The sequence below is a fragment of the Cetorhinus maximus genome, chromosome 5 (assembly GCF_964194155.1).
Source record: "Cetorhinus maximus chromosome 5, sCetMax3.hap1.1, whole genome shotgun sequence".
NCBI classification, from domain to species: domain Eukaryota; kingdom Metazoa; phylum Chordata; class Chondrichthyes; order Lamniformes; family Cetorhinidae; genus Cetorhinus; species Cetorhinus maximus.
Window position 1 is genome coordinate 84,363,791 of NC_135883.1, and position 144,179 is coordinate 84,507,969.

At 45.0% G+C, this 144,179-nt stretch overlaps 1 pseudogene; it reads right to left on the reverse strand.

Annotated features, from left to right (window-relative positions):
* Positions 1 to 47,396: 47,396 nt before the first annotated feature.
* Positions 47,397 to 96,436, reverse strand: LOC144681120 (axonemal dynein light intermediate polypeptide 1-like; annotated as a pseudogene).
* Positions 96,437 to 144,179: the final 47,743 nt, after the last annotated feature.

Genomic DNA, 144,179 nt, shown 5'->3' on the forward strand with positions numbered 1-144,179 from the left:
CTAACAGCTTACTTTGTATCACCAGGAAACTTAGATACATTACACTCAGTCCCTTCATGTAAGTCATGAATATAAATCAAAAATAGCTGAGGCCCCAGCATTGATCCTTGCAGATTCCACGAGTAACAACCTGCCTACCTGAAAATGGCCTGATTGTTCCTACTCTCTGTTTTCTGTACTTTAATCATTTCTCTATTCATGCTAATATACTTACCCCACCCAACCCCATGAACCCTTATCTGTGCAACACCTTTTGGGTGCTGTGGTCAGGCTGCATTTTGAATTATGCATCAGTTCTTCTCATTGAAGCACAAAGGGAACTTGCAATCCTTGAAAAGATTGCAGAAAAAAGCTACGAGCTTTATTCCTCCTGTGAGGAAATGCTTCAACTTTGAGATAAATGAAAGTGATCTTATTGAGGTACATAAATAATGGGGTAGGTCATCTTGGCTCTGAGCTCAGGCCCACTGGATCAGAAACCTGTATGGAGCAGAGCACACACCTGTAAAAATACCTATGTAATTTACCTCCGCAGGCCCTGGATAACCGCACCATATAAGTCAAATGGAAAAGATTAATCTAGAGCAATATTTCAAGTTAAACTATGACTGTAGGAGAAATGAATCCAGGTATTAACAAGTTATTATGTCATACAGAGAGTGATGAGATCTGGAATAATTTTCTGCGTGTGGCAGTAAAGGCCGTTAGATGGTGTGATGGGGGATCATAAGTTTCTATGGTTTTGGTGAATCAAATGACTTCTCTCTTCTGTACTCTCCTTTACCATCTTCTAGATAATTAAAAATCTTGAGCAGGATTTTCCTCCACAACTGCTGCAGATTCAGCAGAACAGAAATCCTGATATCCCACAGTCAACATACTCAAGTAATGGTTGGGAACTTGGCCTGAACATGAGAAATCGGAGCAGGATAGGCCGATTTGCCCCTCAAGCCTGCCCAGCCATTTAATAAGATCATGGCTGATCTGCCCCAGGCCTCAATGCCTCTTTCACGCCATCTCCTCATAGCCCTGCACTCCCCAATATTTCAAAAATCCATCTACCTCCACTTTAAATGCTTTTAGTGATCTAGCCTCCACAATTCTCTGAGGTAGAGAATTCCAGACATTTGTTACCCTCGGAGAGAAGAAATTACTTCACATCTCAGTTTTAAATGAGTGCCCCCTTATTCTGTAACAATGTCCTCTGGTTCAAGATTCCCCCACTAGTGGAAACATCTTCTCAACATCTACCCTGTCAAGCCCCCTCAGAATCTTGCACGTTTCATTAAGATCGCTCCTCATTCTTCTAAACTCTAATGACTAAAGGCCTAACCTGTTTAGCCATTCTTGATAAGCCAACCCTTTCATCCCAGGAATCAGCCTAGTGAATCTCTTTTGAACTGCCTCCAATGCCAGAATATCCTTTCTTAAATACGGGGACCAAAACTGTGTACAATACTCCGGGTGTGGCCTCACCAACACCCTGTACAGTTGTAACAAAACTTCCCTATTTTTAAACTCCAACCCCGTAGCAATACAGACCAAAATTCCATTTGTCGTCTTAATTACTTGCTGCACCTGCATACTAACTTTTTGTGTTTCATGCACAAGAACACCCAGATCCCTCCATGCTGCACTTTTTTGGAGTCTCTCTCCATTTAAGTAATAGCCTGCCTTTTGATTCTTCCGACCAAAGTGCATGTCCTCACACTCTCCTACAGTAAACTCCATCTGCCAAGTTTTCGCCCACTCACTCAACCTATCTATAATCCCCTTACATATTCCTTATGTCCTCATCACAACATGCCTTCCCATCTATTTTTATATCGTCAGCAAATTTGGATACATTTCACTCTGCCCCTTCCTCTAAGTCATTAATATAGATAGTAAATAATTGACGCCCTAGGACTGATTCTTGTGGCACTCCATTAGTTACACTATTCCAACCTGAAAAAGACCCATTAATCCCAACTCTGTCTTCTGTGTGTTAACGAATTCTCAATCCATGCTAATACAGTACCCCAACACCGTGAGCTCCTATCTTGTGCAGTAACCCTTTATGTGGCACCTTAACGAATGCCTTCTGGGAATCCAAATACACTACATCTACTAGTTCCCCTTTATTAACTCCGCTTATTATATCCTCAAAGAACTCTGGCAAATTTGTCAAACATGATTTCCCTTTCACAAAACCATGTTAACTCCGTTTGATTGCGTTAAGCTTTTCTAAATGTGATGCTATTTCTTCCTTAACAATGAACTCTAGCGTTTTCCCAATGACAGATGTTAGGCTGACTGGCCAATAGTTTCCTGCTTTTTGTCTCCCTCCCATCTTGAACTGGGGCGTCACATTAGCAGTTTTCAAATCCGCTGGGACCCTCCTGGAATCCAGTGAGTTCTGGAATATTGCAACCCATGCCTCCACTATCTCTGCAGCCACTTCCTTTAAAATGCTTGGATGCAGACCATCAGGTCCTGGCGACTTGTCTGCCTTTAGTCCCATTAGTTTGTCAAATACTTTGTCTCTCGTGATAGAGACTGTTACAAGATCTTTCCTCCCATTAGCTCCTTACTTATCTGATATCTTTGGGATATTTATAGCATCCTCCACTGTGAAGACCGATGCAAAATATTGGTTTAAATTACCTGCCATTTCCCTGTTCCCCATTATCAATTCTCCAGTCACATCCTCCAAGGATCCCATGTTTACTTTAGCCACTCTCTTTTTATATACCTGTAGAAGCTCTTGCTGCTTGTTTTTATATTTCTTGTCAATTTACTTTCATAATCAATTTTCTCCCTCTTTATTAGCTTTTTAGTCATCCGCTGCTAGTTCCTAAAAAATTCCCAATCCTCTGGCCTACCACTAGCTTTTGCTGCTCTACATGCCTTAGTTCTTGATTGGATACTCTCCTTGACCTTTATTAACCAGGCGTGATTCATCCTTCTTATTGAGTCCTTCCTTTTGACCGGGATAAATTGTTGCTGAGCGTTATGAAATATCTGCTTAAATGTCTTTCACTGCACATCCATTGACTTTCCCTTAGTCTATTTTCCCAGCCGGCTTTAGACAACTTTTTCTTCATACCTCTGTAATTGCCCTTCTTTAAGTTGAGGACACTGGTTTGAGACCCGAGTTCCTTGCCCTCAAACTGAATTTGAAATTCTACCATGTTGTGATCACTACCCCCTAGAGGATCCTTAACTATGATATTGCTTATTAATCCCACCTCATTACATATTACTAGATCTAAAATAGCCTGTTCCCGGGTAGGTTCTGCAACGTATTGCTCTAAGAAACAATCCCTGATGCACTCTACAAATTCATCCTCCATGTTACCCCTGTTTTCCAGTCAATATGCAAATTAAAATCACCCATGACAGTTGTAGTGCCCTTCTTACATGCCTCCATTATTTCCCAATTTATACTTTGTCCAACAGTGAGACAACTCTTCGGGGGCCAAAGGACGACTCCCACCCGTGACTTCTTTCCCTTGCTATTCCTTATTTCCACCCAAACTGATTCCACATCACGCTCTTTTGCACCTATATCACTGCTCACCACCACACTGATACCTTTATTTATTAACAAAGCTACCCCACCTCCTTTTCCTTTTTGCCTATTTTCCTGGAATGTCAAATACCTTTGAATATTGAGTTCCTAGTCTTGGTCACCCTGCAGTCATGTCCCTGTAATACCTAACAAGTGATATTCATTTATTCCTATTTGTGCCATCATCTCAACTATCTTGTTACAATGCTGTGTGCATTCAGATGAAGAGCCTTAAGCTTTGACTTTTTACTATTATTGCTCATTCTGGTTCTGATTTCTGCTGCACTCTTCTGCTTATATTGTCTGCCCCTTCCTGTCACACTCTGATTATCATTTATCTCTCACTACCCTGCACCTCTGCTCTCTCGTTTCTTTTTGATTTTTTAAACTTCCCTTCAATTGAACTCAACCACCCACCACCACCGCCCCCCACCCCCCCAATTAATTAGTTTGAAGTCCTATCCACAACCCTAGTTATGTGATTCGCCAGGACACTAGTCCCAGCATGGTTCAAATGAAGCTCGTCCCAACGGAACACCTCTCTCCATCCCCAATACTAGTGCCAGTGTCCCATGAATCGGAATCCATTTCTTCCACACCAATCTTTGAGCCACGCATTTACCTCTCTAATCTTATTTACCCTATGCTAATTTGCACATGGCTCAGGTAGTAATCCAGAGATTATTACCTTTGTGGTTCTGCTTTATAATTTAGCTCCGAACTGCTCGTAGTCCCTCAGCAGAACCGCCTTAGTAATCCTACCTATGTCATTGGTACCTACGTGGACCACGGCAACTGGATCCTTCCCCTCCCACTCCAAGTTCCTCTCCAGCCCAGAAAATATCCTTAACCTTGGCACCAGGTAGGCAACACAGCCTTCAGGACTCTCTGTCTTTGCTGCAGAGAACAGTATTGATTTCCCTAACTATGCTATCCCCTATCACGACTACATTTCTCTTTTCTCCACCCATTTGAATGACACGCTGTACCATGGTGCTGTGATCTGTTTGCTCATCCTCCCTGAAGTCTGGGCCCTTGTCCACACCGGGAGCAAGAACCTCATGTCTATTGGGCAAGGGCAATGGCTGAGGCTCCTCCAAAACTAAATTCTGGATCCTCATACCTACCTCACTCACAGTCACACCCTCCTGTCCCTGACCATGGTCTAAATTTGATGTAATTTTTCTAAGGGTTGTGACTGTCTCCTGAAATACAGTGTCCAGGTAACTCTCCCCCTCCCTGAGGTGTCGCTGTGTCCACAGCTCGGACTCCAGCTCATCAACTCTGAGCCGAAGTTCCTCGAGCAGCCAACACCTACTGCAGATGTGATCACCATGGATCGCACCAGCATCCACCAGCTCCCACATACTACAGCTGCAACACATCACCTGCCCAGCCATCTCTATTCTATTTAATTAATTAATTTGGATGTTAAATATTTTTAAAGTGAATTTCTTAGCTTTACTCTTCAGCTGCAAAAACATCTCCTGATTTAAACTACTTGGCCAATCAGAAGAGACACAGAAGAGATACCCACCAATCACCTACCTGCTTTCCTTTGATGTTACACTTCGGCCCTGACAGGTAGAAACAGGTCCTCCTCTCACACTCTCCTCTAGATAGTGGTGCTGCTGCCTGCCTGCCTGTCCCAGGGTCCTCCGCTTGCACTCTCCTCTAGGTGCTGCTGACTGCCTGGCTCGTGGCCCTCCTCTCACACTCTCCTCTAAGTGCTGCTGACTGACTGTCAAGTGGTTAACTATCTCCAAAACAGTTGGAGGAAGGAAATTTGACTTCTTTTGAGACAACAGAAATCCTGGGCACCAGGAATCAAACACCTTGCCAGTGATTAAATTCTGGGGAATGGCATTTACGCCATATAGTATTGTTTAATTAGCAGAGTGGCATTTAAATCTCCTTCTGCCTGCCATAGCAATACTTTGCATCAAGAATTCATCAGTGCAACCAGTGTTTAGTGCGTCTATGGCATTGAACATAGAAAAGCTATTTTACGTTTTCATCTGGAAGTGCTGTCAGCTTAATTCCAAAGGAAAACCTGTCCTCTTTTTGCCTAGTGTATGTCAATAGTATCACATCTTTCAAAAGGATCATATTTGAAAGTGGTCATAAGGCATTGCATGCAAAAGTGTCACATCAGGACATCACAAACAAAGATATGACTCATTTGTAGGGCTAAAATTATTAACTGGCTGAAATAAGTCCATATTTATTAAGTTTTCAATTAAATATCCGATTGACTAAATGTGAACCACCGTAGATCGCAGCATATGAGTCAACCCAGAGTATAAGGTGACCTGATATTTTCAGCGCCAAAAGTCATGTTTAGTCCTACTCAGCTTATAAGTCGACCCCCACCTTTTCTGCTAAAAAACGCTATACTCACATTAGGAGTCAACTTCAATTTTTCACCTCAGAAATGCATTTTTAGACGCCTTATAAGTCGGTGCATGGGATCAAGCAGGCGATACGGGCCGTGTTGTCAAGAAGCAGCACAGGATTTTAAGATATTCCTACACAGAGCAGACCACGTATGGCGAATGACAAGCAGAAATGGATCCTCTGACAAAAAGAATTAAGTATGAAGCTGGTTTCTAGCTAAAAGTCATGACATTTGCTAGTTCGTCAAATAACTATGCTACAGCGAGGGAATTCTGTGTTAGTAAAAAACTGGTGCAAGAATGGAAGAAGACGGAATCCGTCTTGAAGAAGATGCCCAAGACCAAGTGCATCATGTGAACAGGTACTACTGAACTTGAAGCATGTATCAGAATGGATGCTTGAAAATCATCAGATGGCTACATTGTCACCAAAAATTCCAAATGTATATACACATTTAAGTGGGCCAGATCAAACCAAGAGTCCAGCAAATATTTCAGAGCAACAGCCAGTTGATATAGCCGTTTCATGGAATGAAAATGTCTTGTGTTGCAGCAGACGACCAAGATCGCTCAAAGACTACCAAAAGACCTCATTGCCAAAGTTACCAGTTTCCAGTGATTCATCATCAGACAGCAGCAAAAACACAAGTACCCATTATGTTACATCGGCAACATGGATGAAACACCCATGAATTTCAATATGCCCAACAGCCAAACTGTGGAGTGAAAAGGTTCAAAAACAGTTCTAGTGAAAACCAGAGGACATGAGAAGACAAGATTCACAGTGTTGCTAGCCTGCATGGCTGATGGAACAAAATTAAAGCCTATGGTAATTTTCAAACATAAAGCCATGCCGAAAATCAACTTCCATGCAGGGGTTTTTGTGCATGTCCATAAAAACGGTTGGATGGATGAGGGTGGAGTGAAGTTGTGGATTAATGTGTGGAGCAGGTGTCCCAGTGGCCTATGCAAAGAGCACAGCTAATTAATGTGGGACACATTCAGATCCCATATAACTGTTGAGGTCAAGAGGCATCTGTGAAGAAATAACACTCAAATTTGGTTTTTTTTCATTCATTCATGTGATGTGGTTGTCACTGACTGGGCCAGGGCCAGCATTTATTTCCCATTCTTAATTGCCCTCGAGAAGGTGGTGGTGAGCTGCCTTCTTGAACCGCTGCAGTCCATGTGGTGTAGGTACACCCATAGTGCTGTTAGGGAGGGAGTTCCAGGATTTTGACCCAGCGACAATGAAGGAACGGCAATATATTTCCAAGTTAGGATGGTGACTGGTTTAGAGGGGATCTTCCAGGTGGTGGTGTTCCCATCCATCTGCTGCCCTTCTCCTGCTAGATGGTAGAGGTTGTGGGTTTGGAAGGTGCTGTCGAAGGAGCCTTGGTGAGTTCCTGCAGTGCATCTTGTAGATGTTAGACACTGCTGCCTATACCATGGGGTCTAATATCTATAGTTCAATCTTTGGATGTGCAGCTCTCTGAATTCATAATGTCTGCAGTACCAGACATCAATATGCTACCCCTTTGGATTTTCACATTGTTATTTTTGGTTGAATATGCTCAGCTAAGTAACAAAATAAAATGGCAAGTACAGTGTGAAGAAATGATCTGGTTGATCATTTTTGCGAAATTTTTAATGAATGGTAGATTTGAGAAAAATAGAGCAATTTTGTTTCTACAGGTCAATGGCTCAACATTGGTACATTTTAGTACTTTTCAATTAGTGTCAATCACGGCGTATCTCGACCTTTGAAGTCTCAAAAAATACTGCCAAAAACGGGGGTTACCTATAGGCCGAGTAAAAAATGTGAACTGCTGGTCGATAGTGCTGGCCAATTTCTGGCCTTTGTTATGAAACGGCAGATGATGTGTGCCAGGCAGATCAAATCCACGAGGGAAACTTGATACACTATCACAACAGTTTTGCAATTTGTATTTATTTTGAGATGCGTGTACTGAATTCAGAAGTAATAAGTCCACCATGACTTTTAGAGATTTTTACAAAACTAAATTAAAATATTAAGAAAAGAAAAGATTTCAAGCAGATACATAGGATTACAAACTACTACCATAATAACTCCTAAAATTCTTAATTAACCTGACTCCCAGTTACACCCCCTTTTAAGGCAATGGTCCAAAAATAGATTTTAGATTTTAAATGGACCCAGGAAATTAACACAATACCCTGGACAGTGGAATTCAAAATGGCTTTCTCCAGCTTCGGTTTCTGTAGACAGCAGGCTTATGCACAAATGTTGGAGGCTTCATTAAGGTTACTTCACACACTTCTGTTAGATTTTACAATGCCTTACCCTGAAACATAGCCTCATTCTCCTTCATATACGTGTCTGTCTTCTTAATATGTAAATTCTATTGTTTCATAAGTCTTTGAAATTGTAGCTCCCTCATAACATAAAGACTTTCATGATGTCACTATATATTGTCTGTAACCCTTGGGAAAAATAGACATTCCTTAGCCTTGTTTGCCTGGCTATTTGTAAACAAACTAAATTCCCTTTCATCTATCTAAAAATGCAAATTCCTTTCGCACCTTACATGCTAAGCCAGCATCCATGTTTACTCATTAGCACACCAAGCACCTAGCTTATTTTGGTGACTCAAAGCCTGCAGTCAATTTGACTCTAAATGTAATTAAATCACACACAGACAGACCCATACTTAGCCCCATAAACCTACTTTACAATAAACCAGAAAAAATTATGAAAATTATTATATTCTCATGACACTTTCTCACCATATTGTCCATTCATGTCACCAAGCATACTCGACATGAGTGGGCACAGACGATTCCACCCCCAGGATAAGGCTCTGGAGATCCAGGTTTGAATCCCACCATGGCATTTGGTGAAATTTGAATTCAATAAAAATCTGAAATTAAAAGTCTGATGATGACCACAAAACCATTGCTGATTGTTGTAAAAACCCACCTGGTTCACTAATGTCCTTTAGGGAAGGAAACCTGCCATCCTTATCTGGACTGGCACCAGACCCACAGCAATTCGATGGACTCTTAAATGCCCTATGAACAAGGACAGTTAGGCTTGGGCAATAAATGCTGGCCTAGCCAGTGACACTCACATTCCATGAATGAATAATTTAAAATAAAATCTCAACTTTTAGGCTGGTGGGAGAATTGACCTTGACTAGCAAAAACATGTTTCTCATGTAAACCGATGAAAACATAGTGAGAGATGGGCCTAACAACGCCATCTATTTGGGCATACATGGCATCAGTAAAGCTGAGCTCAACTGCCCAAGTTACTAAGTTCATAAGTGCAATGAATACAGATTTAGAAAATGGCGGCCTGTCTAGAGTGCCATGATACAGTGGTATGGTGCAAATGTCTATGGTTTCCATGAGTAACACATAAGTGAATAGGCTAGCAATGCTGATCGGGAACATAGACACAACATTGCTATCAGTATGTGAGTCACATATAGTCTTCGCGAAGGTGAAGGAATTCTTCACCATATATCTGGATCACTTACTCAGAACTGGTTATAGCAACTCACTCAGCCATTTCATGGTGTGCAGAACCAGTCATTGATAAGACAGGATGTAATGGGACATCACTTGGTAAATGAATTTCAGTGCAGATGCAATGCCAGATACATAGCCCACATGTCCCAAAGACTGGTAGATCATATCAAACAACACGATCCTTCAGGTGTTCGCAATAGGTAGAATACTGACCATACTCAACCATTTTGTTCTTGCAAAATTCAGAACATATGTCTGACATTAGATGTGATTCAGGGATTGGACAGCACTTGTTGAACAATCTTGGGTGCACTAAGAAATACACTAACAATCAATTTAAGGTTATCAGCCAGGCTTTCTAGAAGCTACATATATTCATACACAGGGGCCTGTCCTCTGCAGGCCAAAGGAAATTGTCCAGGCATTGTACCTTTTTTTGAATTAAACAAAAGCTTGGGGGACAATAGTTACCTTGTGTAATCTCATGGCAACACTTTGACCAATCAGAGTCAACTTGCCAGCCAATCAGCAACTTTTTCTCATGCAGTACAAATTATTGCTCCCTTTGAAATTTGACATTCTTGCATCTGTCCTGATGAGTGCAAAGTGAAAATCTTCAATGCATGTCTCTTTTTTCAGCAATAATCGGTCTTTTTTTTATTTTTGGCCTTTAAAAAGACATTAACAAACTGATTTTATCTTGCCTTTTCATTAATATTGTTGAACACAATTTAGATTTGAATAATTCTCAGATCATCTACTTTAATCAATATTAGAAAGGCAGCACTCTATTTTTTCAACAAAATTATTGAACAGAGGAAAATGGTGCCATAAAATGCACCATTACCATCAGCTGATCCTATAGACAGCGATACACTAAAAGTCATTGTCAAATTTAGTAATTCATGATCAAAATGAAAATTCACCAGAATTTCAATTCTGTTAAATTGATAAAAGGTATCAATATTAATGTTGAATTACATGATTTTTATATTACCACATAGCTCTAAGGCAGCATATTACAAATTATCACTCATAGCTTCAAATGCAGGGTCAACACATTGGGAATTTGGGTGCAAAGAACATCTTGCAAGGTACACTAACCCACATGCCCGAATTTCCAATGTACAATACCAGCTTGAGAAACTCTGTGCCAGAGGCATAAATTCATTCTTATGTAATCTTTTAATTTGGATTGTGGAAGCATTATGGGACTTAAATGTATACCATGGCATTCCTGTCAGGTAAACATTAATTATTTCTGCAGAAGTCCGTGTAGGAATTTTGAATTCCCTGTTTTTCAGTGCAAACAAAATCATCTTGTGGGGTACTGTAATTTTTGAAACGCAGCTCAAATAAATCTACTAATTCATTTTTTTTGTCTGAACATTTTGGTATAAATTTAATACTTGTCCTTAGTTGTGTCAGATGCATTCATGGAAATACATTTATTTTCTAGCTTTCAGGAACACAGTGTGCTGCAACTCCAGATATCTCCTAGGGCTGTCATTTATATATTTTTGCTGATTTCTCAAATGAATTTATGAGGTTGGAAAGCCCATAGATTTCTGCTCCTGCTGCTGCTTTCTATCAGTGCTGTAGTCCTAGGGAAGACATTAACCTGTCAGCATCTTTGATGTACCGTTTGTGTTGTCCAAAAACAGTGATTACATCTAGGTCTTGCTGACAGGCACGTCATGCTCCTTTTGAAAATAAAGGTATGGTGACATTCATCTTAAACGAAATATTCCCTTGCATCATGTTAAGAAACATTTGTCTCACCTTCTTGATTATGACACATTATAAGTGTGAAATAGGTGTTTTAAGGTTAAAAAAAAGAGAAATATAATTCAAATGTTGTAAAATGTAGGCCTTTTCCCTGGCCGTTTTAATTATCCACAGAAATAGAAATTATTCTGTGTTTGAGTCTATGATCACAAGATCAGAGTGGTCACAGCTTTCAGGACCAAATGCTCTGCCAATATTTTAACATCATTCAAAGGTGCTTTGAAGTTTTTAAGTTACTAATCTGCAAATAGTTTGATATAAAAACCATTGTCATCATCAATGGAGGCCCTTTAGGGTGCATTCATCTACCTACATTAATGAAAATTTTCTTTTACTAGAACTGGTGATTTTTAAATTAAGATAGTGCCAGCTTTTTCTAAAATTTTGGGTGCAATCCTAGGAGTAAAATTATACCAATTGCAGTTATACTGAAATATAAAATCCAATCTTTATACAAAAAGGCAAATATATTATACATATAATAGACAGAATCAAATTAAAATGAGGCACAAATAGGTTATATTTAACATTTAATATTTTTGTCATTTTTTTCTCTCCTGCTTTCCACCTGGTCACAGATGTTCCCTTTTGCTCTTCCCTCCCCCTTTTCTCAGCCTATGTGTTTTCTTAAACCTGAGATATCTCTAACTTTTCTAGTTCTGAGAAAAGGTCATTGACTGGAAACAATCTTATCCACGCAGTCTCTGCCGGAACGGCAGGACCATTTTTGGTTGGGTAACCCAACTAATTAACTTGTGCATCTTGCCATAGCTTTCTCAGAGCAAAGTAATTATCAACCCATCTCCCCAACCAATCAGGGAGGCCGGGCAGGATGAGGCACCTAAACACGCAGTAAAGGTTTGCTAAATAGAGGGACCCCAGCAGGACCCACAATGGCAGAGGTGATTGCAACATACATCAAATGTAGAGGAACAAAGACGTGCAATATGAATGGAAGATATCAAAAGGCTACCTTGTAGTTCGCAGCCTCTCTCCTAGAGATGATAAATGATGCAGTGAGGGCAAGTAGAGATGTCCTATTCCCTGAGGAGAGCAGGAAGAGGCCAGTCAGCCTCACTAAGAAGGCGTGACTGCAGTGTCACTAACTCATGTCTTTTATCTCCAACAGCTGCATTGATGGTTCTGCTGGAAGAGTTAGGGTTGAGCCTGAGGAGTCCTCAGAAGAGGACTAACACTCTGAGGTGTACATGACTCCTGTGCACTCTCCACCAGTTCTGATACTCATACACCTCATGGGTCCAGCTTCTCAGACAGATAGGATGACAAAATGAGGAGCACATCACATGTGAGTAGGAGACACAGACCAGTAGTGAAGAGTCCCCATCAGATGGTGTAGGGCACTTCAAGATCTGCTCTGCTGGACACAGATGCTGAGCCTCAGGGGTCTCCATGAAAAGGAAACTTGTGGAGTAGCAGCAACAGGAAATGTGTATGCTTCTATCAGCATTTCCAGAGGCAATGCGCACCTGTGAACAGAAATTGGAGGATTCCACCTCCATCATGAGTGCCATGATGACTCAGGCATTTGCGTTGATGACAACCTCCATTGAAAGAGTGACCACCTGCAGATGCAGCAGGCCACTAGGTACATGCTGGTCAACACCAATGGCCTGCAGCATCCTCTTGTGATGATCACATACCAGCTGCACATTAAGAGAGTGGAAACCCTTTCAATTTCCAAATACACCTGGCTGGTCTATTGATGCCTCCATGGCCACATGAATGCATTTGATGACTCCATGGACCTGTGGAAACCATGCAAGAAAACCTGAAAATTGTCTCAAATGCCAAGAATTTTCTAAGGCCAGAAGATTCTGTCCATTGTCTCAGGTTAAGGCATTCATCATTTAAGATTGAGATGAAGAGAAATGCTCTCTTTGCCAGTTTACACAATATCGATCAAAGCCTCACCTTGGTAGCTAAATGCCACACTAATGTGCAGCCAAGTGTTGTCCTGCTCATGGTTAACAGAGAAATGGAGGTTGGCCTAAGAGGGAAGATGGACAAAGGACTCATGGCAAGGTGCCCTTGACCGGCCCAACTCAGACAGATCCCCACAAGCTGTCTTCTGCCCTAATGAACGAACCTACCCCAGCACAGATCAAGTGAGCAGTCTTTGGTGGGAACTCACAGGGTCCAAAATCCAAAGGACGTCTGCCATTGGCTTGTCCGAGGAAGGGACTGAGCAATTTGCCTCCAGCTCTGCTGAAGCCACAAGGGTTGCACCATATAGTAGGAATAGAAAGTTTATGTGGAAAAGATCTTCGTTGCACACATTTTTACTGTTCCACTGATGCTCTTTATTTGAATGAAAGAATGAGTTTATGTGTACTACTCATTATCATGGTCTCAAGTTTGTTGGATCCTCCTTTGGCCCTGGACATTCCTGATGACGGAGCTAAGACGGTGAATATGATGGTTGGAGGAATTTTGCTGGTGGTGAGGGGGTGTGGAAGGATGGGGGGGATGCACATTTGCACAGGGATCTTGATGGGAAATTTTCAATGTCACAAGGGCACTCCTCAAGACTTGCCTGGAAGAACCAGTTGCGGGCTTCTCTGGCAGGCAGGTCTGCGACTGCAGGCACCAACAGCATGAGAGGAGGCTCTTTCTCAACCTGTCCTCCTCCTCCAAGGATGCCAGATGCCCTCCACCTGCCTCTGGAGACCTCTATGCAGTTCCATGTTGTACAAGGCACAGCAGGCCACTGGAGACTATCGAAAAGCGCCTCTAGATCTGTCAAGGCAGCAGGTCTTGCTCTATTGTCATCCTGGTGGTGATATGGCTTCTTTTGTACCTCTCCTGTATGTCTGCAGTAGAGTTCCTCACTGGGGTCAACAGCCAGGTGTTCAGTTGGTATCCCTTATCTCCCAAGAGCCAACCACTGAGGCCAACCTGTGGAACTTGAGACTGCTAAAGTCTAAATGAATCATGGCAGCTCCCTGGATATTTGGTACACACTTGCATTATCCTCTTCTGGTGATCACACACCAGCTTCAGTTAAGAGAGTGGAAGCCCTTCCAATTTCTAAAAACACCTGCCTGTCTAATGGTGCCTTCATTACCACAAGAATGCATCTGATGATTCCCTGGACATGTGGAAATCATGCGAATGAAGCCAAAGATTGTCCACACCCAGGAATCTTCTAAAGCCAGATTTTGGCCATGGTCTCAGGTTAAGGGGCTCATCATTTAAGATTGAGATGAGGATGAATGCTTTCATTCAGAAGATTGTGAATCTTTGAAATTATCTACTGCAGTCAGTACAGCCTCATGAAATCATCCTCACCTGTGTCAAAAACTATGAACATATATTAGGGAAAAAACACTTTACAGTTGTAATTTATAAATCTTTCAAACTAATTTGACAGAAAATAAGTAATTTCAACAATCACCAAATTCTAATAGGCATGACAGCATCAATCCCAGTATGAACATTATATTTGTTTAACATTTTCTGACGGTAATCAATAAAATGTCAACAGTGATGAATAATTGATCTACAAGGGAGTCAAGGGTTATGGGGGGGGCAGGCAAGAAAGTACAGTAAGGCTGCGATCAGATAGATCAGCCATAATCTTATTGAATGGCAGATTATGTTCTTATGAAAAATTAACTTTTTGATGTCAATAGCAAGATTAGATATTTGTACATATATTGAACTGTAGTAAAATATCTGAGCTTATTGTTTGATGAAGAGCAATTGAGTAATATGAAGGAGAAGTTAGTCATTTTCTTTCTACTTAATAAAGCATCAGATAGTGTAGAATATATCCAAATAAAATGATCAATATTTATTAGTTCTACTGTAGTTTTTTTTTGTTGTAAACTGTCCACCTTAGCCTATTTTGTACAACTCCTTCAAAATATTATTTATGGGCTGTGATCGTGATTTTCTTGCAAAATTCTCTTGATTTAAAAATCTTTATTTCAATGATGCATGGAGATCAGAGATAAAACTGTGTCATAAGTTGGTGTAACACAGTCTAAGTATGACTGTTAACTGTCTATCCTCTCCCTTTCAATTCTTTCCTTCTTTTCTCCCTTACTTTCCTGAAGTTGGTGGCTCATGGGGACATACCGCAAATCTAATCCTTTTCATACCAAACGTGGGGCTGCATTTTGCAGGGGGGTACGTATTGTTCGTCTCCCCCCGACAGTAGAAAAAAGGCTGCATTGCAAGGAAAATATGCTGAGGGTGGCCTTAACAAGGTAGGTGTGGGACTTCTGCTCCTCAGGGACAGGAAGACCCACCTTCAAGAGGCTAATCTGATTGGCCAGCAACTGAGTAGTCCCAGCAGCACCAGAACTCAGTAGTGGCCACTGCTGGGACTACTAGGAGGCAATGATAAGAAGACAACATACCGGAATAAGGTAAGTCTGGGCTTTTTGGGCGGAGACGGATCGGGGCCCCTGGGGGTTCAGGGGGGTTTTGAAGGCTGGTGGGGGAGTCACAGAATGGTGTACCACCTTGGGGGGGAGGGTGGTGCCCCCGATGTGTACACGGCATCCCCCAAAGGACGTACCCACTTCCTTCCCACCTTTTCATCAGAGATGGTGAAAAAGTGGACCGCCCACTATCCTTCGCCTTCCACCGCCTATTGTATTTTAGCAGTGGAGGCCGAATTAAGCCCTTAACTGCCCTTTAATTGGCTTATTAAAGACCTCAGTAGGCTTAAGGGTGAGCTGACTGGTTGAATATTATAGGGGACAGATCTGGGTAGTCGGGAAGGCAATGGGCTGGCTAACAGTCCTATTTTACATGCTACCCTGTCAAAAATATGCCTGGCAGGGGGCCGTAAAGCTATCCCCATGAACACATGACAACTTTACAGCAAGTTGTCAGGAGAGAAGAACCATTTTAAATAGCCAGTTTAAAAGCAAAACTCAGCTTTCTTTCTTTCTCTGCTTTAAAGACTCATTAACAGAACAATAAGTGCAATTGAGCTGCATATCTTATATAAAGGAAAGTAAATCAACAGGATTACTGTCTGGGTCATAGAATAGATTTTAGAGAACAGGAAATTACACCAATTGCCCATCCATCTATCAGCTGGATTCTGGAATGCATGAAAGGAGAAAAATAATATTAAATTGTCCAAAAGAAACTGTGATAGTGATATTGTAAAGGGCAGAGATGGGGAGAAGTTTTTGAAGTACGTAAAGGAAAATTTGGTTGATTAGTATGTTTCCAGTTTAACAAGGAAGGAGGCATTGCTGGACCCGGTGCTGGGGAATGAAATGGGTCAAGTGGATCAAGTGTCATTTGGGGAATGTTTAGGGAATAGTGATCATAGTATCATAAGGTTTAGTATAGTTACAGAAAAGGACAAGGAGCAATTTAGAATAAAAATACTTAATTGGAGGAGGGTCAAATTGAGTGGTGTGACAGCAGATCTGATCCAGATAAGTTGGAATGAAAGATTGGCAGGCAAAACTGTAACAGAACAATAGGTTGCCTTTAAAGAGGAAATGATTCAGGTACAGTCGAGGTACATTCCCACAAATGGGGAATGGTTGGTCTAGCAAAGCCAGAGCTCCCTGGATGACAAAGGAGATAGAAAGATGAAGCAGAAAAAGCAGGCACGTGACAGTTGTCATGTTGATATACAAGTGAAAACTAGACTGATTATAGAAAGTTCAGCGAAGTGAAAAACGAAATAAGAGAGGCAAAGACAAAGTTTGAGAAGAGACTGACATAACATAAAAGGGAATCCAAAGTCTTCTATAGGCTTATAAATAGTAAAATGATTCATGGGGCTGATTAGGGACTACAAAGGGGATTTACAAATGTAGGCAGAGGGTCATGTAGGTGAGTACTTGTATTTGTTTTTACCAAGGAGGAAGATACTTCCAAAATCATAATGAGAGATAAGGGATTTAAGATACTAGATGGGCTAAAATTAATAAAGAGATATTAGAATGGTTGGCTGTACTTAAAGATGAAGAGTTACCAGGGCCTGATGGGATGTATCTGAGGATACTGAGGGAAGTAAGGGTGGAATTTGCAGAAGCACTGGCCATAATCTTCCAATCCTCATTACAGGGGTGGTACCAGAGGCCTGGAGAATTCCAAATGTGATACCCTTGTTTAAAAACAGTGTAAGGATACAGGCCAATCAGTTTAACTTTTGTGGTGGGAAAGCTTGTAGAAACAATAGTCCAGGGGAAAATTGAGGGTCATTTGAACAAATGTGGATTATTAAGGAAAGCCAGCATGGATTTGTTAAGGTAAAATCATGTTTAATTAACTTGCTTGAGTTTTTTGATGAGGTAACAGAGAGTGTTGATGAGGGTAATGTGATTGATATGGTGTACATGGACTTCCAACAGGTGTTTGATAAAGTGCCACATAACAGGCTTGACAGCAACATTGAAGCCCGTAGAATAACAATGGCAGCATGGATACAAAGTTAACAGAGTAATAGGAAACAGTGGTGGTGAAGGGTTGTTTTTTGGACTGGAGGGATACAGTAGGATTTCCAGGGATCAGTACAAGGACCACTGTTTTTCCTCAGATATATTAATGACCTAGACTTTGGTGTAAAGGGCACAATTTCAAAATTTGAATATGACATAAAACTTGGAAGTATCGTGAACTGTGAGGAGGATAGTGACAAACATCAAGAACAGATAGTCAGGCTAGTGGAATGGACAAATGGCAAATGAAATTGAGTGCAGGGAAGTATGAAGTGATACATTTTGGTAGGAAGATCAAGGAGAGGCAGTATAAAATGAAGGGTTCATGTCTAAAGGAGTGCAGGAACCTGGGATTATAAATATGCACAAGTTATTGAAGGTGGCAAAGCAGGTTCAAAAAATGGTTAAAAAGGTATATGGGATCCTGGGCTTTATAAATACAGGCATTGAGTACAAAAGCAAGGAAGTTATGATAAACTTTTGTATAACAGTGGTTTCCCCTCAACTGGAGTATTGTGTCCAATTCTGGCCATAACACTTTAGGATTAGGAAGGATGTGAAGGTATTAGAGAGGGTGCAGAAAAGAATTACAGGAGTGGTTCCAGGATGAGAAACTTCAGTTACATGAATGGATTGGAGAACCTGGGGGTGCACTCCTTAGAGAAGGCTGAGAGGAGATTTGATAAAGGTGCTAAAAATCTGGACAGAGCAGATAGAAACTGTTCCCATTGGCGGACACCAATTTAAGGCGAATAACAAAAGAATCAAAGACAACACGAGGAAAACCTTTTTTAGACAGTGGGTTCTTAAAATCTGAAATGCAATGCCTGAGAGTGTGATGGAAGTAGATTCCATTGTGGCTTTCATAGGGAATTAGATAAGTAATTTGCAGGGCTACAGAGAAAGGGTGGGGAGTAGAACTAGTTGTGTTGCTCTTACAGAGAGCTGTAACAGACACAATGGGCTGAATGACCTCCATCTGTGCTGTAACCATTCTATTATTCTATTCTATGATTCTATGATAACCATTGTACCAAGTTTCAGGATCTCAAAGCTATACTATTGGATATCTTTTGTCAAGAGTTACTTCTCTCATTGTCCAATTTCCCTCTTCCATTATGACATGATAGTAATATATTACACCAGGCATGAAGTATCCTGCATACAGTAACAAGTTGAGATTGTTGGGCAGAGGATATAGTTAATGATATGGTTGTTGTAAGGTGTTGGACATAATTTGGTATGTCTTATTAAGGTATTCGTAGTCTTAGGTAGTTCAACAGTAAGTATTTATTAACTACTAGAACCTACATACATAGGTACAGCAAAAGTCCAAGGTAGGAGCTATCTCCATGTTTGCTTCTACACAAGGCTCTGTCCAACACTACACTGGCCCCTAGGTACGGGTGAAGTGTTCTCTTACATCAATCTATGGGTGGTATTGTACTCAGTCCCACATTAACACTTTATGTTCCATACCCTTATACTACATCCCCCCACCCCCCCAAGTCTTTATCCAAAGTATTTACAAGTTATCCCAGTTTGTCACATGTATTTACATAATTACCACTACCTTATCTCCACCACCCCTACCTCCCCTCCTCAAGTCTCTGAGTTCATAGATTCAAGTGGTCTGGGAAACCCTTCCACGTCATGTCCTTAATACTGTTGGAGGAGTGGTAGACTCTGTTGCTGTAGGTAAACTTTGTTAAATCAGAGGTTGTTCTGGCATCTGGGTGTCTTTTCATCTTCTTTTTTCCATTCCTTGGCATTGAATTGCTCTCTGTCAATTCCCCATTTTTTTGTTATGGATGGTCTTTAGTTTATCCCATTCTTTATGGGGAGAAGGAACTCTCAGCTTGCCTATACAGTGTGTTTTCTTTTTCTTCCTTCATATGGCTTGGTGTGATGTGATTGAGGTCAATGTTTCAAAAATTGAACCTTCCTTCCCACTTGTTTCACAATTGTAGCCAAATCTTTATTACTTTCTTATTTTCCAGTTGTTTTTCAAGCTTGTAAGTCTTTTTATTCAGCCCCACAACTACTCTGGTCAGTTCAGCTGTTTTTGTTTCAGAGTTATCTGCAGATCTCTCATATAAGTTTAACAACCTTACCTCAGCATTCAGTTCCTTTCGGAATCTTTTTTCCATGGCCACTGACTGCTCCCTCGACTATTTCAATTCATTTGCTAGATCTTCAATCTGTTTCTTAGAATTTTCCTTATCTACTTTTGAAGTCTGGATTTGTGCATACTGACACTGTGCATCACATCCTGCATGTTGTTCTGATTGGATTGAAGTTCAAGAATTTCATCAGTTTTGGTTGTTATTTCTGCTTTCAATGAACTGTTCTAATGCATCAGCAATTCTTTTTCAACTTGTAACCTTTCTGTTTCTTTCAAAGCCTCTCTGTGTCTGACACCTCAGAAATTTGTTCTTTTATTAATTCATTCATGGGATGCGAGCATCACTGGTTGGGCCAGCATTTATTGCCCATCCCTAATTGCCCTTGAGAAGGTGGTGACGAGCTGCCTTCTTGAACCGCTGCAGTCCATGTAATGTTGGTACTCCCACGGTGCTGTTAGAGAGAAAGTTCCAGCGACAGTGAGGGGACAGCAATATATTTCTAAGTCAGGATGGTGAGTGACTTGGAGGGGAACTTGTAGGTGGTGGCATTTGTTTAGACCTTGAAGAATTTGGTTCATTGAAGACTTTAGTTAATCGTGTTTCCATAGATATATAGTCTGCTAGAATCTTGCATTTCAAATCTTCCAGTTCCACTTTGATAAGAACATTTTCCAATCTTACTTCGCCCAATAAGACCAAAGGACATAGGAGCAGAAATTAGGCCATTCGGCCCATCGAGTCTGCTCCGCCATTCAATCATGGCTGATAAGTTTCTCAACCCCATTCTCCCGCCTTCTCCCCGTAACCTTTGATCCCCTTACCACTCAAGAACCTATCTATCTCAGTCTTAAATACACTCAATGACCCGGCCTCCACAGCCTTCTGTGGCAATGAATTCCATAGATTCACCACTCTCTGGCTAAAGAAGTTTCTCTTCATCTCTGTTCTAAAAGGTCTTCCCTTTACTCTGAGGCTGTGCCCTGGGTCCTAGTCTCTCCTACTAATGGAAACATCTTCCCCATGTCCACTCTATCCAGGCCTTTCAGTATTCTGTAAGTTTCAATCAGATCCCCCCTCATCCTTCTAACCTCCATTGAGTATAGACCCAGAGTCCTCAAACGTTCCTCATATGTTAAGCCTTTCATTCCTGGGATTCCTGCCATTTCTTCTTCCACCTGGTGCAGAGCTTTGTCTTTGTCATTCACTTCAGTTTCAGTGCTAGCCAGGTCTGCCACTGGTGAAGTCTTACCTTGTTGCAATTCCGTAATGGTGCTGCAAGTGTCTTCATCATCCATTCATAGCATGGAATGGCCCCTATCTTTTTCTTTGACCATAGTCGGCTGGCTCAGTACTGCAGCCTGTGTTGCATTTTGAGAAATGTGTTAGCATTTTCAAAAAGATTGATCTTTAAGACTTCTAGAAGTTTCCCTGCCTCTCTGACACCCTCGTGTGATTTGCTTGGGCAGTGCCTTTTCCCCTTTCATAACTTTACTGGGGGTTTCTATCCCTCTTTTTAAGCTCCGTGCACCCCACAACTTGAAGATTAAAGCATTTGTCAAAGGCTTTTAATATTTCATCGAAGCTGGATGAGGCTTCATTAATGCGTTGCATTAGGATTACTTAATGAGCAAATTCACTGAATGAGTAGAAAAACGTATTAATCTGGACTTCTTCTGATTTCATACTTATATCTGCTGTACTCTGGTAATTTAAATTTTGTCTTCCCCAGGAGGCCCAATTTTGTGTCAGGTTTGGCCCTTGCATAAGTCCAAACTGATCTGGAAGAGTGGATTTCTGATCCATGGTTAAAATTTTTAAATTGCACGTTCAGCTTTAAGAGGTTTTCCAAAATCCAAGATGGCGCTGCCATACACTTCTTCACAGGGGGTTTTCCCATGCTTGCTATTTTTGGTGGGCTGCTGCAGTAATGGCATTCGTGATTTCCGCATTTAAATTTTTTCAACAATGGCTGCCTGGATAAACTTATTACAGTCTTCCCTGCTTTAGTGTATGTTCTCGGGATATGGAAGCGTCAAATCTTGGTTTTTACTGGATTTTTAAAGATGCCTACTCAGGCGCAGTTAATTTTTAATCTTTGCTTGGAATGAGCTCAGCTGCCAGGCACTGGCTCAGGAATCGGGTTTCTCAGACTGTGATTTAAACGGTAATTTCTGCCCACTACAGAATTTAATTTTTTTCAGGACTCATGTTGTCCAGTCATTTTACATTTTTAGCTCATCCCTGCTAGTTGTGCTGACTCTGCACACGATGGGTATTGAAGCTGGACTTCCATGCGGTTCAATAGAGTCTTTTGCTGCAATAAGGAATTTAATTTATGCCTTCAGCTTCCAAGCTTTCCTTTGGAGCTTTTCTCTGGCAATTTCCTTCTGCGCTTTTGCCTCTTGAGCTTCTCTTCAGGTAAGAATACTTCTTTGATTTTTCTGTCAGTTTTTCAGGATTTAAATTTTCTTCTGCAGTCTCTGCAAAGTTTTGAGTTGTTCCATTCCCTGCCATCATGTTGTAAGGTGTTGGGCATAGTTCGGTAGGTCTTTTTAAAGTATTCGCAGTCTTGGGTAGTTCAACAGTAAGTATTTATTAATCACTGGAAACTATATACATAGGTGCAATAAAGATCCAAGCTAGGAGCTGTCTCCATGCTTGCTTCTACACACAGCTCTGTCCAACACTACGCTGACCTCTAGGTGTGGGTCATATGTTCTCTTACATCATTGTGTGGGCGGTACTGTATTCAGTCTCACGTTAACACTTTATGCGCCAATCCCTTATAATGCAGTGGTAATTTGAAATGTTTAAAAATGTTGATATAAAATGATAAATGGAAAGCACAAGCAGTAAAATAAAATAATTTAAAAGTAGGAAAACCAACAGGAATTTGATGATATGGGAAAATATTCATTTTTACCTTCAAAAGTGTTGATTAAAGCAAGCTGATTAGTTCATCGAAGGCATATGACACTATTTCTTACATGAAACAGTTAATCAGATGTGAGAACCACATCTGAGTAGAACCATCTAGGGCAAGGGCAGCAGATAGATGGGAACTCCACCACCTGGAAGTTCCCCTCCAAGTCACTCACCAACCTGACTTGGAAATATATCGCCGTTCCCTCACTGCCGCTGGGTCAAAATCCTGGAACTCCCCTCTAACAGCACTGTGGATGTACCTACACCACATGGACTGTAGCAGTTCAAGAAGGCAGCTCATCACCACCTTCTCAAGGGCAATTAGAGATGGGCTATAATTGCAGGCCTAACCAATGAAGCTGACATCCTATGGATGAATTAAAAATAATATAGTTCCAAGTCAGAGGTGTGTGGCTTGGAGGGAAACTTGCAGGTGATGTTCCCTTGCATCTGTGGCCCTTATCCTTCCAGGTGGTAGAGGTCACAGGTTTGGAAGGTGCTGTCTAAGGAGCCTGGGTGAGTTGCTGCAGTGCAACTTGTAGATGGTACACACAGCTGCCACTGTGGCATCAGTGGTGGAGGGAGTGAATGTTTAAGGTGATGAATGGCGTGCCAATCAAGTGGGCTGTTGTGTGCTGGACGATGTCAAGCTTCTTGAGTGTCTTTGGAGCTGCACTCCTCCAGGCAGGTGGGGAGTGTTCCATCATATTACTAACTTGTGCCTTGTAGATGATGAACAGGCTTTGGGGAGTCAGGAGATGAGTTATTTGTGACAAAATTCCCTTCCTTTGACCTGTTCTTATAGTCACATTATTTATATGGCTGGTCCAGTTCAGTTTCTGGTCATTGATAACCCGCAGGATGTTGATAGTGGGGGATTCAGCGATGGTAATGCCATTGAAGGTCAAGGGGCGATAGTTAGATTCTCTCTTTTTGGAGATGCTCATTGCCTGGCACTTATCAACCTAAGCCTGAATGTTGTTCAGGTGTCGCGGGACACGGACTGCTTCAGTATCTGAGGAGTCGTGAATGGTGCTGAACATTGTGAAATCATAGTGAACATCCCCACTCTAACCTTATGATGAAGGGAAGGTCATTGATGAAGCAAATGAACATGGTTTGGCCTTGGACACTACCCTGAAGAACTCCTACAGCAATGTCCTCAGGCTGAGAAGATTGACCTCCAACAACTACACCTTTCTTTGTGCTATGTATCACTCCAACCAGTGGAGAGTTTTCCCTTGAATCCCATTGACTAGGTTTTTCTAGGGCTCCTTGATGCCACATATGGTCAAATGCTGCCTTAATGTCAAGGGCAGTCACCTCACCTCACCTCTTGAGTTCAGCTCTTTTGTCCATATTTGATCAAGGCTGTAATGAAGTCAGGAGCTGAGTGGCCCTGGCGGAATCTAAACTGTGTGTCAGCGAGCAGGTTATTGCTGAGTTAATGCCATATGATAATACTGTCGACAGCATCTTACATCAATTTTATGATGATCGAGGATTGACTGTTGTCGTGGTAATTGGCCGGTTTAAATTTGACCTGATTTTTTGGAAAGGACCTACCTAGGAAATTTTCCACTATGCCAGGTAGATGCCTGTGTTGAAGGGATGCAGCTAGTTCTAGAGCATAAGTCCTCGGTACTATTGCTGGAACTACAGTTGCTGGAATATTGTCAGGGCCCATAGCCTTTGCTGTATCCAGTGCCTTCAGCCATTTCTTGATATCGCGTGGAGTGAATTGAATTGGCTGAAGACTGGCATCTGTGATGCTGGGGATCTCAGGAGGAAGCTGAGATGGATCATCTAATTGGCACATTTGGTCGAAGATGGTTGCAAATGCTTCGGCCTTGCCTTTTTCACTGATGTGGTGGGATCCCCCACCATTTAGATGGAGATATTTGTGGAGCCTCCTCCTCCAGTCAGTTGTTTACTTGTTCATCACCATTCATGACTAGAAGTGGCGGGAATGCAGAGCTCAGATCTAATCCATTGGTTGTGGCATCGCTTAACTGTCTATTGCATGCTGCTTCCACCATTTTGGCGTGCAAGAAGTCCTGTGTTGTAGCTTCACCAGATTGTCACCTCGTTTTTAGGGATGCCTGGTGCTGCTCCAAGCATGCCATCCTGCACTCTGCATTCATTTCTAAGTATGGTGTTTACGCTAGGAACTCATCAGACTCTTCCATATCTTTCATAGTTTACATTTTAATCAGATTACAGTTTTTAGACAACTGTTTTACATGACTGCTAGTGGGCAGTGGATGTATAATTATGATGCATAACACATGACTGTATGGGCTTCAATGGACCAGATATTTTTTTTCTGTACATCATTTTCGTATGTTCATATGGTAATGTAGAGATTGTGTTATGGAACGAGTATTTCAGAAGCCTGGAGTAAGACTTCAGAAAATGACAGTTTAAACCCTGCTCTGGCAGTTTGAGAATTTGAATTCAGTTTAGAAGGGGAAGGTGGTGGCATAGTGGTATTGTCACTGGACTAGTATTCCAGAGACCCAAGATAGTGCTCTGAGGACCAGGGTTTGAATCACAGCATGGCAGATGGTGAAATTTGAAGCCAATAAAAATCTAGAATTAAAAAGCTGACGATGACCACGAAACCATTGCCGATTGTCGTAAAAACCCATCCGGTTCACGAAGGGAATCTGCCATCCTTACCTGTTCAGGCCTACCTGTGACTCCAGACCTACAGCAATGTGGTTGACTCCTAAATGCCCTCTGAACAAGGGCAATTAGGGATGGGCAATAAATGCTGGTCTAGCCAGCGATGCCCACATCCCGTGAACGAATAAAAAAAAGTGTCAGTAAAAGTTACCATAAAAGTGTTGGATTGTCTTAAAAACCCAACTGGTTTCCTAATGTTCTTTAGGAGAATAATCCTCCCATTATTACTTGGTCAGATCTATGTGTGACTCCGTTCCAAACCAATGCCGTTGACTCTTAATTGCCCTCTTGAATGGCCTAGCAATCCATGCAGTTATGCTAATCCCCACAACCACTTTCTCAGAGCAACTAGAGTTGGCCAGTGCCAGTCATGCCAGTGATGCCCACATCTCAAACAATAATAAGTAGGCAAATGATTCTTACAATCTCTTTTAAAGCAGGTTGATAATCACCATTTTATTATAAGATAACAAATCAATATTCATAATACCTATATTTTATTGTGAAAGATTTCTGGTAAACATTAATTTATAAAAAATGATTTTGAGATTGTTAATTAGTATATTTAAGCTGCATTGGTGCATATGGAATTTTCCTTTTCTTTGCAATGTAAGGCGTTACCACAGAACCGCTGATGAAAGTTACGTTAAATGGAATTCTACCCTCACATATAAGGATTTGAAGCAGGATGCAATTTATCTTCTGAAAGTAATAACACCTTCAAGTTGTAGCTATGTAAAAGAAAAAAATGATTGTTATTGTGCAGGACACAGCATATCAAAACATTTTACGTATACACCTGCTAAAAAAAGGAGTATTTTAATTAGATGGAACTATGGGCAGGATTTTGCATTTTGGTCTGGGGCCTCAATATCAGGGCCAAATGTGGATCCTAAACCCACACCATGTTGTGAGCAGTTACCTCACATGTATTTTTTTTAACTGGAAATTGAAGTCCCAACTTGGGTTTTATTCAAAATAGACAATTTGGAATACAATATATCACATGACTGCCATCCACAAGGACGGTAGATGTTAATTCGTTAAGACTGTTGATCCTTTTCTTAATGATTGCCATTTTATTTTTTGCTTTCAACCTTCCCTGCTCCTCTTTTTGTTGTGTTTCTTGGCAAACTGCATGTTCCTCAGGAACTTGGGATCAACTCCTTTCAGGGGTTCAAATCGATAAGACTTGAGCTTTTTGATCGCTGTCCTGTGCCACTTGCTGGACTGATTGTGGTTGGTGTGATTTTTGGACTTGGCCATGACTCTCAACTGATCTCCTGAGCCACCTCTTCCTCCAGGACTGGCCAATTAGTGGCCAGAGGGCATGCTCACCATCAAATTAAAGAATGGGCTTTTGAAGCTGGAGGGTCAAAAGGAGGTCCTTCAGCGTGAAAGGAGCTGCAGCCTGCCATTGCATCTTAGCGCCCTCTCAGCAACTTTAAAAAATTTCAGATAAAAAATGGCCATAGCTGTCAGATCACCATTGTGGAGGGGGCCACTCTCCACAGGGCAATCTGTGCCCATAGCTGTGACCTGGTAGCCTGGTAGGCAGAGGGTGGGGGGAGGTGGGGGAAGGCTCAAAGTTTTTCTGGAATGCTGGTTCTTCATTCTGCCACCAAGAGGTCACCTCCAGGCTGCTCCCATGTTCCTAACACCATGCAGGGGCCCTCAGGCCCACTCGAAAATTCCAGTCAGCCTCTGATCAATGGCCCCAATTGGCCTTTGAATTGCCTTAACAAGCTACTCACTTGCAGGTTGATGACCTTTCCACCCCTGATGCAGCCTTCAGGAAAATGGATCAGTGGGGGCTGGGTGGGCAATGTGATGGTAACAAACTGGCATGCCGGCTAAATGGCACAAAATTACACACCCGCCCACCTCAGTACCTACCCTCATGCCAAGGCCAAAATCCTGCCCTGTATCTTATTTTTAACATTCTACTATATTTATCTTGAAAGAAAGCCTCACCAGTTGTCAGCACTTTAAGAAAAAACTGTTGCTAAGAATTCTGATGACCTCCAACAGTCTTCATTTTCCTTTCTGTATTTAATACTCTGGTTTTAAGAGTGAAAGCTGATGGCATCATACAGCACTTGCTGTAGAGAAGTAATCAAATCCTAAAAGTGTGAGCAGCTGAACTAATGTACACAGATGAAATTAGGAGATGATGTTTTACTACAGTTGCTGAGGAAATGTTTCATGAATGGCTGCCTTGGTTTTAAGAAACCAAGGATGTAGAGCAGTCAGCACCTTCCTCCACCCTCAGCTTCAGCCCTCTCTGCAGCATAATGTTGTGCAGGGTATAGAAGACCACGACTAGTCTGGTCACCCATTAATTGGCCACTTAAGGGTCTCAATAGGCCCAAGGACTGCTGGACCACCCGATGCCTCCACCACCCCCCATAAAATGGGAGACAGGTCGGGGGCAGGTGGGAAGGTGGTGGGCAGGCCATGTGCAGTACTTTACGTGCCCTCCCCACCTTCAAACACGCTGGTAGGAAAGTGTAAAATCCAGCCCATATTGTCAAATTAATAGCACTTGCTTTGTTTAATTTTTGTTCAATAGAAGTTTTTGTTTAAAATGTGAAATCTTGTGGCATCATTTCTCTCAGTTAATAATTGGGAGTTTGAATTTCTTTTTAAAAGTTAATGGTCTCCTTTGAAATCATACCAACACCTCTATCATATTTCCCTTCAGCCTTCTCTGCTCTAAGGTGAACAGTTCCAGCTGGTCCAATCTATCCATGAAACTGAAATCTCTCATCCCTGGAATCATTCTCATAAATATCTTCTATACTCTCTCCATAGCCTTCACATCCTTCCCAAAATGCGGTGCCTAGAATTGGACACAATACTCCAGCTGAGACTGAGCTAGGGTTTTATATAGGTATAACTTCCTGGCTTTTGTATTCTACAGCTGGAATGATCCGCTCCCGTTGGCAGTGGGCGTCATGGCAGGCATGAGCATACAATATGGCAAGAAGGCCAAAAATTGGTTTTATGCTGTCATGAAACCAGTTTGTGATCGTCTGCTCCGCCTGACAATGGAGGGCTGCATTCCCGCTGTCCAACATCAGGAACTTAACTTTAATGCATTTGCATCTCATCATTGTTCCCCCACGCTGGAATCATACCCCCAAGTCAAACTTACCTCCCATGTCAGCGTGACTTCAGAACGGCGTGATTTACGACTGCCTTTAAAAGGCGAGCTGAACTTTGACGGGAATCGGAAGTGAGTGCACACAACCTTGCGTAGCACTCGCAAAGACTGCCCCTGGGACATCAAAGGAGAGGTGCCACGCATTCGGGCAGGGCACAGACAAGTCGCTTTTTCCTGGCTGGTTTTCAGTGCGGTGCCGGGACAAGGGCTCCAATACAGGTGGGGCCGTGGGGGGTGACGTGAGCAAGGCTGCACAGACTGAAAGAAGTACACAAGCACATGTTGTGGGGAGGAAGGGGTTGGAGTTGTGGGTGGGGGGTGCGTTAGGGTGAGGGTGAGGGCACTTAGAAAATCTTGTCGAAAGTGAGCATTCTTCCATAGCTGAGACCGTTCAGCAGCAGCTCCATTGCCATGCTTGGAGTTGGGCCTTGCCTACTCAAGCAACGCAAAAGCATGAAAGTGCCACCAAATGCTCCAGAACGTTTCACCTCTCAGGTGCAGACTGCAAATTAATGTGCATTTTAGGGGGTAGCAAAACAACTGGCCGACTGGGCAAGTTGTCGAATCCCCTTGCGACAGGTGGCCATGGCACAGTCACTGGTGGAGGCGCTCAGAGCCCCTTGCAATGACTTTATTAAGTTTTGGACCAGTATCCCTCATGGTTCAAGCTAACAGTGCAGCCTTGCAGTGTGGGTTAGGAGAATGCCTGCGCCTGAGCTGAGAGTACAGCATGCATTCCTGTGGCTGAAGCTGCCGCCAATCAGTCAAGTGGAGTGGGGTGGAGGTGGGTGGGGCTTTGGACAGCCAATGAGCGCACTACATATTGGTCATCCAAGTGATGGCCAGCAATCTCCGGCATGCATTAAGGGGCCTTGAGGCTTAACCAAGAGAGGTTCTTAGGACACATATGCTAACCTATGTGTCCCTCTCTTTGATCCTGCAAGAGGAGAACATCAGGGTCGGACTCGAAACGTTAACTCTGTTTCTCTCTCTGCAGATGCTGTCAGTACTGCTAAGTTTTTCCAGTATTTTCTGTTTTTATTTCAGATTTCCAGCATCCACAGTATTTTGCTTTAATCAGGATCATGGAGCCTGGTGATTTAGCAGTATGTCTCATGGCTTACAAGGAGTAGAGAGAAGAAGAGTGCGATAGAGGCGCCTGGCTCAGCAAAGAGAGGATCACAACCCTCAAGATGAAGGTGTGGCAGAGCCTCCTGCACACACAACTGAAGATTCACAGCAAGCCGTCATGCGTAGGTGTCTCACTAGACCTAGGGTCTATAAACAGCACTTGTCATTCCTGCAGATGGCTGGGAACTAGTGTCGCCAAAGACTGCACATGTTGAGGGAACTGGTCAGGCACATCTGCCAGCTACTGCAGGATTTGGTGCCACGGGGACATGGCGGGCATACACTGCCAGTGGCCATGAAAGTGACCACGGCGCTCAACTTTTACGCCAGTGGCCTCTTCCAGGGCTCCACAGATAACCTGTGTAGGATCTCGCAAGTCTCCACACACAAGTGCATTCTGGAGTTCACCAATGCCATCTTCACAAGGCACAGAACTTTGTGTATTTCGAACGTGATTAGGCAAGTCAGGAAGCAAGAGTGCTGGGATTTGTTCAGATCTCTGGTTTTCCACAGGTGCAGGGTGAAATTGACTGCACTCATGTGACGCTTAGATCTTCGTGGCAACAAGCAGCCAATTACGTCAACCACAAGGGCTTTCACTCGCTGAATGTTCTGTGACCAGCTGGTCTGCAACCACCGCAAACACATCCCACAGATCTGCGCACGATTCCCAGGGATCATCCACGATTCCAACATCCTTAGCAGGTCTCAGATCCCTGACATCTTTCAGGGTCCACAGAGGCTGCAGGGTTGACTCCTCGGGCACAAGGATTACCCACAGAATACGTGGCTGATGATGCTGGTGTGGCGGCCTCAGAGTGCTGCAGAGAGACGGTACAGTGAGGCTCATGCCACAGCCCGGACTTTGGTGGAGCAGATGATAGGCATATTTAAAATGTCGTTCTAGTGCCTCAACAGGTCCAGTGGAGCAGTGCAGTACAGTCCCCAGGGGGTGTCATGCATCATCGTAGCTTGCTGAGCGCTACACATCCAGGCACTGCAACGGTGGAAGGACCTGGCTGAGGAGGAGATGGAAGAGCTGCAGGTGTCCTCCAATGAGGAGGACATTGAAGGGAATGAGGGTGATGAGATCCTTGAAGGCGAGGATGCCAACGATGAGGCCATCGCACTGGCCAGATGAGGCAGGCATGCTCAGGAGGCCCTAATAGTCACAAGATTCGTGGAGGATGATGGCGAGATGCAGTGAGGGCAGACCTTGCATCTATGAACATTTGACTCCTGTGTGGCTGATGGCAGCGCACATATGCTCAGTGCTCAGGCTTATGTCATGGAGATGCAGCAGAGGCCCTAATAGTCACTAGATCCCAGGAGGATGATAACGACATGCATTGAGGACACTCCAGAGATCTTCACATAGCCTCTGTGAACGCCAGACTCCAGTCTGGCTGAGGGCAGCTCACTTGTGCTCTGTGATCAGGATCATATCATGGAGATGCAGCCGTGAAACTTTAAGTACACCTGATCCTTCAGCAGCCCTCAGTACCTGTCCCCTTCAGGACCATAACACCACCGGACACAGGTGCTGAAGAGATAGGGCACAGCCCCACCTCAAAGGTGCTGAGAGCACATTGGGAGAATGATGGAACTCTGTGATGCCTGCCCACAACATTCTGGCAGCAATGACAAGCACCATCGAGGTGCAGGCATCAATAGTGTGTCCAGTGAGTGTGAAGCCGGACCATCACTTTGCACTGAATGTTACACACTGCACAGGAAAGAGGCCCTGGACTGAGACACCTGCCTTTATCTCGTGCAGGAACCAAGGTTTCACAACTGAGTGACACGAACACGCTCATCATAATAAGGAGCCATAGGCAGGGAGACATTCTTGGGGTTTACTTACCATAGTGAACATTATGTACGAGTGTTTAACATCTGTGCCCACAAAGTGCAACTACATCTTCTTAACCTTCCTAACCCTACTGCGACGTATTGGTGCTCCCTAGACATCCACAGCAGAGGTGCTACGCCCTGTTGTCTGTGATGCCTTTGGTGGGCCTCCTCTGGAGGGCCAAGACCTGGAGGGCCCCGGCCTGCTTTGGGTGTCCTGCTGTGTGCCAGATGCACACTTATCAGCCTGTGGAGCAGATAATGGGGGTCACAGGAAAATGGGATTTGGATCGGCCAGACATTCTCGGAGTCACCTGGGTGGATGGCCCAGGGTGTCAAGCTGGTTCTCCTCACTGTGGGGGCCCGACGGCCCCTGGCTGACTCCTTGAGGAGAAGGGAGTGAAATCAAGCTGCCCAGCACCCCTCCCGCATTGACACTGTTGGAGGCCATCTATGGCATCAGTGATGGACCTCAGCCCGTGCAACAGTGCAGGACCGATGTCCTGGATCAAGGTCTCCATGGCAGCCACCATCCTGTTAGGGTTGACCTTGGTGCATCGGCATGCCGAGGCTATCACCTCAGCCTGAAGGCAGACGGAGTCCTTCATCATCACTTGCAATCTGAGGAGTGCACCAGACAAGCTCCTGATGTTCCCATGATTATCTTTGCAGTTCCACCAACTGATTGAGGACCGAGTCCAGGAGCTCGTCATCTGACTCAGACTCAGCAGATTCCTTGCCTCCAGCAGTCCTCCGAATGCCAGCGAATTCAGATGTCCCTGCCTCCGCCTGCTGTGGAACAGATTGTGTCCTGTGCTTACCAGATTGTGATCCCAAGGCTACTCTATATCTAGGTCCCACCGAGGTGTGTGTCACTGCACAGGTGGAGGGTGTGGGTGAGCACGGTGATGGGTCTTCAGTGGTGCTGCCCTTGGGGTCCTCATCCAAAGTGCTCTCGGCCTTGGAAAGAAAGTAGAGATTATTAGTGTTTTATTGCATTACACACAGAACAGTGGACTCAGAGTAGCATTGACAGAGAGATGATGTGGTTCAGGATCCTCACGTGGGTGTTGGCCACCGACCTCACCATCGCTGCACGAATGGTCCACGTCCTCTCCAGCCAGCTCCAACAAGTGACTCTCGAATGGAATGAGGACCTTGATGTCCAGCACGCCACCCCCGGTCTGGGACCTCTCACGTTGATTTTGCATGATCTTGTCCTGCATAAAGACAGATGGAGAGAGTGTGAGCAAGGCACATGCCAGGCCAAATGGGAAGGATGCCAGGCATGCGTGTGTGCTAAGTGAAGCCATGGACTGGATGAGGAGGCGATCTCCGTAGGGGATGAGACCAGATAGAGATGCAAGGCTGTGTGTGAGAGAGTAAGTGGTGATGTCCCTTGAGCTGGCAGTGAGTGAGATGCCAGTGAATGTGTGATAGGCTTGTGAGTTGAGATTGATGAGATGGTTGACTTATCCTGGCGGCACGAATGAGATCACTCATTCTTTTTCTGCATTGGATGGCCGACCTCTTGTGTGCAGCGTTGGCATTGACACCGCTGCCACTGCCTTTCAAGCTGAAGTTGTGAGACTGATAAGTCACCTGCGGCCAGAGTTGGGGTAGAGGAAATCGCGGCGGACAACCATGGCGTCCAAAAGGCATCCCAGGGATGTGTCACTGAATTAGGGGGTTGCACTCTTCTTGGCTTTTGGTGCCATATCTTCACTGGTGCCCTCCATGGCTACAAGCATTGAGAACTGTGCATGCAACTGCAGTTTAAATATGCCGCCCAGCATGAGGAAGCGGTGAGGTAATGGCATGGTGGGCAAATTGGAGGCCGGCCGCCAGCGATCCGGCATGTTTCCCATGACTGCATAATTAATGAGGCAGGAAGGGGATGGTACGGCCTGAAAATCCACCATTACGGCCGGTGGTTAAAATGTCTGTTTTCACACCCGCTACCGCATGATTCTGCCCTATACCTCTATTTATAAACTTCAAGATCCCATTTGCTTTATTAACTGCTTTGCTAACCTATTCTGCCATCTTCAAAGATTTGACCACAAACACACAGAGGCCTCTCTGTTCTTGCACCTGCTTTAAATTGTACCATTTAACTTTTATTGTCTTTTCTCATCCTTCCTTCCAAAACGTATCACCTCTCAATTTTCTGTTTTGAAGTTCACCTGGCCTGTGTCCCCCGATTCCACCAGCCTGTCCCATGTCCTCTTGAAGTCTATTACTATCTTCCTCACTATTTACTTTATTCCCAAGTTTTGTGTCATCTGCAAATTTCAAAATTGTGCCTTGTATGTCCAAGTCATCAATGGATATCAAAAACAGCAGTGACTCTAGCACTAAGTCTGGAGAACAACACTACATATCTCCTTCCAGTTTGAAAAATAGCCATTCACCACATTTGCTATCCCTTAGCTAATTTTGAATCCATACTGCTACTTCTCCTTTTATCCCATAGGTTTCAACTTTGCTAACAAGTCTATTGTGCAATTAATCAAACCTTTTGAAAGTCCACAAACACATGATCAACTGCACTGCCATCATCCATTCTCTTCATTACCTCATCAAAAAATGCAATCAAGTTAGTCAAACATGAAATGTCCTTAACACATCTGTGCTGGATCTCATTTATAAGTCCACGCTTTTCAAAGTGGAAGTTATTTTTTCCAAAATTATTATTTATAAAGGTTTCTCCACCACTAACGTTATACTGACTGGCCTATAATTGCCAAGTTTATCTCCCTTCACTTTAGAAGTCAGGTATCAAAAATGTTAAGCATATTCAGTGCTTGCAAATCCAAATATTCCTCTCTGGCATATCAGATCCATGGCTCCACAATTAGGCAGGCTGTCAATGAGCTGTGCTACCGTTTCAAGGGAGGTGTGCAGATGATAACTTCAACAAGAGGCACAATCCTATGAAGGCCATTGCTATATCAACCTTTTATACAACTGGATTCTTCTAAGCGACTGTAGGTGACATATGTCAAATCAGACAGTCAGCCATTTATAATCCATTAAACAAGGAACAGAGGCCAAGTTGGAAGGGGAGCCTTTCATTTCTTCTCCTGTAGAAATGAGGCATCTGCTTCAAAGCAGACAGGTCTTCTGCTCCATGAAACATAAATGGCACCCATATGACCATTAACTCCATGATTTACATGAACAGAAAGAGTCTGTTCACAGAAATATAATACAAGGAAATGCTTATTTTTATAGAAACGTACATGATGCCTTAATTTTGTGCCTGACTTTATTTAAAAGTACACAATACTGTACAGTTAGTTGCTGGAGACCAGGGCTACCCTTATGGTAGCATTCATTACATTATAACAATTTAATCCTATTTCTTAATTTTGTAAACATGACCCCATATAAAAGAATATGCTAAAAAGATAAATAGAGTATTTTAAAGGCTATGAAACCTAAATCAGCAAGATCTTTGAGGTGGTGGAAATTTATAATTACTGACCTAATTCTATGGGTGGAATCATCCCAAATTTGCACAAATTGTGGTAGCGGATGGGAATAAGGACGTTTTACTTGCCAGCAGGCAATGGTGAGTTTCCATGCCATGTCATCCCATTCCCGGAGCATCCCACCTCATTAATTTTACATTCATAGGGAACACACCGGATCACTGGCAGGCGGTCGTGGATTTGTCTGCCACACCATGACCTCAGTGCTTCCTCATTCCAGGCGCCATATTCAAAGCACACCAGAGCGCATGCCTGTGTGATGTCTAAAGGCCAGGACTGCTCCAGGCGACAGATGGCCGCAAGAGCAAAGGAGACGGCAGCCCCCAATATAGTGATACCTCTCTGGGGCACCTGCTGAATGCAGTGGAAGGCCGCTGCAATGTCCACTATCCCTGCTCTGGCCGCAGGAGGTCCACCAGAGTCACCAATCCGGCCTAGGAGGCAGTGACAGTGGTGGTCAGCACCAGCGGAGCACTGAGGAGGTCAGCCATCCAGTGCAGGAAGAGGACGAATTCCCTCATCCATTCCATCAGGTTAAGTCAATCACCTCATCACTCTGAACTCACACACTCGCAAACCCATCACACATCCACGGGGATGGCACACCTCAAGGGACAACACCACTAACTCTCACACACACCCTCACATCTCCATCAGATGAATATCCTCTGGAGCTCAAGTCCTCATCCCATCCATGGCCCCGCTCACCACACAAACATTCCACACTGACATGCATCTTGCTCACACGCTATCTTTTCATGCAGGAGAAGCTGGCTCACAACAGCAGGGAGAGATCCAAGACCGGGGGTGGATTGGCCCACGTTAGACCCCCTCACTCACTTTGAGGAGTGTGCCATTGCACTGACTGGTGAGGATGTGGACTGTGCCTACGGTGACGGTGAGGCTGGCAGCAAATACCCTCATGAGGATACTGCACCACATCATCCCTCTCTCAAAGCAACTATGAGTGCTCTCTCTCCCACTTTTGACTCTGCTGCCATGCACTAATTATCTCTACTTTGGTTCACAGGGAGCTCTGCCAAGTGACCGACGCCCTCAGCCAGCCAGTTCCACAGTTCCATCCAGGTCCTCACCTCCAGCCAAGAGGACACCTCCACCATTGAAGAGCTGGGGCAGAATTTTCCCGTTGGCATGTGGGGGCAGGCCCCGCACATCCATGTGTAAAATGATAAGCAGTGACGTCGGGTGAGCGTCCCAACGTCACTGCGTGCCATTGCGATAGTTCGTTGGGTGGGTGGGCGATGATGTCTGATGCGCGCCCACCATTAATTAACAGGCCACTTAAGGCCCTTGACTCAACAATCGCAGCGATTTTTCGGCGCCTGTGCAATCTTCAGGTCGGTGTACAGGCGCAATGGGCAGGCAGGTAGGACATATTTGTCCCGCGAGCGGGATAAGAGGGCTCAGCGAACGTGCATCGTCAAGTATTTATTTTTCAAAGTTATTGAAACTTGCCTGTGTGATCCACAGTGCTTCAAAACGCATACCAGCTGCTTTGTCTGGACTCTTAATCTTCAGGTCAGCACTCTGCAGTGAGGAATCTTTTCTGGGCCTGCAGTTTCAGGAAGCCCTCCCTTAGCCTGGGAATGGGAGCTGCACTGTCCATCGGAGGCACCTCCTCTGAGGAAGAAGGGAGGTCTAGAAGGGGGAGGAGGCCAGGAGTGCATATTCAGCCTCCAGGGGAGCCACCTTTGGGAGGACAGGTGCAAGCACAAGGGGCGCAGGGCCAAGAGATGGACCAAGGCAGAAGGGGCCGCAGAAGACGCCACTATCCTGCTGCCAGGGTACACAGGGGGCGAAGCAGCTACCTCAATATGTCTGAAGTGCAGTGCCAAAGGAGGCTCCATCTCTCAAGGGAGACAATCAACTATACTGTCAGATGACTGGGCGTGAGATCTCCGCTAACTGTGTGGGTGGACACCCCACGCCAGTGGCTCTGAAGGACACAGCTGCCCTCATCTTTTATACCCCTGTCTCCTTCCAGGGCTTGGTGGGTGATCTTTGCGGTTTCTCCCAATCAGCTGTCCACACTTGTGTCAAGCAGATTACTGACGCACTGTTCAGCCGTGCATTGACCTTCATTGACTTCTGTTGGAACCAGGCAAACCAGACATAGCGAGCCAGAGGCTTTGTGGTGATTGCTGGCTTCCCCCGAGTCCAGGGTGCAATAGACTGCACACATGTGGCCATCAGGGTGCCAGCAGGTGAGCCCGGTGCCTTTGTCAACAGGAAGGGCTTCCACTCCATGAACGTGCAGATAGTGTGTGATCACAGGATGCAGATTCTACAAGTCTGTGCAAGGTACCCAGGCAGCTCCCATAACGCCTACATCCTCAGACACTCCCAGGTGCCAGGGCTCTTCAGGGCTCCAGCCCGGCTTGATGGATGACTGCTGGGTGACAAGGGCTATCCCCTCAGGTAGTAGGGGATAATAGGGTAGTAATAGTGGGGGATTTCAACTTCCCCAACATTAACTGGGTTAGTCATAGTGTGATGGGTTTGGAGGGAGCAGAATTCTTAAAATGCATCTAGGAGAGCTTTTAAAGCCAGTACATAGAAGATCCTACAAGAGAGGGGACGGTCCTGGACTTAATTTTAGGGAATGAAGCCGGGCAAGTGGTAGAGGTATCAGTGAGGGAGCATTTTGCAGATAGTGATCATAACTCTATTAGAATCAAGGTTGTTACGGAAAAGGACAAGGATGGGCCAGAAATCAGAGTTCTAAATTGAGGGAAGGCTGACTTTAATAAGATCAGAAATGATTTGGCCAGAGTGGTCTGGGAGCAGCTACTTTTAGGTAAATCTGTGTCAGAGCAGCGGGACTCATTCAAGGAAGTAATAGAGAGAGTACAGGGCCAATATATTCCACTAAAGATAAACCAATAAATGGGACCAATAAATCCAGGGAACCCTGGATGTCGAGGGATATACAGGATTAGATAAAAGAAAAAAAGGAGGTTTATGGCAGATACCGAAGGCTCAAAACAGCGGAAGCCCGAGAGGAGTATAGAGGGGAACTTAAAAAGGTAATTAGGAGAGCAAAAAGGGGGCATGAAAAAACACTGGCAGGTAAAATAAAGAAAAATTCAAAGTTATTTTACAAGTACATTAAGAGTAAGAGGATAACTAGGGAAAGAGTAGGGCCCATTAAGGACCATAGTGGTAATTTGTGTGTGGAGCCGGAAGATGTAGGTAGGTTTCTAAATGAATACTTTGTGTCAGTGTTCACTAGTGAGAGGGACAACGTGGGTATGGAAATCAGGCAGAAGGATTGTGATATAATTAAAGAAATTAGCATAGAAAGGGAGGAGGTTCTAAGTGGTCTGGCAGGCTTAAAAGTAGATAAATCTCCAGGCCCGGATGAAATGTATCCCAGGCTGTTGAGTGAGGCAAGGGAGGAGATAGCGGGGGCACTGGCAATAATTTTCAATACCTCTCTTGCCACAGGAGAGGTGCCAGAGGACTGGAGGTCAGCCAATGTGGTACCGTTATTCAAGTAGGGAGGAAGGTATAAACCAGGGCTAGTCAGTCTAACCTCAGTGGTGAGGAAACTATTGGAAGCAATTCTGAGGGACAGAATTTTTCTACACTTGGAGAGGCAGGGATTAATCAAGGACAGTCAGCTTGGTTTTAAGGGGAGGTCATGTCTGACCAATTTGATTGAATTTTTCAAAGAGCTGACCAGGTGTGTGGATGAGGGCAATGCATTTGAAGTCTACTTGGACTTCAGCACGGCTTTTGATAAGGTCCCGCATGGGAGACTGATAACGAAGGTAAGAGCCCATGGGATCCAAGGCAATTTGGCAAATTGGATCCAGAATTGGCTGTGGCAGGAAACAGAGGGTGATGGTCGAGGGGTGTCTTAGTGACTAGATGCCTATGTCCAGTGGGGTTCCACAGGGATCGGTGTTGGGTCCCTTGCTGTTTATGGTATGTATAAACGATTTAGACTTGAATGCAGGAGGATTGATCAGTAAATTTGCTGATGACACAAAAATTGGTGGGGTGGTAAATAGTGAGGAGGATAGCCTTAGATTACAGGAGGATGAAGACAGGCTGGTCAGATGGGCTGATCAGTGGCAAATGGAATTTAATCCAGATAAGTGAGGTGATGCACTTGGGCAGGACAAACAAGGCACGGGAATACACAATGAATGGTAGGACCCTGGGAAGTACCGAGGATCAGAGGGACTTTGGTCTGTGTGTCCACCAGCCCCTTAAGGTAGTGGGACAGGTAGATAAGATGGTTAAGAAGGCATATGGGATATTTGCCTTTATTAGCCGAGGCATAGGATATAAGAGCAGGGAGGTTATGCTGAAACTGTATAAAACGCTGGTAACACCACAGCTAGAGTATTGCGTGCAGTTCTGGAATCCGCATTATAGGAAGGATGTGATTACACTAGAGAGAGTGCAGAAGAGATTTACCAGAATGTTGGAGAGCTTTAGTTATGAGGAGTGATTGGATAGATTGGGATTATTTTCCTTAGAGCAGAAGAGATTGAGGGGGGCCATGATTGAGGTGTATAAAATTATGAGGGGCATAGTTAGGGTAGACAGGAAGGAACTTTTTCCCTTGGTGGAGGGATCAATAACCAGGGGGCAGAGATTTAAGGTAAGGGGCAGGAGGTTTAGAGGGGATGTGAGGAACAATTTTTTCATCCAGAGGGTGGTGGGAATCTGGAACTCACTGCCTGAAAGGGTGGTAGAGGCAGAAACCCTCATCACTTTTAAGAAGTATTTGGATGTGCACTTACAATGCCATGGCATACAAGGCTATGGGCCTAGTGCTGGAAATGGTATTAGAATAGTTCAGTACTTGTTTGACCGGCACAGACACGATGGGCCAAAGGGCCTTTTTCTGTGCTGTAGACCTCTATGACTCAGAAGGTGGCTCATGACGCCTCTCCACCATCCAAGAACAGAAGCTGAGCAACGGTACAATAGGAGCCATGCCTCCATAAGGGCTGTGGTGGAGAGAACCATCGGTCTTCTCAAGGTGCGCTTCTGATACCTGGACCGCTCAGGGGGTGCACTCCAGTACCCCCCAGATTGTGTGTCGTGTGGAGATGCTGCAATTTCCACAATCTTGCGCTGGAAAAGGGGGACACAGTGGACGATGAAGACATCGATGCAGTGGCTGCGGCTGCACACAATGAGTCCAGCAGTGAGTCCGAGGATGAGCATGCACAGGGAAATGCTGAGGGGGTAGACGCTGACCCGGGCATACTGCAGGGAGGCAGGGACATTGGGGAGGCTTTAATCCAACGAACCTTTAGCTAGCACACCACAGATGGACCTCCAGGACAAGCCTGGACTGTAGGCTCGATACTTGACAGCAAAGTGCAAAATCTGCCAGTTTAGGAACAGTAACTAAGGGCCTTGCTAATAAAGCTGAATGTCCAACAAAGCAATCATTACAGTTTTGGAAACCATCCACATGCAGAAGGAAAGAGGCACCCTCAGCCATGGTGACATATCTGAATTTAATATGTCAAGCAAACAAACTTATGCAAAAAAAGAAAAGACAATAGTGTTACAAATCAGAACAAATCATAAGGACCTCATCTCGGGCCAACACCAAAGCATCAGTGAGAAACCCATGGTGTGCCCAAGGTGCCATATGTTTTCGTTTCCGGGTGCTGTGTCTTGGTGCTGCCCCATCGCTCGGAGTGGCATCTGAGACAGCCTGCTGACTCTGCTGTCCTGTTGTCCTCGATGAACTTGGCAGTCGTCCTCTGGCCCGTGGAGCCTGTGCTGGCCCCGCCTGGGAGGGAGCTGCGAGTTCCACACCTGGCATCTCTCCAGTCATTGCAGCCTCATCGGATGCTATGATCACTGGAAGAGGAGTGGAGGAACTGCTGCCCTTATCCGGAGTGCCCTGAGAGGTGCCCACAGAGACAACAGGCAACTGCTGCACCGATGTGAGGTCGCTTCGGACCTCCCTACTCACCGTGGATGGATGGGCACCCAGCTGGGAAACTTGATGCCCAGATCATCTCCCACATTGGCACTGACCAGCTGAGGTCAATGCCGATGTGAGGGTTTGCCGGTCAGAGTGCATCCCCAGGAAGCCCTGACGGGTCTCCTGGAATAGCCTCTCCACGCGAGTCGCCACTCTCTCCATAGAGGACGCATCGCGCTCGGATATGTGGCTCATTGCTTCAGCGATTGTCCACGTAGACTCCTCCACCATGGAGACCAAGCCAAGCATAGCCTCATGTATCTCCCCCAGATGGTCCCGCACACCCGGCCACATTTCCTGCCCCTGCTGCGTCGCGGACGACTCCAGAGGCACATCATCAGATAACGACTGAGCATGTTCCTGGTCCCCTGCAGTCCTCCATGGGCACTCTGTCTCTGCCAGCTCCTCCAGCAACTGTGAAGTGCCCTCACCATTGTGCCCCGGGACACTAGCCGATGTTCGAATTCGCACCGAGGTTCTAGTATCTGCACTGGTGCCTGCCTCGCAGAGATGTCGCAACGCTGGTGAGACTTCAGGCCCCTCAGGTGTGAGAGGGGGCTTCTGTTGCTCCTCCTCCTAGCCCTGCTCCAATGATGCTGAAAGGAAGAACAAGAACATGGATCAGTTAACATGGAGACAATGACAAAGTCCATCCCTGTCCCCCGGATCATTATGCGCTCGTCCTTCCATAAGTAATGGTCAAGCCATGTTGCAAAATTAAAGTAATTAACGTTCAGCACTGCTGTGGTTGTTGGGAGAACAATGCTGACCTCACTGTTGGGCATAAATACCTGGCCGTGGCACCCCAGCCTCACCGACACCACTGGACCTGGGCGCATGGCGCCTTTCCAAATCCAGGGCCTCCTGCTCGAACTGGCTAAGAATGGCGATCTGCGCCAGACCGTCGCCAGTCCTCACACGGTCTGCCGTGTTATGAACATTCTACTCCTGAAAATGAGAGACGAGCATTGATTAGTGCAAATTGCACATGGACTCACTTCACGTATGGCCCACCCCAACCAGAGTGGCACATATCAGGGCTCCAGTGCCTCCTCACCCCACTGCTGCCAAACACTCACACAACTATGCTAGGCCTGTTCCCCACCCCCCCCACCCCCCTCCTTGGACACATGCTGCCTACATCACATTAGGCACCACACGGTATATCCTTCCATAGCAAGGAGGCGCAAGCACGTGGAGCACAGAGGGCAGCAGATGGTTCGTTGCCACTCCACCTTGAAGCACCCCTCCCAGCATTTCATCACCCTGACTTGGACATGTCCTGCAGCTCAAGCACAGCACCTAAGTGCAGCTCCTCCAGGTTGCCCCCAAACCAGTCATGTGGGTCTCAGTGTAACACATGCTATGGGGACAAAACACATCTCTTCATCACCCTCTCAGGCTGACATGAGCATGGGCAATATCTGTTTGCCCACCCAGCAATGGACACATGCCGTCAATGATTCAATGCAGTCACTACACTCAGACTTGGGGAGGGTGTGGCAGCAGGGGTGGTAAGCCTGCTGGGTTAAATGCCCAATGCCAACATGGTACTCACCCTGCCAGAACGCAACAAGTCATCGAAGTGCTTGTGACACTGGATCCAGATGCGCTGCACCACATCGCGGGAGCTCACCACCTCCGCCACCTCCTCCCGTTTCGCATGTGGGGGAGGCACCTCCTCCCATCCTGGGGAACCAGCACCTCCCACCATGCTGCCACCTACTCGAGGAGGGCAGCAAGGCAGTCATCGGAAAAACAAGGGGCACACTGGCCCCCCGCTCTACCCTCCGGCCTGGCCTGCCCGACGGCCTACGCTCCGGACTTGCATGAACTTCATGGCCCCTCTGCACAGCCCTTCGCCCAGCCATTGCGAGCAGCCTGTCCAAGATTGCTAGGACCTTCCTTTATACAAGCCATTGGATCCGGCAGCCTGAGAGCGCCCACTGCCGCCCGCCTACTCCCGCTATGCACGGGAATCATGAAGTACGCTTAATTGGCCTGCTCGTGTAAAATGGTGGTGTGGACCCAATCGTGAGCAGCAATCGGGTCCACGCCCACCCGCTCCGCCTCTCTGCCAACCAGAAAATTCAGCTCCTGGAAATAAGCAGCCTTGAAGACCCGTCACACCGCTTACCCTCACCCTGGACCAGTGCAGAGGCACAGACCTCAGGACCTAGATCTAGAGCAGGCTCAGGTTCACAATCAGGTGGTCACCGCACGGACATGTGTCTGCAGCAGGAAGAAGCAGGTTCAGCCAAGCTCCCCGGCACTCGGAGGGCTGCTGGCAAAGAGAATTCGGTGAGGTCTGGATCAGATGATGAGCCTCTGGATTCAACCTTCCAACTCATCCTGGAGAGTCAGCAGATAGCAGGGGTGCATCACACAGAGCTGTTAGAAGCCCTCAACAGAATGGTACGTAAGTCGGAAGAGTGTGTCCGCCTGCTCGCTGATGAAGTGGTGCCCACATGTGCATGTATGGAGGTCTCCATGGGAAGGATGGTGGATGCCATGGAGACCCTGCTCCAGCAGAACGTGGAGATGCGCACAGGTAGTCATGCGTGGGTTCCTGCAGTGGGAACGCAAAAGGGAAAGGGGACACCTCAATGTCCCTCCAGATGCTCCTTCCCCTCAAGGAGTCAGGCCGTGGCCCTCAGGCACTCAAAGGGAAGAGGAGCAGTAGCAAGACACCCCTGGGTCATCCACTCAGGAATCGCAGAGGCTGTCCTCTCCCTCCGAGTCCCCTTTGCCTGTGACCCCCTCAACCTCGTCCTTTGTCACCGCAGAGGGAGCAGCTGGCTGACAGGAGGACAACCAAAGCAGGCCCGGGCCCTCAAGGCCTTGACACTCCAGAGGACGCCAGCCAAAGTAATCAGAAACAACAGGGCTAACCATTGCACAGGCTGTCTTCGCCCCTGCTGCAGATGTCAGGGCAGCACCTAGAAGTTGTAGGCCCAGAAAATTTAAGCAATTCTGATCACAAATGGTTCCATGGGTGAACACATTTTGTCACTTTATAATCTGAAAATATATTCACTTTTACTGAATGATGTGTAATGTTGTCTTTCAGCTTTATTTACAGGCTTCGCGAATCCTCCCACTGCATTCCCCTGCACCCCATCCCAGCAGTTTAGCTGCACGGAGCCGAACCACGAATGATTCTGGAGGGAGAAGTGTGTGTGTGTGTGTGTGGCAGGGCCTTTCAGAGCCTCATGCAAGCAGTCTCCCACGCCGCAGAGCCTTCATCCATCACACTTAACTCACTGTCCTGAGCATTTTCAATGCTGCCTGCTGGGGTTCGCTTCCAGTTGTTCATCTGAGCTGACCTGCATCTCTGCCTACCCACTGATCACACCCCCATGCTACACCTGTGCCTGTCCAACATGAGGCTCCTCTCACTTTCGATTTCGACAACCATGGTAGTCATTAAGTTTCTGATCAGCTCCCCCATCCTTTCCCTTCCCCCAGTCACTCATGTCCTTTCCCCCATCACTATCGACCACACCTTCCATCTCCCCACCGTTACCTACCAGCACAAACCCTTTTCTCTTGGGGATGTCCAGATGAACATGCATGTTCCCTACCTTCCTGAGAATCCCGCCCCCCATCCACATATTGACCTCCTCCACTTCCTCCTTCAACCTCCAGAGTCCATGTCTGCCGCCAAGTCCCCACCAACCACCCTCGCCGTCCCTTCTACTGCTCACCATGACACCCTCACCTTCTCACCCTTCTGACTCCCTCTGCCCCCTCTCACACTCACCACTCCTTCCTACCATGCCCACCATCAGTTCGCTCACCAGGAAGCAGTCATTGACTTGACAGACCCCTCCCTGGCACGTTAACCTGGACACCTTCCTCCCCCCTCCACCCTTACTCCCTCCTCCATCTGGACACCTTCGTCTCCCTGACTCCTTCCCCCTTCCAAACTTCATCCCCCCATCCGGACTCCTTCCCTTACACCATCCTCCCCCATTACACCTAGCTCCCCACTTGCCGCATTCACCTTGGTACACCCTCCTCCCCACCCTGGAATCCCTCCTCACCCCCTCCCAACCTCACCCACCCCGACGCCTTTGTTCCCCCTAATCCCAACCCAACCTCAGCACCCTCCTCCCCTTTCCTCTCCCACTCACAGCAGGACCTTCCTCTCCACCTCTCACCGATCATCCACAGCAACCATCGCCGAGACCATGATGTTCTGAAGCAGACCCAAGACATCAACGGACATTTGCCATCTTCCAAGAGCTGCTTCACGGAAGAGCCGTGTCCATGAGAATCCTCTCAGCATGTGATGCATGTGTTTCTCCAGAGTCCAGTAGCTCTAGGACTCCAGCATCTTCTGCTCCTCGGATGTCCACGATCTGAGCAAGGCCCTGACGGTAAGTCCCGACTTCTGCACATCATACTTGTCCAGATGTGTTCTGGGCCGGTGTATTTTCTTCCCAGCATAACAGTAAATCAGGCATGGGAGGACAGTTCCAGTTGGCCTTACTTTGCATCCCATTAGCGGGATGCAAACCAGGTTCACGCCGGCCTCCAGTGGGTTTGGCGTTCTGCCATGGCAAGCACCATCGGATGAACCCGCAGTGCTTTCACACTGGCGTGAAACCAATTTTTGGCCTTATTGCCATATTGTAACCCCACCCCCTCCCACCTGTCATGATTCCCGACACCAACGCGGTCAGAAAATTCTGGCCTATGTTTTTGTTTTACTAATCTAGCCATTACAATTATTGGCTTTCATTCACTTCATTTTTTTGCCTACTACTGCTTTCCTTCCCCTTCACAGTCTGAGCGAAGGCTGACCAATATTTCACATTCATGTTGAACCTTTATAAATGCTGAAACAGTTTGATTTTGTGGGGCGTCATGGTCCCCGTTCCCCCCAGCTAAAAGAACTGGGGGTGGGGGGGATGGGGTGGAGGAAAGCCTTGGAAAGCTGCCAGCCAATTGGATTGGCTGGCAGCTTTGTAGTCCCAGCAGTGCTGCCGGTAGCCATTGCTGGGACTACAAATAGTCCAAATGCTAAGGAGCCCAGACTGACAGGTAAGTCCGGAGTCAGGGTTCGCGGCGAGGGGGGTTGATTGGGGGAAAAGGGAGTGGGGCGATGGTGGTACAAGAGGCCAGAAAGGCTGCGGGGAATTACATTGGGGGTCCTTGGGCCCTGGGGAGCCCCCAAAGGAGGTTCTCCCCTCCGACTTGCCTGAATATAATCCATGCAGCTAAAACACCTGGGCTTCCTGGGCCTCCGTAAATACCAGCAGTGGTGGGATGAGGCCCTTAAGTGAGCATTAATTGGTGACATAAGGGCCTCAATAGGCCCAAGTGCAGGTGGGCAGGCTGCCCGCCACCTCCCCGCTCCTCCATAAAATTTCAGACAACTCGGGGGCAAGGGAGTGTAAAATCCAGCCCAATATTGAATGACTGGTCAACAATTTGACTTTAAGTGGGCACATTCCTTTTAATATGCCTGTTAGTCATCAGTTGTTAGTCTTTTAAGGCATATTAAAGCGTTGCAAACAGCAGAAGGGACATGCTGTTTGATACGATTGGCCAGTCTTTGGGTCATTTCAATCAGCATGTCCCTCCTGCTGTTTGCAACAGGCAGGGTACAGACTGTACCCAACCAGCGCGTGCTTGCAAAACTCAAAACACAGTGTCCAACATTAGATGTGATTCTGCGATTGGACAACATTTGCTAAATAATCCTCAATGTGTTAAAAATTACGCTGACAACCAATTTAAGATTGTCAGTCAGGCTCACAGTGTGGCACATTTGTGTGTACTGGAAGCTACATATATTAATACACAGGGCCCTGTTCTTTGCAGACAGAAATAACATATACATACATTATGCCTATTTCAGCTAAACAAAATAAGTGATAGCCATTCACTGGTTCATTCCTCAGGGCAATGCCGTGACCAGTCAGAGTCAAGCTGCCTGGTTTTAATTTCAAACAATGCTTGGCAGTTAACTGTCAGTCACCATTAACTGTTGCATTCTCCATGGCAATGCCTCTATCAATCAGAGTTCACTTGCCAACCAATCAGCACTCTCTTCTCATGTAGTATAAAGCTTTTGCTTCTCCTGACATTGGTATTCTTGCAATTGTCCTGATGAGTGCAAGATGAAAAGCTTCGACAAAATGTCTTTTTTCAGCAAAATTAAAGAGTTTATTGGGTTTCCACAATTAGTAGAAGTACTATGAAGAAAGCTTAAAGTTTGACCCAATTGACCCTTACAGACCTCACTGGAAACAAAGTGAAACAGTGAACATGATAGTAAAATGTTAGAAACACTTTCATGTCAGTATAAAAGCACAGAATAGTTCAGGGACTCTTAAATAGTATTACATTTTGAATTTGTTACTTTACCTTCAGTTGTTGATTGATCTTTTTAAAGGCAAGAGTTTCCTCTGAATGTCTCTTGTCATCTAAAATTTTCCTCTCAGCAGCTCGTTTCTCAGCTGCTTCGTATTTACCTTTAATTTCACTAAGCTCATTTTGAAGATCGTATTTTTGACTTTCAAGTTCATCAATCTATTGGAAAAGAGAATTACAAGATTTTCCAGCTTTTTTGTAGGTGACTCGTAAAGCAAAAATCACATTTATCCTGCTTCAATAAAAAAAAGCACAAGCTAGATTTCAGCCATCACAATAATACTAGCGTCCAGACTCCAAGGGCAGAATTTTGCCCTCGTTGGGCAGGCTCGGCGGGGGCCGGCGGGGCGGTCGGGAAGCCAACTGCCTCCCGTGACCAAGGCCGGAAGGTGATTTCACGCTGGCGGGCCACCCAGCGTGAAACGCGAGCGGCAGCGCTCTGCACTGCCTGTGCGGGCAGGGGGAGGAGGGCGAGCGGGGCCAGCATGAACTTCACGCATGCGCATGAGTGGGAACTTGATAATCTCCCTGAGGCACAGAGCTGCCTCAGGGAGATGAAGAGTTTTTTTAAAAAATGAAGAAATGAAAAATGTTATGAAACATATCCCCTCATGTGACTCTGTCACATGAGCAGGGACCTGCCATTAATTAAACTTTAAAATTTTTGTTTTATTTTTATTTGCTTTAGGAAACCTCATCCCATCCGTGGATGAAGTTTCCTAAAAAGCCTTTTCGCCTGCAAGCCAACTGTAAGGTTGGACAGGCAGTGAAAAATTTCTTTTGATGACTTTATTAATGGCCTTAACAGGCCTTTTTAAACAGCGATGGGCGCACTGTCGACTCTGACGCGTGCCCGCTGATGAAAATATCACATGTCATTTTACGCTCAAGCGGGTTGGGCGCGCATCCGCCCGCCGAGGTAAAAACTTTGCCCCAACTCTGCTGCTCTGCACATTCAACAGCAAATACTTTATATATTGGCCCAGGTCATCCATTCTCAGGAGGGTCGTACCCAGGAAGATGAGCTGGGAGACCTCCCTCACCCCGTTCCTATAAGCCCCCAGGCAAGGACTGCACAGGAAATGCCCAGGAAGTTTCAACTTCCATTGGGCGATTACCATGTCTGGAACCTTCCAAAACTCCGATTTAAAGTCAGAGACTTTGGGTGGTTTCAACTGCCTTAGCAGAATAGTTACCCAGGTAAAGTTAGGAGTATTAAAACCAGTTCTAACTCCTGGGTAACCATACTACTGATCCCAGCCCCTCACTGGACACCCCAACTACCCCCACCCAAATACTCCCCAACCACTTCCGCACCACCCAACTACCCACGTCCCCGATCATCCAACTACATACCCCCTACCCTGCCGACTACACCCCCACACCCCACCCAATGCCCCCCAACACACCCTAACCCCTCCACTTACACGCTTAACTTCACTCCTGTCAAGTGGCTAGCACCTTTAAATTTACAGCTTACAGCAGCTTGGCCATAAAAAGGGTACGTGGCTTTGCTTCCCCCAACACTGCACTGAAGGGACTCCAGGAGCAGCTGCGCTGCACATTTCTCAGCAGGCCTGGGTCAGAAGTCTGGGCAAGGAATGTGCGGATCCAAAGTATCTAAAGTGGGCGGGTGAACAGCCAGAGGCCGTAGTCCATATCGGTACCAATGACATAGGTAAAAAGAGGAATGAGGTCCTGCAAGCAAAATATAGGGAGCTAGGAAATAAATTAAAAAGCAGGACCTCAAAAGTAGTAATCTCAGAATTACTCCCAATGTCACATGCTAACGAGATCAGGAATAGAAGAATAGACCGGATGAATGCGTACCTGGAGAGATGGTGTAGGAGGGAGGGATTTAGATTCCTGAGGCATTGGAACCAATTCTGGGGAAGATGGCACCTGTGCAAGTTGGACGGGTTGCACCCCAGAAGGACCGGCACCAATAGCCCCACAGGGGTATTTGCAAGTACTGTGGGGGAGGGTATAAACTAGAGTGGCAGGGGGATGGGAACCTGAGCAGGGAGACACAAAAGAGGGAAACAAAGATAGGAATGAAAGACAGAAAAGTTAGAAGCAAAAGTGGAAGGTAGAGGAAACAGGGACTAGCAGCAAATAAGGCCATAGTACAAAAAGATGTGTAAAAAGACAAGCCTAAAGGCACTGTATCTGAATGCACGGAGCATTTGCAATAAGGTAGATGTAAATGGGTAAGGTATGATTATGATTACCGAGATATGGCTGCACGGTGACCAAGGCTGGGAACTGAATATCCAAGGGTATTTGAAGGACAAGCAAAAAGGAAAAGGAGGTGGCGTGGCATTATTAGTTCAGGATGAAATCAGTGCAATAGTGAGAGAAGATATTGGGTCAGAAAATCTAGATGTAGGATGTGTCTGAGTGGAGCTAAGAGGCAACAAGGGGCGGAAAACATTAGTGGGAGTTGTCTATAGGCCTCCAAATAGTAGTGATAAGGTAGAGGACAGTATTAAACAAGAAATTAGAGATGCATGTAACAAAGGTGCTACCGTAATCATGTGTGACTTTAATCTATTTATAGACTGGACAAACCAAATTAGCAATAATACTGTGGTGGATGAATTCCTGGAGAGTGTATGAGATGTTTTTTTAGACCAGTACATTGAGGAACCAACTAGGGAACAGGCTATTCTAGATTTGGTTTTGTGCAATGAGAAGGGGTTAATTAATAATAAAAACAGAAAATGCTGGAAAAACTCAGCAGGTCTGACAGCATCTGAGGTAAGGGCTAAAGGGGGTGCTGATAGTGACATAAAAACAAGAAAGCAGAATGTGTTAATAGTAGAACAAGGGTAAGCACTCTGTGAAAGAACAACATAGAACAAGTAACAGATGGCCTTTTTGGGGGTGAGGTGGGGGAGGGGATGGTAGTTGGGGAAAAAAGAATAGAAAATGGGATTAAAAAGGGGATGAAATAATGAAATCAAACACATCTTCCCCTCAGCGCTTCACTTGTACCTCCTTCAATTTGCTCTACTGCATTCGCTGCTCCCAATGCGGTTGTCTTTACACTGGGGAGACCAAACGCAGACTGGGTGACCGCATTGTGGAACACCTTCGATCTGTCCGCAAGCCTGACCCAGACCTTCCTGTCGCTTGCCATTTCAACACCCCATCCTGCTCTCATGCCCACATGTCCATCCTTGACCTACTGCAATGTTCCAGTGAAGCCCAACGCAAACTGGAGGAACAGCACCTCACCTTCCGATTAGGCACTTTATAGCCTTCTTTTAATCTCTTTTTAAATCCCTTTTTAAAATTTATTTTTATTTTTTATCTACTCATTTTTATTTATTTTTATTTTGATTAATTTATTCATTGTTTTATCCCCTTTTTTATCCCCTTTTTATCCCATTTTCTATCTTTTTTTTATCATATTTCTACTGCTCTTTAGCTCTGAAGAAGGGTCATACGGACTCAAAACGTTAACTCTGTTTCTCTCTCCACAGATGCTGTCAGATCTGCTGAGTTTTTCCAGCATTTTCTGTTTTTATTTCAGATATCCAGCATCCGCAGTATTTTGCCTTTATTTTGGATTAATTAATAACCTTGTTGTGTGGGTCCTTCAGGGAACAGTGACCATAACATGCTAGAATTCTTCCTTAGGTTGGAAAGTGAAGTAGTCCAATCCGAAACTAGGGTCCTAAATCTAAACAAAGGAAACTATGAAGGTATGAGGTGTGAGTTGGCTAAGATAGATTGGGGAACTTCCTTAAAAGGCATGATAGTTGATAGGCAATAGCTAATATTTAAGGAATGAATGTATGCATTGTAAGTTATATATTCCTTTCTGGCGCAAAAACACAACAGGAAAAGTGGCCCAACCATGGCTAAAAAAAGAAATTAAGGATAGTATTAGACCCAAAGAGGAGTCATATAAAGTTTCTAGAAAATGTAGCAAGCTTGAGGATTGGGAGCAGTTTAGAATTCATCAAAGGAGGACCAAGATATTGATTAAGAAGGAAAAAATAGAGCATGAGAGTAAAATTGCAAGAACATAAAAGAGGACTATAAAAAGAAAAAGATTAGTGAAGACAAATGTAGGGTCCCTTACAGTCCAAAACAGGAGAATTTATAATAGAGAACAAGGATATAGCAGAGCAATTAAACAACTACTTTACTTCTGTCTTTACAGAGGAAGACACAAATAACTTCCCAGAATTACTAGGGAATCAAAGGTCTAGTAAGAAGGAGGAATTGAAGGAAATTAGTATTACCAAAAAAACCGCGCTGGAGAAATTAATGGCACTGAAAGCCGATAAATCCCCAGGACCTGATAATCTATATCCCAGGGTACTAAAGGAGGTGACCATGGAAATATTGGATGCATTGGTTGTCATCTTCCAAAATTCTGTAGATTCTGAAACAGTCCCAGCAGATTGGAGGGTGGCAAATATAACTCCAATATTTAAAAAAAGGAGGGAGGAAAAAAACGGGGAATTACAGTCCGGTTAGCCTAACATCAGTGGTAGGGAAAATGCTTGAGTCTATTGTAAAGGATGTGCTAACAAGACACTTAGAAAATATCAATGCAATTAGACAAAGTCAACATGGGTTTATGAAAGGAAAATCATGTTTGACAAACATACTGGAGTTTTTTGAGGACGTAACTAGCAGAATAGATAAGGGAGAACCAGTGGATGTGATGTATTTGGATTTTCAGAAAGCTTTTGATGAAGTCCCACATAAGAGGTTAGTGTGCAAAATTAAAACACATGGGGTTGGGGGTAATATATTGGCATGGATTGAGAATTGGTTAACAGACAGGAAACAGAGAGTAGGAAAAATGGGTCTTTTTCAGAATGGCAGGTGGTGACTAGTGGGGTACTGCAGAGATCAGCGCTTGACCCCAGCTATTCACAAAATATATCAATGATTTGGATGAGGCAACCAAATGTAATATTTCCAAGTTTGCTGACAACATGAAACTTGGTGAGAATGTGAGCGATGAGGAGGGTGTTAAGAGGGTTCAAGGTGATTTAAACAGATTGAGTCAGTGGGCATATACATGGCAGATGCAATATAACGTGGATAAGTGTGAAGTATCCACTTCGGTAGGAAAAACAGAATGGCAGAGTATTATTTAAATGGTGATAGAATCACAGAATCTTAACGGCACAGAAGGAGGCCATCCGGCCCGGCTCTCCAAATGAGCATTATGACCTAGTGCCATTGCCCTGCCTTTTCCCCATACCTTTGCATTGTTTCTATTCAAATAATCATCTAATGTCCTCTTGAATGCCTTGATTGAACCTGCCTCCACCACACTTACAGGCAGTGCATTCCAGATCTGAACCACTCATTGTGTGAAAAAGTTTTTTCTTACGTCACACTTGCTTCTTTTGCAAATCACTTAAAATCTGTGCCATCTCGTTCTTGATCCTTTTACGAGCGGGAACAGTTACTCCCTATCTACTCTGTCCAGCCCGCTCATGACTTTGAACAACTCTATCAAATCTCCTCTCCATGGAGAACAGTCCCAACCTCTCCAATCTATCCTCATAGCGGAAGTTTCTCATCCCTGGAACCATTCTTGTAAACCTCTCCTGCACTCTCTCCAGTGTGTTCACATCCTTCCTATATTATGGTGCCCAGAACTAGATAGAACCATAGAAAAGTTACAGCACAGAAGGAAGCCATTCTTGTCTTGTCCATGCCAGCCCGAGGACACCCAGGTGCCCTTTCTAATCCCACCTTCCAGCACCCAGACCCGAATATAAAACAGTGAACATTATCCCCCAGACCTGAACATAAAACAGTGAACATTATACCCCAGACCTGAATATATAACAATGAACATTATCCCCCAGATCCGAATATAAAACAGAGAACATTATCCCCCTGACCCGAATATATTACAGTGAACATTATACCCCAGACCCGAATATGAAACAGTGAACATTATCCCCCTGACCCGAATATATTACAGTGAACATTATACCCCAGACCCGAATATAAAACAGTGAACATTATCCCCCAGACCTGAATATAAAACAGTGAACATTATCCCCCCAGACCCGAATATAAAACAGTGAACATTATCCCCCAGACCCGAACATAAAACAGTGAACATTATCCCCGAGTCCCGAATATGAAACAGTGAACATCATCCTCTCCGACCTGAATATGAAACAGTGAGACTGGAGTTTCATGAGGCCGAGACTTAAGTTGTCGACAACAATTTTGTTGTCAACTGTACACAATATTCCAGCTGAGGTCTAACGAGTGTCTTATATAAATTCAGCATAACCTCCCTGCTCTTGTACTCTATGCCTCTATTAATAAAGCCCAGGATACTATATGCTTTATTAACTGCTCTCCACCTGTCCTGCCACCTTCAATGATCTATGCACATATACTTTCTGCTCCTGCACTCCCTTCAAAATTTCACCCCTTATTTTATATTGTCTGTCCATGTTCTTCCTACCAAAATGCATCACCTCACACTTCTCTGCATTGAACTTCATCTGCCATCTATCTACCCACTCCACCAACTTGCCTATGTCCTCTTGAAGTTCTATACCATTGTCCTTGCAGTTCACAACATTCCCAAGCTTCATATAATCCGCAAACTTTGAAACTGTCCCCTGCACACCAAGATCGAGTTCAATTATATATTGGGAAATGTTGATTTACAAAGAGACCTGGGTGTCCTTTTGCCCCATCACTGAAAGCAAGCGTGCAGGTGCAGCAAGCGTTAAGAAGGCAAATGGTATGTTGGCCTTCATTGCGAGAGGATTTGAGTACAGGAGCAAGGGTGTCTTACTGCAGCTGTACAGGGCCTTGGTGAGACCACACCAGGAGTACTGTGTACAGTTTAGGTCTCATTACCTAAGAAAGGATATACTTGCCATAGAGCGAGTGTAATGAAGTTTCACCAGACTGATTCCTGGGATGACAGGATTGTCTTATGAGCAGAGCTTCGGGCGACTAGGCCTCTATTAATTAGAGTTCAAAGAATAAGCGGGGACCTCATTGAAACATAAAATTCTGAGAGGGATGGACAGACTGGACACAGGGATGATGTTTCCTCTGGCTGGGGGGCGTCTAGAACAACGGGTCACAATCTCAGGATATGGGGTCATGCGACAATGTCACATGAGCTGGGACACGTTTGTGAAATTTGGAATATTTATTTATTTATTTTCTAAAAGCTTCAGGAAACCTTGTCCCGCCGTAGATGAGGCTTCCTGAAAAACGCGAAGGCTGCTTGGGCTCTTCGCCTGCCTGCCAACCTTAAGGTTGGATGGGCAGCGTTCTTAGCTAATTTAATTACTTTTTTAATGGCCTTAATAGGTCGTTGACATTTCGGTGGGCGCATAGCCACCTCCGGCGTGTGCCCACCGAACAAAATATCAAGATGACGCACGCCTGACGTCATCGCGCATCATTTTACTCGTTGGCGTGTCGAGCCCGCCCCCACATGCCGACCAGAAGATTCAGCCCTATGTTTCTATATGTTTCTAAGGTAAGTAAAAAGGAGCGGAGTGGCATCCAACTGTCACTCCATGGAAAATTCAGCACATTATGACTAAGGTAGTACAGAATCCATAGATTTTACAAGAGTTCACCACAAATACTGGCAATTGAGTAGAGTCTTTGCACAGCAAAATTCTAATGTGCAGTCATAAATACAGAGGATTCCCATTATACTGATCAGTCACTTCGAATGATCAAAACTATTATTTTCAAAATTACGTAACATCTGACACTCTAAGTTGCATATTAGCTCAAATTGGGGGGAGGGGTGTTATTTGAAGGCAGGGCACCTGGAAGAATAGGTTTCCCTCAGGTCCTGACAAATTTAAAAGCAGGACTCAATTAAAATATTTTCCCTCTGTTTCCCAGCTGCAGCAGATTGAGAGGCTGTCTCACTATCAGGTGGGTCAGCCTTCGATACTAGGCCATAGCTAGGGAGCAGAGAAGAGAGAGGGAGGGATCAGTGTTCTCAGGAGCAGATCAGAAGGGCCAATGATGCTCGAGTTTAGAAGGGCTTTGTTAGGGAGGGAGGAGATCAGGGGCCTCGATGGGGAGATTAGAAACATCAGTATGGGCGTGAGATCAGAAGAGTTGGTGGTGGTGGAGGAGATTGGAGGCCTTGGAGGCAGGTGAGTGGCAGAAACAGGTAAACTGGATCTAGTAGGTAGGTGGAACAGTTACCTCTAGGATTCAGCAGTCCTCAACTCCCTTTAGCTACTAGATTTCCCAATTGGCTTGGTAAATCCAGCTGGCAGGGGTTAAATTTAATATGGTGATTAATTATGAGGCACACAGCCTCTTGACAATATTTAAAGTAGTGTTAGATTGTACTGATCATTTTAGCAGCATCTCCCCAATCCTGAATGGCTAATGCCTCAGTTGTAACATTGTTAATCTGCATGATGTAGTATATAAATACTTCATGGCATTACTGACTGGCCTCCAACTGCATTCCAACTGGCTAACTGTAAATAATTTTGAGTGTGCCTCAGTGACTGCACTGGTAAGAATTTCTGATGGGCATCCAGCAGCCATTCAAAAATAGCTAAGGAGTGTTCCAAGCAGAAAGCATTTTTAGGTTGAAAGAAGTGGATTGCAAGAAAACCACGAAACCCTTCAACCTGAATTTTTACAGTGTTGGAATGGGTGCGCGGCGGTCCTGATCTCATGTAAAATCACACGAAGCGACGTTGGGGCGGCCTGACAACATTGCGCCATCGCATGATATTACAATTGGCGGGCGTGCACAGATCTCAGAAGTGCGCCAGCCGAGAATTAAAGCGGAAATTAGGCCAATGAGAAAGGAAATTCACCGGGATTCTATGTGGCCCGTGTGATTTCGTGCTCGGCGCATGTGCCACTCAGCCAGGCGGCCATCATGTTTTTAATTAAAACTCAATCCAGGACGAGATAAAAGGTGAACAGGATCTTGGCAAGTTGAGTCGGTCGGAGTTTGGCTGTGAGTTGGTTGGAGGTGGTTTTAATACAGTTCATTGCATTTTCTCTGAGCTCTGGAGGGCTCTTTAGTGCACCAGCACTTTCAGAGGCTTTCTGCCGAGAGCCCCCTTTAATGCACTAACCTGTGCAATCTGCATTTCAGCAAATGGGGATTGTCCACTCTGCTGGAGTGACCCACTCAGAAGAGGAGGAGAGGGCCAGAAGGGAGAGGAGGTCAGCTGCCCACAGGCAGCATCCCAGAGTGTGACCTGTGGAAAGAGGTGCAGCCAGAGGGGGTGCAGGGCTAGCAGGAACTGCAAGGTGGAAGGGACCCCAGAAGAGGCCATTATCCTGTGTCAAAATCAAGAGGTTTGGCACTCCACCATGTGTTCGTCCTCACTCCTGAGCGTTATGACTCTTCTTCTCCTGTAAGGACGAAGGTGCTTTCATGAGTCCCCCATCTACATGCCAGACCATACCAGCCCCCAGCAACCCCCAACCCCCAAGAAGGTGCACATTACTTTGACACACTTTACTCTTGCATACATCCAAGCCAACCGGGCACATTTTTCAGTCTCTCAAAGCACAAGGATGTGTGCCATTTGGCACTCTGCATTTCACACCTGTGAGCGCCAACAAGTCCTGCCACCCACTAAGACATCTATACACAGTTCCAAACTGACTTAGTACTCAACCTGGCTGAGCACAGAAGGTCATTGAACCTTTTCCTGCACTGGAGCCAAGTGGGCAGCCACCTCCATCCATTCCTTCTTGGTTTGGTGAGGTGACCTCTTCTTATTGTTTCACCGGATCAATATATCCCACTGGGGATTCACTGTATCCAGAAAAACACGTAGGTATTCATCGGTAAAATAGGGAGCAGAGTGCCCATGGGCATTGCCTTCCTGTCTGCCATGGGGATGCAGGTACTCAGGCCATAATTACTGCTCCAACAGAAAATATCCTTCCAGGCATTGACAGTTTCTTACCTTGGCAGCTTTCAGGGAGTTCCCTGTCCACTTTAAAATCCCAACCCCACCCCAAAACCACATTGGACCCAGTGCCTGCCCTGGTCCCACCGGACAATGCTGAGCCATTCTCAGCACGTTTCATGCTGGTCGGCCGTTAATTGGCTAGCCAGTGTGAAATCAGGGTGGGGAGGCCATCGCCGACGGAAGCGGATATCACTCGCCGAGGCCTTCATGTGGAGAGAATCTCTGTGCTCTCAATCAGTCAAAGCATAAAGTTACCTGAAGGAACTGTGGAAGATCACGCTCCTATGCATGGAAATACCCTCACTTCAAACCTTCAGAGGGTATATCTAGCCAGCAAGAAACTTATGCAAAGGTAGCTGATTGCAGCATCTTGTGAAAGTTCAAAGAGCAGTATTGTGAGCAGCAATAAGGATAACAAGGGGTAAGAAACAATCAGAAAGCCTCACAACCAGTCCCTGACAATATTGACTATAATCTCTTGGACTGCAATCAACCAGCATGATCATCACAATGTATAGGCTGTGCTCCTAATCATTGAAAAATGCCTTAAGCTACTGGTGAGCCCTGATGAAGTGCGTGGTTGCAATGCATCAGGTGCATCAAAACAAAACCCAACAAGTGTCCCCTGTGAAAGGAATAAACTAAAGTTTTACACATGAACTCCTGGATCCAGAAGGGAAGGAAAACCAATATTCTCATAGAAAGCATTTCACTGTTTGAAGGAGAGCAAGGGAGTTCTCCCAATGTCCTAACCAACAATTACCCCTCAAAAAACACTACCAAAACCAACTAACTAGTCATGTATTTCACTGTTATTTATGAGACCTTGCTGTGTGCAAATTAACTTCTGCATTTGCCTACATAAGAACAGTGACGACATGATAAAAATAATTGACAGAAATTACAACTTCAGTTAGACCATAAAACAGGTGTTAGAAGATCAGTTACCTGTTATACACCCTATTAGACTTGGGATAGTGTATGACAGGCAGTCAATCTCCTACCACCCATTCTATGCCCTCACCAAAGCTTAAAGATCTGCCATTTGACTGTGAATTGATTTGGAATGTCTTGAAATGTGGAGGATGCTATACAAGTGCAGGTTTATTCTTTCTTTCTTTAACCCACTGTCTAAAATATTGCTGAAAGCTGAGTATCATAGACGCGGAGTAGAACCCATATTCTACCATTCCATAATGTAGAACATCGATAATTTATCAAGATGCTGCACCACCAAGTAAAATACAAAAGTGAGCAAGCCATTGAATATTCAGCTTTACAAAACAATTCATATAATTTGATTTACGTATATAAAGAAACTATGGAAATTATGATTTTCAAGCAGAAAATATTGGTCAACCATTGGAAGAGAAAGACTGATTAATGTTATTCTATTTTTCTTTCAGGTGCAGGCTAATCTTTAGTGTCTTTCAAGCATTGCCTGCTTTAAATTCACTCAGGGTGGAATTAAATGCTCTTCCCCAAGGCAAGTTTGGAGGCCGGGATCATTTAATCGGGTGGGAGGGTGCTGGGTAGAGACCCAGCTGCCTTCCCACCTCCCGATTAAGTCCTGGGCAGGAAGCCCACTTAAGAGGCTTATCCTGTCACTGCTGGTATTCCACCAGTGGTGGGCAGGGCATTTGCCATGCGGGAAGCCCAAAAAGCAAACCGTATTGTGTTTGCTTGCATGCTCCCTTGGGGGTGGGGGGGTGGGGTGGTTGAAAAGGGGTGGAGGTTCCTGATTCAAAGATACTGGGATGCCTGATCAAGGAATCCGACATCGGGAAGGTGTGGTACTGGCTGAGAACCACCCACCTCCTGCCCTTCCTACCAACCCACCGTCTCCCCAAACTCCCATGACCCCAAAACTGTGACCCCCAGCCTACCCTCACTCACCTGTGGCCTGGAGACCCTTGCTGATACTAGGGGCTGAATTTTCACTCCCGGGTGAGCAGCACAGAGTCCGCAAACCTGACCCCGGAGAATATGCCCTGGACCTTCAGATTTTTGTTTCGGGGGTGGATGTTAATGGGAATCAGGCACGTCATTCCCAGAAACAAGTGTGCAGGCAGCCACAGGAGCTGCCAGGTGCAGAGGCGGGCTGGTTAAAGGCCCGCCTTGGTGCTCTGGGACTTCATCCCAGTTACAATAAAAAGCTCCCATCCCTCACACAATCCCCAAGCCACATCCATGCTAATTCATACCACCGCAAGCCACCCACCCACCTCCATGACTCCTCATACTCTCCATTCCAACCTATTCCCCTCTACCCACCCACTATGGCCCCACATACCCTCAATGCCAACCTATGCTCCTCTACCCACCCCATAACCCTTTATAGTTCCCATGCCAACACATGCCAACCCTTAAACCCCACCACCAATCTTTGCCCTTACACCATCCATGCCAGCTCACCCAGTATTCGCCATGGGCAAATCTCAGGAGCCATGGTGGGATGAAATAAAATAAAGTTCTAAGTATCTATTGCAGACATCACTGTTTAAAACAAAACACTCTCATTCATAAATTAGAATACATTTAAATTCCTTCAAGTACTTCATGCCTTATGAAAATAAACATTTGTATTCATAGCCCCACATCAAAGACCTTATAACCACTTGGAGCTGTCACTCAAACTGTGCAGGGATAGGCCCCCCAATGTGATAATGATAGGTTGTGGAATCAGTCATGCAGCATGAACCCTATAATAATAAGCCCCAGGCACATGTCAATACAGAGCTAGTGAAATTACAAGCTGCCATAGCAGGCTAGTTTTTTTTCCTAAAAATTTAAAGGGCTTGGGGATTTAAATGACTTGAGAGCTTGACAGTTCCACTGAGTGTATCCACACTGACACCACTCCCGCTGGTGCAGCCCACAATGGACAGCTGCCAGCTTCTGACTGGCCAGCTGCCCATTGTAAGGTGGGATTTCCGCCCCCTCCCCCACCCCGGGGCCCTTAATCCCAGGGAAGGCCCACTGCTGGCCACTTAAGTGCCTAGAGGCACTTAATATGGCAGGCCTTCCCCAAAGGAGGCGCGACAAGGCTCTCATCAGCTGTCCAGCCAGTGGGCGAGAATCCTGTCACCCGGATTAAATACCACCATAGTCTTTGTAGTAACAATTTACACGATTTCGCAGGTGAATCTTTTCTAGATCTCCTTGCAGAGCCTTCCTCAAGCCAAATGCAACACTGCTTTCATACAAGGTCCCATGAGTTGCAAGAGTCATGCGAAGTTCATTACGAATTCTAAGAAGCAACAATCCACGTTCTGGACAGTTGATGGTGATCTGTCTAATGAGCTCATCTGTAAAATAATTCAATTCAAAAACAGTGTTACTGCACTAAAATAGTCACAATTCCCAGCACTAACCACTATCAATGTTAAAAGTGTAAGAAAATCTATATATCTTCATTAAACTTGAAAGTTTATGTTTTATTTAACCTTTTCTACACAGTAGCAAATTAACTCAATCCATAGAAGCCCTTCTTTATGTATCATGCAAAAACAAGTGAAATATTAGCCTTATTATAACTACAGTATGATTAGGTCAATCTTTGGAACTCTGACATTTGTTCAGTTGAAAAACAAACCTTTAGAGTTGACAACCAGGTAGTCAGCGGTCATTGTTTTCATTGTTAGTCCAATTTAGAAATAATAGGATGAGGCCCAGTGCAAAATAACTGAAGTATTACGTTTCAAGAAACTAAAAATTATACAACAGATGGAATGAGTTCTATGTGATAGAACCTAGGTGACAGAATGCTAAAATAAAAATAGAAGGTACACATGATGTATAATTACTTGGCTGCTCGTGGTTTTGAAACAGTAAATGTAAATAGGGCTTTCAGGAAAGGTGGAGAAACTGGGAGAATATTAGAGGGGAAAACCTCCCATGAGATAGTTACATGAAGACATTAAGAATGACTAAGGACAGGACAGTGTGGCTCTCTTGATTCTGATACCATGTTACCAAAGTTGCTGCAAAAACTTAAGAGGTGAAATGGGTTGAGGTGGGAGCATATTATTGTGATTATATTATGGGAGAACACAATAACTTTGATTATTGCTTCAAAACATACATTACCATTTCTACGTACGTCATATTTGCTAAAGAGTCTACATCCTTAATAAAGGTGTACCAAGATTCATTCTACTTCATTAGAATCTTCCGAACAGTCATCCTAAGTACAATGTGGATGGCATTTTGAGAGCCAGTAAAATGTCGTGGGAAGACAGGGAATGACATGTCCATTGTCTTCCTGTTGCCGTACCATCTTACCAGCAGCGAGCAAGGTGGCTGATGGTCCTCCCACACAGAGGCCAATTGGCCAATTAAGGGTCTCTTTCCACCACAGCTAGCATTTCATCAGCGGCTGGTGTTGTGTTTCCTTCTATGCTTCAAACACAAACTCACCAATCACTCAAACCATATGAACATACAAAATAGGAGCATAGGCTGAACTGCCTCCATTTACATCCTTCCTTAAATAAAGATTCCAAAACTACACACAGTGTTCGAGATGTGGTCTCACCAATGCCCTGTATAACTGAAGCATAACATATTTACTTATATGTTCAGTTCCTCTTGTAATAAAGGATAACATCCATTAGCATTCTTAATTACTTGCTGTACCAGAATACTAACTTTTTGTGTCTCATGCACGAGAACACCTAGATCCCTCTGCAGCTCGGAATTCTGCAGTCATTTTCCATTTAAGTAATTCTCTGCTTTTTTATTCTTCCTGCTCAATTGAACAACTTCACATTTTCCAACATTATACTCTGCCAGATTTTTGCACACTCAATCAACCTATCTATATTTGTCTGCAACCTCTTCTTGTCCTTTTCACAACATACTTTCTTTATTATCTTTGAGTCATCTCCAAATTTAGCTACCATGCCTTGCTCCCCTCATCTGAATCATTGATATAAATTGTAAAAAGTTGAGGGCCCAGCACAGACCCCTGCAGGACTCCACTTGTTACATCCTGCCAATCAGAAAAAGACCCATGTGTGCATACTATCTGTTTTCTGCCAGACAGCCAATCTTCTATCCAGGCTAATATGTTAACCCCTACACCATGAGCTTTTATTTTCCGCACTAACCTTTGATGTGGCACCTTATCAAATTCCTTCTGGAAATCCATGTACAGTATGTCTACAGGTTTCCCTTTATCCACAGTGCATGTCACTTCTCCAAATAACTCCAATAAATTGGTTAAACATGATGTCCCCTTCACAAAACCATGTTGACTCTTCCCGATTACCTTGAGTTTTTCTAACTGCCCAGCTATAACCTCCTTAATGATCGATTCTAACACCTTCCCCATGACAGACATCAAGCTAACTGGCCTATAGTTTCCTGTTTTCTGCCTCCTTCTCTTCTTGAATATAGGGATTACATTGGTAACTTTCTAGTCTGATGGAACCTTTCCAGAATCTAGCGAATTTTGGAAAATTAACACTAATGCATCTATCATTTCATTAGCTACCTATTTTAAGACCCTATGATGAAGTCCCTCAGGACCCAGAGACTTGTCAGCCCGCAGCTCCATCGGGTTGCTCAGCATCGCTTACCTAGTGATTGTAATTTCACCAAGTTGCTCTCTCCCTTCCACATCCTGATTTACAACTATTACTGCAATGTTTTTGAATCCTCTGTAGTGAAGACAGAAGCAAAACATTCGTTCATTTCATCCTACATTTCCTTATTATCAACTATTAACTCCCCATTCTCACTCTCTAGAGGAACAACACTCACTTTACCTACTCTTTTCCTGTTTAAATATCTGTAGAAACAGATAAAAATATCTGTTTTTACTATTCTAGCTAGCTTCCTCTCATATTCTAATTTCTTTCTCCTGATTAACCTTTCAGTCATTATCTGTCATTCTTTATATTCTGACCAATCATCTGACCTGCCACTCATCTTTGCGCAGTTATATGCTTTTTCCTTAATTTTGATGCTTTCCTTAAGTTCTTTAGTTAACCACAGATGGTCAGTCCTCCCCTTAGAATTTTTCTTTATAGTAGGAATGTGAGTCTTTATTCAAAGATTACAGTAGTATATACACATTGCTGGAGAACTCTTACCAGTACATCTTGGTTGGTCAACTAACACGTTCCAACTACAGTGTCACGTAGCACTGTTGATGTATACAGGCTATAGACATACCCACTTCCCGATATACTACAACAGCAGGTAGGACAAGTGACAACATTCACTCACACAGCAAAGGTGTCATTTCCCCTCACGAATAGCCCCCACCCCCTTGCTGGGGCCTGCCTGACTAGACTCCGGTGCCCCAGACCCCACGTCCCTGGTTGGGAAGGGCCTCTTTCTATGACATCCTATTCTTCTAGCTGCAGTGCAACAGTGGTCACTGCTCACAATGGCACTGCTGAGACTGATTGGCTGACAGCTTTTGGGGGTGGTCAGCTGTCTTTTAAAGGGACGGCAGCCCCATAACAACTAATTCGTTGTTTGGCTCCCATAAAATGGGATGCTGATGGGTCTGGAAAATGGCCAAGGTGGGGTCGCTCCTAGTTTTCTAGTCTGTTGTTGGGCCACACACCCTCCACCCCACCCCACAATGAAATAAAATTCCAGCTCTAGTCTGTAAAAATCAACTCTAGGCTTGAAGATGATGTGAATTTGATACTGTAGAATTCTGCTCCACTATACTTGGGTGTAAGTGAAAATTAAATAGAATGTTTCTTGAGGAAATTACATAAGTAAACCCATTATAAGGTCAAATAACATTTTCTGATGTCATGTTTTGCTGCCCAGAATTTCCTGTGCCTCAAATGCCTACTGAGTGTCTCTGCTGAGATCAGGTAAATTTATTGTTGCCAGAGCATTATCTTGAGTCATATGTGCAGCTAGTGCTACCGCACTATTTCCTGGCTGTACATCTGTGTGGGAGAACTGGCAATTGGGCGACTCTGATACTACTTAAAATAGTTAGCACTTCTTAAAGGGGAGATGCACTCTGGCTATAGCCATCAGAGAACATTTCTGAGAAAAAAAAATCACTGCAAGAGGTCCAGACAGGGCATGCAGGTTCTTGGACTCTGTTGTAGGAACCCTGGTGCAGGCAGTAGACCAAAGGAGAGTGATCTGGTTCCCCAGGAAGCAGAAAGCCCTCAGGAAACACCTTCACCAGCCAGTGGGAAGCGGTCGCAAAGGAGGTGGATGCCAGAAGCTTAGATCCCAGCACATGGTTGCAATACTGGAAAAAGTTCACTGACATCCCTGAATTGTCAAAATGAGAATATTGCTTTCTTCTGCTATGCTCACACCTCACTGATAATCAGCCTCGCTATTCACAACACTCCCCTCCCCTGCTTTCCTTCACTTTCCTATATCACTGCGCCACTCATCAGTACATCTCCTTCTCCACATATCACACACATCATTATTACAACCATCACTTCCCCACATCTCTCATCTTACACACCGCATACCAACTATTCTACCATGCCACGCACTTTCTTTAAACGACTCACAAGACGGTCACTAACATACCCATTTCCTTCTTACAGGAGAAGGTCACACACAATGCGCACTGGAGAAGAATCTAGCCTGCCTCAACACCCTCTTTCCAGTGGATGCAAACGTGCAAGATACCATGGGCAGGGGGAGAGTGATGGCCTGCACATTTACGATAATGCTGGAGATGACATGCAGAGTTTCTTCACAGCTTCTCACCTTTTTCATCTCCCTATTTCTATCTCAGTCTACATACTCTGCATAATAAACTGCAGCTGCTTTCAGCAGCCACTTCTTTGTCTACTGTCCCTTCATATTAAAATCTACCCATATCTCTCTCTTTCATTTCAGGTGCTGAAAATATGCTTAAAAAGAGCAAGCCTTCCTGGTGATGTACCGTCAACTGACCTGGCCTTACCAAGCAGCATCTCAGATATTGGCACCAAGTGCACTTTATAGTTTAGACTGGAAGATAAGCTTTCACAGCACTGGGCACAAGTGTGGAAGGCCTACAGCTGGATGATCAGACAAATGCCAGCTTGCCAAAAGGGGAGGTTGCATACTAGAAATGCTGCAATGGACTCAGATGCAGACTTCAAGTGCTGAGGCTGCTGAACAAGGCTGATAGGCACACAATGGGGATTATTAGGTGCACTGGCCAGCCAATCGCAGCAAGCCTGGGTACAATGGCTCAGAGCTTGAAGAAATCCAGCTCCAATTTGTGTCAGTTTCATAGAGAACATGAAGTTCATTCTGTCGAACATGGACTGAGCAGTCAGCTCCATCAGCAAGACGCTTTCCGTAATTGAACTTCTGCTAACAGGTCTGACTCTGCCATTAGGAAAGCTGAGATGGCTGCCACTCCTGCACTATGTTCTCATGCAGAGCTGGAAATATGCTGAGTGCAATCCCAAGAGAGTGGCCTTGCCGCACAGCCAGCTGAGCCTGACTGCCCTGGCCTAAGCCCTGAAGGCCAACAGGTCACCCACAATGGCTATCTGAACTCTCCTTAATGGAAACCCAACAACCTTGCAACTCTCAAGCTGTAGCCACTGGGGCAAACCCCTCATAGGAGCAGTAGGATATGTAACTGAGCACCAAAGACAGACAGTAGGGGGAACGTTGCACAAGGGTGATTCATTATTTTGTCTCTTAAATATTATACAAATAGAATTGAGCTGTTGGATAAATTTGATTTTTGTTTTGGGTTTGGTGTTGGTATGGCTGGAATCATGGAAGACAAGCAGATAGTGGCGGTAAAGATGATGATGAGGATTACAGGACTCTTGGTGGATTGGGAATGGGGGATTGGTCCAAGTGAAGTGTTCTTCATTGAATTGCTCTCTAAGAACTCTGGCAACTATAGGTCGCTGTGGTCAGTCCTGCTCTTTCTGCTCTTCATTCTGTTCCCCCTTTCCCTCCTTTTGCTCCTGCTACACTTCTTCCTGCCCAGGTGGTGGGAAGGACTGGACATCAAAGTCATGCAGCAGGCAACCACTAATCTGGATACCCACTTAGACACTTGCTGCATTGCAAAGCTCCTCCCAAACAGTCTAAATGGCGCAGGCGTTGCTTAAGTACAACCTTTGGCTGAATGAAGTTTCTGGTAGCAACATGGCATCTTATCACAGAATCACACAGTGCAGAAGAGGCCCTTCGGCCCATCAAGTTTGCACCGACACGTGAGAAACACCTGACATACCTACCTAATCCCATTTACCAGCACTTGGCCCATAGCCTTGAATATTATGACGTGCCAAGTGCTCATCCAGGTACTTTTTAAAGGATGTGAGACAACCCGCCTCCACCACCCTCCCAGGCAGCGCATTTCAGACCGTCACCACCCTCTGGGTAAATAAATTTTTCCTCACATCCCCCCTAAACCTCATGCCCCTCACTTTGAACTTATGTCCCCTTGTGACTGACTCTTCAACTGAGGGAAACAGCTGCTCCCTATCCACCCTGTCCATGCCCCTCATAATCTTGTACACCTCGATCAGGTCACCCCTCAATCTTCGCTGCTCCAAAAAAAACAACCCAAGCCTATCCAACCTCTCTTCATAACTTAAATGTTTCATCCCTGGCAACATCTGCTCTGCACCTTCTCCAGTGCAATCACATCCTTCCTATAATGTGGCGACCAGAGCTGCACACAGTACTCCAGCTGTGGCCTCACCAAGTTCTATACAACTCCAACATGACCTCTCTATTTTTGTAATCTATGCCTCGATTGATAAAGGCAAGTGTCCCATGTGCCTTTTTCACCATCCCACTAACATGCCCCTCCGCCTTCAGAGGTCTATGGACACACACGCCAAGGTCCCTTTGTTCCTCAGAACTTCCTAATGTCATGCCGTTCATTGAATACTTCCTTGTCAAATTACTCCTTCCAAAGTGTTGAACATAAGGACATGAACATATATCTTAATCTTTTAACAAAACATTAGAATGAGCTGTTTATAGTTAAACATGTCCTTGGATAAATACACGAGCATCATAGCTTCGAACTGTTAAGCAGTTCAGGGAATGACTCTGTCCTCAGCAGGTGCCAGCAAACCAAAGGGAAGGCCTCCCTCAGTAGCTCTACCATCTGGAAGTTTAGCATGATTACTTCGGCAGATTTCTTTACAGTACTAAAGTATTTTATAACATGCTGAGAAAAAAAATTGTTCAGTTGCATACCTTGCTTTTCCAACGGTCCTGGCATCCAGGCAAATTTATCATGATCAAAATACAAAGGTCTATCTCTTTAGAAACTCCCCCTGATTAAGCTGGCTTCATATTCAGGAAATGTTGGCTTTCTAATATTTTCTGTAACTATACCATTAAGCCATCCCGAATCATCATAACTAACAGGAGGTCAAGGACTTTTGTTATTAACATGCACACTTTGATCATTAACTTATTTTTTCAACATATTCGCCTTGCATAAATTTGTAAAATATCAGTGACATGTCTGTCGTAAGACAGCATGACTCATGCAAAGTTACCACCAAAAGAGCCTTCAGGCTTCCTCATGTATGATTCAGCCATCATTGTTTCTTGGTGTTTTCTTATTCATGCATGTGTACTGGAAAAATACAAAGAACAACAAGGTATACAGAAAAGAGATTAAATATTCAAGGTTAAATGATTTTATGCTAAATAGGAAAAGTTGATCTTGATCTTGGAATGTTGCCTGTACCAAAAATTAAGCAAGCAAATCATAAATTCTTAGATCATGAAAGAAATTAAGGGTAAATTTCAGTATTTTTGAATAGAGATATCTCTTACCAAGACATTGTGCATACAATTCCCGACGAACAGGGCAAATGCCAGTCATCCGAGCTTGCCTTTGTTGCAGTTTCCGATCTAATTGATCCTGCAAATTTATCACATCCGTTCGAGTGGCTGGAATGGCAGATATATATTGAATCCACAGATTCCCATCCTCTGACCATTGTCTGGAAAAAGGCAAAAATATTAAATTATAATGTTCCCATCTCACAGTCACTGTAATATTTTCCCTGCAAGGGATTATATTGGCTGGCTGAAATTATCCCCGTATATCCTGTCAAGATTTAGTCAAATTCTATAAGATTGAAATCTTTCTAGCCTATGAACCAATATTACTATTGCTCCAATATCTTTCACAATGGGATACTATAAACATCAGTCACCTCTGGAAGGTGATGCAATAAGGCAACTGTTTCCATGCTGTAAAATATCTTTTGCAACACAGAACAGAGTTTATCGCTAGCAGCATGAATGAAAAAGAAAGCAACTCTACATTAGCAGTATATAATGTCTTTAATATAGAAAACATGCTGAAGTCTTTACAGGCAGGGGAAGAGGGGACATATTAAATTAAATAGAAAAAAATGTTCTGCTCTTAAACTACATAGTTATGCATTGGTATTTTTCCTCCATTATCCACTCTTTTTGCCATATGCTATCTATGGCCAATGGTAATTCAAAGCTTTGGGGTTGAATTTCTGCAGGGTATTATCGATTGTCCACTATAACTTTGTCAGAAGATCCACTGAAACTCTGGAGAAATGGATACCACTTACACAGATTCTTTAGGATTTCAAAGGATACTCTGGTAATGCTATGATGGATGATGGGAATTTTGTGTCTACCATCTGTCTAATATATGCATAAGGAATGAAGCAGGACTGATTGGCTCAAATTTCACATTCATTAGAAAACATCCAATTAAAAAATACTTATTTCACTCTCTCAAAAGACTCCTATTTACAGAAAGGTATGAGTCACATGGTGGAATTTTCCATACCCATGGTGGGCATGAGCGGACAATATAGCAGGAAGGGCAAGAATTGGGGCAAGGGCTCCAATGCGGGTGAGGCTGGGAGTGGGGTGGGGTGGGGGGGGGCAGCACAGACTGAAATAAGTACAGAAGCACATGCTGGCGGGACAGGTGAGGGAAGCGGGGGTGAGGGAAGCAGCGACGCACTTGGAAAAGCTTGTTAAAAGTGAGCATTCTTCCACAGCTGAGACCGTTCACTAGCAGCTCCATTGACATGCTTGGAATCAGGCCTCTGAAGCTTTTCTGCCCGCTCAAGCAATGCAAAAGTATGAATGTGCCACCAAATAGTCCAGAAAGTTTCCCCTCTCAGGCGCAGACTGCAAATTAATGTGCATTTTAGGGGGCAGAAGAAGAATTGGCCAATAGGGTAAGTAGTATAATCCCTTTGCGAAAGGTGGCCAAGGCACAATCACTGGTGGAGGTGCTCAGAGCCCCTTGCAATGTCTTTATTAAGGTTTGGACCAGTATCCCTCATGTTTCAAGCTAACAGCACAGCTGTGCAGTGTGGGTTAGGAGAATGTCTGAGCTGAGAGTGCAGCATGCAGCCCAATGGCTGAAGCTGCCACCAATCAGTCAAGTGGAGTGGGGTGGAGGTGGATGGGGTTTCGGACAGCCATGAAGCGTACTACACTTTGGCCATCCAAGTGGTGGCCAGCACTCTCCGGCACGCATGAAGAGACCTTCAGACTTAATCAAGAGAGGGTCTTCGGACACATATGCTACCCCACGCATCTCTCTCTTTAATCCAGCAGGAGGAGAACATCAGGATCATGGAGCCAGGTGATTCAGTGGTATGCCTCATGGCTTACAGAGAGCAGGGAAGAAGAAAATTTCTGCAGAGGCTCCTGGCGCAGCTGTAGATTCGCAGTGAGCCATTGCTCATAGGCGCCTCGCTTGACCCAGGGTGTATAGATGGCACCTGTCATTCCTGCAGATGACTGAAAACCAATGTCACCGAAGACTGCACATGTCTAGGGAACTGGTCGGTCACAAATGCCACATGCTGCATGATTTGGTGCCACGGGGACACGGAGGGTATCTGCTGCCAGTGGCTGTGAAAGTGACTGCGGCACTCATTTTCTACGCCAGTGGCTCTTTCAGGGCTCCACAGGTGACCTGTGCAGGATCTCACAAGCCTCCACACACAAGTGTATTCAGGAGGTCACAGATGCCATCTTCGCAAAGGCACAGAAGCTCGTGTATTTCACTCGGGATCAAGAAAGTCAGGAAGCAAGACTGCTGGGATTTGCACAGATCTTAGGTTTTCCACAAGTGCAGGGTGTCATTGACTTCACTCACATGGTGCTCAGATCTCCATGGCAACAAGCAGTCAACTACGTCAACTACAAGGACTTCCACTCGCTGAATGTTCAGCTGGTGAGCGACTACCACAAACGCATCCTAAAGATCTGCGCATGATTCTCAGGGAGTGTCCACAACTACTACATCCTTAGCAGATCTCAGATCCCTGACATCTTCCAGGGTCCAGAGAGGCTGCAGAGTTGGCTCCTCAGGGACAAGGGGTAGCCATAGGGGACGTGGCTGATGACACCCCAGGGGCAGCCTCAGACTGCAGCAGAGTGACAGTTTAAGGAAGCTCATGTGCGACCCGGACTTTGGTGGAGCAAACAATAGGCATTTTGAGAATGAGGTTCCGGTGCCTCGACAGGTCCAGTGGAGCACTGAAATACAGTCCCCAGAGGGTGTCGCTCATCATCATAGTTTGCTACGCACTGCACAGCCTGGTGCTGGAACGGGGAGGACCTGACTGAGGAGGGTATGGAAGAGCTGCACGTCTGCTCTGATGAGGAGGACATTGTAGGGGGTGAGGGTGAGGAGCTCCTTGAAGGTGAGGATGCCTGCAATGAGGCCATCGCACTGGCTAGATGGGGCAGGCACACTCATAGGAGGAGTCATGGAGGAAGATGGCGAGATGCAGCGAGGACAGACCTGACATCCTCACCTTGCATCTGTAAGCGTTTGACTCCTGTGCGGCTGATGGCAGCACACATACCCTCAATGCTCTGGCTCATGTCATGGAGATGCAGCAGAGGCCCTAACAGTCGCTAGGTTCCAGGAGGATGATGGCGACATGCAGTGAGGGGACTCCATAGATCTTCACACAGCCTCTGAGAATGTCTAACTCCTGTATGGCTGAGGATAGCTCGCTTGCACTTTGTGATCAGGGTCATATCTTGGAGATGCAGCTGTGAAACTTTAAGAGTGCCTGATCTTTGGCAACCTTCAGCACCTGTCCCCTTCAGGAGCACACCATCACCGGACACAGATGCTGAAGAGGGCCAGCCCCTCCTCAAAGGTTGAGAGCACACAGAGAGAATGATGGGACTCTGTAACACCTGCCCACGACATTCTGGCAGCAATAAAAAGTACCACTAAGGTTCAGGCATCAGTAATGTGTCCAGTGAGTGTGAAGCCAGACCATCACTTTGGTCTCACAGTTAAACACTGCACAGGGAAGAGGCCTTGGACTGAGACATCTGCCTTTATCTTGTGCAGGAACTAAGGTTTCACATCTGAATGGCACAAACATTGCTCATCATAGCAAGGAGCCATAGGCAGGGAGATATTCTTGGGAGCTTATTTACAGTGGTGAATATTATCTACAAGTGATTAACACCTGTGCCCAGGCTGTGCAACTACATCTTTTAACCTTCCTATCCCTGCCTCTACGTCTTGGTGCTCCCCAGACATCCACAGCGGAGGTGGAGGCAGCCTGCTGACTGCAGCACGCTGTCTGTGATGACTTCGGCATGCGTCCTGTGGAGGGCCGAGACCTGGAGGGCCCCAGCCTGCTTTGTGAAGGTGATGGTGTAGTGGTATTGTCGCTGGACTAGTAATCCAGAGACCCAGGATAATGCTCTGGGGACCTGGGTTCATGGCAGACAGTGGAATTTGAATCCAATAAAAATCTGGAATTAAAAGTCTAATGATGACTATAAAACCATTGTCAATTGTTGTAAAAATCTTGGCATCCAGGTGCTCCTTCCCCTCAAGGAGTCAGGCTGGTGCCCTTGGGCACCTGAAGGGAGGAGGAACAGCATCTGGACACTCCTGGGTCATCCACTCAGGAATCTCAGAGGTTACCCATTCCCTCTGAGGCCCCTTTGCTTGTGACCCTCTCCACTTTGTCCTCTGGCCCACAGGCAGCCAGAGCAAGTTGGGCCCTCAGGGCCTTGGCTCTCCAGTGGATGGAGGCTGAAGTCATCATAGATAATGGCCAACCATTGCACAGGCTGTCTCCACCCCTACCTCAAACTCCCTCCGCCCTTACTCCATCTCCCCCTGGACACCTTCCCACTCCGAACTCCCTCCTCCCGGACACATTCCCCCCTCCGAACTCCTTCCTCCCCCTGGACACCTTCCCCTCGCCGAACTTCCTCACACCTTCCTCCCCCCTACACCTACCTCCCCATTTGCAGCATTTTCTGCCTTTACACCCTCCTCCCTCCGTACTCTCTCCTCCACCCTTCTATCCTCATCCCCCGACATCTTTGTCCCTCCCTTCCCAACCTCACCCCATCTCCCGACACCTTCGTTCCCCCCAACCTCCCAACCTCAGGTAGGTTCTCAAGTTAGGGGTCTGCTCTTTTTTCTTCTGCTTTAGTCACTTCTCTGCAACAGAGTTAATGTGGTCTGTTTCTGGCTGTATTGCGATTGTTGGATGAAGTGCTGCCACATGGCATGGTTAGTCGCAAGTTCCTCGCACATGCCAAAGCCAATTTTTCACCTTTTCAATGAGGCCTTCAGCATATCCTTGGAACATTTTCTTTGTGCTCCTTGAGATTGGGTGTCATTTTTAAGTTGTGAAAAGAGGATCTGCTTCGGAAGCTGATCATTTGGCAGGCAGATGCAGTGTCCAGAGCTGATTTTGCATGATCATAGTTGTGTTGCTGGAGGAATTGGCTTCAGTGAAGATGTTGGAGTTTGTTCATCTTCCTTTCCAATTGACTTTGAGTATCCTGCAGAGACACTGCTGGTGGAAATTCTCCAGCACCCAGAGATGCCTTTGGGAGGTGACCTAAGTCTCACTGCCATATCAAATGGTGATGACAACAGCAGCATTATGGACTTTGTCCTCTTATGGAGATCTCTGCTGTCAAAGACCTGGTTGCATAATTTTTGGAAGGCTACACTGGCACAGCTGATTCTATGCTAGATCTTCACTTTGATAGTGACTTTTTCAGAAAGCTAGCTGCCAAGATATGAGAAATGTTCAATGACTTCTAAAGTCTCCCCATCAATAACATTGGCTGGAGATGGGAGAGTGCTGGTGGAGGATTTTGGCCTTGCTGATGTTTGGTGAGAGACCAACCCTTTTGTATTGGAAGTCGAAGAGGTTTCAAACAGGATACGTGCCACAGGCTATGTGTGATAATTTGACACTTGAATGGCATAAGAACATATGTACAATAGGAGAAGGAGTATGTCAATGGTCACTCAAGCCTGCTTTTGCAATCAATAAGATCATGACTGGACTTCTATTCTGCTTCCCTGCCCTACTGCCACATGCCTTGATTCCTTTAATGTCCAAAATCTATCAACCTCATTTTGAATATGCTCAACGACTAGGCATTCACAGCCCCCTTGGGTAGAGAATTCCAGAGATTCAGAACCTTCTGAGTGAAGACATTTCCCCTCATCTCAATCCCAAATGGCCTACCCAGTATACTGAGAGAATGATGTCTAGTTCTAGCCTCTCCAGCCAAGGGAAACATCCTCCCAGCATTTACCCTGTCAAGCCCTCTAAGGATTTCAAATGAGGTCATCTCTCATTCTTTTAAACAAACACCCCGTGACATTCAATGTCATTACCATTACTGAATCCCCCACTATCAACATCCTGGGGGTTACCATTGACCAGAAACTGAACTGGACTAGCCATATAAATACTGTGGCTACAAGAGCAGGTCAGAGATAAGGAATCCTGTGATGAGTAACTCACCTCCTAACTCCCCAAAGCTTGTCCACCATCTACAAGGCACAAGTCAGTAGTGCGATGAAATACTCCCCACTTGCCTGGACAAATGCAGCTCCCAGAACACTCAAGAAGCTTGACACTGTCCGGGACAAGGCAGTCCACTTGATTGGCACCACATCCATAAACATTCACTCCCTCCACCACTGACACACAATAGCAGCAGTGTGTACCATTTACAAGATGCACTGCAGGAATTCACCAAGGCTCCTTGGACAGCACCTTCCAAGCCCACGACCACTACCACCGAGAAGGACAAGGGCCGCAGAGAGATGGGAACACAATCACCTGGAAGTTTCCCTCCAAGTTACATACCATCCTGACTTGGAAATATATTGCCGTTCCTTCACTGTCACTAGGTCAAAATCCTGGAACTCCCTCCCTAACAGCACTGTGGGTATACCTACATCACATGGACTGCAGCGGTTCAAGAAGGCAGCTCACCACCACCTTCTCAAGGGCAACTAGAGCTGGCAATAAATGCTGGCCCAGCCAGTGAAGCCCAGGTCCTGTGAATGAATTTTTTAAAAATTAATTGTCAAGTCAACAAGGATGAGAATTATTTTGACTAAAGCTGAAACTGGAGTCTGTTTTTTTAAAAAAGGATTCTGGGCAGGCAATTGGACGGCAGTAGGTAGGTTTAGTAACAGACAGGAAACTGTAGGGAGAAGGAATGCACACTTGGGCTGTAGGGCAAAATACCTAAGAGTTATTCTGTTTGTGTTAAGACAAACAAGCAAAAAGTATAGCATATTCATTATTTTAAAATTATTATACAGAGATAAGTTTTACCATTCTGATATAACTTGCCCTGTACATTTACCTGCTTGTGAAATAATTTGTATGAAATAATGAATGATTCATACAAAATCTTGCCTTAGCCAGTACCAATCAAGCAACCACTGTGTATTTGTAGGGCTATCTTTTCATTTTTATATTTTCCATCTGCAATGTGATGGGAGAACAACTTTATCTTTTTTTTTATAATTTGACTGTACCCAAGAATACAATGAAGATGAGATTGAAAAATAATGAAGTAACTCAAATACTCTTACCTTGGAGGTAATATTGCATTTAAAATGCAATCTATTGACTGCTTATTGTGCTCATCTGATCCCTTAGTTGCTGCAAGAGCACATTTTGTAGGGCTTATTTTTATGTGGGTCTGTGTAAACAAAACAGTGAATAAGTTATTAATAAGTAGAAAAGTCAATTTTAAAATTAATTTTTTATATTTTGATGAATATTTGATCTAATCTATGTGATTCTGCCAGTGTCATTTCTCACCTTTAGCACTAAAGTCAAGCATAGCATACCCAGGCCCAGATAACCTCGCTCTACTCTGCTCACAAACATACCTAATTCTGAACTCGGAAGTCAGAAGAACTACCAGAGTATAAATCTCCGGAGACTAAACTAGAAGGCCCCTGAAAATGGGTGGGGGAATTGCGATGCCTGATTAACCCATGTCTTTTGATTACAATTTGAATGATCTTTGTTGTAAGGGTTTGCCCAGTAGGTCTCACAAAGAGGTACAGAGGCTTGTAAGGTTGAACAGTGGTGTTTATTGGTAACTCATAACTATATGTACAAGTATAGCCCACATTAGCAGCTAACTCCATGTCGTCTCCTACTCGAGTCTCTCCATAAAACTCTGTTTCCTCTTTACATCATACTGTAGGCGGCACTGTTTTCCCATCCTAGGTTAACCCTTGTTATGCTGAACACCTTTGTACTAAAATCTCTGTGTCCAGCAACAAAGCTGTTCATTGGCTGGATGCTTCAGCATGGGGCCAATACCATGAGGGAGCCAACACCACTTAAAGCTGGTCTGCGCTGCTTAAAGCTAGTGCACCCCCCACCACCACCCCACCCCTGCAGACTATTATTGGGATGTCCATTTCTGAGGCTATGAAAACATCAAAGGTGGCAGTATCCTCATATCTAATTCTCTTTTTGATATCCCACTTTCTTATCATCCCATGCTTTTTTCTGGTTTACAAGCCTGAACCTCTTACTTTCACTCCATCGCCTTCTCTGCTCTACAACCTTATGCTTACGCCTTTTTTGTTTCAGAGACCCAAAAGATACAATGTGACCAAGCAGCGGAGGAACACCAAGAAAAGAGTGATGATGAAGATACAGCACTGTCACTTGATTTCACACTCCCAGCCATCAGCTCTGACACTGACACCATGGGAAGAATTTTCCCCCCACTGGGGGGGAAGTTCAGGAGCAGGCACGTGCGGACGCGCCTCCGATTGGCACCGCCTACCGGGGGGGCGCCACCATTTTACATGGGCAGGCCAATTAAGGCCCATCCGGTATGACGTCCGCCAAGAAGCGCTTTGCACTCCCTGTGCTGGCCGGGGTGGGGGGGGGGGGGGGCGGATCTCTAGGCCGGGCGTGCACTCTTTCGTGCATGCGCGTGAAAGAGTGCACTCGTCTCCCTGAGGCTAAGTGCTGCCTCAGGAAGATCAGCGCCAAATTCAAAAATGGCCAATGCACAAAAATAAAATTTCCCTGACATGTCCCCTCACGTGACACTGTCACATGAGTTGGGACATGTCCATCACTTTTATTCAAACTTTTATTAAATTTTTAAAAACCTACATGAAACCTCATCCTGCCCGTGGATGAGATTTCATGCTTTTTCTAATGCCCACCAGGGCTCCTGGCCTGCCCGCCAACCTTAACGTTGGACGGGCAGGTCCATTAACTAGTTGAATTAGTTTTTAAATGGCCTCAATTGGCCGTTGACAGGTCGGCGGGCGCACGGCTGATTCGGCTGCGCTCCTGCCGACCTGAAAATTGAAATGACGCGGGGTGACATCGGGAGTTCCGCCCAACGTCATCCTGCATCTTTTTACATGTCGGTGAGCGGGCCCCGGCCCCCGCTCGCCGACCTCAATATCCTGGCCCACGTGTATCCTATAGGCTAGGTTAGAGACAGGATATGCACACGATGAGACACCAGCAATGAATGGGCTGCAGCCAGGGCATAGGCACCAGTTTGCCAGAGGACAAGGTCACATTCAAGTTCTGTTGTAGGAGACTCAGATGAGGACTTCAGTGGAGCAGCCTATAGAAAAACACGGATGAGTATATACAGCAAAATGCTTGGTAAATTGGGAAGCCTGCCAGAAAGTCAAGAAGCATGGAGCAGTCTAGAAGCAACTTGGCACAGGGTGTTGTGTAGATCTTGGAGCCCGTTTTTTCCAGCCTGGTGTTGGTGGCCACACACTTGTGGACCCAACCATGATGCAGCATCTGGTGGCTGACGTTGCAACTTCCATTTACAACCACAAGCAGCAGCCACCAAATGCTTGAGTGCTGCAGTGGAAGCTCACATTAACTGTCATGCAACCTCAAACTGCTGCCATAATGCTTGTAGATTATAGTGTGCATAGGGATTTGCAATCTCAGAACAGTCCAGCAATCTGTGCTCCAGCAGATGATTTGGATTGCTGAGGCACCACCTTAGGGATGGCAGTGGTTCTGTGGAGCATGAATCTACTGCCCTCTCTCAGGATTGCAGCATTCATCCTTCCACCACTGATACTCCACCAGTGCCCTTGCTGTTCCCTGTCTGCCAGCCAGCCCAGACTGCTATGACCCAGGCCAAGTTGATACAGTCCGCAGCTGAATCTTCTAGCTCTAGAGCTGCTCACAGTGATCCTCTGCAAGTTGCCCCACTGAGAATCAGCAGCCTTCCACCAGTCATGTAGCAGCCAATGGGGTAGCATTAGAAGCAAGAGAACAGGCAAAGACACACAGAGGACTGTCTCCAAAGAACTTCACAAGGCTGGATAGTTGAATTTTGTACAGAAAATGGCATCATTTCATTTATAACTTTAATTTGGAATGTTTATTGGGTGGTAGCCTTTACTCTTGCATCGTGTCCAAGCAGACACTGTTATGGTTAGTGACAGAGGGAAGCTAATGTGTGAGGAATTGGGGTTATGGCTACTGGCAACACTGTCAGATGAGGTCATGAATAACCCAGCCAGAACATAAAAACATAAGAAATAGGAACAGGAGTAGAAAATGTGGTTCCCTCAAGCCTGCTCCGCCATTCAATAAGATCATGGCTGCTCTGATTGTGGCTTTAACTCCGCCTTCCTGCCTGACCCCTCCAAAACCCATGCCTTCCTTGTAGACCAAAACTCTGTCTAACTCAATCTTAAAAATATTCAATAACAAGCCTCCACTGCTCTCTGAGATGGTGAATTCCAAAAATTAACAAACCTCTGAGAGAAGAAATTCCTCCTCATCTTCATCTTAATTGGGAGGTCCCTCATTTTGAAACTGAGCCCCCTAATTCTAGATTCTCCCATGAGGGGAAATATCCTCTCAGCATCTAACCTGTCAAGACTCCTCAGAATCTTATGTTTCAATAAGATTACCCCTCATTCTTCTAAACTCCAATGAGTATAGGCCCTATCTGCTCAACTTTTCCTCATAAGACAACCCCTTTATCCCAGGAATCAGCCTAGTGAACCTTCTCTGACCTGCCTCCAATGCAAGTATATCTCTCCTTAAGTAAGGAGACCAAATCAGGTGCAGTCTCACTAATGTCCTGTACAGTTGAAGCAAGACTTCCCTACTTTTATAATCCGTTCCCCTTGCATGAAAGGGGCTGTCTTGGATGCCTCCTCCCTTCCTCTTCCTCCTCCTCCTGTTCCTCAGCTGTTCAATATACAGTTGATGGAAGGACTGACCCCTCATGAAGTTGAGTTTGTGCAGTATGCAGCAGACCACAAAAAACCTTGACACTTACTCTGTCAAGTACTACATGGCTGCCCAGAGAGATCTAAGCAGTGCAAGTGTTGTTTAAGTGCCCCAGTGGTCTGCTCAATCACATTTTGTGCAGCAGCCTGACTTCCCTTGTGTGCACGTTGTCTGGATGTGTATGGATTGTGCATGGGAGTCATTAGCCATGTTGTCAGCAGAGAGCCCTTGACTTCCAGTATCCACCCTTTGGTTTGCCACTGTGGCTCAAATGTAGCTGGCACAGTAGACTGCTGTAGAATGAAGTCATCGTGACTGCTCCCAGGATACTGAGCATTGATCTGAATGATTCATTGCCTATGATCACAAACCAGCAGGATGTTAAAGGAGTGGATTCCCTTTCATTTCTGGCATAGGGTAGAGTTGGCATGTGGCGCCTGCAAAGCGATGTGTGTGCAGTCAAGGGAGTGTTGATAAACAAGGGAAACAAGGGTTATGGGGGCAGACAAGGAAGTGGAATTGAAACCACAACCAGATCATCATGATCTTATCGAATGGCAGAGCAGGCTCAAAGGGCCAAATGGCCTAATCCTGCTCCTAAGTCCTATGCTCTTATGTCCTATGTCCTATGTTCCAGTCAATGGTACTCTATACCATGGGGAAGCCCATAATCTTCAAGTAGCCGGATGTTTGCTTGTCTCTGGCAAGAGAGTGTGAGGGTACTAAGACCTCCAATATCCTCATGGCTATTTCTAAAATTTTAAAAACTGGACGAGTGACCGTGTAAATCAGAAGCCCACCTGCCATTTTTAAAGAACCAATTAATGAGCTATTGAGCTTGTTAAAGAGCCAATTTTATTCAACTTTTTGTTGCCCGCTGCATCAGATGGAAAACAATTGGGAATGCTTTACAGCAGGTATGACAAGGCAGCACAAGGGTGGAAGAAAAGGCCTGCCACCTGAACCATGGCTGCATGTAGCAGCAGATTCTGCTGGTGAAGGCGGCAGCACCTGTAGAAATTTTAATTCCATTTGTGAACTTTTCTGAGCCATAAGAAATAAAGAGAAATTGAGAGAGTAAGGGATCTTTAAATTTGTAGCCGTGACCTGTTCACAGCCTAACCCCTCTGCCGCATGATATCCCGGTCTAGACTCCCGATTGGTCATGGAGCCCCCCTTCACACAGCTAATTGGCCTCCTTCCTGCTGAGCGGCCGTCTGACGCTTGTTGCTGAGCTGAGTAACAGGAGCTAGCAGATCACTCATTGTCCATTCCACCTCCCTTATCCTGCCGAGGAACATAAAATCCAGTCCATAATAGCCATTTACAGCAAAGAAGGCTATTCAGCCCATTGGGTCTATACTGGTTCTCAGTGGAGAAATCCAATCAGTCCCATTGCTCCACTCTATTCTCCTTAGCCTTGTAGTTTATTTTCTTTTGAAATTATCGATCACCTCTGCTTCCACCACCTTCTTGGGCAATGAGTTTTAGTCATTATCAGTCACTGTGTAAAAAGGTTCTTCCTCACATTCCCCCTGTATCTCTTGCCCAAAATCTTAAATCTGTGTCCCCTAGTACTTGTACCATCAGCTAATGGGAATAGCTTTTCCTTATCTACCTTACCCAAAGCTGTCATAATCTATGACAACCTTTATCAATCTCCTTTGCTCCAAGAACAACCTCAGCTTCTCCAACCTAACCTAATGTTCCAGTGGAATGCAATATTTGACTTTGTTTCATAAAATGTGCTTTCATTAGATTTAGTTGGCTCTTGAATTTCACTGCACCACTTCTAAAACAGATGTCAATCTATCAAATGCTTGTTCCATAATTTTATATGTACAGAATATAAAATTATATTATGTTGCGAGGTTGTTTCAAGTGTTGAAGAATTCATAAGAAATGGGTGAATATTCATTGAAATTCTACCAATAAATAAAACATGCAGTATTTCTAGATGTGATCACTGATCGCTATCCCAATCAGTGAAAGTGACAAACAAACTTTGCCAATCACAGTGCATATATATAGACGCATGCTTATATTGACAAAAAAGAATGATTGTGACATGGTACTGTTGGCACTAGCAATCCTAAGAACGATGCAGCTTCGGAACAGGAAGACCTGCTCACCTATGTAGCTTTGCCAATTAGAGTCGCTGTTCTAATCTAAAATGACGATGCTGAGGCAGAAACCTGTTAAAAGGCCTGATTCAATACTTGCCTTGGATGCCGATGGTCCTGTGTGCGCAGTAATGAGATGTGGATTGTTAAACTTCAAAAGAGTTTCAGAGGCTGGGATCATTATTTGTAGGTTTATTGATAATAACACAACCAGACAGCAACAAAACTCCAATTTGAGCACATGATCCCAGTGCAGGGTCACTGCACATCAGTGATTCGGTGTTAAACGGTGTAACAATCTGTCTCCAAGGAAACCGCCTGTATAACGCCCCACACTCGCTGAGATCTGTGTTTGACTTCACGCGTGTACCCGGTCCGCTCACCGGACTTTGATCGACATCTGGCTCACTGGCTTCTCTGGAGGGAACCATCCGGAAAAAAAACTCCAGGTGCTTGTGACAACCCCGCCAACATCTTTCCAGCTGCCAGTTCAGTGTAAATGTCCAAAAGCAGAATAATGCGGATGTTGTCCGGAAATCTGAGATGAAAAACAGAAAATGCTGGAAATACTCAGCAAGTCTGGCAGCATTGGTGTTTTTATTTCATTCTAACTGTCCACTTGGCAATAATACTGCGAGAAAAGCCCTGCTACATTTCATCAAATTGTGTTACTACATATGTTGGCCGTGGACATTTGAGGGGTGGTGGGGGGGAGGAGGGGGGTGCTAAAGGGAAAAAACGCCATCGTTAATGGAAAATATAAATTCAAATGGAAAAAAATCATATCTAAAATCTCAATAATGATAAATATAAAATGAGTTAAAATTCAGGATTATGTTCAAGGTTGCAAGCACACTTAGGGATGGAAGGACAGAAAGAAACATGCAGGAGTAGAGCAACTTCAAACTCTTTCCTTGGCCATTTTCAGCTCCATCACTGGTGGCTCTTTGTTTGTCCTGAATTCCTCCTCTCAGTTCAGCATTTATCCTTCCTACATCTCTCAACTAACCTTCATCCATCCATCTGACCCAAACTGTCCCTCCTTCTGAACCAGTACAGTTAAGGTGCTGAGGACACAAGCCTTATAAACCATCAGCTCAGTCCTAAGGGTCAGCTTGGTGTTATCCCATGCACGTTTCAAACATGCCAAGATTTCAATGATGTCCAGAACTGTCTCCTCCTCTACAGCTGTCAGTTGAGAGATGGCTCGAGGACCACCTCTGTCTTTCCCTGATGTTCTGTGCTGTCTTCTCCGTCTAGAAGGAAAGAAGGTATCCATGATTGAGAATAAGGTCACGCTGAATGGATGGATGGAGAGCATTTGTTGAGGGTGACTGAGGGAGAGGAATTTCATTGCATATAGATGAGAATGAGTATCAGTGCTGGTTGGACTGATGGAGTTGTGAGGAAGTGCATAGCAGAAGGATATGTTTACCTGCAAGGTAAATTAGTGTGAAGAATGATGTGCTGGAGCAGGCTTGAGAAGGCAGAGTGAGGATTTGGGTTGAGATACAGACAGAATGGAGGTGAATGTGCCATTATGCATCTTTCCTGCATTGCTTAGGTCATTAAACCATTGGCATTGAATCCATGAGCGTAGCGCTATGCTGCTGTTGCTGGCCTCATGGCAAACTCAAGCTACACCTTTTCTCACCAACAAGCTTTTCTTCCAATCCTTAAGAAAGAGTATCACCTTGCAGAGCCTTCACAGCTTCCAGCATCACATCCAGGTAGGTGTGACTAAAACAAGGTGCAGCCTTCGAACATCAGGAATCCATTTTGTCAATTCCTTCTCTTGTGCTTCCAAAGCCCTTTCAAAATCCTCTATATTTGAGTGTCCCTTTAAACACCGAATTGAAATCCACTCATCTAAGTTTCCATCACACCTGCTCAAGCTAATTGATCTGGAAACTATAAATGACATGGTAATGCAATGGTTGTTGGACTGATGTGTTTTACTTAGTTCCAGGTTTTTCACCCTCTACTGGATCACCCCATCCTCTGTACCTCATTTCCAGTGCATCAGGAATTTAAAATCCAGCCTCCTTTTTAAAGAAAACACTTAACTATAAATTCTACCTGATTCAGGAACCGCTTTGAGAATCTATGGCTTAGACTAACATGTACAACGTTTGCTAAAAGTGCCCCTTTATTCCAGCCTCTTAACTATTACCTGGTTCCTCAGCATGTGGACAAATGGTGGGCATGTTGCAAACGCCCCTTGATGTTCAATGGCATTACCATCACTGAATCGCCCACTTTCAATATCCTGGGGGTTACCATTGACCAGAAACTAAACTAGACTAGCCATATTAACACTGTGGCTACAAAAGCAGGTCAGAGGTCAGGAATCGTGTGACAAGTAACTCACCTCCTGACTCTCCAAACTCTGTCCACCATCTACAAGGCACAAGTCAGGAGTGTGATGGAATACTCTCCACTTGCCTGGATGAGTGCAGCTCCTACAATACTGAAGAAGTTGGACACCATCCAGGACAAAGCAGCCTGCTTGATTGGCACCACATCCACAAACATTCATTCCCTCTACCACCGACGCACAGTAGCAGCAGTGTGTCCCATCTACAAGATGCACTGCAGAAATTCACCAAGGCTCCTCAGACAGCACCTTCAAAACCCACGACCACTACCATCTAGAAGGACAAGGGCAGCAGATAGATGGGAACACCTGGAAGTTCCCCTCCAAGTCACTCACCATCCTGACTTGGATGTATATCGCAGTTCCTTCATTGTCGCTGGGTCAAAATCCTGGAACTTCCTAACAGTACTGTGGGTGTACCTGCGCCACATGGACTGCAGTGGTTTAAGAAGGCAGCTCACCACCACCTTCTCAAAAGCAACTAGGGGTGGGCAATAAATGCTGACCCAGCCAGCGAAGCCCACATCCCATGAATGATCAATAGAAAAAAACAATTTATTGTCCTTGCAAGGCACTTAACTGCCAATGTAGACTTGGACAAATGAACCCCAAAATGATTTAAAGATATAATCATCACTGAATTCAGGCCCATATGTCACACTTGTTAGGAGAAGTAGTCAATGTTTATAGATTCGGAATTCAGGCAGAGTAGCCGGAGTAGAAAAATGGACAAATTTTGCAAGACCCTGTGACGTCATGTGGAGCCAGGCACATAGGCAGCGTGGATTGGAAAATCAAAGGGGTGCACCTCACCTGACCTCCTGCCCATTCACTTCAATGGACTGGAAACCAGGGGCAGCTTATCACAATGTTCCAATTTGCACGGGTTGTATGTGAGGCACTGCAAGCTGCACAGAGCATCAGGCATTCATTGTAAGAAAGAAAAGATTGCAACAAAGGCAGCAAACAATTGTCATTATTACAGTGAGGCAGGTTATAACTACCTTATTTTTAACTGTTTGACTTCACTATAACTGTGATAGCAACACATTACTTCTTAACCCATTGATTTTTGTTAAGGAAACAACATTTTTGTTTCTCTGTGAGTTAAAAGGGTTTGTGCTAGTTTGGACAAAGCTGATTATTCACACCCAGTATTACTGGTGAATGATGCTTCAGTGTGAATTAAGTAATCTTTCAAACAGATACATCAAAAAACCCAAGGATTGATCATTTTAAGATGCCAGAAAGCCTGAAGATAAAAAAAATGTTTTTCTACAAACTTTTTTTGTCAGGAGATGGGTTTATGTGGCTTGATAAGGATGTGGATTTTATGGGCAGTTTAAGTAGGTCTAAGTGCATTTTTATTTTTACTCTAGCAGGTCCCACTAACAGCCGTTCAATGAACTTCACTTTATTGCTATCCCCATTCTGAACAAACACAGATGTATAAAAATGAAATATATGCCAGAACCTTTATTTAGAAATTACTAGTAGGAATGTTTTTGAAGATCTGGTGCTTGATACTTTATCATTAATGTAATTTATTTTCATTTTAAATAAAAGGACAAGCTATTAACTTATTTTCCCAGTTGATTGCTGAATTGCATTCTAAATCTGAAATTGCCACTTTCTGAAAAGTGCCAGGTGTTTGTCATAGGATGTTATACATTTTAAGAAAAATAGATAGCAATGTTGAAAATATTTTCCTCCGCATTATTTTTGTGGAAAAAAACATGCATGCATAAACAGGGGTACAATGTGGGCAGAAAGTGGTAATCCTTTTTCTCTATTCTATAGCACTATTTTGAGTAGTGACCCCAAAAGAAAGAAGAGCTTTTAGCTTGTTCAAGGTTAATTATAAGAGACGCTTACTGCATTACATGGGCTTGGAAGAGAGGACAAGTGAATACCAAGCTGCAGGTCAGCTGGCAGGAGTTCTCCGCTAAACAGTGGGTAAGCAGCAGGTATTGGTTTGTGCAGCAGGAACAGGAAAACTGAACATCGGAGGAGCCTAAAACACAAAAATACAGCAATCTAAGCATGATGCAGGAGCAAGATGAGCAACAGGCTCAGAAAGGACGGAATAACTGAGGCATGGTTCACAAAGACCTGCAGGAAGTCAATTGTCCACCTTGCATTATCAATGACAAGGAAAATTGCCAGCCCTCTCAACCTTTATGGTACAGAGTCATTCCAGGCAGCTGTAAGGAATATCACAGGCACCCGTAGCCCTGTATGTATTATTGCCAACAGCTGGTTAATTGATATGCCCACTGATTATCGAGCTTATAACTGAGCATCTGTGAGTCCTCTAAGTTTATCCTTTATGACATTCTGCTACTTTAACAGTTAATATTATTTACTTGTTCTCTTGCTGTGTATTACTTTTTGGCAGTGAATGCCAAAGTCAAAATCTAGTATAGTGTTATTCTGTTGCCTTTCAAAGTCAAGGAAGATCATGTAGGGATGCATAGTAAAACCAGTAACTGAAATAAATTGAAGAGGGTTCTTTCCTGTTAGGTGGACAAGCTATGAATTTTTCTTAGGTATTAGGGAAAATTAAGACATAAGGATTCACCTACAAGCATAACATGAAATACAAAAATTATCTAGAGTAATAAAGAGAAAAAAATTCCAAAAATGGTACACTTCCACTATGGGGGGCCTTACCTTTTAACATAAAAGCACTGTGGACTAAGAATGATTAGGCACACATGCATTTTCTTTGCCATCATATTATGTAACATAATTTGCAATAGCCTGCTACTTTTACTTATGCAACCTTCCTTTGAGACATGCTCAACACCTCCCTTTGTTTCAGTATACGAGTTTTGCATAGACCTATAAAGCTATGACATTCCTTCATCTCCATATCTCTCCCGTATTGTTATTTTGTGGTAATGTTGCTGCAAATCATGAAAGGGGCTGCTCCAAATTACAAATGCTTATTTGTTTGATGGGGGTAAAAATCTATGAAAAAGAAGAAGGAAAATATTTCCCTAATTTATTTGGAAGGCAGTGAATTAGCAGTTTGTACTTGCACAGCCCATCTCTGCGTGTCCACTGGAAAGTGGGGTTACGGACTGGAGCACAGGGAAAACATAGGAACGTAGGAGGGAGGTCTTGTGGTGCAGTGGGTAGCACCCCTGCCTCTGAGCTTGAAGCTCTGGGTTCAAGTCCTACTCCAGGATTTTATGGCTAAGGAAGATACACCCACAAGCATGTTAAGTATCAACTTGTAAATCCTTTCAACATATGTTAATAGCAGAAGGTAAGAGCAGAAGATATTCCTGGTAAGCCATGTGATGGAAAGAAATTGGAGTCTGTACCATCACTATCCGTAGCTCCAGGCTACAACTTGCAGGTAAAAATGTATGTTGCCATAGCTACTCAGACCCTTTTGAGGGACTGGTTGGCTCAGTTAGCTAGAAGGTCAGTGTGAATCAGATTGTTGCCAACAGCACAGGGTTTGATCCCTCATTCTGGATGAGCTCTGCCCCCTTGCCTTACCTGTGTGGGAAGTTGTGGCGCTGTGGGTTGGACCTGCCTTCGGCCAGAGAACACAGAAATAAAACAGGAGTGGACCATTTAGTCCCTTAAACCTGTCCTACCATTCAATGACAGCCTGTCTGATCTGTAACCTAACTCCACATGCCTGTCCAGGCCCCGTATCCCTTAATACCTTCAGTCAACAAAAATCTATCTATCTCAGATTTAATATTAATAATTGACCTAGCATCAATTTCCATTTATGGAAGAGAGCTCCAAACTTTCACCACCCTTTGCATGTAGAAGTGTTGCTTAATTTCACTCCTAATAGATCTGCTTCTAATTTTGAAACTATGCCCCCCTCTCTCACATAAGAATTAGAACTATATAACACCTGAGTAAGAGCTTGATGAGTCAGAAGCATTTGTCTATTGGGGCATAAGCTGCTCCGATGTGTTAAAGTGGAAATTCTGCCCTGGGTTCTCAGAATATAGAATTAAAAGATAGTGCAGCACAGGAGCCCTTTTTGGTCCATTGAGTCTGTGCTGGCATTGTAAAAATGTACATTGTAAAAATCAGCAAAGAATTACTAGTTTAGATTATCACCACGGAGCCTCCAGGACAATTTGCCGTCTGTTTTATTTAAAAATATATGCTTATTATGTTTAAAGTCTCCTTGTTAGCACTATTCATTGAAACACATAATTATTATTTATTACAATAAGCAATTAAGCAATTCAGTTCACTTTCGGACCTCACTTCCCTATGTAGAATAAAGTCTTACAGTGGCTGGCTTTCCTGCTCACGGTGGTTCCATGAACTGTTCAGGATTCGAATGCTCATAGAGCTGCACTATTTCTCCTGTGCTCGTTCAATGCACAATGGAGATGGGATAAATTATCTTGTTGGGTTCCAGAGAGTCAGGGCAGAGGCACAATTCACATCATTTAATTAGACCTATCAAGAACATTTCAGTTATCAGTACATCATGTTTACACCATGCTTAAATAATAAAAGGCGTGTTATAAATGAGGAATGTAAATAATGTTTCTGTGGGCCTCTGCCAGCAAGACAACACAGACATCTGTATAGTAATAGCGACAAGTGCAAAATAAATTCAGGATCAAGAATAAATGCATCTCACAGATTAAGAGCATAAGGAAGATGGAACACCATACAAATAGTTTCCTGGTACACGTTCCAGAAGAGCAATACCTTGTCCAGCACCTGGTCATCCATTTCTCAAGAACCATTGCAAGGACTTGCTTGCCTCACATATGGATAAGCTGAAGCAAAAACAAAATCAAAAATTAAAAACTGCTGTCAAGAGCTGGATTTATTATTGGAGAGGCTGTGGGCTATTGGCAATGTCAAAACACTAAAAACAGCTTTATTTTGTGGCATGAAAGGGAATTTTTCACTGCTGTACTAATATTTAGATTAAGATCTATATGACATGTGTTTTTATACCGGCACTATCAGATTTGATCTCTCAAGCTTTAGCCAACCATTTCTTCTTCTCCCTTTCCCTTGCCAATCTTGCAGTTGACACTTGTGGTCTGCCAGTGCTGACAAGATAGGAGACAAAAGTCTAACACTGATTCTATGAAGCTAGGAGATTGATGCCTGTACTCAGCTGATATTATGAACCAGGTCTGTCCTGTCTTCACAATAATTCCAGCTCTCCAGCTTTGCAATTGAGCACAAAACTCCCTGCCCATTTATCATTTCTCTGGTGAGAAATGGTGGAAATTTTTAATATTAAGTCAAAAGCAAGATATGACAAGGGCTTAACAAACAAATATTTATTTTCTCTTAATAGCATTTAGAACAGGTGAAAATAGGATTACCACTTTTTGCTCAGTTTTCTGCTGTTTTCAATACGGTTATTACATTTGACTTTTGTGGAAAAATATACCCAAGGTAATTTTTTTTTTATCCAACACCAAATGCATTTGTGTAGACAAATATCAGTGAAAGTTATTCAGTCTTATGCAGCCTGGCTATCTGTGATATTGTGATAAGAGTTGTCTATGTCCACCCACTTGCTTGTTTTTTTTAACCTGACTCGCTAGGAGCCCTTAGCCTGCTTCTTGTCCCTTTTCCAACTTTATGGGTCTTTTTAATCCTTATACTTTTATTTCCATGTTTGTCTTTTGTTCAAACCAATATTGTTAGCTTTCAAGATTTTGTGTGAACCTGGTTCAACTTCTGGTGACTTTCATTTTTTTTTTAGATACTGCTGCTGATTTATTACTGCTTCTTCTTCTGGTGCATCATTTTCACAGTGGACCTCTGTTATAGGGTGTTGGATATTGTTCAGCAGGTCTTAATGAAGCCTTCATAGTCTGACTTAGGTTAACTGTAAGTATTTGTTAACTCAAGAGTTATGTTTATATATATATTATACAGTAAAAGGTTCAAGATAAGAGCTGTCTCCGTGCTTGCACATGGCTCTGTCCAACATTAGACTGACTCCTAGGTGTGGCTCATGTGTTCTCCTACATCACTGTGTGGGCCATACTGTACTCAGTCCCCACATTAACCCTATATGTGCCAGACCCTTATACAACAATCTCCTCTATATAATTCCTGTTTAGCCACCATCAGTGAACCTTTCACTTCTACTTCTGGTGCTTTAAAGTCAGCAGTATCATTTCAAAGCACTAGACTGAACTTATTATATAACACATTATACTACAATTAGCTGTTTCTCAACTAAACTGTTAACTTTTCAAAGCGAGTGAAGATAAGGCACCAGAAGTAGAAGAGGGAGAAATCTGGTGCTGGAAAAGAGAGGCAGACAGGATAAATACATAGTGGGCCTATAGTGAAGATAAGGCAGTTAAGAGTCAACTGCATCGGTATGGGACGAGAGTCACATATAGGCCCAACTGTGTAAGGACGGCAGGTAAGGTGAGTAAAATGATGCAATCAAGAAAAGAAAGACTGGCAACAAAGTAAAAGTTTACAATACTTTGATGAAATAAGCCTATAAAAATACTGCTGTGTAAAATACTTAATTGCTTTGTTCTAAACACTGACCTTATAACTTTCATGAATGACCAAGAATCATGTCGAAATGTTCTTCGTATTCAACTCTTGTATCATGCACTGATATTTCCTGTTCCATTATACATTCTTTTGTATTTCTCCACATTAAAATCCATTTACCATTGCTATGTGGATTAAGGATCTGAAAAATCCAAAACATATTTTGATGAGAAAAGGAATAGAATGTAAATCTATTAGAGGAATGAAATCCAACTATATGTGAAACATATATGTGTAAAATTGTATTATATCTACAGAATCTGTTAGATTCAATTCTTAAACCCAATATCATGGTACATATAACAAGAGCATTTCTTTGAAAGAGAACACAGACCTTTGATGGAAATTGAGAGAGCTAAGGCACCAGCCTGGGATCTGGCCTAAACTTAATTATGTTCAGCTGTTGCTCATCTGGATTTGATATGAATGTTCACTCATTGAATTGATGAAATTTTATTTTCACCAATCTGATGCATTTCATCTCATTAAAAGTACAAGTTGAAAATACTGCAAATTACGACAAGGAACATGAGGAGTAAGTGTGGTTCGTTAGGCCTGTTGACAACTACTATGTGCTTATAAAAACACAGGTATTATACTTGTCTGTTATGATTTTTGGCCTCAAATCCAATTCATATTTCAAATCTGACTCATATACTATCTGTGAGAAAATAGTAACCTATAGTTGGAAGATGTAAGTGGGTGGGCAGGTTTTCCAAATCTTGCTGCCAAATGTAACCATTTGACCCATTTGGCTCAAAATGTTTCGATTGCAAATATCACTCTACAGAATTGCTTTTGCAATTTCTTGCAATAGTCCTCTTGTCAATTGCTGGTCAATTCCTAAATTTAGAATTTACCATTTGATTTCTAAGTTGGAAGTTGAGACTAATACAAAACAGGTGAATGTCTAAATATACAGTGATTAGGAGAAATATAATAGAAAGAGTTTGCATTTATATGGTACTTTTCAAATCCTCAGGAGATCTGAAACACTTAAGTCACTCAATTGCTTTGGAAGTGAAGAATCCAAGAATCCTTAGATTCTGGAACAGTCCCAGAGGATTTGAAAATTGCCAATGTGACACCCTCATTCAAAAAGGGAGGGAGGCAAAAAACAGGTAACTATAGGCTAGTTAGTTTAACATCTGTCAATGGGAAAATGTTAGAGTCTATTATAATGGATGTAATAGCAGAGCCTTTAGAAATACGTAATATAATCAAGCAGAGTCAGCATGGTTTCATGAAGGGGAAATCATGCCTGACAAACTTATTAGAATTCTTTGAGGAGGGAACAAGAGGATAGATAAAAGGGAACCAGTAAATATAATATATTTGGATTTCCAAAAGGCTTTTGATAAGGTACCGCACAAAAGACTACTTAATAAGATAAGAGCCCATGGTGTTGGGGGTCGTACAACAGCATGGACAGAGGATTGGCTAACTAATAGAAGACAAAGAGTTGAGATAAGGAGGGCATTTACAGGATGGCCATCTGTAACTAGTGGAGTCCCACAAGGATCAGTGCTGGGGCCACAATTATTTACAATATATATTAAAAACTTGAATGTTATACTATCGCCAAGTTTGCAGATGACACAAAAGTAGGTGGGAAGACAAGTGGTGAGGATGACACAAAGAGTCTACAGAGGGATATAGACAGGTTAAGTGAGTGGCAAAAACTTGACAGATGGAATATAATGTGGGAAAAAGTGAGCTTATGCACTTTGGCAGGAAGAATAGAGGAGCTGACTATTATTTAAATGGAGAAAGACTGCAGAGAGCTGCAGCACAGAGGGATTTAGAGGCCCTCATGCATGAATCACAAAAAGCTAGCATACAAATTCAGCAGGTAATAGGCAGGGCAAATGGAATGTTGGCCTTTATTTCAAGGGAAATGGAGTATAAAAATAGGGAAGTTTTGATAAAACTGTACAAGGCATTGGTTATACCACACCTAGAATGCTGTAAACAGCTTTGGTCCCCTTATCTAAGGAAAGATATACTGGCATGGAAGGCAGTCCAGAGAAGGTTCACTAGGTTGATCCCAGGTATGGAGGGATTTTCTTATGAGGAGAGGTTGAGTAGGTTGGGTCTGTACTCAATGGAGTTTAGAGGAATGAGAGGCAACCTTATTGAAATATGTAAGATTCTTTGGGGGCTTGACAGGGTAGATGCTGAGAGGTTGTTTTCACTAGTGGGAGGGTCTAGGACCAGAGGGCATAATCTCAGAGTAAGGGGTCACCCATTTAAGACAGAGATGAGGAGGAATTACTTCTCTCAGAGGGTAGTTAATCTGTGGAATTCTTTATTGCAGAGGGCTGTAGAGGCTGGGTCATTAAATATATTCCAGGCTAAGATAAACAGATTTTTAATCAGTAAAGGAGTCAAGGGTTATGGGGAAATGGCAGGAAAGTGGAGTTGAGGATTATCAGATCAGCCATGATCTCATTGAATGGCAGAGCAGACTTGATGGGCCAAATGGCCTACTTCTGCTCTTGCGTATTATGGTCTTAAATGTGACAGCCAGTTTGACAGCTTGCACCTACATGAAACAAATGAGCTAAAAATTATTTTAGTCAAGAGATGAATGTTGGTATGAACACTGGAAAGTCTCACTGATCTACTTCAATTAATGCCATGACATATTTTACATAAACTGAAATAAATGGATAGAGCCTCAGTTCAACATTTCACTTGGCAGAATAGACAGCACCTACACCAATGCACCACACCATCAGTAGTGCAATGACATATCAGCCTTGGCTATTCATTCAGGTCTAGGAGTGGGGCTTGAGCCCAGGAATCAGAACCCTCTAACCCAAAACTCATCATGCTACCAACAAACTAAGCTGGCAGTAACCGTCACTTGGTAGTCCAGAACGTAAATATTACTGAAAAGAGAGACATGTTGCTGAAACTTTTTATCTTGCACTCATCAGGACAAATGCAAGAATGACAAATTTCAGATGAACACAACAATTTATATTGCAGGAGAAAAGAGCACTAAATTGTTGGCAAGTTGACTCTGATTGGCCAAAGAAAGCAACAGGGAACTCTGGCTCCCCAAGCTCTCTGGTAATTCAAGAAAGGCTTGAATATATTCCTTTTGTTTGCAGACAATGGGTTCCTGCATATGAATATATGTAATTTCTAGCAGGCATAAATGAACCACATTTGAAGCTCAACCAATTATCTTAGATTGGTTGTTAATGTAGCTATGAGCACATTCAGGATTGTTGAACAAGTGCTGCCCAATCACAGAATCACGTCTAGCAGTAGACATATTGTTTTCAGTTTTGCAGGTGACAGCTGTTGAATACAGTTTGTACTCTGCCTGTTACAAATAACTGACGGAACATGCTAAAATAATAAATATAAAAAATGCTGGAAAAGCTCAGCAGGCCTGGCAGCATCTGTGGAGAGAGGAACTGAGTTAATGTTTAGAATCCGTATGACTTCTTCAGAGCTGGAACATGCTGTTTGATTCAATCAGCCCATTGCTGGGATGTGTGGCTTATGTACCTGGCATCACACCAGCACCAAAATTCATACACAACATTGTTTAATTGGCAGGCAGAAAGATTTTTTGGGGTGATGGTAGCATCCTGTTAGTGGAAAATATCACTCTGTCTGCTGCATAGTAATAGCATGAAATGGTTTCCATTACTATTGTTCAAATATTTGAGATACTTTGTCTTTTCAGAGTAATTTGAAGTAGACCGGGTACTTTTCGCATCTGAAAGTGGTGGCCTTTGGCCCATTTGCAAGTTTATGTGATATACAGTGAAAAATTATCTGATCAGGATAGCCATTATCCCACAGGATAGCTTTTATGCGCACCATGTCTGTGTCAAGCTTACAAAGTGATCAAATGGCTAGGGCCCTATTTGCAAGATTGCTAATAAGGCCAATCTTATAGCGCATGGAGCAAAATGAATCCCACGTGTATATTGTCCAGTGAAGGTAGCCTTGTGCCCTCTGCATCGAATTCCTACCAGCACCAAATTACCAAGTTAGCACTCGTTTCTCATCTCACTCAGGCCTCATCATCTCCACCCTGTGCTCCCACTCTGTGTGGCCGCAAAACCCTGTCTGCTTTTATAGAGGGCTGGTGACTCACACCCAAGGGCCCAGCTGTTATGTCAGTTTTCTGCTACAGTAATTAACACCTATTCAGGCAACCACTTTCAATTAGTGGACAGGTAACTGCCACTGCCAAACATGTTTCAGTTAAACTAGGCTTTATAATTAGTTTGCAGTTTTAAAATTCTAAGTCAGAATCTGACTGTTAATCTAATCATAGCTTGAGAAAAACTTACTGGAGATATCCCACCTGCACCAAATTCCCAAGTTAGCACTCATTCCTCGTTGCACTCAGGCCTTGTCGTCTCCACTCTGTGCTCCTACTCAGTGGGAGTGAGTGAAGGAAAGGCAATATAGTTCCAAGTCAGGATAATGTGTAGCTTAGAGGAGAATTTTCAAGTGGTGGTGTTGCCATGTGTCTGCTGCTCTTGTCCTTCTAAGTGGTAGAGGTTATAGAAGGTGCTATTGAAGGAGGCTTGGTGAGTTGCTGGAGTGCATCTTATATATGGTCCACACTGCTGCCAATGTGCGTTGGTGGTAGAAGGAGTGAATGGTTAAGGACATGGAGGAGGTGCCGATCAGGCGGGCTGCTTTATCCTGGATGTTTTTCTTTATTTGTTCATGGGATGTGGGCATCGTTGGTTAGGCCAACATTTATTGCCTATCCCTAATTGCCCTTGAGAAGGTGGTGGTGAGCCGCCTTCTTGAACTGCTGCAGACTATGGTAGGAATACCCACAGTGCTATTAGGAAGGGAATTCCAGGATTTTTATCCAGCGACACTGAAGGGATGACAATATAGCTCCAAGTCAGAATGGTGTGTGACTTGGAGGGGAACTTGCAGGCGGTGGTGTTCCAATGAATCTGCTGCTGTTGCCCTTCTAGGTGGTCGTGCATTTGGAAGGTAAGGAGAATTAGTGATTTGCTGCAGTGCATCTTGTAGTTGGTACATACTGCTGCCACTGTGCATTGGTGGTGGAGGGACTGAATGCTTAAAGTGGTGGTTGGGGTGCCGCTCACATGGGCTGCTTTGTCCTGGATGGTGTCAAGCTTCTTGAGTGTTGTGAGCTGCACTCATCCAGGCAAGTGGAGAGTATTCCATCACTCCTGACTTGTGCCGTGTAGATGGTGGACAGGCTTTGGGGAGTTAGGAACTGAGTTACTCATCACAGAATTCCCAGCTTCTGACCTTCTCTTATAACCACAGTATGTATATGGCTAGTCCAGTTCAGTATCTAGTCAATAGTAACCCAAGGGTGTTTATAGTGGGAATTTAGCGATGATAGTGCCATTGAATGTAAAAGGGAGATAGTTAGATTCTCTCTTGTTGGAGATGGTCATTGCCTTGCCAGCTTGGTCAGTAGTGGTAAGACCAAGCCACTCTTGGTGCTGGACATTGAAGTGCCCACCCAAAGTACATTCTGTTTTTGTACCACTGTGCTACTATCGCTGGTGGGCCTCGCCTGCCAGTGGATCAGGACGTATCCAGGGACGGTGACAGTCATATCTGGGGCATTGGCAGTAAGTTATGATTCAATTGGTACAACTATGTCGGCTGATGCTTAATTAATCTGTTGGACAGCTCTCCCAATTTTGGCCCAAGCTCCTAGATGTTAGTAGGGAGAACTTTGCAGGGTCTACAGGGTTAGGTGTGTCATTGTCATTTCCAGTGCTTAGGTCGATGTTAGTTAGTTTGTTTTATTCCTTTTCAACTTTTCTATAGTGGTTTGGTAAACTGAGTGGCTTGCTAGGCTATTTCAGAGGGCCTGGAGTCACATGTAGGCCAGATCAGGTAAGGATGGCAGATTTCTGTCCCTAAACGACATTAGTGAACTGGGCTTTTACGAAAATTGATGATAGTTTCACAGTCATCATTAACTCTAGGCTGGATTTTAGGGCCTCCCACCGGGTGTGTTTTCAGAAAGGGGCATATTAAATACATTGGATGCCCAGCCCACCACCTGCTCGCCCACTCCTACCTGTTTCCCATTAGGTTGCCTGCCCTTAGGCTTACTTGAGGCCCTCAACTGCCCAATTAACCGGCAATTAAGGGCATCAATCCACCTCCATATAAAATGCTGGGTAGTGACAGGCGGGCCATAGTGCAAAGGTCACTTCTGAGAGGGCTTCTTTGAAAAGGTGGGAAGGAAAGTGGGGCACATCAATTGAAGGGTGACCTGTATGCATCAGGGGACCACCTCTTAGATGTCACCCCCCTCATTCTTCCCCACGTGCCCTCCAAAACCCAGCACCGCACCCCCTTCTCCCCCCTCCCTAGGCTCTGCAATCCCACCCTGCCCTAAAATCCCAGGACGTACCTTTCTCCGGTGGCCGTGGCTCTTCCTGTGCCTCCTTGCAGCCTCAGGAGCGCCCATTACTGAGTTCTGACACTGCTGGGACTGCTAGAACTGCCAGCCAATTTGATTGGGGGTGGGACTTCCTGTCCACTGAGGGGGCAGAAGCCTGATCCTGAGCCTGTTTAGCCTGCCCCCAGCCTGTTACTGCTGTGGGGCAGGCTTTTTAAAAGTTGATCCATTTGGAACTTGAATTCCTTCAGCTACCGTGGTAGAATTTGAACTAGTTTCCCCAGAGCATTAGCCTGGCCCTCTGGATTAGTAGTCCAGTCACACTGTTCTTAGAGAAGAGAAGGTTGAGAGGAGATTTCATAGATGTGTACAAAATGATGAGGGGTCTAGACAGAGTAGATAGAGAGAAATTGTTCCCATTGGCATAACAGTGCAGAACCAGAGAGCACTGATACAAGGTTAATGGCAAAAGAATCGACGACAACATGGGGACAAATGTTTTTATGCAGCAACTAGTTAGGAATTGGAATGCACTGCCTGAGAGTTTGGTGGAGGCAGTTTTAATCATGGTTTTCATAAAGAAATTGGATAAGGACCTGAAAAGAAAAAAATTGCAGCCCTATCGGGAAATGGTGGATGAGTGGGACTAGTTGAGTTGCTCTTGCAGAAAACAGGTACAGACACTATAGGCTGAATGGCCTCCTCTTGTGCTGTACACACTCAATGATTCTCTGGTTCTATGAACAAGAGAAATTCATCCTCAAAGTTGTCAGAAGATAGATTGAGAAAGACATGAGTGATGATGAGATGCCACGATCATATCCAAAATTATGTCATTTTTATTTGTATTAAAGTGCTGAGCTTAGTTTACATCTGTCAGTCTTCAGGCGTTACACTTCAAAGTGTGAAAAATATAAAAACAGAGAAATTAAATGAGGCCATTTTTACTGACCTCAATAATCTGCCCTCTCCCAAGATAGGACCTAAGGTTTTACAAACAAATGCCAACCTATTGAAACTTCCATCAGAATTTAATCAACAAATCTCAGAGTGTTTTTTTTATTCATTCACAGGATGTGGGCTTCGCTGGCTAGGCCAGCATTTATTGCCCATCCCTAATTGCCCTTGAGAAGGTGGTGGTGAGATGCCTTCTTGAACCGCTGCAGTCCCTGTGGTGTAGGTAACCACAGTGCTGTTAGGGAGGGAGTTCCAGGATTTTGACCCAGCGACAGTGAAGGAACAGTGATATATTTCCAAGTCAGGATAGTGAGTGACTGGGAGGGGAACTTCCAGGTGGTGGTGTTCTCATGTGTCTGCTGCCCTTGTCCTTCCAGATGGTAGTGGTCGTGGGTTTGGAAGGTGCTGCCTAAGGAGCCTTGGTGAGTCTCTGCAGCGTATATTGTAGATGGTACACACTGCTGCTTTTGTTTGTCAGTAGGTCCCATCCAGGCACATGGGGAGTATTCCATTACACTGATAACTTGTGCCTTGGAGATGGCGGACAGGCTTTGGGGAATCAGGAGGTGAGTTACTCACCGCACGATTCCTAGCCTCTGACCTGCTCTTGTAGCCACAGTATTTATGTGGCTAGTCCAGTTCAGTTTCTGATCATTGGTAAGATGATGATAGTGGGGGATTCAACAATGGTAACGCCATTGAATGACAAAGGCGATGGTTAAATTCTCTCTTGTTGCAGATGGTCATTACCTGGCACTTGTGTGATGCAAATGTTACTTGCCACTTGCCAGCCTAAGCCTGGATATTGTCCAGGTCTTGATGCATTTGAACATGGACTGCTTCTGTATCTAAGGAGTTGCGAATGGTGCCGAACATTGTGCAATCATCAGTGAACATTCTGACCTTATGATGGAGGGAAGGTCACTGGTGAAGCAGCTGAAGATGATTGGACTGAGAACACTACCCTGAGGAACTCCTGCAGTGATAGACCATAAGACCATAAGACAAAGGAGCAGAAATTAGGCCATTCGGCCCATCGAGTCTGCTCCCCCATTCAATCATGGCTGATAAGTTTCTCAACCCCATTCTCCCGCCTTCTCCCCGTAACCTTTGATCCCCTTACCAATCAAGAACCTATCTATCTCCGTCTTAAATACACTCAATGACCTGGCCTCCACAGCCTTCTGTGGCAATGAATTTCATAGATTCACCACTTTCTGGCTAAAGAAGTTTCTCCTCATCTCAGTTCTAAAAGGTCTTCCCTTTACTCTGAGGCTGTGCCCTAGGGTCCTAGTCTCTCCTACTAATGGAAACATCTTCCCCACATCCACTCTATCCAGGCCTCTCAGTATTCTGTAAGTTTCAATCAGATGCCCCCTCATCCTTCTAAACTCCATTGAGTATAGACCCAAAGTCCTCAAACGTTCCTCATATGTTAAGCCTTTCATTCCTGGGATCATTCTCGTGAACCTGATGTCCTGGAACTGAGATGATTGACCCCCCCAACAACCATAACCATCTTCCTTTGTGCTTCCTGTGACTCAACCAAAGGAGAGCTTTCCCCCTGATTCCCATGCTAATTCATGCTTGACAAAAGTGTGTACCTGGTTAGAAGCCATACCAGGACAGACCAAGTTAAACCCACCTACATATTAAGAACTTAGGGCAGTCAACAAGACTTGTCAGAGTCTGAAAAGATATTACTGTTTCCAAAAGCTATTATCCTTTAATTGCCTACTCAGTGAATTTTCTAACAGGGTCATATGAAAAATAAAGAATCAAATTACATTTTTTTTTAAATTAAAAACTGTACAGTACATAGCTTGCTAGGTGGTTTAATATATCATGCAGTGGCATTCTAGAGAATGGGGATTAAAGGTGTGATTCATTGCATGGAAAATTAAAGTCATTGCTGTTCTTTCCATGGGAGATGTTTAAAGCAAACTAGGCACTCTCCCAAAGAAAGGGAGGGAAATCACACAAAAGTCACAGATTTGAGAAACTAAGCAAGTTCTCAAAAAACTTATGCTCCTTTGTATCCATTCATATCAGAGAGCTTGTTCCACTCATAAATGTGGTCAAGGTGTTACGATTGATTTTTGTGAATGATGCTTCTGACAAAATCGGGCAAGGTAGGTTTGTCATCATCACTCCAGCTGAAAGTCATTCTAAACTTAAAGGTTATTTATTGCAAAATAATATTACCTTTGCTATAGGAAGTTGGTTGCAGTTAAAGAATGATTTGGAGAGCTTCTTGCAAATTTGGCATATTTAAAATATTAAAAAGTGAAATGTGAACTCATAACCACAAATAACTTAATGTTGTCACAAATCTCCCCTGACAACATGTTGATATCTTGTTTGTTGTTGACAAGAATGTCAAATGTAAAGTCATTTCCAGAACTAAGGCCATGAAATTCTACTATTTGTGTGAAAGATTGATGGCAATCTAATCAATGGTTGATGAGATATGTCCCTGACAGATGGATGCACTGACATTAACCTGTAAAATCCTATTCTTTACAGGCCATAGATACCAAAGGAACTAGATGAAAATTTAAATTGCCATTGTACTGTATTGGTGTATTGGCTAGGCAATCCGGACAAGTACTGTTCTTTCAGCAGAAATAGACCAAATACGATAGCTTACATTATCCAAGAAAAGGTCTATAGTGGAATTAGTTAGGTCTAAAAGCAAGTTGTAACTATTAACCCTTTGATCTTTGTTCATTATTGGTACATGTTCATAGCTGTTTAAAACTTGCTACTGAATAATATTTCCTTGGCTGTGCATTTCCTGTAAGGAATGATGTACCACTACAGTACTCTGTTTGCTGATGGTGATAAAGCTTGTCACATTCTTCAACCTGCATGGAAAAAGACACTCAACAGATGTTTTAGGGTGAAGTATTGAGATTCCTTACATAGGCTGGAGGGATTTTTGTTTTAATTATAGAATTAAAGCAATGGATCAAATGTACAGTTATCATGGTACAATATGAATCAATCATCTGTGGCACAAATGTGTTTTTGCTAAGGAATAATGCACTGAATTGATTAGATTTAGATTCACCTTCATATCTCACCGTTCCAGCACTGAAGAACTGGAATGGCAAAACAAAACAATGCACTGTGTAAATTAACCATTTGACTATTGTGGCTATATATTTTTGCACAGTAAATTCAGTCGAGAAAAAGAGCAGTCCCTCCCAAACTCAGAATCTCCAGCACCCACAAGGCCATCCTGAAATCCCCTTCCCAAAACCTGCCGCATTTTGGATATTACCTCCCACCCAAAATGGAGAGGATTTGGAGTGGCGGAATAGTAATGAAACCTGGCGGTTAAAATCACTGTGGCTTCATGCTGCTGCCAGGTGAGGAAAATTAACTTGCCATTAACTGCATGTAAGAATTAGACATCATTTCCCAGCCCCATGACATCTAACACCAAGAAGGATGAGGGCTTCAATGTACTGGGACCTCAATCGCCTACTAGTTACTTGCGGCTTTACAAGCCATCCTAACTTGGGTATATGCTGCCATTTATTCATCCTCCCTAGGTCATATGCATATCAAGGTTTATTTTTGATTTCTTATGTCAAATCTGTTTTGAAGTATTGCTGAAAGAATCTCAATGATAGTAAAGTAAGCATTACTTCTGTTGCCACATGATAATTGATATGGGAAAAGCAAGATAAGGAAGGTATGTGTGCAGCCAAAGAGATAGGTCTGCAGAGAGTTCAGAAAACCATTACAGAGACAAGAGTGCCCTGTACTGGATGTCTAGCCTTGATCAGGACTAGGGCCATTGTTTTTGCTGCGATACTCGTTCAAATTTTGCAAAGGGATGAGAAGAAAAACAAGCTGAGGAAACAGAGAAAAGCAAAGAGGGCAAGGGTTGTAAGCAAGTTAATAGCAGGGAAGTAATTAAGGACAGATCAAAAAGGAAGAATTAAAAAGAGTAAGATTGCCAAAAAATTGCAGCTATATTGTTCAAAACATTCAAAATAAAATTGGAGATTTTAATAATCTCATGGCAGGGTATGATATAACTGATATTCCTGATTATGACATTTTCAGAAGCAGCGTTTTGTTTTGTCATTCCAGTTCTTCAGTACTGGAACAGTGAGAAATGAAGGTGATAGAGAAAAAGAGAGGGTAGCACTAATAATAAAATGATTCTATCATTATGCCAGGTTGTAAGGTTGTTCAGGGGGTTGCATTAATATAAATCCCTGCAGTTAAGAGTTAGGGACCAGGGAAGGAGCTGGTACAATTCTCAGTGTGTATTAATGTATTTGAAAATAAAGGATGTGCAAGGTTACGGGGAGAAGGCGGGAGAATGGAACTAGGCTCATTCGGAGAGCCAGTGTGAACACGATGGGCCAAACGCCTCCTTCTGAGCCGTAATAATTCTGTGATTCTGTGAAGATTAAAAAAAGGTGGAAATTTGTTGACAGGCGGACTTGTAAGAACAACAGGAAAGTAGCAGTGGCTGTTTTTCATTATCCTAAAATAGACCAGTGAATGATGTTTTTTTTAATACATCCAGGACTGCTTCCCAGATCAGCATGATCTACTTCAACAAATAAAAAAGCATTGCTTCACTTAGATTTGAAAAATATGCAAGATAAATATCTGAGAGGAGAGTAGGAGACCAATTGTGAAAATGTAATCACAGCATAGTTACATTCAATATGGAAATAGAAAACGATAATAAAGAGTCAAAGATAAGGCAGCTGGACTGGGAAAAGGCAAAGTTCAGCAAGATAAGAAGAGATCTGGTACAAATTAACTGGGCAGAAAAGTTGGAAAACAGGATAATGGATCAAGTGTAGGTTGGATTGGATAGAGTCCAAAATAAATTTATTCCTTTCAGGCAAAAGGGCCTGCTTCGAAGGAGAGTTTTGTGGATAAATAAATAAAAGTTATGCCCTTCAAGGAAGGCAACCTACTACCTCTACCTGGTCTGGCCTTCATATGACTTCAATTCAAAGCCATGTTGTTGACTCTTAGGGGGAGAATTTTATTTATGTCAGTTTATCAATTTATGCCGATTTACTGGGGCAGGCAACACCATGGCGGCATTCGTGACATTATTCAATGGTTTGCTCTAATTAAAATTGTTTTCTTAGGGTAACCGGCAAACCCTAAAGAAAACCTATCTAGACCCCAAACTCAAGACAAAACAGTTTGCTGGGTTTGGTCGACCTAGTTACCATGCCGATAGTTGAATTTGTGCACAAATCTTATAGACTTTGCCACCCTGCAAGGATTGCCTCATATTTGCACCCATTCTTCAGCAGTGCTTCAAGAGTGTATCCTTTCGGCTTGTCGAGAAAATCTTTTTGATAGGTGTTGATGTTATCACCACCTTGGTGATTCTTTCGGTCAATTCTGCATCAGAAAAATCACAGTCTCTGCCCTTTTCTCTACAGCGACTGACAAAGTGATCTGTAGATTCCTTCGGCTGTTTTCTCAGGGACATAAATTCCAGATGATGAATGAGAAAGTTGAGCTTGACCCACAGTTGGCCTTCTAAGCAGATCATATCTTGTTGGGATCCTTTTGTTCCTCTTCTAAACCCAGATATGGTTAATCTGTGAGGCCCTTCATTACCTATTGTGATTTTCAGCTTGACAGTTTGCTTGTCCAGTTCCAACACTGCCAAATCGATAAACTATAATTCTATGTGCTGCTTCAACAGCTTAAATTGAAAGAGAATGGCTGCACTACACGAGTTTGTACTTCTGCTTCCCTCTATATCTCAGTGATTTAATCCTATGACCTTGCATCATAGTTACATCAGTAACAGGTGCTCCTGATGTTAACCCTTTACTGTACACAAACCATGTGGAAGATGTGGTCTTCTGCCACGGTTGTCCAGCACATTACGACATGTACAAGGCATGTGGCATTAAAGGGTACTGGAAGCACCAGTGTAAAAAATGTAATCCAGCAGGGATGACAAAGGCAGGTCAGAAGGCTGGTCAGAATATAAAGAACTGTAGAGAATGACTAAAAGGTTAATCTGGAGAAAGAAATTAGAGTATGAGAGGAAGCTAGCTAGAAATGTAAAAACGGACAGCAAGAGTTTCTATAGGCATTTAAAGGAAAATAGTAAGTAAAGTGAGCGTTGCAACTCTAGAGAGCGAGAATGCGGATTTAATGGGAGATAATAAGGGAATGGCAGACAAAATGAACAAATATTTTGCTTCTGGATGGAATTGTGCGAGATTTGCACAAAGTGCAGTAGTGGGCGGGAAAAAGGACATTTTACCCGTCGGCTACAATGGCGGCTTTTCACACCATATCATCCCAATCCCACCTCATTAATTATGCAACACCGAGAAACACACTTTTCAATGGCAGACGGACTCTCATTTGCCTGCCACACCATCACCTTGCCGCTTCATCACACCAGGTGCCATATTTAAATTATAGCCATGTGCACACCTCTCAGTGCTTCCAGCCCAGGACTGCTGCACAGAAGATATGGCCCCAGAAGGCAAGAAGACTGCAGCCCTTCCCCCCCAGTTTAGTGACGCGTCCCTCGAGTGTCTTTTGGATCCTGAGGCCCGCCGTGATGTCCTCTTCCCCGCTCTGGCCGCAGGAGGGCCAGCAACATCACCAATCTGGCTTGTAAGGTGGTGGCAGCAGTACTCAGTGTCAATGCCCTGCAAAAGAGGGCAGCCACCCAGTGCCGCAAGAGGATGAATGATCTCCATTCCACCAGGGTAATTCACTCTTCTCATCACTCCCAACTCACACTCCCAAACCCATCACACATCCACAGGGATCTGCCTGTTCGCTGCCAGTTCAAGGGACATCACCATTCATCCAAACACATACCTTCATTGTCCTCATCCCATCCATGGAACCACTCACCACCCACACATGCCAGGCATACTTATCATCTGGCCTGGTAGGCATCCTGCTCACACACTCCCCATCTGTATTCGTGCAGGACCAGCTGGGACATAACAAGAGGGAGAGGTCTCACATTAGTGGAGGAATGCCTGAAATCAAAGCCCTCACGGACTTTGAAAATAGAGTCATCCAGCTGGCCAGCGAAGATCTGAACCATCCTTGCACTGACGGTGAGATCGGCAGTGTTCTATCAAGTGAGGATCCAACAGTGCAACATCCATCAGACAACACTTCCCCTGCTCCACAACCATGCACTAATTATCTCTCCTTGCTTTCGTAGGCACATCTGGGAAACAGCTGACGGAGCCCACAACCCAGGGCCTCCAATCAAGCCCTGAAGAAATCTCTGCAGCGGAATCTGAAGGCACCTGCATTGAAGACCTGTCATAGCGCTCACCCACACCGTCCACAGGCACAGAGACACACAGGTTGTGGGACCTAGCTTTAGAGTAGGCTCAGGATCACAATCTAGCGAGCACATCGCACTATCTGATCTGCAGCAGGCGGCGGTGATATGAGGTGATAGTGCCGGCATGACAATGCATCAAAGTCAATACTGGTAGGGTGGTGGCCACCATAGGGGTCTTGGCCCAGGACATTGGTCCTGCACTGCTGCACAGGCTGAACTCCATCGCTGATGTCATAGTTAGCCTCCAACAGTGTGTACATGAGAGGGGTGCGGGGGCAGCTTGATTTCACTCCAGCTACCCCTTCTCCTCAAGGAGTCAGCCAGGGGCCATCTGGCACCCATTGGGAGGAGGACTAGCATTTCAATACCCCGGGGCCACCCATGACTCCGGGAGTGTCCGTTCCATCCAAATCCACTCTTCCTGTGACCCCAGCAACTCCAGCTCCACAGGCCGAGGAAGGTGCATCTGCCACACAGCAGGACCCCGAAAGCAGGCTGGGGACCTCCAGGTCTTGGCCCTCCAGAGGACATCTGCCAAGGTCATCACAGACAGGACATAGCAGTCAGCAGGCTGCCTCCACCTCTGCTGTGGATGTTTGAGGAGCACCAAAACGTAGAGGCAGGGTTAGGATGGTGAAGAAGATGTAGTTGCACAGCCTGGACACAGGTGTTAATCACTTGTACATAATGTTCACTATTGTAAATAAATTCCCAAGAATGTCTCCCTGCCTATGGCTCCTTGTTCTGATGAGCAGTTTTTGTGAAACTCAGATGTGAAATCTTGGTTCCTGCACAAGACAAAGGCAGGTGTCTCAGTCCAGGGCCTCTTCCCTGTGCTTTGTGCAGCCTTCAAACCAAAGTGATGGTCCAGCCTCACACTCCCTGGACATATTACTGATGCCTGCCCCTCGATGGTGCTGGTCATTGTTGCCAGAATGCTGTGGGCAGGAGTCACAGAGTTCCGTCATTCTCTCTGTGTGCTCTCAGCACCTTTAAAGTGGGGCTGGCCCCCATCTCTTCAACATCTGTGACCAGTGACGCTGTGCTCCTGAAGGGGTCAGGTGCTGAAAGCTGACGAAAGATCAGGTGCATTTAAAGTTTCACGGCTGTGTCTCCATGATATGACCCTGATCACAGAGCGTAAGCGAGCTGCCACCAGCCATACAGGAGTCAGACATTCATAGACGATATGTCAAGATCTACGGAGTCTCCTCACTGCATGGGCAACATCCTCCTGGAATTGAGCGACTATTAAGGCCTCCACTGCGTCTCCATGATGAGCCATATCACAGAGGGTATGTGTGCTGCCATAATCCAGACTGGAGTCAAACTTCACAGATGCAATGTGAGGATCTATGTGATCTACTCACCCTCATCCCTGTTGACGTCCTGCTCATCGGAGGAAACCTCCAATTCCTCCATCTCCTCCTCAGCCAGCTCCTCTCTCCATTGCAGCACCAGGTTGTAACTGGTGCAGCAGACGACGACGATGTGTGACACCCTCTGTGGACTATGTTGCAGGGCTCCACCAGACTAGTTCAGGCACCAGAACCTCATTTTCAGCATCCTGATGGTTTGCTCCACCAAGTTATGATTTGCAGCATGAGCCTCATTATACCTTTGCTCTGCTGCAGTCTGAGGCCACTGCACGGGTGTCATCAGCCACATCTTCTGCAGGTAGCCCTTGTCCCCAAGGAGCCATCCCTGCAGCCTTGTGGGCCCAGATGTCAGGGACCTGTGACTGACAGAGAATGTAGGAGTCATGGACACTCCTTGGAAACCAAGCGCAGACATGCAGGATGCATTTATGGTGGTCGCATTCAGTGAATGGAAGGCCTTGCCTGCTTGTTGTGATGGAGATCTGAGCGTCACATGAGTGCAGTCAATGGTACCCTGCACCTGTGCGAAACTGGAGATCAGGGCAAATCCAATTTCTCTTGCATCCTGGCTGTCCTGGTCCCGGGCGAAATGCACAAAGTTGTGTGCCCTCGCAAAGATGGCATCCGTGACCTCATGGATGCATTTGTGGGTTAAGGCTTGCAAAATACCATGGATGTCACCTGTGGAGGCCTGAAAGGAGCCACTGGCATAGAAATAGAGCACTGCAGTCACTTTCACAGCCACTGGTAGTAGATGCCTTCCATGTCCTAGTGGTACCAAATCCTGCCGTAGCTGGCAGGTGTGACTAACCAGTTCCCTTGATACACGCAGTCTTCAGTGACACTGGTTCTTGGTCATCTACAGGAATGAAAGGCGGTGTCTATAGACCCTGGGTCTAGCTCGGTGTCGACCAATGATGGCTCGCTGTGACTCTTCAGTGGTGTATGTGGGATCCCCAGCTGCCCCTTCTTCCTGAGGGTGCTGCTGCTCCCTCTGCGCAGCCAGGCACCCCCATCACTCTCTTCTCAATCGTCTCTGCTCTCTGTACACCACGAGGTGTACAGTTAGCTCACCAGGCTCCATGATCCTGATGCACTCCTCCTGCAGGATGAAAGAGAGAGGCATGTGGGTTAGCATGGGTGTTCTAAGAACCTCTGTTAGTCTCCAGGCCCCTTAACGCATCCCGGAGAGTGCTGACCACCACTTGGATGGCCAGAGTTTAGTACGCTGCACGTCTGCCCGAAACCCCACCCACATCCACCCCACTCCACCTGACTAATTGGCAGCAGCTTTGCCCGTGGACTGCATGGTGTGCTCTCAGCTCAGGTGCAGGCATTCTCCTGACCTTCACTGCAAGGCAGCGCTGTTAGCTCAAGCCATGGGGGAGACTGGTCCAAACTGGAATGTTGACTTTGCAAGGAGCTGTGAGCATCTCTACCAGTGACTCATTGGCCAGATTTTGCAAGGAGATTGTACAATGTGCCCAGTCGACTAACTGTTCTGCAGTCCACTAAAATGCTCATTAGTTTGCAGTCTGTGCCCGAGGGTCGAAAAGCTCTGGAGTATTTGGTGGCACTTTGATGCCTCTGCATTGCTTGAGTGGGCAGATAAACTAGAGGCCCGACCCAAAGCATAGCAATGTGGCTGTGTCTGAACTGTCTCAGCTGTGGAGGAATGGTCATTTTATACAAGGTTTCTCTGATGCATGGCCGCTTCCCTCCCCACTACCCCGCACGTGTTTGTACACTACCATCAACCACAGTGCAGCCCTTGTCCCCCCCGCCAACTCACCTCAACGGCAGGGCAGCCCTTGCATCCCCAAGTTGCCTCAGCCACAGGAGAGCACTTGCACCCCACCAACTAGCCTCAACCGCAAGGCAGCCCTTGTGCCCCCGCAACTCGCCTCCACTGCAATGCAGCCCTTGTCCCCTGCAAGCCGCCTCCACCTTGAAGTCAAACAGGCGACCCTGGCAAGCAGTGTGCAACCTTACTGTACACTCACCTCCGAGTTTCCCTCAAAGTACAGTCTGCCAAGTGCACGCCTTATATATGCTGTTGTGAAACACACCAACATACTCGGATGATTCAGCGTGGGGGGATGATTCCAGCTGGCTGGGCTTATAATATTATGCAGATGTATTACATTGAGGTTCCCAATGTCCGATGGCTGGAAACACAGCCCAACATCAATGGGCGGGGCAAATGATCGCAAACTGGTTTCACGACGTTGTGAAACCAATCTTTGGCCTCCTCGTCATATTGTCTGCTCATGCCACCGAACATGTCCGATGCCAGCGGGCATGGGAAGTTACGCCCTTTGTCTCCACTATACAGGATACAAAAAACATTCCAGTAATAGCTGTAAACGGGGAGGTGGAAGGGAGAGGGAAACGTGGTGAAATTACAATCACTAGGGAAGCAGTACTGAGTAAACTGGTGGAGCTGCAGGCTGACACGTCTCCAGGTCCAGATGGACTTCATCCTAGGGTCTTAAAAGAGGCAGCTAATGAGGTAGTAGATGCGTTGATGTTAATTTCCAAAATTCACTAGATTCTGGAAAGGTTCCATCAGACTGGAAAGTAGCAAATATAACCCCTCTATTCAAGAAGGGAGGGAGACGGGAAACAGGAAACTATAGGCCAGTTAGCTTGACGCCTGTCATGGGGAAGGTGTTGGAATTGATCATTAAGGAGGTTATAGCGTTGCACTTTTAGAAACTCAAGGTAATTGGGAAGAGTCAGCATGGTTTTGTGCAAGGAAAATCATGTTTAACCAATTTATTGGAGTTCTTTGGAAGGATTGATATGCACTATGGATAAAGGGGAGCCTATAGATGTGCTGTACTTGGATTGCCAGAATGCATTTGATAAGGTGCCACATCAAACGTTATTGTGGAAAATAAAGCTCATGGTGTAGGGGGTATCACAGTAGTCTAGAAGATTGCTGGCTAGCAGAAAACAGAGAGTGTGCATAAATGGGTCTTTTTCTGATTGACAGGATGTGATGAGTGAAGTCCCACATGGGTCTGGGCTGAGGCCTCAGCATTTTACCATTTATGTCAAATGACTTAGATGAAGGGAGCGAAGGTATGGTAGCTAAATTTGCAGACAACACAAAGATAGGTAGGTAAGAAGGTTGCAGATGGATATAGGTAGGTTGAGTGAGTGGGCAAAAATCTGGCAAATGTAGGAAAATGTGAAGTTGTTCACTTTGGCAGGAAGAATACAAAAGCAGAGTGTTACTTAAACGGAGAATGGCTGCAAAATTCTGAGGTGCAAGGACCTAAGGGTCCTAATCCATGAGTCACAAAAAGTTAGTATGCAGGTACAGCAAGTAATTAAGAAGGTGAATGGAATGCTATCCTTTATTAGGAGAGGAATTGAATATAAAAGTAAGAATGTTATGCTTCAGTTATACAGTGCATTGGTGAAACCACACCTTGAATATTGTGTGCAGTTTTGATCTCCTTATTTAAGGAAGGATGTAAGCGCATTTGAGATGGTTCAGAGGAGATTTACTAGATTGATACATGGAGAGTGGCTTGTTTTAGAGGAAAGGTTAGACTGGGCTTGTTTTCACTGGAGTTTAGAAGAATAAGGGGTGACTTAATTGAAGTATATAAGATCCTGAATAGTATTGACAAGGCGGATGTGGAAAGGATGTTTCCTGGGTGGGTCCAGAACTAGGGGGTGGGGGTCACTATTTTAAAATTAGGGGTTGCCTTTTTAGGATACAGCTGAGAAGAAATTTTTTCTCTCAGAGGGTTGTGTGACTTTAGAACTCTCTGCCTCCGAAGGCAGTGGAGGTGGGGTCATTGAATATTTTTAAGGCAGAGGTAGATAGATTCTTGTTAGGCAAGGGAATCAAAGGTTATCAGGGGTAGGCGGGAATGTGGAATTCAAAATGCAAACAAATCAGCCATGATTTTAATGAATGGCAGAGCAGGCTCGAGGGGCCAAATGGTCTACTTCTGCTCCTATTTCGTATATTTGTATGTTTGTAAGCTCATGACAAAATACAGATAGGTGACAAGCAGATACAATGCTCTGGAAGGAGCAGCAGGTGTGGTAAGCACCATGGGAAACACATCCATGAAGTGGCTAGCAGAACTGAAGAAGTGAACAACAGCAATGACCAAAATTCTCCAGAGAATAGTGAGCGTGAGTTCATACTATCAACATCATGGAATGTGTGGATGCCATTGCACGCAAGAAACATTCACAACATTCAACATCATATGTCCTCAGAAAATTGGAAAACACACTTTATGGGTAAAGATTAACACTGGAGTGAGTGCCAATATCCTAGCTCTTAGAATCCTAAAGCACATGTATCCACAGAAGTGGAAAACAATGACACAGCCAACAACTGCAACGTTCACAGCATTCAACAGATCAGCAATTCCATGCACTGGATCCGTAACAGAGGGAAATCACAATGGTCATCATAGTTATTCTACATCATCAACACCAAAGGTACAGCAATTGCAGACCTACCAGCCTGTAGAAATCTGACATTGGTTAAAATCCATGTGATCAATCACATGCCTAAAGGAAGATCAGATTGAGAGGGCAAACCTATCAATTTGGCTCTTGACCTTACGTTGCAATACGCAGATCATTTTAACATGACAGGTAGTTTTAGCGGAGATGTAGTCTTACATTTGATGTAAGAAGACAAGAAGATGCAGTTCCATCCATTGATCCTCCACGTAAATGTAGTGTCCACATTAAGGACAAACTCAAGGTCGAGTTGGATAAGATGGAACAAGGTGGAATCACATGTAAAATTCAGGAACACACAGACTGCTGCAGCTCCATAACATGCTGTCAAAAAAATGGGTTAATCAGAGTACGCTTAGACCCTAGAACGTCTGAATAACCTGAATAGTTAAAGTGCTGTCCACATAAAATTCCTATACTGAAGGAATTAAATCCTAAATTTGCAGGAGCAATTCTTTTCTTGAAACTGGTTGTCCAGTTTACTTGGCATAGAATTCACAGGCTTTGACTACTTTTAGGACTCCTTTTGGATATTACTGCTATCAATTACTACACTTCAGTCTGTGTCAGCCAAGACCTTTTTCAACAACATATGGACAGGATCACTTGTGAAGTATCTGTATAGCAGATTACATCACTGTTGTTGGTAACACAAAGAAGGAATATGATCGCAGCCTACATCTATCAATGAAGTCAGCGCATAGAGAGGGACTTGTCTTCAACAGTTGCAAGTGTGAAGTCAATGTTCAACAAATCTACTTTTTTGGCTCGATTTACTCAAATAGTGGTATCTGTCCAGATCCAAGTAAAGCGGAGGATTTATTTGCAATGCCAACTCCACATGATGCAGGGATCTCCAACGCAGTCTGGGGTTGTCCAACTTTCTTTCTCCATATATTCTCAACTTTATAAAGAAAGTGTCACTACTTCAAAAATTTCTCAGGAAGGTAGTGCCTTTTCTATGGCACCAAGTCCACTAGCATATGTTCAATGAGCTCAAGAATTTGTGATCTGAGGAAGCATCCTCAGATAATTCTATGATTCAAGAGAAGAGACTACCTTGGAAGCTGGTGCTTCTCAAAAAGGACTCAAAGCCTGTATACTCCAAAAGGGAAAGCCAGTTGCATTTGGTCGCAAAAGCTAATCAGCAGCCCAATCAAACTCCTCCAACATAGAGCGAGAGATGTTAGCTCTCATGTTTAGGGTCATGCAATTCCATACCTACCTCTTTGGGAAGAAATTTGTGGTCACAAACCACTCGAAATGATTTGGCAGAAACTGTTAACTAGCATACCTTCTAAGTTACAGCATCTCTTAGTTAAGATACAAGGCTATGACTGCAACATACACTATAGACTGGTAATTTACAGGTCACAGCAGATACCTTAATCAGATTAGCCAACCCTATCAAAATCGCAAACGTTTCACTAGCTCTTCAAGTACACTTAATTGATGGTGAAATCAAAGATGTCCTACAGATAGGCCTGATGAGGTTTGGTGGCACAAATGCCAGCAACTACAAGCAGTGACATCTAAGGACCTAGCTCTACAAGACCTCTGGAAGACCATAATTAATGGATGGCCAGATTCACTTCAAGAAGTTCGGGAATTATTGAGACCATTTTGGCCTTACTGGGTTGAGCTAAGAAAATCCCATGGTGTTATCTTTAAAGAAAAACAGGTTCTCGTTCTTGATATTTTGCTAGTTACACCAAGCACACATGGGCACAAAGCCAGAAAGCTAGCATGAGAAACAGCGTATTGGCCAGGTATTAGCAGTGGCATTGAGGCAACAGTCAGGGATTGTGAGGCATGTCAAGAACTTATGTCCAACCAGCAGAAGAAACCATTACTGCCGCACAAAGTTCCTGCCCAAATGGCCCAGGATTGCCACTGACCTTTTCCATGTCCATGGTGACGATTTCCTCGTCATGACAGACTATATCTCTGAATTTCCAATTGGACGTCAGTTACAGGGTACATTTAACGCAACTGTTGCTCATACGTTGACTGCTATTTTTAGCTTGTTTGAGTACTGCAGGAGATCATTTCAGACAACATAGCTCAATATATGGGCAGGCAATTCCAGAACCTATGTAAGAAGTGGGGAGTGGAGCACATTATCGTAAGTCAAACAGCCTGTCAGAGCACATGGCGTATACGATAAAACGCTTAATCATCAAATGTTGGCAGATCAGGCAAGACTTGCATGTGGCCGTGTTACACCTCAGAACAACACCACTAACTGTAATAAAAACAGAAAATGCTGGAAAAACTCAGCAGGTCTGGCTTTTACCACTAACTGAAACTATTCCTTCACCAGCAGAACTGATATTTGGCAGACAGGTGAAAGCAACTCCACAGAGTCACTATCCATCTACAATTCCAGAAATACAGAATGAATTTATGGAAAGAGGGATAGATGAAGCATATGTATGAATGAAATGCAGTCAAAGAATTACCTAGCTTCATGGTTGGACAGAAAGTTTGGCTTTTACATCCCATTGACAGAATGTGGAATCCAGTTGATATTGCTAGAAAAATCCTGAATCTCTTGCGAGGTACTCACACCAAAGGGCATGATGTTGGGACAGATTCAATGTCAAGTCAGGGAAGTTCCTAATCATGAAACAACAAGTAATTCTGTTGTAAGCAGAACAAGGCCAAAGACAAGATCTAAGCATAACACCCCTACAGATACAGATGAATGATCACCAATCTCAGTCTAGATTGATAGAGACCAGTTCGGGGTGTATCAGTAAACCACAGTTAAGCTTCATAGGCTCATAGGGCAGAAGCTTTTGCTCAGCAGGCGGGTGCGCACCCGACCTGCTTGAACATGAAATGATGCGCGTTGTCATCGGCCAAGTGTACCGACGTCAACGTGCAGTTGCGCGATAGTTCGGTTGGCGGGCACGTGCCTGAGTCAGCAGCGCGTCCGCCGACAATTAAAAAGCCTGTTAAGGCCATTAAATAATCAATAATTAATCAATTGATTAAATAATCAATTAACTAATCATTTTTTGGCTGCCCGTCTACCCTAACGGTTGGCGGCCAAGTGGCCTTTGCACTTTTTGGAAACCTCATCCACGGTCGGGATGAGGTTTCCAAAAGCAAAGAAAAATAAAACGAAAGTTTTACAATTGAATTAATAACATGTCCCTGCTCGTGTGACAGAGTCACATTGAGGGGACATGTTTTATTACATTTTTTATTTTCTTTATTTTTTTTATATCTCTTTATCTCTCTGAGGCAGCTCTGTGCCTCAGGGCGATTATGAAGCATTCACTCGTGCACATGAGCAAAGTTCATGCTCAGCCCACTCGCCCTCCTCCCCCCGCCCGCACAAGCAGCGCTGTCGCTCATGTTTCACGCTGGGCGGGCCTTAATTGGCGCACCAGTGTGAAATCATGGTGCAGTGCCAATTGCGGACGGCAGTCGGCTTCCCAACCGGCCCTGCCTGCCCTCGCCCAGCCCGTCCACTAAGGACAAAATTCTGCCCATAAGCTCACAACTTTGTAAAGTTGTAAATTTGTACTGTATAAGAGTTTGCTGCATTGTAAACAGTTATTGTTTTTTATTAATAGGGGATAATTTTAAATTAGAAAAAATGGGAATGTTGTGGTACATCTTTAAGTGGCTTTGATCTATGCTCATAGATAGGAAATGATATAAGATACCACATGACAAATGCCTGCAGTGAGTAGTCATTCAAGTAAGAGGTGTTGTCAAGAGCTCTCCAAGATTGCACATTAATCCACTTAACCTTCATGAATAGAGAACCTACATTTAAGTTTATCAATCCCATTTAAGTGGCGGGTGTGTTTGTGTTCAATAGTAAGAAAAGGAAACACAACAGTTGGCACCAATATTCAGGCTTTTGTGCTTTTGACCCATTAAGAGTGCTGCAGCCAAAGTGTCAGAAGGTTATGTAAATGAGTTGACTTCATGTTGTCCAGTGAGAACAGTTCATATATGCGCAGGCACACTCAGTGTTTGGATACAATTGGTAGTGTGTATAAATGAACTATGTGCTCCCAGATGTCTTGAAAGGAAAGTGGATTTACTCTATTCAATACAACCAAGCAAAAGAGCCCCAGAGCATTGATATTCGCTGTGTGCTACACATACTTCCCCATACAGTGCTGCCTAAAGCACGGAGTAGATGGAATTTCAAAGTCACTTCATAATTGATGTACCTTGTTGGTTGTTTCAGCCAAACTGAACCAAACTCAGTACAAAGTAGAGACCAGATCTGGGATCTTTCTGTGTGTCCCATAATCACACTACAAGTAATATTTACCACACAATCATCAAGGAATTAGTTGTCAAATCAGTTACATATTTAATAAAGCTGCACTTTCACATCAATTGCACTTCATGCATTCAATTAATGCAGTTGCAAAATGTTTTATCTCTTTGCTGATTTCTTTCAAAGACCTGGTGCACCCATGGGATTCATGGTCACTACAAAATTGATAGTCATAGAGATATTTGGTTAATAATTGTTAGAGGTGATTGTGTACTTCATGCTGTGGTTCAATGATCATTTTTAATTACATCTCCCTTTTTGATGCTTCATTAATTTTGATACAGCAGGCAACATAATTTTGTATAGTTATCTGTCTGGCTTCAGATTTAAAAAAAATGCTCTTCTGGTATCATCTGAGCGTGAGATATCAGGATAAGGATTGTAATAATCCAAACTGGGAGCCTCCCTCCCAAAATTTAGCACAGCGCATCATAAAATTCGGAAGAGTAGGGCTCCCAGACCTGTACTAAGTCCTGCTAACCCATCATTTCCATCCTTGTTAACTTGTTTAGTTGCTCCACAATTGGTGGCCATGCCTTCAGTTGTCTAAGCCCCAAGCTCTGGAATTCCCTTCCTACACCTCTCTGCCTCTCTACCTCACTTTCCTCCTTCAAGGCAATCCTTAAAACCTACCATTTGACCAATATTTTTGACATTTGATTGATATCTCCTTATGTGGCTCGGTGTCATAATTTGTTTCATAATGTTCCTGTGAGGCACCGTGGGACATTTCATTATGTTAAAGGTGCTATAAGCAATTTTTGCTGTTGTCAGACTGACCTTCTGTTCCCCCATGCTTTGCATTTAATATCCTCATCCTGATCTACATATCCCTCCATGTCTTTGCCCACCCTTTCTTTACAAACTCCGCTACCTTTACATCCCTCCAGTTCCATGCAGTCCTCCGAATCTAGCCTTTTATGGAGGCATCCTCCCTCTGCAGCATCTTAGACTGACTCTCTGCTGCTCTTTCTCTAATTCCTTCTGCTTCTCTGCTTTTCTAGCTGTCTTTAAAAGCCACATTCCAACAAGCCTTCAATCACAAGATGCTTACAGATGAAGAAGGACATTCAACCCACTGAACTTCATCCATCCAGAACAATACTCTTCTGCCTCCATTGCTGCATCCATTTCTTAAATTATTTCAAGACCTTAACCCCCATCATTCTGCTTGGAAGCTGATGTTGATTACATCCTACATTAAGAACAACTCAGGTGTTCTGAAGGAAATGCAAACTGACAGTTGGAGGAGGGCAAGTGGGATAGAAGGAGTGTAGAACAGGGGATCTGGCAACAGTCAGAAGTCTAATGACCTCACATGGGTGGTCAAGTCAGTAAATGTGTGATCTTCCACTCACTGCCAAATCCAGCAGCTCACCACAACACCTCAAAAGCCCTCCAGAATACTTCCAGAGACTTTGCAATAGCAGAGCTTAGTGTAAATTATTTTACTTGCAGGTTGGGTACCTGGCTCTTTAAATAACAGGAGCGGTGGGTCCCTCGTGCAGCTTTATGGCTGTTATTTCATGAGTGATAGTGAATACATTGACTGGACCAGCCTGGTCCAAGTTGGTAAATCAAGCAGCAAAGCTGCCTGTACCACTGTTTAATGTCATGATATTTTCAGTTTGGAAGCTGCCAGCACACACAAGGGCCACCTGCACAAGTCCCTTTCCAGCATGGGTAGCTGAGCAAGCCACATCAAAGGTGGTTGGGCTCCAGTTTCAGTGCTTCTATGGATCCAAATTTCATGCCAGTTGATTTTCAAGCCTACCAAACTTCCAAGATCCCATAAGGGCTGATAGGGTTGTGTAGTATGTATTAGCATGGATAGGCAATAAGTTAACAGACAGAAAGCAAAGAGTAGGGATGAATAGGACATTTTCAAGTTGGCTGATTGCAGCTAGTGCGGTGCCACAATGAACAGTGCTAGTGCTTCAGCTATTTATAAACCACATTAATGACTTAGGTGAAGAAGATCAAAGTAATGTAGCCAAGTTTGCTGATGATACAAAGTAGATGGGATAATAAGCTGTGAGGAGGACACAATAGCTAGATTTTCCCAGCCCTATGGAGACAGGGTTGGAGGTGGAGGAGTCGGGAAATAGGGGTGAACTGTGTCATGAGCGCTACCCAACGTAATCATGCCAAGGAAGTTACCCATAGGCTGGCTGAGCACAGAATCAGCAATTAGGGTGGTGAAAGCCCCAGTCAGGGGCAGTTTTGCAGTGTCATCAGAACTTTTCCACCTATGGAACAGTGCCCTATGTGCTGAGACAGCCAACTCATTGGAGGCAGCCTCCCTGCAGCAGGTCAGGGGATCATCAGAGCCAGAGGCTCTGTGCCCCAATTATGCGGCTACATGGATGGAAGGCCGCTATTGCAGCCACATCCAATCCTGTAGAAGGGTTTCCCCTCCATTCCATTGCCCCTATCTCCATATTGAGGCACATTCACATGTTGTTATGGACGGAATTTATGTGTTGTATCATTGTCAGTGATCAAAGTGTTTTGGGGTATGAGGTTAATATGTTTTTTTACCCTCATAGTGGTTTGTCCCAATTTAAATGATTCCAGCAGCAAGCTTTTGTGAATTTAAAAATAAAGAAGATTATTGACATACTTGCCCAAGAGGTTTTAAAAACACAATGTCTCACACGCATTAACACTCACACAAAGATGAAATACAGATGAAGAAATATACAATACAGATACAACTTGGAATTATTTCAGTCTCTTCCTGTAGTTTTTTAAAAATTCATTCTTTCATCGGATGTGGGCATTGCTGGCTAGGCCAGCATTTATTTCCCATCCCTAATTTCCCTTTAGAAGGTACTGGTGAGCTGCCTTCTTGGACCGCTGCAGTCCATGCGGTGTAGGTACATCCACATTGTTGTTAGGAAGAGAGTTTCAGGATTTTGACCCAATGAAAGTGAAGGAACAGTGATATAGTTCCAAGTCAGGTTGATTTGTGGCTTGGAGATGAATTGATGCTTTAGCTGGAATGGAGGTCTTGTAAAAGTGGAGGATTCTCAGTAAGCTGTGAGGCTGCTTGTAGTTGAATTGCCTGGAGGTCGGCCCCCCTGTTGAACTTGAATTTGGAACAGGTTGGGGGAAGAATCCTTCTTCCACTTTCAAAGTAAAGCTATATATCACTTTGGCTGCATAGTTGTCCTGCAGCTGGTTCAATGACTTAGATGGTGTTTTTGATAGTATCTGTCTCAGAACAGCTTCTGCTGTTATATTTTAAAAGTAGGGAACAAACATAGCTGCCTTACCCATGTAACCTGTCATGGGTCCAGAATACAAGACCTGCCTCAGCAATGCCCACTTCCCCCGTTGGGGCTGCTGAGACCTCAGAGCTGTCAGCCCTCTGATTGAGCCTCCAGCACTGGGAGCCACCTATCATTCTGAATACAGAGGCAGCTATTTAGGAGGCAGCCTCCCAGAAGATTGCACTGCTGGTCTCGCTGCAGGCAAGTGTGGGCTCCGGAACTCCTTTTGGCCCCAGCATCAAAGTCATGAAGCTAGCAGGAAATCTAGCCCAAAGAGGCTGCAAAGGGATATAGGCAGTTTAAGTGTGTGGGCAATAAGGTGGTAGATAGAGTGTAATGTGGGGAAATATAAAGTTCTTTTGCAGGAAAAATAGAAAATTAGAATATTATTTAAATGGTGAGAAACTTTCACATGTTGATTTTCAGACATGTGGGTACAGCAAGCAATTAGGAAAGTAGTTGCTTATTGACCTGTATTGCAAGGGGGTTGGAGTGCAAGACTACAATTTTACAAGGCTTTGGTGAGAATACAATGCACAGTTTTGGTCTCTATCGAAGGAATGATATATTTGTCTTGCAAGTAGGTGGCAAAGCAAAGGTTCACTCGGCTGATTCCTGGGACGGGAGGGTCTGTTTAATATAGTAACATTGAGCAAAATGGGCCTGTGCTCTCTGGAGTTTAGAAAAATGAGAGGCGATTCCATTGAAACACATAAGATTCTGAGGGCAGGGTAGATGCTGAGAGGATTTTTTCTCCTAGTTGGGAGGCTAGAACATGGGGCCATATGCTCAGGATAAAGGGTCCAATCATTTAAGATTGAGATTAGGATAAATTTCCTCATTCAGGGGTTTGTGAATCTTTGGAATTCTCTACTCCAGAGGACTGTGGCTGCTCAGCTGCTGAGCATATTCAAGATTGATAGGTTCTTGAACTCGAGGGGAATCAAGGGATAAGTATGATAGTGAGAAAGTGGAGCTGAAATCAAAATCAGCCATGATTTTATTGAAAGGTGGAGCAGCCTCATATGGTCTATTCCCACTCCTATTTCTTATATTGTTATGTTCTTAACTATTTCAATTCCATACTTAGCTAGTTCAATGCCATTCATGGAGTATGTATGTTGTCATTTTTCCTTGCACAATAATTTCCCTTTGTTCACACGAAGTTTCATCTGCTACTGTTTCATAGGGTGGGATTTTCCACACCTGCCCGCCACCGGGATCTTCCGGTCCTGCCGCAAGTCAATGGGCTTCTGGCTGGGGTGCCGCCTCGCCCACGGCGGGTCCCACCCGCAATGGGGCCAGAAAATCCCAGCCATAGTTCATTCTACAGTTTCTGGGTTTTATTGTCCAGATCCACTATCGTTTCTAGTTTGATATCCGCTGAAAATTTAATCTATTTACAGTGAGTGCGGAATTTTTCATTCTGGAGACTAAGTCCAGTGGCGGGCAGGAAAATTGACATGATTCCCACTGAGCGACAGGATGGATAAACGCAAGTGGTCTTCCACTTTTCAGTTCATTAATTATGCATCCATGAAGAGCTCAGCGAATCTCATGGTGGGGTGAACACGAAGTCTTGATTCTCTTGATTAGGTGGTGGGCATGAAGCTCCACTTGGAAATTAATTCTTTTAAGAAGATGATATTAATTTAAAAAATCTTTTACAAAGAAAGATTATTGCTGTCATAAAGAGCGAAACAGCCAAACTCAATATGACTCTTCTTCGGAACTGAGAAGAAGATCCATATTGGACTCGAAACATTAACTCTGTTTCTCTCTCCACAGATGCTGCCAGACCTGCTGAGTTTTTCCAGCACTTTCTATTTTTATTTCAGATTTCCAGCATCCGCAGCATTTTATTTTTATGTTAGCATAATGGTAATTATGCTTTTGTAACAAGGGTGGTGTGGTTGCATGTGTTTCAACATTCGGAAACCACTTTCTTAACCTACAAGAACAAACCTGGCCCTATGATTAGCAGATTGTTAGTGCTATAGTGACAGGGTGGAGTAAGAAACTGCCCCACACAGCAGGGAGGCCTGTAGTTAGGCTTTGCTGTCGCACCATTCATATCCCACTTCCAGAATTTCCAACCAATCACAAATGTGGGTAGAAATATGCATTGTTTCAGTCAAAGGAAGAATATCTAGTTAAAAGAGCCCCAACTGGGTTCAAAACGGCTGAGAGATACATTGATTCCTGTGGCTACAACAACGGCTGGAATGTAAAGGAGACATGGGAAGTCTACCCACCACACAACTCTTCTCCCTCCCCCACCACTCCCAGGATCTCAGATTCTCACCTGGAGGTTCTGGGGGCCTGAAGTGAAGTGATGCTGCCAAGGGCAGGAGGAAGAGGTCAGTTTCTCCAATCAAGCAGATGTGGAGGGAAGTGGCCAAATAAGTCAGCAGCAGGAGTGTGGTCCCTCAAACCTAGAGACAGTACCCCAAGAGGTTAGAAGACCTCAGCAGGGAAGGAAAAATGGGCTGCATAACACTTTCAGGTGCCAAACCCCACACTCTGACTTCCCCAGCATTCTCCTGCACAACCCTCTTTAGACCAGCTCCACTCACTCCTCCCTCTCCAGGCATCTCCTCACAACAAAGAATCTAGTCAAAATTCTTTAGCAATAATCATAATTAACTGCCTTAGAAAATAAATCACTTCAATTGTCTTTCCATGTGGCATACGCTGGAAAGGTAGAAATTTGTTGAAAATCTGAGGGCGGAATTTTCCAGCCCGCCCAGGGCAGGCGTCATGGCGGGTGGCAATGGAAAATATTGCAAGATCGAAAAAATCATTTTACCGCCGTCATAAAAGCTGTCCAGGATCATTTGCTGTAGCCATCCATGGAGGGCCACGTTTCCCGCCATGGCTCATCGGAAACATCATTTTATTACACTTGCATCACATTATAATATAAAGACTGCTCACCAGAATCACCACCGCACCCCCCCTGCCGGCATGTTTCACAACAGTATATAAGCAACGTGCACCTGGTGACCTGCACTTCGTTCCTGATTTTGAGGCTCGTTCGCCTATCTCGCATTGTGCAGCGTCATGGTAACTCAGACTCAGCACCAGGCTTCGCAGGCAGCACCATGTCGCTTTCAGGCGAATGTCAGAGGCAAGTCACTACCTACCAGACCAACGATAAGGCTTTTAATGAGCTGCAGTGGGTAAGGAGGGAAGGGCCTCAGGCACAGGAAGGGGCTTCAGGACAAGGCCTCCACTGGGGGAGGAGGGAAATTGGCCTGAGGCACAGGAAGGGGCTGCAGGGTAAAGCCTTCACTGGAGAAGCGGGGAAATTGGCCTAAGGCACAGGAAGGGGCTTCAGGGCAAGGCCTCCACTGGGGAAGGCAGGAAACTGGCTTGAGGCAAGGGAATATGCTTCAGGGCAAGAGCTCTAGTGGTGGGGGTGGGGTAAGAGTGGGAAAGTTTGCACTCAAACACAAGACAGGGGGTTGGGGTGGATGGGGGAGGCGGGGAAGCATCCTCAGGGCCAGGATGTGGAGAGGGTTGGTTACAGAATCACATAAGTGACTTTGGGTCAGAATGGGAGGATCGCTGAGTGAAGAAGCGTTTCAATGTTGAGCTTGCAATGACTGTCCTTGTCCCAGTCCAGGGAGAGGGAGGGCATGTCAGTCCAGTCTCAGTCAGGCCCAGGATGTTGTGCGCAGGGCATTGTTGTAACAACACGTGCATTAGTCCAGGGGGTTTCTGGCATCATACTGGGCCCCAGATGGCACACTCAGTCAGGGAGACTCCTGCAACCTTTAGTTGGGGAAAAGATATTGTGGGGGTATCTGAAGGTGTTGAAAAGGGGGGTGGGTATATGTCAGATTATGCAAGTGTCCTCAAGATGGGGAGGGGTGAGTTCCACATGGGGCATAGGAACATCTACCTCACCATGTTTGTGGGGGGTAACAAACGGATATCCACCACAATCACAATGGGATCAAGGAATACAGGGGGAGGATTGAAAGGTTCTTGGAGGGAGGGAAACCTGAACATTAAGCTCATGCAGGATGGTGGGAGGGGTTTCCACAGTCACACATGGAGGGTCCAAGCTGGTCTGGCAGTGAGAGCTCAGCACCACCATCTCCCAACCTGCAGTGATGGGGCAATGCAAAATTAAAATGAGGAGAAGTTCTGCTAGTGAGGGCTCTGCAGGCGGATTGGAGGGCAGGTGCGTGCACTGGGAGGGGCCAATTAAAGGGTCACCCAACTGAACTGTGCATTCCCAAATGAGGAGAGATGCACAGCTGAGACATGTTGGGAGCCTTTCAATGACAATGCAAGGAATCAGGATGTGCTTTCATGCGAGACTAATCCTGCAAAGTGGCTCTGATCGATTTCCTTGTGTTAACCCCTTGTTCACAGCATGGAGATTCCCCAGAGTGATAACGCACTCCAGAGCAATTGGGCAACTGGACAAGCTTCTGATGAGTGTTACAATCATGGTACTGGCAGCTTCACAGAAGAGAAGCCTCAGGCCATCCCCCAAATAATCTCAGTTCCTGACTAAACACTTCCTCATGTGTATTCCAAAGAGTGTGGTATTAGAGTGCAGTGAATGAGGATCCAAACACCTGGGCTGAATGCAGCAGGCCCTTTTTGCCAAGGCCCAGAATTGCGTCAACTTCGGCAGAAATCAAGTAAGCCAGGACACCAGAGCACTGGGCTTTGCTGAGATTTCTGGACTCCTAAATGTGCAGGGTGCCATCAACTGCACTCGTTTGTCAATAAAAACTCCCTGGCAACAGCTACTCCGACACATTAACTTGAATAGTCGCAGATCCCAGACATCTTGGAGGGACCACACCTCAGCAAGTGTTTAGGTGATGGGATGCACAGCGCTGCAAAATCCTTGTGGCTGCTTTCCAGTCAATTACAGGTTGAGAAACGCTCAAGATTGTAGGTTCAAGAACCAGGGCAATAATATGGCTGAGAGGAGCAGAGCTTCAGCACCTTGAGGTGGCAAGGTCCTTCCCCTTATTGGTGAGCTTAGCAGATGTACACTCGGAATGTCAGAAACATGGTTGCAAACAGGAGCACACACAAGCTCTGAGTATGGGCTCATAGCATGAAAACCCTGTTGGATGACAGAGAGCACATGGCGTTGCACAATATATGACCGTTCTCCATGCGTTAACACATCTCTGCTTGTACACTACACCTTCACCTTTCAAGAATGCAGACAAGATAGGAGAACATCTCTGCCTCAATCTTACACAGCCAAGAATAAACATGACATGACCCTGCAAAACATATGAATGAGGTTCCTTTCCCAAGCAGACTTGACACTAAGGTCGAGGCATCACTAATGTTGATAATGATCTGAAAAAGGGGCCACACACTTTGGTGATATGGAAGCACACTACATAGACAAGAGGCCTTTGATGGTGACATCTGTGATAAGTGGGGAGGGACCATGGTCTCACACCTGACTGACAGCAACACAGCTCATCATAAAAAGCATACACAAGAGGAGATATGAAATGGGTGTGATTCTATTTACATTTATGAACATTATATACATATTGTGAACACCCATGCCACTGCCCCTAAATTTTTGAACTTTCCTAATCCTACTGCTATGCCTGGGTGCATCCTTGTCATCGGCAGCAGAGGTGGAGGCAGCCTGCTGACTGCTATGCCCTATTATCCATGATGACCTTGGCAGGTGTTCTCCGGGGAACTGAGACCTGGAGGTCCCCAGCCTGCTTTGCCTGTCCTGCTGTGGGCCAGGTACCCACTCCTCGGCCTGTGCAGCTGGACGTGCTGGTGTCACAGGAAGAGGGGATTGGGATCAGCCAGACAGTCTCGGAGTCACCTGGATGAATGGCCCTGGGGTGTCAAGCTTCTGGTCCTCCTCCTTATAGGTGCCCCGGGGCCCCTGGCTGACTACTTGAGGAGAAGGGGCAGCTGGAGTGAGATCAAGGTGCCGTGCCCCCCCCCCCCCCCCCCCCCCCCCCCTCGCATGATGGATGCCACCAATGGCTACAGCAATAGAGTGCTGCTCCTGCAGCATTGCAGGACCAATGTCCTGGACCAAGGTCTCCATGGCAGCCACCGTCCTACAAGTGTTGACCTCGGTACATTGGTATGCTGGCGCTATCACCTCAGAGTGAACGTGGACAGGCTCCTCCATCGTCCGTTGCAACCTGGGAAGTGCAGCTGACATCCCTTCCTGATGTTCCCATGATTGTTGCTGCAGTTCCACAAACTCATTTAGGACCGAGTCCAGAGGCTCGTCATCTGACTCGGACTCCACAGATTCCTGGCCTCCAGCGGTCCTCTGAGTGCCAATGACCTCGGATGTCCCTGCCCCTGCCTGCTGTGGACCAGACTGTGTGCTGTGCTCACTAGATTGTGACCCCAAGGCTGCTTTAGAACTAGGTCCCACTGAGGTGTGTGTCACTGCACTGGTGGAAGGTGTGGGTGAGTGCTGTGATGGGTCTTCAACAGTGCAGCCTTCAGGTTTCTCATCTAAAATGTCGTCGGGGCTCGAGCTGAGGGCCTGGCTGGTTGAGGGCATTGACCACTTCACAGAGGTGCCTATGAAAGGAAGTAGAGATAATTAGTGCATAGCAGGCACCTGTAAAACAGGACAATGCACTCACCGTATGGTTGTCTGAGGGATGAGCTAGTGCAAGATCCTCATGTGGGCGTTTGCCACTGACCTCACCATCACCACAGGCATGGCTCACTCCTCTCCGGCCAGCTCAATGGCTCTGTTCTCAAAGTCAGTGAGGACCTTGAGTTCCGGCATTCCTCCCCTGGTCTGGGACCTCTCCCTGCATTTGTGTGTGAGCTTGTCCTGCATAAAGACAGATGGAGATTGTGAGCAGGATGCATGCCAGGGCAGATGATAAGGATGCCTTTCATGTGTGGGTGGTGAGTGGACCCACAGACGGGATGAGGATGCAAGCTCCAGAGGAGGTGCGCCCAGATGGAGATGTGAAAGTGTGTGTGAGAATGAATGGTGATGTCCCTTGAGCTGGAAGCGTGTGATATCTCTGTGAATGCGTGATGGGCTTATGAATGTGTGAGTTGAGGGTGATCAGATGGTTGGCTTACCTTGATGGATGAGATCATTCATCTTCTTTCTGCACTGGATAGCTAACCTCCTCTGTGCAGCATTAGCACTGACCACCACTACCACCATCTCCCAAGCCGAGTGGTGATGTTGGTGGACCTCCTCCAGCCATCACAGGGGTAGAGACAATTGCAGCAGGACTCCACAGTGTCCAGCAGGCCTTCTAGTGAGGCATCACTAAACTTGGGGGCTGCCGTCTTCCTGACTTTCAAGGCCATGTCTTCAGTGGAGCAGTCCTGGGCTGCAAACAGTGAGAACCCTGCGCATGGCTGCTGTTTGAATATGGTGCCCAGAATGAGGAAGCAGTGAGCTTACAGTGGGGCAGGCAAATCAGAAGCTGCCTGCCTTGATCTGGCATGTTTCCCATGCATGCATAATTAATGCAGCGGGAAGTAGACTATATGGTGCAAAAAAATCACAATTGCAGCCTTCGGGTAAAACACCATTTTTCATGCCTGCCACTGCACTTAGAGCACTAAGGGGAATATTCCATCCTCAGGGCAGAATTTTCCATGCCCACTGGTGTCGGTCACATTTGGTGGCATGAGCGGACACTATGGCGAGAAAGCCAAAAATGGTTTCATGACGTCAGGAAAAGGAAGAGGCTGTAGGGTGAGGGCTGTAATGGGGAAGGAGGCTATTCCAGGATGTGTGGGGGGGTGAAAAGTTGATCTGCACAAGTGGCCTCGATGGTGAGGGCTGAGGAAGAAGTCTTCAGAGGAAATGAGGCCAGATGGAGATGTGAGGGTGTGTGAGAGAGTGAGTGGTGGTGGTGTCCCTTGAGCTGGCAGTGAATGAGATGCCAGTGAATGTGCGATGGGCTTGAGTGTGTGGGTTTAGAGTCATGTGATGGTTGCCATACTCTGGCAGTATGGATGAGATCATTCATTCTCTATCTGCATTGGATGGCTAACCTCTTCTGTGCTGCATTGGCACTGATCACTACTGCCATCGCCTATCAAGCCAGAGTGGTTGCTGCCCCTCCTGTGGCCAAAGCGGTGGTAGAGGACATCCATGGCATCGAAAAGGCGCTCGAGGGATGCATCATTAAACCGGGGGATTGCAGTCTTCTTGCCTTTTGGGGCCATGCCTTCTGTGCAGCAGTCCTGGGCTGGAAGCACTGAGAGGTGTGCACACGGCTGCATTTTAAATGTGGAGCCTGGTGTGATGAAGTGGTGAGGTGACAGCATGGCGGGCGAATCAGAGCCCAGCCATCATCAAAATGGCATGCTTCCTGGGAATGCATAATTAATGAGGTGGGATTGGGACAAGCCAAGTGGGCGTGAAAAGCCACCATTGTGACCAATGAATAAAACAACCTTTTTCCCATCTGCTACCATACTTAATGCAAATCTGGTGTGATTCCACCCTGAGTTTTTAACAAGCAATCATCTGCTCTCACTGCACAATTTAGAGATTATACAGATATACGTGTAGGTACTGAAAGCCAAACACATCCAAGGGAAAGCTGTTGAAGAAGCAAATAGCTAGAAAGACAAAAAAGTTTCTGAACCTACAACAGCGTCTGAAAACTGTATGCAACACATCAATACTTTGCATCAAATAGTCACACAAAATAAATCAATTCAACAGTAAAATGAAGCACCTTCTGTTCTTTCAGTTCCATGGATAGATACTGGGTAAAGCCGAGATGTACCTGAGGAGAAAACAAATAATAGAGATAGAATTGAGGGTACGCCAAATATTCCACCTCAAGAAAGACAGACCCAACCCATCATCTGAATTCACTTACCTTGTAAGTTTATATCATTTCATAAATCCACTCCAACTCATATTACAATCTCTGCAGTTACCATTGCATTTTGTGTTATATGGAATGGCTGTAAATCCTTTCAAACATATGTAAAGGAGTTGGCACATAATCAGCTGCATTGTTGTAATATTGCAGCACGTTTCAGTCAAAAGTCACGAGGGTGGAAATTGTTTGGTGTCCAAAGCAACAGGCTTAGAGATTGACAGAAATCAATCCTTGAGCCTCACCAGCTACTGGCCCTGATCAAGTCTCCACGGGTAGCTCAATTGGGGAAGACCTCAGCAGGGGAGTGGTTAGAGTTGGTTACAGGAGGACCTGAGACAGAGGGGGGAGTCAATTATGACTCTTGTGAAGTCAGGGAAGCCCTCCACATAAGTGCTTCAGCTCCGCATGAACATTTTAAAAGTATTTCACTGCTTATCTGCCTTTGGTGGCTTTGTCAGGAAGATATAATAATTTTCATAATGTTGTTGGAATTTATTGTAAAGTACAGTATTGGTGGGGTCTGTGTCTATGAGTGTGTATGTGTGTGTGTGTTTTAATTGAATTACAGACAGCTGGTCTGGATGTATCAGATGGGAAACTAGGTTTGAAATGCCAAGTAGGTAAACCATGGGGAAAGTTTTAGAATGTAAGGTGTAAAGGGAACATTTGCATTTTTAAATAAACCAGACTAGCTTGATTTCCAAAGAGGGAGTGAAGTGTATCACCTAGCCAGGAGAAATTAAGAAACGGTGTGTTTGCTTTTGCCAAAGATTACTGGTAAAGTTGGTACTATGGTAGATTTTTATTAATAGAGAGGTAAAATCCAAAGACATAGTGAGACAATAAGAATTTGCATTCAATGGGGAAAATGTATATAAAGGCTGTGTGCAAGAGAAGACATTCTAAGATCTAGCAAGTATGAAAAGCCTCCAGCCTCTGTGCCAAAACTGCTGTCTGCAAGAACTAAAGTTAAGAAAACTCACTTTGAATTCAACTGTTCAGGGTATCGTGTTACTTTACCTGCGTCTTATAAAATCTATTTTGTTTTTACTGTTGCTTTAACAGAGGTGTAACTGGGAGTTAAATTAACTAGGGGAGCTAGGAATTATCATAGTAGTAATTTGTAAACCTAGGTATGTGCTTAAAATCATTTTTTAAAATTTAATACAGGTTTAATTTAGTTTTGTAATAACGCTCTACGACTCGGTGGCCTTATTACTACTGAATTCAAGGCATGCATCTCAAAATATATTCAAACTGTAAAACAGTTGTGGCAGTTGTTTCAAGTTTCCCTTTGGGATTTGGGCAGCTCAGCATTTACCATTGGCTGTGCCATAACAGGCTGCCAAGGCTGCTGAATCATAGATTTATAGAAAGTTTACAGGACAGAAAGAGGCCACTTTGCCCGCCGTGTCTGCGCCGGCCGAAAACCAAACCACCCAGCCTAATCCTACATTCCAGCATTTAGTCCATAGCCCTGCAGATTAAGGCAATCGATGTGCATTTCCAGACACCTTTGAAATGAATTGAGGGTTTCTGCCTCTACTTCTCTTTCAGCCAAAGAGATCCAGACTCCTACTGCCCAATGGGTGAAAAAGAGTTTCCCCGCCTCCCCTGTAATCTCTCTACCAATCACTTTAATTCCATGGCCCTTAGTCAGTGACCTCCCTACTAAGGTAAATAGGCCCTTCCCATCCACTCTGTCCAGGACCCTCACAATTTTGTACATCTCAATCAAATCTCCCCTCAGCCTCCTCTGTTCCAAGCAGAACAACTCCAGTTTATACAATCTTTCCTGTATCTGTATTTTTCCAGTCCTGGCAACATCCTCGTAAATCTCCTCTGTACCCTTTCAAATGCAATTACATCCTTTCTGTAATGAGGTGACCAGAAATGCACACAGTACTCAAGTTGTGGCCTAACTAATGATTTAAACAGCTCCACCATAACCTCCCTGCTCTTATATTCTATGTCTCGGCTAATCAAGGAAAGGATTCCATATGCCTTCTTAACCACCTTATCAACCTGTCCTGCTAGCTGCAGGGATCTGTGGACAGTCACTTCAAGGTCCCTCACTTCCTCTTCCCCTTTCAGTATCCTCCCATTTATTGTGTATTCCATTGTCTTGTTTGACCTTCCCAAATGCATCACCTCACACTTCTCCAGGTTGAATTCCATTTGCCACTTTTCTACCCACCTAACCAGTCCATTGATATCTTCCTGTATCCTCAGCTATTCTCTTCATTACCAGCCACTCGGCCAATTTTTGTGTCATCTGCAAACTTCTTGATCATGCCCCCTCACAAATTACATCCAAATTGTTAATATTTACCACAAAAAGCAGGGGACCTACAACTGAGCCCTGCAAAACCCCATTGGAAACAGCCTTCCAATCACAAAACCAATAACAAAATACTGTCTATGATTCCCGAATGGGCACTCAACCTGACCCACTTGACGGGGCCAAATTTCCAAAAGTGGTCTTCAACAGGTGTTAGGCCTCATTTACATATTCAAGGGTCCTAATGTCCATCCAGGACATCTAAAAAATAGGGCCCACGAATTTACCAGAGAAACTAATACATGGGGAGATTGTGCCACTGATAAACTAATATGTCTTGTGTCCATTTAGCACCTGAAAAATGGATGCAATGCATACCGATTTCTACCATACTTAGTTCTTCAACTTATGTGTAGAACACATCAACTAAGCTATGCATTGCCCTTCTTCTATCTCATGGGTGATTCATCGATACCATTATTGTCAGGATTATAACAGTAGCAAGGCACCATTTTCCCAGGAGAAGAAGCTGAAGTGTGAAGAGGGTGTGGAAAAAGAAGACATAGCAAAGTCCTAATGGAGCCAAATAGGTACATCTTCCACAGAGTCAGCACAGGGAAGAGGGAGATATCAGCATGAGTGCAAAGATGTGGTCCCTTCAGCACCACCACAATGTTTTCCCAGTGTGACCATCTTAACCAGAGGTCCTGTCTTCATTTACATGTTAATTGAATTGTACCATTCATTATACCAGCTTGAACTATACCACTATATAATTCATCATACTGAATACAAGGAATGTTGAAATAAACGGTTGAATTTTGCATTCAGCAGCAGAGCAACAATGCTTACCATTGATCTTAAAGAAAGCTACCCTCAAAGATCTAGTGATCCCTGTGATGCAACTTTCCTCTTTCCTGACGGCAGTTTAAATCTGGTGCCAAGTCACGGCGATATTCAGGTGTCCAGTAGCAATAATGTCCACAATCAGGCTAAGCAACCAATCACATTGAAGTATTCTCACAGACAGGAAGTAAAAAGCACTGATTGTCTTTAATTTTTAATTTAGATTTTCAGACAGTAAAATAAGTAATTATGCAGGTTTGGACTCATCTCCCCCAATGGTGAGCCTTGCAGTACAGGTTAGGAGAATGCCTGCATCTGAGATGAGAAAACAGCATGCAGTCTAGTGGGCAAAACTGCTGCCAGTTGGTCAGGTGGAGTGGGGCGGAGGTGGGTAGGTTTCAGGCACCCATGCAGCGCACTAATCTCTGGCCAACCAAGTGGGTGCCAGCATTCTCTGGGATGCATTAAGAGGCCTTCAGACCTAATCAAGAGAGGTTTTTAGAATACCCAAGCTAACCTACATGTCTCTCTCTTTCATCCTGCAGGAGGAATACATCAGGAGCATGGAACCTGGTGACCTAACTGTATGCCTCATGGCCTACAGAGAGTGGAGACGAAGGAGAAGAGAGAAGAGGGAAGAGAGCACCTGGCTGTGCAGAGGGAGGAGCAGCACCGTTCGGAAGAAGGGACGGCTGGGGCTCCACTCATGCTGTTGAAAAGCTACAGCGAGCCATCACTAGCTGGCACCTAGCTAGACCCAGGGTCTATAAACGCCGCCTTTCATTCCTGCAGACGACGGAGAACCAGTGTCACCGAAGACTGTGCATGTCCAAGGAACTGGTGAATCACATCTGCCACCTGCTGCAGGATTTGGCGCCACGGAGATATAGAGGGCATCCACTGCCAGTGGTTGTGGAAGTGACTGCGGCACTCAATTTTTAGCCAATGGCTCTTTTTAGGGCTCCACAGGTGACCTCTGTGGGATATCACAAGCCTCCACCCACAAATGCATCCATGAGGCTACGGACGCCATCTTCATGAAGCCACACAAGTTTCTGCATTTCACCCGGGACCAGGAGAGCCAGGATGCAAGAACGATTCGATTCATTCAAATCTCGAGTTTCCCAAAGGTGCAGGGCATCACCGACTGCACTCACGTGGTGCTCAGATATCTGTGGCAACAAGCAGTTAACTATGTCAACTGCAAGGGCTTCCACTTGCTGAATGTGCAGCTGCTGTGCGACCACCACATCCTGCATCCTGCAGGTTTGTGCACGGTTCCCAGGGAGCGTCCACAATTCCTACATCATTAGCAGGTCTCAGATCCCTAACATCTCCAGGGGCTACAGAGGAAGCAAGGTTGGCTCCTCGGGGACAAGGGCTGACCACAGAGGACATGGCTGATGACACCCATGCGACAGTATCAGAATGCAGCAGAGAGAAGGTACGAGGCTCATGCTGCAACTCACACTTTGGTAGAGCAAACCATCGGAATGTTGAAGATGAGGGTCCAGTGCCTGGACCAGTCTGGTGGAGCTCTGCAATATGGTCCGCAGAGGATGTCACACATCATTGTCACCTGCTGCACCTTTTACAACCTGGCACTGTAAAGGGGAGAGGACCTGATTGAGGAGGAGGTGGATGAGCTGCATCTCTCCTCTGATGAGGAGGGCACCGAGGGGGATAAGGGTGAGGATCTCCTCGAAGGCAACAAAGACAGCAATGAGGCCATCGCACTGGCCAGACTAGGCAGCTGTGCTCGGGAGGCCCTCGTAGCTGCTAAATTTGCGGAGGATGATGACGACATGTAGTAAGAAGACACCATAGGTCCTCACATTGCACCTGTGAATGTTTGACTCTAGTCTGGCTTCTGGCAACACACATACCCTCTCTGATAAGGCCCCTGTCATGAAGACGTAGTGCAGGCCCTAATAGTCGCTCGATTTCATGAGGATGATGACGACATGCAGTGAGGACACTCCATAGATCTTCACATAGTCTCTGAGAATGTCTGACTCCTGTCTGGACGAGGGCAGCTCACTTGCGCTCTGTGATCAGGGTCATATCGTGGAGATGCAGCCATGAAACTTTAAATGCATTTCATCCTTTGTCCACCTTCAGCACCTGACCCCTTCAGGAGCACAGCATCACTGGTCACAGATGGAGACATGGGGGCCAGCCCAATCGCAAAGATGCTGAGAGCACACACTGAGAATGACGGAACTTTGTGACACCTGCCCACAATATTCTGGCAGCATTGACAAGCACCATTGAAGTGCAGGCATCAGTAATGTGTCCAGGGAGTGAGGCCTGACCATCACTTTGGTCTGAAGGTTACACACTCACTGCACAGGGAAGAGGCCCTGGGCTGAGACGCCTGCCTTTATCTTGTGTAGGAGCCAAGGTTTCACATCTGAGTGACACGGACATTGCTCATTGTAAAAAGGAGCCATAGGCAGGGACACATTCTTATGAGTTTATTTACAATAGTGAATATTATATGCAAGTGATTAACACCCAGGCCCAGGCTGTGCAATTACATCTTCTTAACCTTCCTAACCCTGCGGCTACGTTTTGGTGCTACCCTGACGCCCACAGCAAAGATGGAAGCAGCCTACTGACTGCTATGCTCTGTCTGTGATGATCTTGACGGGCGTCCTCTGAAGGGCCAAGACCTGAGGGCCCTGGTCTGTTTTCGGGGTCTGCTGTGTGGCAGTGGCACCCTCCTCAGCCTGTGGAGCTGAAGCTGCTGGGGTCACAGGAAGAGAGGATTCGGATGGGCCGGACACTCCTGGAGTCACCTGGGTGGATGGCCCCAGGTGTGCACCTTTCTATGGGTGCCTGAGGGCCCCTGACTGACTCCTTGAGGAGAAGGGGAAGCTGGAGTGAGATCGAGCTGCCCCACACCCATGTCATGTTGACACTGTTGGAAGCCAACTATGGCGTCAGCAATGGAGTTCAGCCTGCGCAGCAATGTAAGACCGATGTCATGGACAAAGATCCCCAAGGTGGCCGCCATCCTACCAGTGCTGACTTAGGTCCCCCGGCATGCCGGCATTATCACCTCAGCCTGAAGGCAGACAGACTCCTCCATTGTGCCTTGCAGTCTGAGGAGTGCAGCGGACATCCCTTCCTGGTGTTCCCGAGCTTGCCTTTGCAGCTCATCAACTGACTTGGATTCAGCAGATTTCTGGTCTCCAGCAGTCCTCCGAGTGCCAGGATCCTGGGAAGTCCCTGCCGCTGCCTGCTGTGGATCAGATAGTGCGATATGCTCACCAGCTCACCCAAGGCTACTCTAGAGCTAGTTACCACCGAGGTGCAGGTCTCTGCACTGATGGAGGGTGTGGTGAGCACTGTGATGGTTTATCAGTTGGTGTTTCAGCAGATTCTCCTTCCGTGGTGTCTTCAGAGCTTGAGTTGAGGACCTGGGTCGTGGACTCCCTCAGCTCTTTCCCAGATATGCCAGCGAAAGCAAGGAAAGATAATTAGTGAATGGCAGTGGCCTGTGAAACAGGACACATCAGTCACGGTATGGTTGTCTGATGGATGTTGCACTGCTGGATCCTCACTTGGTAGAGCAGCGCCGACCTCACCGTCAGCACAGGACTGGTCCAGATTCTCGCCAGCCAGCTGGATGGCTCTGTTTTCAAAGTCCGTGAAGACCTTTATTTCAGGCATTCCTCCATAGGTTTGCAACCTCTCCCCCTTGTTGTGTGCAAGCTTGTCCTGCATGAAGACAGACAGAGAGATTACAAGACACCTGCCAGGCCAGATGATAAGTATGTCTGGCAGATGCAGGTGGTGAAAGGTGTCTTGGATGTGTGAGGACAACGATGATATGTGTGAGAGAGTGAATCGTGATGTCCCTTGAACTGGCAGTGAGTGAGATCCCTGTGGATGTGTGATGGGTTAGTGACTGCGCGAGTTGAGAAGAGTGACTTAACCTGGTGGAATGGAGGAGATCATTCATCCTCTTTCAGCATTGGATGGCTGCCCTCTTTTGCAGGGCTTTGGCACTGACCCCCCGCTGCCACCACCTCCCAAGGCAGATTGGTGATGTTGCTGTCACTCCTGCCGTCAGAGTGGGGGTAGCATACATCACGGTCAGCTCCCACGACATTCAAAAGGCATTCCAGGGGGATCAGGGGGCTGCAGTCTTCTTGCCTTTCAGGGCTATGTCTTCTTTGCAGTAGTCCTGGGCTGGAAGCACTGAGAGGTGTACACACAGCTGCACTTTAAATATAGTGCCCGGCATGACGAAGTGGCGAGGTGACGGCATGGCGGGCAAGTGAGAGCCCGCCCGCCATCGAAACGGCATGTTTCCTGGGAATGCATCATTAATGCGGCGGGTTTGGGATGTCCAGCTTGAAAAGGCGCCATTGTGGCCCGTAGGTAAAATGTTCTTTTTCCCACCCGCTACTGCACTTAGTGCAAATCTGGGACTATTCTGCCTGATGTTTCCCCTGGCCACGGGTTTCTAAAACAACAGGTTACAGTCTGATGATATGGGGTAGGTCATTCAGGACTGAGATGAGAGGACATTTCTGAATTCAGAGGATGTTGAACCTATGGAATTCTCTACCACAGAAGCCTGTGGAGGCCAAATCACTGAATATAATTAAGAAGGAAATAGATAGATTTCTAGACATTAAAGGCTCCAAGGGGTATGAGGAGAGAGCAGGAGTGTGGTATTGAGATAGAGGATCAACCATGATCATATTGAATGGTGGAGCAGGCTCGAAGGGCCGAATGACCTACTCCTGCTCCTAGTTTCTGTTTCTATGTTAAGAACCCTCTTATACCTCATTTAATAAGGAGTAATTTTTCAGCGGTTTTTACAATAAGACTAACTGTGTAAAAGTGGAAGTTTCGTCAATTCACTGATTGCTTCAGGATTTCTCTCTGGGACACATTAACAGCGTGCCTTCTGTAGGAGAGTACAATCATAAAAGCAACTTCTGTCTTTCCATGTTATTCTGCACAGGTATGGACTCACACAATTGCTGTCAGTTTCAGTGGAATAATGATAGTGATCATTGACCACAAAATCAAGGCCATTGTTTTCTGTATATCTTATGGATAAATAAACAAAAACAATGTTGGGAATCTGCCTGCCATTATGATATTGGAAATTCAGGAGTGCATTGTGCATCATGCTTAGTTTTTCAACTGTTACATATACACATCGTATACATAGGCTTCATGGCCAGAATCTTCTGGTCAGAATGCGGGGGCGGGCCCCGCTCGTCGACGCGTAAAATGACACGCGGTGACATCGGGCGCGCGTCCTGACGTCACTGCGCATCATTCCGATTTTGAGTTCGGCGGGTGCACACTGGAGTCAGCTGTGCGCCCACTGAACTGTCAAAGGCCTATTAAGGCCATTTAAATATCAATTAAAATGCTTAACGGAGCTGCCCGTCCAACCTTAAAATTGGCGGGCAGGCGAAGAGCCCTCCACGGGCGGGATGAGGTTTCATGAAGTGTTTGTAAATTGAATAAAAGTTTTCATTAAAGTTCATTGATATGTCCCAGCTCATGTGACACTGTCACATGAGGGGGCATGTCTTGAAAAAAAATTTTTCTTTATTTAAATTATTAATAATGGAACTAATCTCCCTGAGGCAGCTCGGTGCCTCAATGAGATTTCTATGCTCTTTCGCACGCATGCGCAAAAGAGCGCAGGCCCCAACTCAGCCTACTCCCCCCGCCCGCACAGGGAGCGTTCAACGCTTCTGGGTGTGCGTCACACTGGGCGGACCTTAATTGGCCTGCCCACTTAAAATGGCAGTGTGCAGCCAATTGCAGGCGGCGATCGGCTGCATGCCCGCCCGTGCCTGCTCCCGCTCAGCCCCCACGACAGGGAGAAAATTCTCCCCCATATTGCAGAAACAGGCTATTTAACCCAAAGGCCTGTGCTGGTATTTTTATTCCACATGAACCTCCTCCTTACTTTACCTCACCCTATCAACATATCCTTCTATCTCTTTTTCCCTGCTCCCTATATGTAGCTTCCTCTTAAATGAATCTATGCTATTTGCCTCAACTATTCCTTGTGGCAGTGAGTTCTGCATTCCACAATCTCTGTCCAAGTAAAGACATTGGTCCAAAATTGTGATTGGAAAATCTTTTTTGAAGATTTACTCTCAGTGGGTGATATTCTCTATCAAGAGTGTGAATTCTGAAAACTATCCCATAAAAAATAAATGTTATCAAATATGCTGGTGTTTACTCCTCTTCCCAGTTGCCGATATCCTGCACACTCAGGCTTGTTCATTGTGCGGTGCGGATCCGTTTGTGTATCTCCTGCATTGTTCTTCCCTCAGTGCTTGTGCACTATAAATATACAGTAACATGTTGTGTTTAGTGTTTCTGATGTAAATCTTCATATGTGAATGTTAATGGATAAGAAAACATGGGCCCATGACTCAGACACATTCCTGAAGTTTCAATATGCTCTCTCAGCCAGACGCTCTGCACCAGCAACCCTAAAGATTAAAAAAAGAGCTTTACACATCTCCTGCTGTTTGGCTTATACTTTTCAATTTCCTAGCTCTGACAGGCTGGAAAAGTTTGCTACCTTATGGATGGAGAAAGGCCACAGGTACACAAAGTTTAAAAAGACATTGAGAAGACTTAGCACACAAAGGAAGAATCTTCTGGTGTCAGCGGAAAATTGATACAATGGGCTGAATTTACCAGTCCTTTGGGGACACACTGGGAGGTTGGAAGATGAGCAAAATGGTATGGGAAGGTGGCAGTTTGTGTGCCTATTATTTTCCTGCTGTCATGACTATTGCTGGTGGCGAGAAAGGTGGCAAACACCCCTTCAACACCCAACCCCAAACCCAATTGAGATACTTATGTGGCAAATTAAGTGCTTTTTCCCACCTCCAATGGCATTTTGACAGCACTTAGGTGTCCCTTCGCTATGTTGGGAGACTGCCAGGTAAACTCTGGTGGCCTACTAGCGGGCTCTGGTGGACCCTTATTTTTGGGCACTGTGTGGCCCAGAGGAGGGGTCACCCATGGCAAAGGCAGCCCCTGCAGCAATGGCACTGCCTGCTCTCTGTGGCCCACCACCCCCCGCCCCTCTTGCCGAGGCCTGCCTGTCTGGATCCGGCACCTCCAGACTCTACTTACCTGGGTTTGCAGGTGCATGGCCATTGATGTTAGCAGTGGCACTGCTGAGGCTACTGAGCTGCCTAGCTTCTCATTGGGATGGCAGTTCTTGTGGGCGGGCCACTGTGCTTAATAGGGATGGCAGCCCTAGCAGCAGCCCCAGCGGCAGCCACTTACTTAGCTGGCACCAACAAATTATGATTCCAGGTTCTGGTGCCCACCAAAAAGGGGGCAGCCATCCCACCTCCATCCGTGGCTTTCAGCTCCGGTGATAGGACCCCTGTTGCCTACATAAAATCATGGTTTAAGCACTGGTTGCATTGCCAAGGGCAAGGCTTTTTTATTATTGGCTGTGGATCTGCTTGGAAGTCAGTGGTGTCCCACAAAAATCAGTGTTAGGACCATTGTTTTTTTATTACCTTCATAAATTATGTGTTTCTGGAATGGTCCACAAGTTTGTGCAAGTGACTGGGAGGAATTTTCTGCAATCAGATTTAGATGTGCTGGTTATTTGTTTGGCAGGACCAATACCCAGTATACTCACACTTCACATGGAACAGAACTGAAATTGGCTCAGAGAAAAAATAATCAAACGACCAAAGTTTATAATTCTCTAAAGTTTAATGGTCGATACTGAGAAACCATAGCCAAAGCGTTCAAAAAAGAAAAATAGGTCAATATTCCCATTGGGATCCTTCATCAGAATTATGAGTGTTATTTCCATATTTTTTATGTATGTAAATTCATCAAACTATAACTCATTACCTAATTTTGAGCTTTATGAATAAATCCCCCCACCGTCAACATCAAAAGCGACCTTAAAATTTATAATAAAACATGCTGTACGCTTTGAAATATAACAATGTCGTTTCAAAATATAAAGGACCAATTCTTAACAACCAAAGTAGGTTCATTTTTTTTCTATGTGATTGACCATATTTATTTATGAAAATATTATTACTTTAATCAAATGCTGTAAAAATACCACTTTGGGTTGTAAAGTTGGTATTTGGTGCTTATTCCTATGATAAACATGTCCTAAGATTTTTGATTTGTCTGAAGCTAGGATAACCTGCCAAGAGAAACTTTACCTCAGATGGATGACTTGGACTTAAAACAAACAATACAATAATGGTTACATCAAAGGCAGCAGAAACGTTTCAAATATTTTTAAACATTTTTTTTATTTAAGCATGGAATTGTCATACCACATCTGGGCTGTGGGTTTCGTAAGTTTATTTGATCCGTGTACATCTGATATTAATAAGACTACAGACATTTTTGTCAACATTTCACATCATTCAAGGCTGCCTCCAATTAGCAATACAGTGTGGGAGATTTGCAGGCCCAACTCACAACTTTTTGAAGGAGGTTCCACATGAGTAGGTCCTTTACCAACACATTGAGTTTATAAACACTAGCTAATCATTCCCACATGCCCACCTGAAGAATATCAGAACTGACAGCTGTTTAAATCTGGAGGAATACTAATGACTTTTTAAGAGGCAGGCTTATCATCGTTTGGCAAAGCCTGATAATGTAAAACCACCAAGGAGTAAAATGTTTATAAGTGTCCTTAAGTGCTCCAGCTTGTAGGTCCTTTTTAGAAGCTTCTATTGACAATATCTCTTTCTGTGTTTGCACTGGCAAAGGATAGTATCCAAGCTGTTTACAACATGAAATTTGTAAGCCTATAATGAGTCGAACATATCTGGAGTGTGGTACTAGATTGTAGTCAGCAAATTGGGTGCAAAAATGTTCTAGAAAATGTATTGTTTTTGTCATACTTCAACCAATGAACTCTTCTGCAGAGTTTATAGGAATCATACACATTTGCTGAATGGCACTCAGTGACGGGGAGCAGAGAAAATGCTATATTTTGACTGTCCTTTAATGTCATCTGTGCTGTGTTTATAATAAAGATATGATCTCAACATCATAGCATTGCACCGAACACTATTTCTAATTGTCAAAACAACAGGAATTTCTTCACTATATTAAATAATAAGGGTCTGAAGAAGGGTCATCTGGACTTGAAACGTTAACTCTGGGCAGAATTTTACATCTCACGGGCAGGCGTGCGCCTCACCCGATCGGGCGTAAAATAGCCTGAAAAGACGTTGGGCGGGCGTCCTGACATCATCCTGCATGCACGCAATCTCCAGGTCGGCGGATGCATGCAGGAGTCAGAGCCGCGCCCACCGTCAATTGAGAGGCCACTTAAGGCCTTAAAAACCCAATTGAAACCGATTTTACATTGCCCGTACGATTTCGTGCTTGTCACACGGGCAAAACAGGCAGACGGGCAGCCCACATTTTGCAAAACCTCATCCAAGGGTCAGCAGCATTGCCGATGTGTGTAGTGAAGAGTTTAGGAGATAGTTTGCTACTGGTTGCTTATTTGAATATGACAGCTTCATCTCTGTTCTGAGCTTCATTCTTAGCATTTCCAAGCTTCATTCCAGGATTCATTGGTGTCTCCAAGGCCCACGGAGGATTTTGACCCTGTGGACCCTTCCAGGTATCAGACAGCCTTCTGTTACCCTGGTAATGGGGATTGTGGTCTCCACTGGTGGCACCTCCTTTGAGGAGGAAGAGAGGGGCAGAAGAGGCCAGGTGTCCTAATGCAGCTTCCAGGGGAGCGATCTGTGGGAGGAGAGGCACAGGCACAAGGATCACTGGGCCAGCAGGTAGTCCAAGGTGGAATGGGCTGCAGAAGATGCCACTATCCCGCTGCCAGTGTTTACAGACGGCGATGCAGCTACCTCAATATGTGCGATGTGCTATACTGAAGGAGGCTCCACCTCTCAAGGGAGAGCGTGGCCTCCAATTGTCAGATGATTGGGTCTTAGATCATCTCCAACTGTGTGGGTGGACACGGACACCCCATGCCAGTGGCTCTGAAGGTCACAGAGGCCCTCAACTTCTATGCCTCCAGCTCTTTCCAGGGATCAGTGGGGGATCTAGTGGAATGTCCCAATCAGCTGCCCACAGTTCCGTCAAGCTGGTGACAGAAGCTCTGTTCAGGCGAGTAATGACATTTATTCATTTACGTATGGACGAGGCCAACCATGCTGAACGAGCCAGAGGCTTTGCAGTGATTGCTGGGGTCCCCCGCATCCAGGGTGCCATCAACTGCACACATGAGGCCTTCAAGGCACCAGCGGGTCAGCTGGGTGCCTTCGTTAACAGGAAGGGATTCCACTCCGTGAATTTGCAGATAGTTTGTGACCACAGGACACAGATTCTGCAAGTCTGTGCACGGTACCCTGGCAGCTCCCATGACGCTTATATCCTCAGACACTCCCAGGTGCCGAGGCTATTCAGTGCTCCAGCATGACTAGATGGATGGTTGCTGGGTGACCAGGGCTATTCCTTTAGAAGGTGGCTTATGACGCCCAAGAACAGAGACAGAGCAGCATTATAATAGGAGTCATGCCTCCACAAGGGTGGTGATGGAGAGGACCATAGGTCATCTGAAGATGCGCTTCTGATGCCTGGACCGTTCAGGGGGAGCGCTACAATACCCCCCAGAGCAGGGATCACTGATAGTGGTTGCATGCTGCGCTCTCCACAATCTGGCACTGGCAAGCGGGGATCCACTGGAGGAAGAGCATCTTGAGGCAGCTGCAGAGGCCACAGATGATGAGTCCAGTAGTGAGTCAGAAGAGGAGTGCGGCGAGGAGAATGTCGAGGGCATGGAGGCAGACCTCTGTATCCTTCAGGGAGACAGGGACACTGGGGACGCCTTGATCCAACGCTCCTTCAGTTAGGCTGCCAAAGATGTGCTTCCACCTCATGCCAGGGCTGCCGCCTCCATCCCAGATGTCTGAAATGACCCTTTCATTTTGACCCAAGTCCACTCAGTACCTGTGCAATAAAGTTTGGAGCCACTCACGTCCAGCATTACATACTGGCGTTCCCTGCACCAAAATAAAAGTGAAGTATGCTCAGGCCATTACAACAAATCAAAATTTATCTCATTTTGAAAATCCAAAAAAATTAACATAACCTTCTCTGGCCTTCATTCCCAGACCAGTAAACATAAACAAATAATTACACAACAGAAGATCACCCGTGGCCAGTCCCTCCTTGTGCACATGGTGCCTTAAACTTACATTTCTGAGTGCTACATCTTGGTGCCCCTGCCCTGTCACTGGCAGTGGCATTATAGGCAGCCTGCTGACGTTGTTGTCTTGTTGGCTTTGATGACCTTGGCAGTCGTCCTCTGGCCAGTGGAGCCTGTGCTGGCCCCGCCTGGGAGGGAGTGACCAGTGCCACGGCTGGCATCTCCCCAGTTATCGCAGCCTCATCTGATACCATGGCCACTGGCGGAGGAGCTGCTGCCATCATCCAGAATGCCCTGAGAGGAGCCCACAGAGACGACAAGCAGCTCATGTGCCAACATGAGGTCACCCTGGACCTCCCTGCTCACCATTGATGGATGGGCATCTAGCTGGGATACCTGATGCCTCATCCATCTCCCACACTGGCATTGACCACCTGAAGTCATTGCCTTGTGAAGGCCTGCAGGTCCAAGTGCAACCCCAGGATCCCGATTCTGTTGCTGGAGCTGTCTCTCAATGAGAATCACCACTCACAATGGAGGAGGCAGTGCACTCGGCCATGAGGGTCAGTGCTGTGCTCATGCTCCACATAGACTCCTCCAGAACAGAGAACATGGCTTGCATACCCTCATAGATCTCCGCCAGATCCTGCCGCACATCCTCCTGGACATCCAGCATCTGCCACCTAATGGACAACTCCAGAGGCTCATCATCTGCCTTCGACTCAGCATCGTCCTAATCTTCAGCAGTCCTCCGACTGCCGGTGTCCTGGGCACACTCTGTTTCCGCCTGCTCCTCAAGCGAGTATGAAGTGCCCTCACCGCTGTGCTCCAGCATTCTGGCTGAAGATCTAACACCCAACGAGGTGCTGGCATCTGCGCTGGTGCCTGGTTCAGAGAGTGGGTGTGATGCAGGTGCCTCTGAAGGCCCATGGTCGTCTGGCATCAGGGGTGGCTCTTTGGGGTTCTGAAAGTCAGTGTGCTGGCAAATCTAAGGGAGAACAACAACATGTCATTAGTTTAAGTCATCACACTGTCACTGTGCGTGCTAGGCACCCTGATGAGATCATGGAGATCGGCATCATGGTGCCATTGTCTTTCAATGATCAATGGGGAATCCAGTTTTGAGGTTCCCATCAATGATGAGACTACAGAAAACTGTTTGCATCATCCAAAACTCTCATCTCTGTGTACCGCACTCTGACCTTTGTCTGACACCCCAGCCTCTCCTTGGCCAATTGACCGAGGTGTGTGGCGCCTCTCCAGCTCCAAGGCATCCTGCTCGAATCTGGATAGGATTAGGAGGTTTAGGGACCTCCGCCTGTCTGTGACCTTTCAATGTTGTTATGGCTCATCTTCTCCTGAAAGGACAAAGGAGCATTGATTAGTCCTCTCTCTACCTGCAGCACCATTGCAGCCCGGCCAGCCCCACCTGAGGAGCACCTTGCAGGGCACATCTGAGTCATGACCCTCGAGCCGCAAGGCACTCAGTCCAAGCAGCCAGGGCTCACCCCCTTGGCCAGCTCCGGCATCATTGACAGTTGGCACTCAGACTCTAGCACCCCTGAGCTCCATGGGGGGATGGCCAGATCTTAACGCTTCAACACACTGATCCATGCCAACACAGTACTCGCCCTTCCCAAGTGCAGCAGGTCATTAAGCCTTTTGCGGCACTGCCCCCACAACGTCGTGTCTGCTGACCTGCATTGCCATCCATAGATAAAAACAAAAAGCTAAAAGCTACTGCGGATGCTGGAAATCCAAAACAAAAACAGAATTACCTGGAAAAACTCAGCAGGTCTGGCAGCATCGGTGGAGAAAAAATCAGTTAACGTTTCGAGCCTTCACGGCCCTTCGGCAGAACTGAAGCATAGTTAGGAGAGGGGAGAAATATAAGCTGGTTTAAGGTGGGGGGGCGGGGGGAGAGAGAAGTTGAGAGTGTGGTGATTGTGGAGATAAGCAAGCAGTGATAGGAGCAGATAATCAAAAGATGTCACAGACAAAAGGATCAAAGAGGTGTTGAAGGTGGTGATATTTGTCTAAGAAAAGTGCTAATTAAGAATGGAAGACAGGATAATCAAAGTACAGCTCTAGTGGGGGTGGGGTGGAAAGACTAACAAGGTTTTAGTTTTAGATTTAAAAATAATGGAAATAGGTGGGGAAAGAAGAATCTATATAAATTATTGAAAAAAAAGGGGGAGGGGGGAGAAACGGGGTGGGGATGGGGGGAGGGGGAGTTTAAGATCTAAAGTTGTTGAATTCAATATTCAGCCCGGAAGGCTGTAAAGTGCCTAGTCGGAGGATGAGGTGCTGTTCCTCCAGTTTGCGTTGGGCTTCACTGGAACAATGCAGCAATCCAAGGACAGACATGTGAGCAAGAGAACAGGGTGGAGTGTTAAAATGGCAAGCGACAGGGAGGTTTGGGTCTTTCTTGCGGACAGACCGCAGGTGTTCTGCAAAACGGTCGCCCAGTTTGCGTTTGGTCTCTCCAATGTAGAGGAGACCGCATTGGGAGCAACGAATGCAGTAGACTAAGTTAGGGGAAATGCAAGTGAAATGCTGCTTCACTTGAAAGGAGTGTTTGGGCCCTTGGACGGTGAGGAGAGAGGAAGTGAAGGGGCAGGTGTTGCATCTTCTGCATGGGCATGGGGAGGTGCCATAGGTGGGGGTTGAGGAGTAGGGGGTGATGGAGGAGTGGACCAGGGTGTCCCGGAGGGAACGATCCCTATGGAATGCCGCCAGGGGGGGTGAAGGGAAGATGTGTTTGGTGGTGGCATCATGCTGGAGTTGGCGGAAATGGCGGAGGATGATCCTTTGAATGCGGAGGCTGGTGGGGTGATAAGTGAGGACAAGGGGGACCCTATCATG